Below are 128,913 nucleotides of genomic sequence, written 5' to 3'. Positions count from 1 at the left end.
TATTTCTAATGAAAATATTGAAAAGCGGTTTTGTCAATTTAAGTGCAGTATGGTGTATACAACAAAATAATATTGTAATTTCTTGACAATTTTTAGAAAATTCACCCCCTGCACCACACGATTTTTATACGACCAATCTACGATATTTCAGGCTTCTTACTTTTTATTTTGTGTTTTCCTTTTAATTCATTTATTTTATTGAAGTTAATGTGCCTAAGCAGCTTTTGTGTATAAATAAACTTGTCATGGCGAACAAGCGGAAGAAAATTTTTCAAAATTATATTTGTTTATTTTGTATAATAAAAGTCCTTTATTATTATTAAAGACAGAAAAATAATTAAACTGCCAATATTCAAATTGTGTTTATCATATCTTCATCATATCTTTTTGAACATTTTCTTGTTCTTATCCAAAACCAGAGAAGGCATTAATTTAGTACTCCATTCATTTTTAAGGGAAGTCACAAAATTTCGTTCGTTACCCGCAAATACGGCCGAAATGAATCCTTTTCAGTATATTGTGCGCCTAAAATAACGGCCTTGAAATACGCAAAAAATGCTACGTTGCCATTTTACTACCTCGTAGGAAGCCATAAAGTACTACAACTAAACATACTGTGAAGTCCTAACGTATGGTTTACCGCGGAGAGTCAAAGGGAAGTCAATACATGCGACAGACATACCAAGATTACATTGCGAATTGCGATGCGAGCGCCAACGATCTACGCCTGAACTAAAATTGATAATGTACGGATAAATGGTCGACCTTGGGACTTCATTAGAAAATTTTGCAGGAACGTTGCTAAGGCCCTCAAGGTCATACTGGCAAAGTTTTACATAGGAAACGTTGTGGCTTCCGAAATCGGAAGTCTCCACGTTGTAGATGAAGTCACATCGTTAATTGAGTATGTATTTTGGAAGTTGTAGAGTACGTTTATCAATATATATATATATATATATATATATATATATATATATATATATATATATATATATATTATATATACTTTCTGATATAAGGTAGGTAAGGCACGGCACATACAAATCATAGATATTGTGCAATCTATCGAAGGACCCGTATTAACATGTATCAGCAGCAAATATAGTTTAAAAGTATTCTGGTAGTTGATGTAAGTAAGTTGATTATTGAATTCAGAGTTTGTATATGAAATAGGTAAGGAGCGACTATAACTTCATTCTTTGGGTGATAGGTAGGACTTATATCCGTTCAGAACACTCAATCCATAACTAGCAGTTGGTGCCAAAACTACTGAATTTAGAAGTATAAGCTGGACATACTAGTCTCACAGATTTGTTGTAGCTGAGGGAAGAGTTGCTAGCTTTATTGTGCCAAGTAGTAAATCTCTCTGTAGTCGGGACATTTATTAAATTGAATGCTTTGAACCCAAAGGGCATTATACCTAATGTAGGTTTGCGTTCCGTATCTAAAAAAATGCTCGATTGCTTTGCTTGTCGATAGGTATACCGATTGCCAAAGTAGCCGGTACTTCTCTTGAACTTGAAACAGGTATCGACCCAGGGTTTTGTACACTTGCTGGGTGCGTTTTATTTGCTGTTGTTCGCTTTGTCGATTTTCGAGTTGTTGCACCAGTTGCCGCGGACTGAGACTATACGGCCCTCTCGGTTTGTTTTGGTAATTGTCATTATAATAGGGCGTTGAAACGGCAGTCCCAATGAAAATGAGGCAAACATTCATTGTCTGTCCTTCCCTGGTCAATTATCTGACTGACTGAAGCGGTGTTTTCATTTTTTAACGTAATTATTTTGTTTGTGCACATTTTATCGGAGCGACGACAGACAATCGTTTCGCGAGGTGAAGGATCATTTGGTTACGAAAAAATTGATTAGGTGCGAACTATTTTTAAAAAGCCAAGTATATACACTGCTCCACAAAAAAATCGTGCAAACAATTTCAACGATGTATTCCCAAAAACCTAGATCTTGTTAGACTCCAGACCTTTGTACCAAGAATAATCTGATTTTCAACGTAAATAAGTGAATCTCAAACTTCATTGTCCTTATTTATTTATTTATTACAAAACACAAATAATATTTTGATTAATTAGGTCGGCTCTGCATCGAGAACATTTTTTGTGATAAATAAAATATCTATCAAGAACAAAATACCTAGCTTTTAGTTACCAATTAATGTGCTTCAGAAAAAAATATTAGAAGTCTGTTCTTATTACTTTAACAGTTTTAATGAAAAATATTTTCTTAATAAATTAATAACAACCTTTTTGAAAAAAAAAAGAACACAGACACTAGATAAGTTGTTGAAAGTGTCCTCCATCTTGAAGAAGACACGCTTCAGCTCTTTTTCTCATATTGCCGCAGACTCTTTGAAATGTACCCTCCAGTGTTTCTTATTAAATCTCAGGAATCTCTTATACGATCCACAGTTAACACTCTAGAAGAGCTGAAGGATCGTAGAGTAAGAAAAAGTCCAAACTATTTAAATCTGGGACCCTAGGGGACCATGGCTGAGGTCCGCCGCGACCTACCTATCGATTCTTACTCCAACACTAAACACACAACACAAAAATCACATTCATTTGAATCTGCACTTGATTCTGCTCCTTAGCGTAAAAGCTATGGGAAAACACCAAATACCTTATACTATCCATATTGGTGACTGCTGGAAATCCATTAATTAAACAAATAGATCTACATCACTAACTTATTGTAGTTTCATTTGATAGATGCAAAAAAAATAAGGTAAACAACATAAACTATTTCACAGTTTTTTAATATTACCATTCACCAATATAATATAACTTTTTTCAATAATGACTCTCCATCTCAAAATAACTAATACACAGAATTGGAAGCTGCAAAGATCGATATGGTCACTTCAAAACTCACCGCACAAATGATTTTCTACCTGACCTACTACAATTGTTTGCGGCAGTCGGCCATAAATGGTCACGTGGTTTGTATTGGAAACGCACGCTTATTTTCAATTATTGCACGCTTGTTCTAGATATCAAAAGAATTCAATCACGCCCCCATCACTAATGGAGACATTTTCACATTTTGAACAATTTAGTATATCTTTTTAAAGTAGATTTTTAGTGCGTTCCAACAACATATTCCGTTTTAAATTAATGCGAATCGTCTACTTTTTGATTGAGACAAGTTGAGACATATTTTGCAATCACTTATTTGGGTGAGCATTCTTTCCGCACCTTTGAGGGACACCCTGTATATGTAAGTTTCTTTTTCATTAATTCTGAACTATACCTTTTTTATTACACTTTGGTTTAATTTTTTTGCCCCTCATACTATATCTATACCTATATATCTTGGAGGTTGTGTTAAATTTATTCCTTTGCTTCATTTTTATTCCAGAAATCCCAGTAAAACACTTACCCCAAGATTTCGAAAATTTAGCTCACCTAGCACTCTGCCCACATTGGCTACTACGGCCCGGTTGATACTGAATTCTCATTTCTCTAAAATGGATAGATTTGTATTCGCAACTAAATTCTCGTCTTGCGTCAGAAAATTGAGATTTGGGGAGGCCTTAGTAAAACTGATGAGTTCTTGCATCATTCGATCTTTTCTTTATCAAATAACAACCAAAACTACTGTATATAAAATTGGTATATTAGATCAAAATTTCCTATTTTCTAAATTATTTTTTGTTTCTTTGTGATAATTTTTTTCCACTTACCAATCTTACCTGATTTATTGCATCATTCCTTTATAACGATGTAAAGAAAAATGAATGACACGTTAATGACAGAGCAATTAATAAATCACCAAAAGCATTATTGGAAGAAAGGTTCATTCCTTTTGTTTTGATGCGATTTTAATGAAACATGAAACTTGTTAAGGTTGGCAGTCTTCCATCGTTTTGAAGATAACTTGGTAATTTATAATCTATTGATTTTTTCTTATGTTTCATAAAAAATAAGGGCAACTGATGCAGAATGCCCAATTTTTATTCTGTTAGAATAAAATAAATTATTTTCAAATAACAGGCCTAAACCTGCGTAGTATTATAAACTAACCGGAACTAAACTTAGCAGCTTAGTATACCTACACATAAAATTTCTTCAAAGATTTCTTCAAATATTTCCATTTAAGTCACAACTTTAATAACGACACTATTTGTCTACTATGGCTTACCATTCTTAATAGTAAGGCTGGGTAGATTTTGGTTAGTTTCGATAGTTGCGAATAAAACCGCTAGAGGGCTAAATTCAGAATTTATCTTTCTATTACAAAATTTTTAGTCATAGAATAGAAAAAGCTAGGTCTAGGATGTTTTCTAGATATGGGAAACCAGTCTGTAGATACAGTAAAATATATGCGTTCATTTTAAGGCTGCATCATTGAAGCTGGCTCATCTATTTTTTTTTTTCAATACTGTTCAACCTAAAATTTTGGCTTCAATTAGCTAGAATCTTATGTAGGTAGTTTCCTCTAGCCTTCAACAGGGTCTTTAAAAGAATCACGATTTTTGCGTTTTACACAAAATTGACGGAAAGTTATTTTTCCCATTTACATAACATTCTAAAAGGCCCTTCAATTAATATATCATGTTCATATAGGTCCAATCTGGTTTTCTAACGAAAATGAAAATGTTTTGTTATCGGGATTTTAAAAGTGATGAAACAATAACTCTGGAGGAACTGTTTATTATCTGCGGAGAATATGCTAGAATTCTAGACTACATAGTCAAGAATTCTTTTATGAAACTGTATAGTGTTGTTAGAATTAATCTATTGAGTATTTTTTTATTAATTTTCACTTGTGACAAAGCAAGAAGAAGAAGAATTTTTTAAAGAAATTCAATTTCAACTCTACAAGCTTATTTAAAATTAGCCCGTATAATCCGATTAAAAAAGTACCCACCCTGAATACTATTAAAACATATCATTCCAGACTAAATATTTTATCCCAACGTTATTTGTACGTATTCTGCCAATGAGTATCTTTTTTTTGTGACATTTTGTGCTTTCCTTTAATTGGACGGCTGTAGTAAAGACTTGTTTATAAATAAAATAAAAAATATGAAACTGAAGAGATTGTGTATTATCATTGTCGCTGTTTCTATTCGGTATTTATTAATTACCATTAAGTGTCATTTTGGCATTGATTTCATTACAAAATTCTTTAGGCTTTATGTACATATAATTAGATAACTTATTTTTAGAATACGTTGTTCAGAAATAAAAAATTAAGCTAAATAAAAAATAAATTAATAATAATTACGTGTTGAACTGCTTTTCGTCTCTGGTGTCACTTCTGGCTTATTCAAACAATAGCTTTCTTTCTTTTGAAATTCTATTACTACTATTTATTTCAGACCTCTAAACAGTTAACAATAAAACTGGCCCCAAGGCCTTACAAAAACAGTAACAGTAATTAAATATAATAGTTTGTTAATATAAGTTTATATTCTATTTTTTCTTATAAAGTCTTTAAGGTTATGACACATTTTTTTGGTAGTGCCCTTTAATAGAGTTTGTAGTATTTTATTAAACACTTGAATGCTTTTGTATATTGGCGAGTCTTGTTTCCTTTTGGTCCTTGCGTATACATTTCTTAACTTATCATTGTTTCTTGTGATGTAACACTGTCCATTTCCAGTCAGTTTCACATTTGTTTGTTCCAGTACCTTAAGTTCACATATTTTTAAATAAGGTAGGTTTGTGTAGATTTCTTCACTAGACATATTAAAATTCATTCCAAATATTACATTAAGTGCAAGCTGGTGTTTCCCCAGCATGTTAACAAGTACCTATCTCAGGTGTGGCTCTACGAAGCTATTATAAAACAGCTGTGTCTTTTGGTTGAGTTGATTCGAACATCTTTTTATTGCACCTAGCATTGCTACGGTTACGTCAATTACAGTCTCAATATGTTTATCCCAAGTTAGATTTTCAGAGATAGTTAGCCCTAGGTGTTTATATTCACACACTCTTTTGAGTGCCGCTTTATTTATTTTTATCTTTAGGTTACAAGGCGCTATTTAAATATCATATAAACTGTTTTTTGGGCGTTTAAGGAAAGTCTGTTATAGCAAGTTCTTCAAGCAGTTCCGCACTACCACCCGAGTAAACAATGTCACTAGCAAAATTTACCTTGCTTTTAAGTTTGCATATTTTAGGCTTTGTACATACAGCAAATATAGCAGTAACCCTAATACCGATCCCTGGGCAATGCCGACGTTGGAAATAAATCGTTCACTGCTCTCCCTATTTATTGTTGTACTCTCTGGCTGTAGAATAAGATTTAATCACGTGGTAGTACACCTCACGAAGTCCCATTTTATTTAATTTATTCATCATTAGCTCTATATTGACAGTATCGAACGCCTTTTGAAGATGGACAAACACTGTTATTACATATTTGTTCTTATCCAATTCATTGGTCATATATCAACAACCGCTCTTTGTGTACTACTTTTACTTTGGAATCCATATTGATGGTGGTCAAATTTAATTTTAGCTTCGATAAATTTTATTAATCTTGCCTTAATAATTTTTTCCAGTACCTTGGACAAAGTGCTGACTAGGGAGATTTGCCTGTAATTATTCATTTCGTCGTGGGCTCCTTTTTTAACCACTTTCAATTCTTCAGGGTAGTTACCAGTTTTTAGAATATTATTAGTAAGTTCTACCATTTTTTGTCCAATGATATTGATTAGTGAATGCAGATCTTTTTTTGTCACACCATCGATGCCTGGGGCACAAATATTTTTTAATGAGTTAATCGTTTCCTTTATTTCTAGGACCGTTTTTGGTTCCAAAAATATGCTAGCCACAACTTCTTGTTCTTCAAAATTGGTATTGTAATGTTGCTTTATTTTGTTACCTAAAGTTTCTCCTATTTTTGAAAAGTGTATATTAAATTCTTTTGCTATTTCTTTATCGTCTTTAGTCGGTTGTCCAGTTGCATTAATTATTTTATGTATTTTTTTTGTTTTATTTTCCTTGGTGTTCGTTATTTCGTTTAAATTATTCCAGATCTTCTTAGGGTTCTCTTTTGCTTCATTAAACATCTTTTCAGCGTATTGATTCTGCTTGTTTATATTCGTTTCTAACGCATAGCTTGTCTTTTTCCTTAAGTTTGGTTAGGTAGTCTTTAGTTATCCAGTAATTATTTTGTTTTGTTTTCACTGTGTATATTTTGGTACAAGTTTTCTTGGTGGTCGTTATTATTTCAGCTAGTTGTTGAAACGTATAAGTTCTGTATGTATGTTGTTCTGCTATATCTCCTATCTATGATTATCTGATGGGCAATGTAATACTCTATTTTTTAGTACACAATTTGCGATAGGGAGTAAAATAACTTAATTTCACAAAGTACCCTAAACTTTTCTGAAATAGCCTATAACGTCTTCCTAAATCACTCGCATGTTATTCTGCGAATAAATGGTTGATTAATGTAAGTAAAAATAGCACGAGATGATTTCGCTGCAGCAAAGGTTAAAACATGGCAAACACTGCCTTTCATTAAGATAAAAAAATATATTAATTAACTCACGCGTATCGATTGTCGAATCTTATTTTCGGCCGTTTTTTATATCGAAAACATTACTTTGCGGATCTCGCCGGGGTTGGCCGCTTTTCATTAATATTCGGGCTACATTTTTAAGGGTTCAGCAGCGGCAGCTTTTTGCCGATCCTATATAAAACGGTATATTTTGTCTCGAAGTAAACCGTGTTAGTTTTTGCCTGCAAAGACATAAGCGACGTGCTTTTAAAGTTTAAAGTTGATTATGTTCAAATTAAGTTGTGAAAAATTTTAATAAATAATTTACAACACCGTAACTTAAAGAATAAGTTTTTTCCTCTGATCTGCTCAATGGTGTATACGTGATATTAAATTATCACATAAATATTGCTTTACAATTGCGTATTATATAATAATAGTATATTATGCAACAAGTTCGGTAAATGGCATTTGACTCACAAGTTAGTTTGACAGGAGCGGAATGAGTTTATATTAAACGAGTGAGTAAAAAAGTTTACCGAACGTGTTGGATGCTACACTTTTCCTACGACCGTTAGTTTTTGGGTACATTTTCGCAAAACAATACGAATACATTCACTGACATGGCCGTCAGAATTCACAAACGTCAAATTTAATGCGTGGGAAATATCTCCGAAATCATCTGATTGCTCCCAAACCCGTGCAGTAAAATCGCAAAAATGTGCGAAGTGGCTCGGATCCGTGGGGAACGAAACTGACATGGTAAAGCGACGCTTCCCGCACGCTACATCGGTGTATAATTAGGTATTTTACAGACGAAAAACTTTTTTTTTATAGTATTTCATTTTGGGGTTCTTTGAAAATATAATGATAGGATCCTTCAGGTTTCTACCCTAATCTCAATAGTTTCTTAGATATCGTGATTAATTTAAAAATTTAATGTAAAATTATTACATACAATCCACCGTTCCAAAAATTGATTTATCACTTACAGGGGTCTCAAACTCCACCAACTCATTACATCATTTTGAAAACTATCTTTCTATATATGTATATATATATATATATATATATATATATATATATATATATATATATATATATATATATATATATATATATATATATATATATATATATATATATATATATATATATATATATAATTGATGGAGATATATAAGAAATATTCCGTATTACACGTTCCTTTTCCGAAAAATCTATAAGCCATGGGTTTTTATCAATTATTTAATACCCATAAAGATATGATCGGGTTATCTTATCAGTTTACTTGAGAGGGGACTACGTCACATTTATCTCAGCAAAATTTTTCATTAAACGTTGTGAGCAAATGATGTCATCTAATCAGGTAACTACACCTACATTTCTCGTGTGCCAAACGATACTGTTAGCGTTAATTTGGTGAAAATGAGCCCTTCCCCCATACCGTAACTCAACTAGCTAACAAAAGTTTTGCTACTAGAAGATATTTAGAAGATTTTGAACCCATGTTTCTTTTCTAGAAAATAATTTCTGCTAACGCTTAACAATTGTTTTCCGAATGATGTAGCCGCATAACTATGTCCGTAATCAGTCTCAACAAGTCGATAAGGATAACGGTGGTGGGCGACGGGGACACTGGCAAGACTTGCCTGCTGATTGTGTTCAAAGACAAGAAATTCGACGACAGATACATTCCCACTGTGTAAGTGCAGACGTAAGAGTAACTCGACGAAATTTAAAATGGTTTCCGATGGTTTTCAGCTTTGATGTATACTCGATGACCATTCCGATAAATTACGAAGAGCACACGATAATCCTGTCCGACACTGCCGGCCAAGAAGAGTTCGACAAGTTGAGGAAGCTGGCCTACAGAGATGTAAGTTTTAAATAATTTCCTCCATCTTTTGTTATCTAGTACCATTTTAGCTGCTTCCATTATCCCCGGTCCTCTTTCTCTTAGTATATTCGCTATGTTCTGATCTCATGTTAGTTGCGGTCTTCCTCTGTTTCTTCGGCTGGATCTTTTCACCTCCCAGATGGTATCTTTTTGTCCATTCTTTTTAGGTGTCCGTAACATCGAAGATGACATTTCTCAATATGTTTGAGAACTGGTTGTACTTTTAATCTCACTCTAATCGCGCCATTTCGAATTCTTTCTGTGCTTGTGATACCTAAGACCTTCATAGGTACTTCATCTCCATGCTTGAAATCCTATTTTTTGCCTTTTGGGTCAGTACCCAGCTTTCACATCCAAAATGTTAAAATTGATTGATAAAAATGATTATTGTCTTGTATATTATTATTTTGGATTTAGTTGATATTTCCCTCTTTCCGGTAAAGCTTGACATTAAACTGTGAAATAGTATTGAGGCACTCTTGATTCTCGCATTTATTTATGTTTGGTGGCACCCGTTGTTACCCCCAGATATTTAAAAACGTCAACTTGCTCTATTCGTTTCTTGCTTAATTCGATGTTCAGAATGCCATTTGTTTTGGGCATAACCACAATTTTCGTTTTTTCTTCGTTTATTTTAAGGTTTTTCTCATTTAGCCTGTTGTTACAGATTTCCAGGTTCTTCTTAAATTCCCTTTCATTTCTTGCAAACACAACCACACCTTATATAAAAGCACATTCGCGTATCCAAACGGGTTCCAGATCTTTATACCCTGCTAAGAAACCGGATGTACTGGTTGTTTTTTTCTTTTATTACATCGTCCATAACTAAGTTAAATAGTAGCGGACTCAAAACGCTTCCCTGTCTAACGCCCTCGTTTACTGGAAAGTGTGACGCAATTGTTGCTGTCCTTGTATGTGCACATTATGGCTGAAATTAGTCTTCTTTCAACGCATCACTCTATCAAACTCTCTCACCGCATATTTTGGAAGTTTATCACAATTTGCTTGATACTGAAGATGTGGTCGTGTATACCTCTTCCTTTCCTGAATTGGCTTTGAGATTGCTCCAGTTGTAGTTCCAGGAAAGTTTTTCATGTAAGATTCGCTCGATGGTATGCTCAATAATGTTATCACTCTATAGCTACTGCAATTTCTTTTATCCCCCTTTTTAAATATTGGCACAATGACTCCTATTTTCCAATCCTCGGGCATAGTTCCCTCTTGCCACGCTGTCAATTTCATCATCTCCTTCATTGTTGTTATTCAATAGACTTTGAAAATATATTCACCATCCATCAATTATATCGTTGTCATTGTCCGGTATCTTTCCATTTATGTTTTTTATTTGTTTTATAGTTCCGGGCTTATCTTTGGTCCTGATATTTTATGATAATAATAATAATAATGTCCATTCCCATATCGGTGTCTCATCTAAAACCACTTGCTATTTTTCGTGGCCCCTCTCTCTTTTATATGGACGACTTAGGGCTCTACGCTAGTAGTCAAAGAGGTGATTCCGGGATATACCAGAGATGTAGGCATGGCGAAATCGCGTTATCCTTTGACATCCTTGTCAGATACCTTACGTCAGCGCGTACGTGAAATATATGAGTCTTAACTATCTGGAATAAACCTGGTTGCTGCTTCATGTACTACCTTATTCCTTTACCCAAATGATGCACCTTCATAGCAGCATTCTCACGATACCTGGGTGGTCTTGGCCTTTTGACCTTGCTTTTGACCTAATAGTAAATAGCATCATCCCACTGCTGCAGCAGAGAAGTTTGGTATTAGATTTACGTTAGATGATGGGTACGGCCAATCTCTTGTCAGGTTGGACCCTTAAACACGGAAGACGCCGTTTGAAAGAGCAGAGCCTCTAGAAAGCTACACTGATGAACCACAGCATGGACTCTTCAATGGCTCAAGTTGTCTATATTACCTTTTCTAAGATCTGCTGATCAATAGTCTCAGACGGAAGGTTTTGTGCGTGCCGTGTCTTTTCACTACACTAGGTGAAGAGCTTCCGACAGCACCCTGAAACTGTTATGCATTGCACCATTGCTACTGATAGTTGATTTGCGCCCATAACACTTTAAACCGAGTTTCCTGGCCAATGGCTATTATTATGCCTTCAATTATTACATCAATGAAAACTCTTTTCTATGATATAATAAAACACTTTCACGGTTTCTTACCAGTGAAAAAGATCGTTAGTGTAAAGTTTTCCAAAAGGTTTTCACAGGATCTGAAAGCACCTATTATTGCAAAAAAGATTAACATTGAAGCAACTTGTTTCTCCAAATTGCGTTCTCATTACATGTCATAGATGTCGAAGCTTCCCTTCAACTAAACGCAAAAGTATTTTGGTTTTGCACATATTGTCTACTAAACCCTAGTAAACAACCCTACCACACCACCCACCCTCTTCTTTAACAATATGGACCCTCAGGCTGCCGAATTCTTTGTGGAGTACTTCGGCTCAGTTCATGTCAATAATTTCCTTGATATCCCAGATCAGCCCTCATTGAGTCCACACGACTTGTGTAACTTCATAATCCCAATTATTGAGACTTGATTAATACTAACCCTGACAAAGGGCAGGCCCCATATAAGGTTCACCCTCTACTTCTTAAAAACTGTTGCTTTATCTTATCAAGACCTCTGTACATCATCTTTAACAAGTTACATCAGGAGGGCATATTTTCGGGGCGTCTACAAGTCAAGTGTTGTGGTATCAATTCGTAAGTCTGGTGATTTAACTAATGTGACTAACTAACTATTCGAAAGTCACAAAATTTTGGACTTTGTGCTTAGGATTTACGGGGAGGACCTGGATAGATTGTCACCGATGGTGTGGAACTTAATGTATTTAAGTGTAGGATTATAAGATTCCATAAGTCGAGAGATTGTGTGAGTTTTGCCTATTGCATTAATGGTAGTCCATTGGGTTCGGTGGATCAGATCAGATATTTGCGTGTGCTGTGAAATTCCAACCTAGATTTTTCATTCCACACTAATAATGTGTGATATTTGGGAAGTGCAATGCACTTCCCAAATATCAATCCCATAAAAACACTGTATTATTCCTATGCCAGATAACATTTAGAATATGCTACTTCAGTATAGTCACAAATACACCTGTCATATGCAGCGGATAGAAAGTATTCAGCGCTACTGCCCTATTATTACAGTATCTTAAGATCTGTCATCTCTATATTATTATGACTCTGTGCTATTAGGAGTTTTAGAACAGACCACCAATGTTTTGGCATATAATTTTACTGCAAACACCCGTTTTTCGTCAAACATCACACCAACACAAGCAGAATGGGTCCCAGTAACCTCATTTCATACATTTTTGAGTGTGCACACAAACACTGTCTTTATTCACACACCCAGATTGTTTTCTATTTGACAAATCGTCGACTAACACTCCACAGGCTGACGTGTTTATACTCTGCTACTCTATAGCTGAGAGGAGTTCCTTTGAGAACATATCCTTGACGTGGGCTCCCGAAGTGAAAAGGTGCAAGCCGAATGCAAAGATTATACTGGTTGGTAAGTTAAGCAATAAATCCCTGCGTGCCGTATTTAAGAGTACCGCTTTATAGCGACAAAAATTGACCTTCTGTCTGCAAGAAAAGTGACCCCCGAAGAAGGTGAGGCTTTAGCCAGGGAGATCGGCGCCAGCGGTTTCATAGAGACGTCTGCCAAGAACTGTTGGAACGTAGAAGCCGCATTTCAAATGGCTATATGGTCCGTGGTATCTGCTCGGCGGGGCAGGAAAAAATTTAAAAGTCAGTGTTTTTTGTTATAAACCGATTTGTTTCTTGTGTACGTGTTTTTCAAATAAATTTTTTAAACAAATTTTCAGTAGTATTCGGTTATAATATAAATTTTCACAACCAACAAACAAACAGTTAATTCCCTAGCTTGACAACGTAGCACAGTTAAAGGGGTTTTGTGCAATGTTTCTAATGTAATGTGAATTTTTACTTATTTTTCGTCTTGAATCTTAAATCTAAAACAAAAAAGAAAAGAATAACACTATATGATTTAATTTTAACCCCACGACAATCTCTTCTTATTTTAAGCAAACACTTCGTATATTGATATATTGAAATATAGAAATCAATGAGTGGGTCTCATTTGTTTGTCACTGGTACCTATAACATTTTGCATTGTTTTCTTTACGAAAAATGTATTAATAAGTAAAACCCCCCCCTGTGTTTTTACTTAATTAATACTTTAAACTTGTTATAGAATATACCCTCATAACCATCTAACAGAAAATATTGTCTGCATTAACATCCGTGTTTTTCTTATATTTTCTGTGGAAAGGTTTCAGACCATAGGAATCGTTTTAATATTTTTTGAAAAATAAATAAGCCAAAAGAAATTGTTTCATAATTGAGCCAATTTTTAAATTTCAAATCGATCATTGCCATATATTGAAGATATTTAAAAATATTTTCATGAATCTGGTTCTGAACCTCTCTGATGCTTCCTTACAAGGCGCTAGTTCTCATCAGTCATTTGATTTCAATCACAGAAAACCAAGGTTGGTTGTCTAACCTTTAACAGTAAAGCCTCCATTCTAATCCCCATTCTTTGTCTATGCATCAATGGGTTGTTAAATTTTGCGCTACGTATACTTTAGCACTTTACTTTCTGTTATATTTTATGTAAAAAATTTTTTACAATATGTCTGGATATACCTGTGCATTTTGTGGATGTCATTCGAAGACAGCTGGAGGTGTAGCTTTGTTTTCTTTCCCGAATCGGTATTGCATTGCATTGCAGCTTATTTTTTTATTTACACTTCATTATAACCTACAATCTCCAAATAATATTAATTAAATTATGAAATCACACCTAATGATTGCAATGTTAGTATGTATATTATAATATCCTTTTCCAAAAAAAATGTATAAAAAAGATATAGTGAATTATAAACATGCAGTTTTGTGATGGGTTTTTCAACCGAAAGTTAACATCTAATTTCAATTGCATGTTTTAGTGCCAAGTTGTGGTTGTACGCTTGCTATTGAAATCTGTTGAAGGACTCCGCAAATATAAGTTTGTGTGAGCACCATTTTGAGGATAAATGTTATTTAGTAGGAGCCTCAAGGAAACGCAACATGCAACATTATTTCCAGATGTCCAGAAATGGGTGTGTAACAAGAAAAGCTTGAGGAGTGTTGATATCTTAAGATTTTCTCCTTGTGAGAGAGAGAATGTGATTGAAGTACATTTGGAAAATGCCAAATAGCCGATGATGCAGTAGATCAGCGGGTCCAAGCAGGAGGTTAATAAGACAGCCCAACACAATTTAAAACTTAGGTTTTATTATTAATTTTTGTGACATCTCTAAATCCAAGAATAGAAAAATTTAGACAACAGAAATGTCACTGTCAACATAATTTTCGGTTTTATATGTGGACTGTTGGTTTAGTAATTTAGTATTTAATACATGTAGTAGTTTTTTCCTGGACTATATCAAAAAATATTTTTTGCCCAAACAAAACTTAATATCTCTTACCTCTGTCTTTTGAAGCTCAAACAGCGACAAGGAGAACGCGACCTTTATTTTTTTTATTTAATTCAAACGAAACTGGGAAATTTTGTTTTTTTTTGTTTATGTTTGGAAGAGATGCGACTTTTTTTGATTTCTTAACAACACGTAATTTTTTCCAAATTAACCATCTTTATATCCATGATAGACATCCTGTGTGTTAAGCGAAGTACATATTTTCTAAGCAATAAATTTCTTAAATCGGAATAAATTACTTAAGACATTTTGTAATGATGTAATGGGCATCTTGAAGAAGAGAATGGAAAAATATGTTTATCAAAGGTGTATCGGTAAAGAAATCAAACGGGACCACTCCATTATTCTATTTATATAACGAAGTTGGAGAAAGATACAACAATCCCTGCTGTTAGACGATCATTGATATTTTTCAATTAAACAAATACGCAATATCTCGGCCCCACTTGCAGATATCTATGATAATGGGCGAGTGGTCGTAGTAACTGTGCTAACGGCCCGCGGTTCGCATCAAGAAGAAGATGATGTTCTGTGATGAGTGTCGGGTGGATAGGTCGAAAAATTTCTCAGCGTTTTCAGTTCTCACGGTTCGAACCCTTGTGTAATGTTAGCGGTGCACGTTCGGCCGTCGATTATGTAAATTCTGGTTAAGATCCGCCAAACACCCTCGCAATCGATATTTTTGGAGCGCATAAGAATCGAAATAAATATTAAAAAAAACTTATCGCGGAATGCAATGTAGTGATCGCACCGTGCTATTTCGGTTTGTTTTAAGCATTTGTAAACAAAAGTAACATTCCTTTACATCTATATTGGGTACCGGTTTGACGATTGACAATTAACTGGCCTGGCCTTTAATAGTTCGGTTTCTGTTTTATATTTTTTGCAGCAGACGAATCTGTTAAACATGCCGTGTTATATTTTTAGACCTGAAACGGTCTAGTCGGGGCAGCGGTCTTGACCAGAAAATTTTTGACATCGCGCACCGATGTGCGTTTCGTGGGAAATGTTCGAGTTGGATGTCTGAAATGTATTTGAGGAATTAAGACGAGAGTGCCTTGCAGAAATCCGGAGATGTGTATCGATAACTAGGTCCATTGTACCTAACCGATGGTAAAAATTGTGGCTGTGATGTATAGGACCGAAAAAATGTGCTGTATCCAAATCTTGTTGGTTTTGACTGTCGCCCGGTTTTCCGCGGGGTTACCTAGCCCACCGAATTGCGAGTCTATTAAAAGGGATATCGAGGTTAGATGGTTCTCAGGATTGGAATTCGTCGAGTCTTCAGATACGGGCTCGATATGCGGGGAAAACAGCTGTTGCCGCGGGAATTTGGAGGATAACATGCTAGAATATAGCCGGTCCTTTATAGAGAAGTATATATCGGATTCCGCGTTGAAGGTGGCCTCCCTGATCGAAGCGAGGGCGAAAAAGTTCGACGAAATCTTTCGCGAAATGATGAACAATTCCAAACGCGAGTTCCACGACATGTTCCAGAAGACCTACGGGAAAATTTACCTGCAAAACTCCGAGGTGTTCAGCGATTTCTTTAACGAACTGGAGACTTATTACAAGAAGGGCACGTTGCACTTGGGGGACACAATGGACTCGTTTTTCGCGATCCTGTATCAGAGGATGTTCGCGGTGATAAACGCCCAGTATTCGTTCGACGATAAATATTTGGAATGCGTGGCGGATTTGATGGTCGAGATCAAGCCGTTCGGGGACGTGCCCTACAAACTGAGCCAGCAGTTGAGGAGGTCCTTCGTGGCCACCCGCACGTTTTACAAGGCCCTGACCAGAGGCGTGGAGGTATCGAAAGCGATGGCTAAACTTCCGGTCGACGAGGAATGCGTCCGGGCGTTGACTCGAATGCAGTTCTGCGGGGCGTGCAAGGGAGAGCAGGGCGCCGGGGCCTGTTCCGATTATTGCATTGGTACGGTCAAAATATGCCTCCGGCACCACGTCCAGTTGAACGAGGAGTGGGATAAGTACATAGACGCCATAGAGAAGGTGGCCGAGAGGTTGCTGGGGCCCTACAACGTCGAGTCCGTCGTGCTACCGTTGAACATAAAAATCTCGGAAGCGGTCATGAATTTTCAAGAGAACGGGTCGCAGGTGTCCAAAAAAGTTTACTCGAAATGCGGGGTGCCTTCGACGCGGGCCACTAGGAGCGCGTACTACGAGACGAGTTCGGACGGCGACATGGAAATCGACTCGGGGGCCCCCAAGAAGAAGCACAAGAAAACGCAGGAGGAGGACGATTCGCCCGCCTTGGACAAGTTGCTGACCGAGATCAAGTCGAAAGTGAAGGACACCAAGCAGTTCTGGCTGCAGCTGCCCTACCAATACTGCAATAACCAGAACGTCTCGGCCAGTCCCAGCGATGACGGTCAGTGCTGGAACGGCACCACCATAGGGACCTACGACCATCAGCAGTACAATGACAGTCCCACCCCGTCTCCTATCATCGGAGAACAGATTTACGTGCTGCAGGGCATTTCGGAGAAGCTGAGGAAAGCGCATCAAGGTGAGTGTATAGAAATTTATTGATTAGTTAATTAATTTATTTAGAAACCGGATACAAAATTGCACAATTGCACTGGAAAACAATGGAAACAATCTCTAGGCACTCTGGCATAAATGCTTAATAATAATGTAATAATAGGAAAAATATTTAATTTAATTTTCAAAACAGGCACAAAATGTCAATGGTCACTACTAAAGCTTGCATAACAAATCATAGGCGGGATCAGTTTGATTAGTAATTTCGCTAAGATTTTTGAAAAGCGTCTCAAGGACAGATTGATAAATTTTTTAAATACTAAATCGATAATTTCACCCAATCAGTATGGTTTCTATTGTTAAAAACTTAAATTTAGGTAGAAAGTGTATGGCCTTTATTGATCTGGCAAAAGCATTTGATACGGTTCCTCACGCAAGTATTAGATCATTATGCTATCAGAGGAGTAGTCTTAAAATTGTGAAGTAACTGGCTACACAAGTAACAAGCTTTCGAAAAATCGTCACTGGGCGGGGCAAGTTCGTAGCGCGTAGCGCGAAGCGGTTTCGTGCGGTAAAGGGACCTATTATTTTTCTCCTGCGGACCACTATGGAACTTTCGGAAAATCGATGTAATTTAATTGTGCACGCACCCTGTATAAAATGACCTTCACATCTTGTCGAACTTCAAAGTTACAGCAAACATGGGTAAATATTAAAATTTGCACACATAATAGCGAATTGACGAAACCTGAAACTCTCTCACGACACGCATATTCAGATTAAATTATCCCATCTTTAAGGGTTTTTCATTTATCGCGAATAATTTACCCACAAAAACGGAAATTTTTAGGATATTTTAGATTTTTTTTCCATAAACGACACAGCCTGTATATGATACAATCATTGTTCGAAGTAGAGGTTATAGCCCAGGATTTTCCACGCTTCCTGGTTCAAGAATTTTTTGAAAATAGTAAATGGTTTTCGAGAAAATAAGTTTTTTCTGAAACCATGCAGTGCGCATGTGATAGACGAAAACTGCAAATACAAAAATTGTAGGTCTTGATGCGGCCTATGACACCGTTTGAACCAATTAGCCATATTTTTTACGATTTTTTATTTGCGGCTAATAATTTATTCTCTAGAAAAACAATTTTCTAGGACTTTCAGATTTTTGCCTATAATTTGAAAATCGAAAAAATGCCCGAAAAAATATTATTGCACTGGATCTTCTGCGTCTGCCGGTTAAAGAATTTCGCCAATCGGATGAACGATTATGGAGGAAAACATATTTTTATGGAAAAAATTTTCAAACATTTTTAAAAAAATACTTGGTAAAATTGGATTGCGCCCAATTTCTACCCTTTAAATGTGGACACAGACTTTTACTTCTCTGCTAAATTTGAAGTTGATATCTGCAAATTTAGAACACTAACACATTTTTCATTTAGCACGGAATATCGGGAACACTCTGTACAATAGGTGAAAACCTTAAATACAAAAGTTTCTTCTGTCTATGCGGGCTATACCGCAATATAAAAGAAAGTGAGATCTGAATCATAGTCTTTCAGTTATAGCCAATTTTCAATAATGGGGGACCCATTTTCCAGTTTTTTTGAATTTGCGGCGCACCCTGTATATTTTTGAAAAATTGTCAGAAATAAAAGTTTATAGAGTTTATCTTCAAGAATTTTTTTAGTCTCGTAAAGAGTTTTTGAAAAATGATGTTTTTTGTACACCACACGCGATTTCAATGGGTTGCTTCAAATTTCGGACACTTATCGTGTTTCATAGCAAGGTCCAAAAAACAGTCGAAAATCGCGAAAAAAAGATGGATACCGGCGTCGCATCAGGACCAAGCTTATGTGCCTCGTGGAGGGTTAAAAAGGAAGCAAATTTCAACTTTGTAGCTCCAACGGTTCAAAAGTTATTTAGGAAAAACCAAAAGACGAGAACGGGGAACGGACAAACAGACAAAAAAAAATTTTTTTTTCGACGGTGATCATATCTGCACCAACGGCGATACCATAGGACTTACCGTTACCGAGATATAAAATTTTTATACGAACGCATTTACTTTACAAAAACAAGCTCAAAATAAAAACTGGTGTCCCGCAAGGTTGCCTGCTCGGATGATGTTAAGGATGCTCTTACTATTTTAATGCCGCAGTAAATTCCATCATTGCTAACAAAATCTTTTCCGACAAAACAAAGTCAAAAAAATAAAATACAAATATTAAAGCAGCTTATAAAAAATAATGATACATTCTTCACTGTGTACGCTGATTCTGCTTTCTACAAGTTAATGTATAACTTTTACAAAAACTCCATGACCGGACTTCAAATTGATATGATACTACAATTAAGTAAATATGACTAACGGTCGATTTGGTTTAATAGCACGATAGACTGAACTTTTTTAAATAATAAAAAATAATAACAATAATTTGCTACAGAATTATCTATATATAAATAAGCAATAAATATATAATTATAATGGCTCTGGCAAATTCTTCTTAATTTTGTTTATTAATGTTAAGTAAATCAGAAAAATTCTAAGTAATTATAGAAAATGAAGAAAATTTCTAAGAAATTGTAAGACGTATCTCCAGAAAGTTTTGAAATTGTTTTATGAACATTCCATAGGTTTTTAAAGTGGTAATAACACGAATGACATCATTAAGTAAGCCACCCTAGTTATATTCAAAAACCAACAAAATAATAATAACAATACAAGAATAACAATGCGTATGTCAACGGTTAACTTTTCGTAACATTTTATATTTTATATTTTAATGTGCCTTTAATCAACTTTTCAACTTTGTTTCGTTGATATTTTTAGGCATATTTGGCCATAAGAAATATATCTCACACTTTGGTAATATCATCAGGTTTCGCCGTATATAATAATACCTTTTTGTTATTTACCAGGCTTCTACGTTAGAAAACAGTGCAATATTTTTCTTTAATTATTTATTTTTAAATTTTAATCGGTATTTAATCACTATCACTATGGTGAAGAAGCTCTGTCGTCACTTTTACAATCAGATTAGATTGGATTTCGTTATTACGTCTATTTTAATAATGCTCACTTTCTTATTAGGTAAAATTACCTGTAGGTGAGGGCTGTTATCAGTAACACCAATTTTATGTCTTCTGCGCCTTTTTTTTAAATTTCAGTAGAATCTTTCGTTTTCTGTTCCCTCGTAAGCTCAAATGCAACTTTTAAATAATTTAAAATACAGTTTAAATACCCTATTCGATTGAACCTGTTGAAGTTCTTAAGCCCTTCCATGTTCTCAGCAGCTTCAATAGTCCAATTGCTGAATAATCACCTAAGCATTTAATTGTGGATTTTTTTATTATTAATCACGGTCAATTCGAAGAATTTCCCAGATGATATTGGGCTCTGTCCTTCTGCCAGTTAATAGTATATTATGCAACAAGTGCGGTAAACGTCATTTGACTCACGAGTTTATTTGACACGAGCGGAGTGCAGCGGAGCGAGGTTTTAATAAACGGGTGAGTTAAAAAGTTTACCAAACGTGTTGTATGCTATACTTTTTCTGCGACCGTTAGTTTTTGGGTACATTTTCGCAAAACAACACGAATACATTCACTGACATGACTGTCAGAATTGACAAACGTCAAATTTAATGCGTGGGAAATATCTCCGAAAACATCCGATTGCTCCCGAACCCGTGCGGTAAAATCCCGGAAATGTCCGAAGTGGCTCGGATCCGTGGGAAGTAAAGTGACGCTTCCCGCACGCTGGATCGGTATGTAATTAGGTATTTTACAGACGGGAGTAGAAAAAATTAATTGAAAACTTCCCCGAGGTGTCTCGTTTATACAAAAGGCGTTTTTTATTCGCTCCGCCTTATCGGAAACGAGAGTGTGCTACTTATCTGGCACTCTCTTATCTTTATTTTTCTATTTAAATTTTTCCGTTATCCAGTAGGATATTTCTCTTCCACTTTTAATCCCGCCGTAAGGCGACGGTCGATATCTATCTAACCGGTATTTATTTTTACTTGAACCAATCAATCAAAATTTATTATTGTCAAAATTTCGTGTATTAAGCGTATTTACCTACTTACCCAGTTAATTATCTATATATCCGAGTCTATACCTATAACTAATATATATAGGCTATTTCGGCAAAGTTTAGAGTAATAAAGTGGGAAATTCCTCCCAGTTCCGGCCAAGAGGTAAAAAAAGCGTCACTTTACCACGTCCGTTTCGTTTCCCAAGGATCCGAGCCACTTCGGACATTTCCGGGAGCAATCGGATGTTTTCGGAGATATTTTCCACGCCTTGAATTTTGACGTTTGTCAATTCTGACGGTCATATCAGTGAGTGTATTCGTGTTGTTTTGCGAAAATGTACCGTTTTCTTGTTTTTTTTTATATTAAAGTTAATGTTTATGTTAGACTAGACTTTAGGTTAAGTTTACGGTTTTCGTCTATCCCATACGCCGTTCGAGATATTTGAAAAAATCCAAATGAAAATCACCATTTTTTTTTTGGTGATTTTAGCTTCCAGAAAAATATGTTTTCCTCCATAATCATAATTTTTGTATTCGCGGTTTTGGTCTATCACATACGCTGCTCGGGATATTTGAAAAAATCCATATTGAAATCGTTATTTCGGGGGCTGTCAAGACGCGATGACGTCATTGATTATTACGGCGCACTGCATGGTTTCACAAAAAACTTATTTTCTCGAAAACCATTTACTATTTTCAAAAAATTCTTGAACCAGGAAGCGTGGAAAATCCAGGGTTATAACCTCTACTTCGAACAATGATTGTATCATATACAGGGTGTGTCGTTTACGAGCAAGAAATCTAAAATATCCAAAAAATTTCCGTTTTTCTGGGTAAATTATTGGCGATAAATGAAAAGCCGTTAAAGATGGGATAATTTTATTTGAACAGTATCGTGAGAGAGTTTCAGGTTTCGTCAATTATACAGGGCGCAAGATATTTGCAAAAATATCATTCGACAACGCTATTATTTGTGCAAATTTTAATATTTACCGATTTTTACTGTAACTTTGAAGATCGACGAGATGTGAAGGACATTTTATACAGGGTGCGTGCACAATTAAGTTACACCGAGCACGATAGAAAAACAATGCGTCCCTTTACCACACGAAACCGCGAAGCCCTTTACTTTTCAAATAAAAAGCTGCTTCGCGCTACTCGCTACGAACTTGCCCCGCCCAGTGACGATTTTTCGAAAGCAATCTTGTTATTATTATTAAAGATTCTTTGAGAAATTGATTAAAAAATCCGACAAAGTAAACGACGGTGGAATGTTGTCCATCCAGGTATGGAGGTCGAAATAGTAGACGACACGGAGGAAAGTTTCACCGGTAGCGGTTCCGGTTCCGGCGACGGCTACGACGACGACGACGAAGACGTCCGGGAAGAAAATTACGACAAGGACGTGTCCGGCGTCGACGTCCAAAGGGGATACCACCCGTCCAAACCGTCGACTTCTACCCCATCCCCGGAAGTAGTCCGGGCGCAGTCCGGAGCCCCCAACGTCGGGTTGTCCGTCTCCCTAATAGCCGCGTGTTGGTTATGGGTTGCCGTCAAAGACTTGCTGTGATAATTGTATATTCGTATATATTCGTTAAGACGGATCGGAGTGTGATCGAATGCGACGATGAAAAAGTGATAAAGAACTAACCAGATAGGAAAAGGATACAATTGTAAGTATTTGCATGTGTTACGGGTAAAGTTAGATTCACCACCCGAAGTTAGGTTTACTCGGTTAAAGTGCGAGATGCCCATTTTTTTATTTAGCTTCGTTTAGGTTTGTGCCAAATATACGTCACTGTCACTCCTAAACATCTGGTTCGTCAACTTGTCGAAAATTATTTCAAAATGTTTCCAATAATGCCGAGGGAAAGATTCAATGGATAAAATCAACATATATAGATAATTTGGAAAATATCATACTAGAACATCCTTTAAGTAAAAGTATTCTATGGTGTTATAGATACGTGGATGATGTCTTTGCTTGCTTTGTTGGAACGGACAGATAATTAAATTCCTTTTCAATTTACATTAACTCATTGAATAATCGTATAAAATTCACTATAGTAATTGAATTTTTTAGACTTAACTATTACGAAAACGCAAAACAAATTAGATTTTTACATTTATTATAAACGTTCACACACGGACACAGTCATACATAACAGCTCAAATCACCCACACACAAAATGGCTGCATTTTACTATTTTATACACAGACTTCTTAATACGCTACTTTCAACAAAAAATTACAACAAAGAATATCATTAAACAAATTACACTGAACAACGACCATAATCCGTCCATTATCGATAAAATTATAAATAAAAAACAAATCCAGACAACAGTAAACTCTATTTATCCGAAACCTAATACAGAACATAAGACAACCCAGTGAAAAAGTTTCAAAACATTTGTCAAAATGTGGTTTAAAAATAGCTTTCAGAACTAACAACACAATAGGAAAATTTTAAAAAACAATAAAACGAAATGTCCAAAATCCCAAAAATCAGGTGTCTACAGGTTGAAATGCGGATCTTTATATTAAAATTATTTATTTATTTATTATTTATTATTTATTATTAAATAGGTAGATCCTTCAAGAAACGCATTAACGAACATAAAAGAGCGTTTAAAAACAATAGTCTACTCTTTAATTATGCTGCACACTTAAACACAGAATAACACATTTTTGACGACAATTTTGATATTTTACATACAGCCAGAAAAAGTAGAAAATTAAATTTATTGGAAGCCATGGAGATTAACAAAATGAGACATTCAAATGTATTGCTTAACGATCAATTACACTTAAATACCTCTCCATTATTAAACTTAAATTCTCACAACAACATTAATTTAGGTTTTATTGTAATTTTTCGGTATCTATGGTAAGGGTAGTTTGTAAATATTACATTTGGTAAAGACACGGTGTTTTCGAAACAATTGTCATCTGAAATCTGAACTTTTAGTTCTTATTTATTTTGAAGGCAGAAAATGCCGATTTGAACGATATTGACATGAAAAGGTAACTGTTTGGCTCAAAAAATGATAGTTTAAGCTGATATCTGCAGTTTTGATGCGGTTTTAGGCGCGATATGTGTCTAAAAACGCGATTTTTACTTGTTTCTGTTTGAAATAAATAAGAAAAACCTACTAGCATTCCAAGAAAGGGGGTTTCTAAGTAGCTATCGACAGCTTTAATGTAAATATCTTTCAAATATTAGTCAAAATCGGCACCTACTGCGTTTATTGAAACAAAAATGTTAATAAACCAGCTGATATCGATGTAAAACCGCCCTTTCTGGGTCAAATAGTTGCCGATTTCTATTAAATTCCACTCACAGTCAAATAGGGAAACCTGAAGAAAATCTACTTTATTTCTTGCGTAGAATCCTTAAATGGGTTTATTATACGGAGGGTACGTTTATATTGAAGCGGCAACATCGCACACTTGAGAATATTTTAGTATCACCCTGTATAATTTGAAGTACAGAGGAATTAATAAATAAAACGTAATATTATTGCGTCTTTAAATTTTTGTAAATATTTTCATCATATTCTAAGAAGAGGTACGATCCTCCGGGCCCCTGCAACGGTTATTCCCCGGTCAAAAATGCGATTACGGCGGTCCCGTAGATCGTAGTTTAAACATACCTACGGACCGTAAAGGTAAGTTGACAGAATCACTGAAGGAGCGAGAACAACAAACAAAATCGTATTTGTTTTCCTGATAGGCCGGGGTTTATTTGCCTCGATAATAAACGCTTCCCAGAAAAAGTTTGTCCCGAGCAAATAACATCTCGTCCCGCGTATAGACAAGATGGAAGCGAAAAGCGATAAGGAACGTGGTATTTTTATCCCGGTCGCTTTAACAAATATACAGGGTGTTACGGAATGTCGTGGAGACAATTCAACGGCAAGTGAAGTGACTTTGTATTTATTCATTCGTCAAAATTAATGTTGTCCCCTTCAAAATAATCCCTCCCTCCACTTGGGTCAACGTTTTTTTCCAATTCTCGAAGTACTTTCTAGTATAGCTTTGAGTCCTTCCATGAGTTTCTTCAATTTTGGGAACAGGAAAAAATCGCAGGGGGCTTTATCCGGTAAATGTGGTGGCTGAGGCATGATTGTGGTTTTGTTTTTCGCCAAAAAGTTAGACACAATTGTTTTTCCACAACTCCGGACGTTTTCTTCGTATTGCTTTTCTCAAACGGCGCATAACTTCAAGGTAATACCCTTTATTGCCCGTACGACATTGTGGTGTACTGCGAAACAATAATCAAAGAAAACAGTAAACAAAACTTGAACTGAGGTGACTTTTACTTGATGAAAATCCATTTAACAAAATAAATAAGAACTAAAAGTTCAGATTTTCACGAAATTATCTATATTCACATGACAATTGTTTCGACAGCACCGTGTCTGACAATAAAACCTCAATTAATGTTGTTGTGAGAATTTAAGTTTATTAATGTAAGGTATGGTCTGTTCATAGATATAAGAAAGTGACCAATTGCTTTTGAATGGGATTACCCAACGGTGGTCATTAACATACAATGCAACAAGATTATTACCTAAAGTTTCGGAATTTAAATTCACCTAAAATTGTGGTCCGTAATTGAAAATAATTTTATACCTAGCTGTGTTTAATATTCTTTGGTTTGGTATACTACTTAGTTGAAGTTTATTAGTAATCATTCTCATTTCGTGTGTAATACAGCGTGTGTTCAATCGTGTGCGAATTATGCAAAATATGTACGAGGTGTATCTCAGGAGATGCTCCCGCCCAAATGTAGAAAACACTATTCTATTGAGACTAAGGAAGTTATAAACAATGTTTATTTGACTCTCATTGAACGTGGTGCCAGGAAGCAAGCGTCTTTAGAAGAAACGGTCACATTGCATACAGTTTTAAGGCTTCCACCTTACCACTATATATTTAATCCCATTGAACATGTTTGGCACCAACTGCAATCTGCCATGTAACAATGTTTTTCCACGTGTTAACTCCAATGTCCTAAAACTTATAGAATCCGAAGTTTTTAACATTCCTCCACAAAGTTGGGCAAATTCTGTTAAACATGTAGAAAAAGCAGAACAATCGTATATCCATATTGCAAATAATATATAACAAATAATAATTAGAACAGGCGATGATAGCGATAGTGATACTGATACATTATGTGAATAATTTTAAGTAATTTAAGTAGGTAATAAAAATAATTTGTAATTTTATTTTAGACTTAAACATAAGTACATACATAAATAAATAAATATTGTTTAGTATCTTTCCTAACAAAACCCCAAATAATTAAATTCTAAGCAAAGTACGGACCTGTTCGGCCATATTTCATTCTTACAGCTTGCCCGCGTCTTTCCTTAATTCGTACCAGTTAGTTACTTTCTTATATCTATGAACGGACTTTACTAAGCAACAAAGCACAATATTATTACTTATCAAAACCTGGGATAAAGTATTTCGCAAATTTGCAACACTTTTAAAGTTTTTGATTTAGTACACACACGCACTTCAATTTACGCAATCAATAATATTTTTTAAAATTCTAAATGTCATACTGTTGACGTTAGAACGATCCATGGCTATCTTGACTTGGCCATATACAAAGTTGGGAGTTTCGGAGCAATGATATCAGGAGAACTTGGTCATTTTCTCTTGTAAGGTTTCTTTTACATATCGACTTGAACAATTGCAAAATATCAACTTATGGAATTCGTTTATACATTTTTTTTTATTATATATTAACTTAAATTCTAGAAAATTTGAACCTGGCAACTTTCTCTGTCGATGTCCGATATTCGGCACCATTACCGTATCGGACATCGGAAAGCAAGTCTAGACCTGTCGATGTCGGTTTTCTTTCGGAATGTCTGCGCACTCGAGTGTTCGCTGCATCCGTGCCGATTTAAATTGGTGTGATTCATTCATTCGGCTAGCGCGATCATTCTTGTCTAAGGACGAACACAAAAGCCGTTCTCGGAACAGAACGACGAAGCATAAACTTGAGCAAACCAAAGATCCGGGCTTGGTGGGCACCGCGCATACCTCTCGGAAGGTTACTTAACAGTCTAGTCCAGGTAAGGGCCGAGATGATTCATATTCGAAATATCTCAATCTTGCGGGATACCTGAAGGCGGCCACCTTCATCGCCTGGGTGCACTGATCAAATTAAAATTACTTGCGAGCCTAAAAATACTCTACGGACTTGTTCGGGCCCGGAGCAAAGCCCGGAAACTTTTTAGGCAGATTAATTTCGCGCCAAAAACGGTAATAGTTTTGGTGAGTTGTTGCTGAATCGGTGCCAATGATAGATCCTTGTGTAAATATATATTTTGCCATTAAGAGTAAAAATTAGGTAAAAACAGGTGCATTGTCTCCCTGACGAAAGCACCGGTTGCACCCTGTCCTCCAGTGGCGGCTGAATTTCTTGCTCTTAATCCCTTTTGTCCAGGTGCAGGAAATTTTTTTACACATCCATTTAGAAATTTTATTATTATCACTACTAAAGGACACGAAACCGTAGAAATCGCTAATTTATGTCTAAAGGAAAGATCTAATATATGACTTCAAAAGTTAACAAAATTTGTATAACATTTTCAAGTAAATCCAAAATAGTAAAAAAAAAATATTTTGGATTTGTATTGCCAGTTTTGTTAAGTCTATAGCATGTAGATTACATCGCAGAAAACAATATGAAATATGAAAATACTATATTGATTATGGTTTATTTTTTGAAAATATTTACTTGTGCGTGATTGCGTGATACTGGTTTTATCTGTGAAACAAAACTTTCGTATTCTTATGTATTGTAGCATTCCATTCCTTGTAAATTTATGCTAAAAATAACTATCTACATGAGTTTGGCTAACCAACTGATATAGTTGGAACTTTCGAGTTACATACACCGAATGATACAGTTGTCCTTCAACAGTCCTGTAATTCATCAACTGCTGAACCTGAATGGGACTCATCAGATGATGAAACCCTGGAATTCAAAACAAGACGTATGCTTTCTGCAAACGACAGGCTTGCTTCTAGCGTCAAATGGAAGAAAGGTCAGAATGAGTACACTCACACTCCTATATCCGATGAATTTAGATCATGTGAGGAACCAAAAAATAGGCTTTCTGGAAAAACTCCGCTTGAAATATGTTTTATGGTTTTTGATGACGAAGTGATTGATTTGATTTTAAATCTTGCATTGCTTTGCGACTTTTAAAAACTGATTGTTCATGCTAATAAAGCCCGGAGGAGATGTAGAATCTGCCACAGCCACACAATTTACGTTTGTAATAAGTGTAATGTGGATTTACATACTTCATGCTTTGGAAAATATCACGAAAAATTAAACCGGGTGCTATCAGTGGTGCGCTCACTCACCATAAAATATAATGCTTTTTTTTTTGTATCAAATCAGGTTCTATTTGGAAAACAAAATATGTTATATCTTATGTGCCCCAAAACATTATTTAATATTTTTTCGCAGTGGTTCGTTTACGCACCAATATTTTATTGTATGTTTCGAGTTTTTTTTTTGACACATGTAGTGTATTCTTAGGTGCAATAAAATAAATAATCTCAGAGCAAAAAAGTATTTTTTTATTTTTTTTATGCTTCGGATAATATGGGTTAAATAGAGAATAATTTTTTGGGTATTGAACTGAGGTGGCTTTTACTTGATAAAAATCCATTTAACAAAATAAATAAGAACTAAAAGTTCAGATTTTCACGAAATTATATCTTTTCACATGACAATTGTTTCGAAAACACCGTGTCTTTACCAAATGTAATATTTACAAACTACCCTTACCATAGATACCGAAAAATTACAATAAAACCTTAATTAATGTTGTTGTGAGAATTTAACTTTAATAATGGAGAGGTATTTAAATCTAATTGATCGGTAAGCAATACATTTGAATGCCTCATTTTGTTAATCTCCATGGCTTCCAACAAATTTAATTTTCTACTTTTTATGGCTGTATGTAAAATATCAAAATTGTCATCAAAAATGCGTTTTTTTGTGTTTAATCTAGACTATTGTTTTTAATTGCTCTTTTATGTTCGTTAATGCGTTTCTTGAAGGATTTACCTGTTTGTCCAATATGAATTTTAGGACAAGATCCGCATTTCAACCTGTAGACACCTGATTTTTTGGATTTTGTTATTGTGTTATTGTTTTTAAAAAAATTTCTATTGTGTTGTTAGTTCTGAAAGCTATTTTAAAACCACATTTTGACAAATATTTTGAAACTTTTTCACTGGGTTCTCCTATGTATGTTATGTAATTGATCTAAAATGTTCGTGTTCTGTATTCGGTTTGGGATAGAGTTTAGTGTTGTCTGGATTTGTTTTTTATTTATAATTTTATCGATAATGGACGGATTGTAGCGGTTGTTCAGTGCAATTTCTTTAATGAAATTAAGTTCTTTGTTGTAATTTTCTGTTGAGAGTGGCGTATTAAGCAGTCTATGAATAAAAGAGTGAAATGCAGCCTTTTGTGGGTATAAGGGTGATTTGAACTGTTATGTATGACTGTGTCCGTGTGTGAAGGTTTATAGTAAGTGGCAAAATCTAATTTGTTTTGCGTTTTCGTAATAGTCAAGTCTAAAAAATTAATAGAGTTATCCTGTTCAATCTCGCTAGTGAATTTTATACGTAATGAGTTAATGTAATTTAAATGAGTTAATGTAATTTAAAAAAGAATTGAATTGTCTGTCCGCTCCAACAAAAAAAGCAAAGACATCATTCACGTATCTGTACCACCATAGAAAACTTTTACTTAAAGGATGTTCTCGTATGATATTTTCCAAATTATCCATAAAAATCTCGACTAACAAAGTGGGTTTCCCATAATCAAACCTTCCTTAGAGACGTAAACCTGTCCATTAAATTCAAAATAGTTTTGGTCTAAAGATACTATTAAGCATAATTCTTGTTTCACCAATGGGTTAACCTGTTTCTGAGTGAGGATGAAATCTACTAAATCTATCACATCCATAGGAAATAAGTTTTGTACATCAAAAGACAATAGTGTTGCCTTAAAAGGGATTTTGATATCTTTAATTTTGTTGATCAATTCAAAAGAATTTTTTATTGCAAATTTTGGTTTAAAATCTGTGTGGAACTTTAAGATATTTACTAATTTTGTTGAGAGTTTAACTGCTGGAGCTGTTACATAAGACACGACTGGTCTAATGGGCATATCTTGTTTATATAATTCAATATTTTTCGGTATATATAGTAAATATTACATTTGATAAAGACACGGCGTTGTCGAAACAATTGTCATTGTCAATTGTCATCGAAACAAATGTCATTGTCAATTGTCATCGAAACAAATGTCATTGTGAATATATATATATATATATATATATATATATATATATATATATATATATATATATATATATATATATATATATATATATATATATATATATATATATATATATATATATATATATTTCGTGAAAATCTGAACTTTTAGTTCTTATTTATTTGATTTTTTAGGTGCTCACGTAGATATTGTATCTAACTCGGCCAAAAAATTAATAGTCCACAAAATATCCCTGGTTTCACTGTCATCTGAAGAGCCAGTCAAAAGCTCGGCAAAAATTAAAAGAGTTATTAATATTTGATAAAACATTTATATTTATAAAGTTCCCACATTTCTTGTACATGTCCCACACGCAGTTTTGAGATATGTTCTAAGGTGGCTGTGAAGTAGGTAGTCACCGAAAAACAAAATGTGTCTGACAGTGACAGTTACAGCAACGCTATACTCGTTTAATCTTACATAAAGAGAACGAGAAAAACAATGAATTTTGGAAACGTTTTTAAATAAGAGATCCAAATTGTTTCAAAAGTGCACGTTGTCACAAAAAAAAAACTTCCGTCTATTAACAATTTTAACAAATAGAAGCCAGAAAGGAGAGAATATTTCGTATAATGTTATATCTTAATACCTACATATATGTCCTATACATACATTCAATGGTTTTCAAAATATTTCTTAATTTAAACCTCTAAACTTACAAACGTTGTTCAAAATTATATTTTGAAAATTTTATTGCAAGTGTCTTCTATCGTATTTGTCACTGGTTTCATATTTTTTCCTTCTTTCTTTTTCCTTTTCGCGTCTCCTTCTCTTTCTCTTAGTACGTACAGGTTGTATAACGATCACGTTTATTTTTAATTATATAAAATTCTGCAATTAATGAATACTTGTCAGGTTGTTGCACATACAGATTGTTTGTGCTCTAGGTGCATTATTAATTAAAATTTGAAAAAACGCATCAATACAAAAAAATGTATTAAATAACGGTGTTCTATTTTCTTCAATTCATCTAAAGTATGTTCCCGGTAATCTTCCTAAAACGGCAGCGATAGATTGGGAATATTTTTCATTTAGAATTTGAATAATAATAATAATAATAATAATAATTAATAATAATAAACTGTCTATTGTTAATCAAAATATTACAATATAAGTCAGTCACAAGAGTGGCAACATTCGCAATTTGCGTTCTTCCAGGTAACCACAAGAACAACAGCACCAACACCATAATCGTCAACAAAATACACACCCGTATATACAAACAGAAGAAATAGACGCACATCATAAACTCATGCGCTTTTGCTAGTTACGGGCGGGTCTAATAAACAATATTAACGCTTTTTCGAAGGTCTTTATTGTGGGGAGGGACGTTATAGCATAAGGAATTTCATTAAATAATTTAACTGGATTATAGCTAAAAGATCTCTGGAAAGCTACCGAAGTGTGTCTAGGAACGCAATATCTTAAACAATGACGGGTGTCTCGACTATGAATATCATTTTCTCTGCAAATATCTTCAATATCAACAATATATTCGCTTTTATTTCTAAATAATTACATCGGCGTTTTGGTTAGAGGTAAGAGGTAAGAGGTTGTGAGACTTAGATGCCTCCGCAATTATTTTTAGATCTAAATTTATTTTATTAGCGGCATTTAAAGCTTCACTAGCAACAAAAGATAAATGTAACTGAGTATTGTCGGCGTATTTATGAGATTTTAAGAAAAGTAGAGAAGTCAACTGTATAAACTGAGAACAGAATGGGTCCCAGAATACTCCCCTGGGGAACACCCTTCTCCAAAGTAATGGCATCTGAATGAGTATTTCCTATAACTACCCTTTGGTATCTCTGACCAGAGAAAATTTTAAAAAAAGAAGGAACAGTACCTTTTATCCCGAAGAATTCCAGTTAAGCTAGGAGAAGGAAATGATCCAAAACGTCGAACGCTTTGCTGTAGTCCAAGAGTATGAGACAAGAGTTTAATTTAGAATCCGCTACTCTCAATAAATCATCAGTGCTTTGCTTTCGATGGTATTTGCTTTTACACGATCTCTTAGTGTCGGTGTCATATCAGGATTGGCCATTTTATTGTTCCAATTTTTCTGATCAAACCTTTGATTGTAATAGTCTTTAACAAATAATCTTGTTGAAACGTGCCTTAGTTGTTCCAATGGGAGCTCATCCATATAGTTATCTAATTTCCGCTTTTATCGATTTCTGGGCGTCAAAAAAGTTCTTAAATCACTAACCTTCATCTCTTTGCAATGTTCTTTTGTCTCTGGATACTGGATGAAATACTTTTTTGTCGATGGTTATTTACACGCAGTTCCCTTTGAGAAAATTTATTTAAAATTATTTGCTTTTCTCAATCAGAATAAGGCACTGTATAGCAAAAAGGACATAAGTTTTGCCAAATCTGTCACCGGTCACTCTCGGCGTTTAATAATGGCAGAGAATCCCGAAAATATTTCCGAAGATTTGCGACATTGTTTTGTTTTTATCTGGTTTTCGCGAGTGTGTTAGAGGCAAAGCAAAAACTATTCTATTCGTTGTTATTGCAGGGTATCTCAGTTATCAAAAATGTATGGATATAATTTTTTAATATGCGAGCCACATTTTTTTTTAAATTGAAACACCCTGTATTGCACTCTATATACGTGTATATATGCACCTATAATAAATATATTATTTTAGAAACCATAATTAATTTGAATTACATCTTACAAAAAATAGAAAACATTTGACCATGGTTACTGTCTACATTGTTTTTTAAAAAATGTTAATTAATGCAGGCTGTGAAAATGTCATTGATTGCAAGAATATACTCGAGAATACTCTTTTTATTATATTGTTTTATTATTATATGTGTTATATATTGTAGAATTTTAAAAACGCAACTCCACAAGTGTAAGTATTTATACCTATACCTACAGATTTGGATCCCAATTGTGGGAAGGAAAATGCTTAACAGAATAAAAATCCTTGACAAAACTGAATTATTTCTGAAAGAAGGAAAATGTTAACAAAAATTACTCAGATTTCTGCGCAAAACCGGAAAACATGTATCTCTATCATTTATTTGATTTTCCAATGTTGTTATCTGTCTCGAATTCGAATGTAAATATATCAAAAAGATGGCGCACTATAAAAAGTGATGAACTGGATATCGATTCTACTTAAAGGAAAGGAATTTTTTAAAAGAAAAAGAAAAGAAGAAAGAATTTTTTTAAAAATATATATATTTTCTTTGAAAGAAGGGAAAGAGATAGGCATAGGGAAATTTTAAGAAAAATTATTCAGATTTTGGCGTAAAACCGGATAAAATGTGTTCCATTTGAATTTCCAATGTGGTGGTCTGTCTCGAGTTAAATTGGCAACGCTGCAAGTAGATAGATCATTTCCACTATAGCTATATGGCAAGTGTGAAAAAAAAACTGTTTGGTTGGTTGCAAAAAAGTGATTGGATATGGATATTAATAATAGGAAAGAAAATCTTAACAGAATAAAAGTCTTTAAAAAAAAATTGAATTGATTTTTTCTGAAAGAAGGAAAATAGATGGGCCTAGGGAAATGTTAATAAAAGTTACTCAAATGTTTGCGTCAAACCAGAAAACATGATGTTTCATTTCAATTTGCAATGTTGTCGTCTGCTTCGAGTTGAATCGGCAACGCTGCAGGTGCAAAAATGCATCCTGTATCAATATATCAAGTTTGAAAAAAAATTATAACAGGATGGATACATACGTACTGCACACAATCTTCTTTTTATTACGCCCTATCCTGCCGAAAGTTGAACGTAACGAATGAAAATATTCAGGATTCTAATTATAGCAAAGGAAATCCTCAAAGACTAAAAACCCTTTATGCGCCAATAAATACCCAACGTTTTACCTAAGTCGTAACTAAATTTGTTCAAGCATAGAGGTACCCCGATTATTCTCATTTAATTCTTCACTCACTTTTTATTAGCTTTCTCGGTGCATTAAGCTGAACGAGCGGAAAGGTAAAGAACGTTTTAGACGGCCCCTAGATTTGGCAACGCCGTCTGCCGAGGCGACCGCTCTTTAAGGCATTCCTGAAATTTGTGGATCGCAGACACAGGTGTGACATCACCGCACGGAGGCCCCAAGGGCGAATTCCTGAGAACTGGTTGGGGCGCCCGATCGGTATCATCTCTTTTCTTAAATAGTCAATTTGTGCTGCCAAAAATAATTTTAATACTCTCTCGCGCGGTCGTCGATTCCCACGATTTTTTTTTTCAACAGATGGAACGCCTTTTTTTGTTCCCCGCCGATATTTGTTTTAACTATCGCCAGATCCGTAGCTCTAAATATTTACGCCCGTGATTAATCGCGGGAAGGTATCAAGCCCGGGATTAATAGGTTCGTCGTCATTTGTTTTTGTTCACGGTAAATCGGGCAACGTGCGCGTCTCACGCGTGAAAAAAAAAATTGGTCGACCCTCATGACTCTTAACCCATTCCGTCCCAGTGGTGCGTTAATGCGCCACCTATTCTATGATTTTTTTTGACACATCTGGGAAATGTTTTTGCACATCCATTTAGAAATTTTATTATTATCACTACTAAAGGACATAAAACCGTAGAAATCGCTAATTTATGTGTAAAGGAAAGATCTTATATATCACTTCAAAAGTTAACAAAAGCGGTACATAAATTTGTATCACATTTTCAAGTAAATGAAACTCACGCACCATTAAATATCATGCGTGTTTTTGTATCAAATCAGGGTCTATTTGGAAAACAATCTACTTTTAGTTGTTTTCTGTCGAATTTGAACTTTCTTTTGTATATTTATGTACAAAATTTTTCAAGTCCAGTATCTATGAGATAAACAGCCACACACAGGTAGTGTTGGCTGAAGAATGATTGAAATAATTTTAGTTAATATACACTGCCGCGAATTTTATGAAGAACATTGGTTCAGCAAGAATGTATTGTTAATAATAAAACAAAGGAACAAGGGCAAATTAGTTGAATCGAAAACTGTAAATATCAATATTTTATGAAGTAGAAATAAAAAATAAAAACAAATTCTTGGGGATGTTTCTTGTTGTGTTGGGTTTTCCACGTTGGTTATGTTGTGAGTAAATTAAATAAGGTGCGTTCTACTTTTTATCTTAAAAAAAGAATTTGTTAACATTGTGGGCAAAATGGCACCTTACTCGATGTAAGTGTTTGTTTCATACCAAGATCGGGAAATTGTAAATATTGATATTTTTTCATATTATATATCATTAATGGCATAATATTTTTCGTAAGAATGGACAAAACATCTTATGAACGGATTTTCAATTTGTATATTTAACAGTTCGCTTAGTCCAATTGAAATCAAAAAGAGGGTGATAAAACACACTTTGAAAATAAACAATGAAGATCGACGCGTCATCAGGAAAACAAATAAACAAGCTCCGCAGACTAAACTGATGCACCCAATGAACCAACCGATATTTTTAAATATCATCAGGCGACCGATTCTTGTTAATGGATAATTTGGGGGCTTTTAGAATATCTTCATTTCGCAGTACAAAAATTTATAAATGTTCAACACAACCTGCATCTTAATCTCTTAATAATGATTCACAGCTTAACACATTAATAATTAGCTTTTATGGAAAAATTTTCCAAACTTGGTCGGTCATTTCGTCTTCTTCGCTAACACTGTTTAACCATTCATAAACATCTGTTTCCAATATACAACATTTTTCAAGTTCATTTTCTTCAATGAGATCGGCACCCTCATCTAGTTCTTCCAAAGTATGCTCCAGTAGCAAACGCTTGTAGTTACATACCCTGGATCCATGGGCTGAATGAGAAGTTAGAACAGGAGGAAAAACATTGCTTTTATTTCCCCACTTGGCTGAGTAGGAACATTGTCACATATTCTGGGGTGTGCGTGCCATTTATATTTTAATACAAAACAGGAAAAGCATTGGGATGAATGTTTTTGAAGGCTCGTGGTTTTGCTGACATTTTGTAGTTCAAGCTGGATTCGTATGATTGTAAATCTTTTTTTTTTAATCAAAAAGTATTTGTTTATTAGGAACGGGCTCCCAAAGGTTTTGGTCATTTTTTTTATTTTAAATTTTTTAAATTACACTAAGAAAAACGATGATATTAAATATATACAATAAATTCATATTTCACTATCAGTAGTTTTTTTTAATTGCATATGAATTTAGGACTTCCAAAAGTGACGCTTTTTTGTAACTGAATTCAAAATAAATATCATTTTCTAACAAATATTCTTGGATTTCAGTTTTTGAATTTGACGATGCTTTGCGTAGCAGACGGCTGTGGTAGTTTGCTTTGCGTTATCCATGACAATAACACTGTTATTGCGATTATTTTTTCAAATATTGTTTTGAAATCAAATTTCAAAAAGTTTTTGCACTTGTATGCTCATGATGATCAAAGATAGAATCCTTAATATTCTTTGCACCGAACAGCAAGCACTTTGGGGCACGGACTAACTAACACAGCGTGTATCATGGTAATGTCTGACAGTCTGATAGTTTTGAGCGGAAACAACCCATCCTTTTAATACGATGTCGAGTTGTTTAAGCTATATCTTTTAATTTCTTGATGGTAATTAATCTCCTGCTTAATCTCCGTGATTTCATTCCTAATTGCCTTTTATCTATTTTGCGGTACTTAAATCCCATTTGACAATCAATTCTATGGGGGGTGGCACGGCCTATGTGTATATTGGTTTCATCTTCTTCGAGCTTCTTTTTCAGTGTATCCAACTTCATTTTGAAGACAATATATTTTCCTTTTACTACGTTTATCCCTTTTCATCAAGTCTCCACCATTAATAATAACCCTTCTCGACTATATGGGCGTTTTTGTAAGTAGACAGATTTCTTTTAAAGCTTCTTGTTTGAGAGGTCTTCTACATACATACACATTTTTGACATTGTCAAGTTCTCGTAAAATTGCTTTTTCGAAACGCACAGTAAAAACGATTATTCAACATTTCCACAAATCGTCGACAGTCAAGAAATATATCAAAAAGAAAGAAAATAAATAAGAACTAAAAGTTCAGGTTTTCACGAAATTATATATTTTCATATGACAATTGTTTCGACAACACCGTGTCTTTATCAAATGTAATATTTGCCAATTACTTGCTACTATATATACAGAAAAATGACAATAAAACCTTAATTAATGTTGTGAGAATTTAAGTTTAATAATGGAGAGGTATTTAAATCTAATTGGTCGTTAAACAATACATTGGAATGTCCCATTTTGTTAATCTCCATGAGTTCCAATAAATTTAATTTTCTACTTTTTGTGGCTGTATGTAAAATATCAAAATTGTCGTCAAAAATGTGTTTTTTTGTGTTTAAGTGTGTAGCATAATTAAAATCTACACTATTGTTTTCAAACGCTCTTTTATGTTCGTTAATGCGTTTCTTGAAGCATCTACGTTTGTCCAATAAAATTTTAGGACAAGATCCGCATTTCAACCTGTAGACACCTGATTTTTGAGAATTTTTACATTTCTTTTTATTGTTTTTTTAAAAAATTTCCTGTTATGTTGTTAGTTCTGAAAGCTATTTTTAAACCACATTTTGACAAATGTTTTGAAACTTTTTCAAGGGGTTCTCATGTGTATGCAATTGTTTTAAATTGTTCGTGTTCTGTATTTGGTTTCCGATAAATAGGGTTTATTGTTGTCTGGATTGTCAGTAAACTCTATTGAACAATTTAAAACAATTACATATATGGGAGAAGCCAGGGAAAAAGTTTCAAAAATTGTCAAAATGTGGTTTAAAAATAGCTTTCAGAACTAACAACACACAACAATAAAACGAAATGCCCAAAATCTCAAAAATCAGATGTCTGCAGGTTGAAATGCGGGTCTTGTCCTAAAATTTATATTGGACAAACAGGTAGATCCTTCAAGAAACGCATTAACGGGCATAAAAGAGCGTTTAGAAACAATAGTCTAGATTCTAATTATTAAACATAGAAAAACACATTTTTGACGACAATTTTGATATTTTACATACAGCTACAAAAAGTAGAAAATTAAATTTATGAGACATTCAATGTATTGCTTTACGATCAATTATATTTTTCGATAATATAGTAGCAGGTAGTTTGTAAATATTACATTTGATAAAGACACGGTGTTGTCGAAACAACTATCATGTGAATTTACATAATTTCGTCAAAATCTGAACTTTTAGTTCTTATTTATTTTGTTAAATGGATTTTCATCAAGTAAAAACCACCTCAGTTCAATTGTTCAAAAAGAAAGATAAATAGCTGGCTCACCCTTGCCTTGTCACTAAAGTAAGAATAATTTTTTTGTTAATGTCTTAACATCGTCAAAGTTTTATTGGGGAGGATTCGTCGAAAGCTAACACCATGAAGATTGAAACAGACTATAATACCTCTAACGTTTCGAAAAATTTGATTACGCTAATGGCAGTGAATCTTTATAAAATTCTTGTAGACCGAGTTTATTACTTGGGTCCTGTTTATTAGTGTTTGGGGATCTTTCGTGTTTGTACCTGTAGACGATTCCAATAATTCATACCTACCTGCGTATTTTTCGTCGTCACACTTACCATCGGTCACCGATTAATAATTTATCGTTGAATTCTTAATTGTAAGGTGACACGTACTCGTTGAATATACCCGCGTCAGCTCGAGTACATACTCGCCTAACGATCGTGCGCAATTAACATAAAATCAAACGCACTTTTGTAAACATCGGGCAAGGTTGTTACTCATGCGTTGCCGAATTTAAAAAACATTCGTCGAAAATGCAACTGCGTTAACGTTGTATCCATGTTGGGTGAATACGCAGTTGTGGAAGTGAAATTCGCATTAGAATACTTGGTTTTAATAGTTCAGATTCAAGGTTTCTCCGGGTTTTCGTGCCGGGATAATTCCACAAAAACTCATTATTCATCAATAAAACCTGTTTTTTTTTTTAAATAAAACAATGTCATATTAGGCTCGGAAAACTAGATTTAAGGTTAAAGTCTATTTCATTAGGTATGCAAACTGACTACAGAGTGACCCAAGGAATACTCAAACCACTTTTTATTTATTTATTTTTTCAAAGAAACTTCCACAGGCCACTGTAATACTTTTTACAAAACTTCTGGATTCCTCCTGCGTCGGTTTTTGCCGAGTCGAACCTGATGACGTTTCGTCAATCATCCTGTTGGCTTCTTCAGCGCTTGACTGAAACTGAAATGTATTTACAGAAAACCTACGCACACAGACCAATATCTTAATGCATGGTCACATCATCATCCGGCCCAAAAATCAACAGTTATCAACTCTCTTGTTTACAGAGCCATAAAACTATCCCAGTCCGAGTCACTGAACCCAGAATTAAAACACCATCAAAAAATATACTTCACCACAATCTTCCAATAGCAATGAGACCGAAAGAAATCCTACACTTGTCACTGTGATCCTTTCTTACATTCAAAACATCACTGACCAAATATCAAAAGTTCAAAAGAAATATAACCTCAAAACCAGATTTACCACTTGTCCAAAAAGATAAAATCATCAATCAATCACGAAAACGGACATCAAAAATTTTATTCGATAGAAATAAAATTCTTGCATGTAATCAGTTCTTCTACCAACGAAAAATCCGAGAGTTTATAGAAAACTATAAACAACCTAACAATCTTAACCGCGACTCAGGTCTTTATCTATCAGCAACATGGGAATATGTCATCCGAGACGGTGTTTACGCCCCTCATTTAGCTCCGCTCCCCTCAAACAATATATAAACAGGTACACGGAGTAAAATGCGAGCCAGTTTCAGTCAAGCTCTGAAAAAGCGAACAGGATAATTGACGAAACGTCAGCAAGTTCGACTCAGCAAAAACCGTCGCAAGAGCAATCCAGAAGTTTAGTAAAAAGCACTTTTTGTTATTATTATTATATAGCAATTATTATCATAAAATACAAATACAATTTCATTCCACACACATACACACAACTGTTAGCCAAACTATATCACTACTGGATTTTTTAAATTTAAAATCATGATTTAAATCAAACTCCTATTTTTCATAATCTTTTTTTAATGAGATTAACACAAAAAGCACAATGTAAAAATATTATCACAAATAAAAAGTAAAACACAACTCTAAAAAAATAAGGCAAATAACATAACATATGCTTTGTGCTTCTGCATTTTCGTTGTATAAGTTTAAACAAAAGTACTAATTTTCCATCTTTTTCTGTCTCCATCCTGTTGCTTATATCTGCAAACATCCTTTTATGGGGTTCGGGCTGATTTTCAGTTTCATGCATGAATTCAAATTTTGGCAAGAAAAGACATGAGATTTTTTAATTCTTTTGAAAACGTTTTTGTGAATACCATACTTTTACGAAATGAAAAGTTAAATAAAAGTGAAATATTATTTACCTGCCTGTATTCGCTTTTTGCTGCTTATTATCGCAAACATCATGGCGTGCTTTTAGTCTTTGAACTATCCCTTGAATTTCTTGCAGATTTTACAAATCGTTTTACGCCCAGATTTATTTGGATCCTGTTTTAATGCAAAACTTCCATATGTTATTTTCTTTTCTTCCAGCTAATTAAATAACCTACAATTCTTTGACAAACCACCAATTAAATACGCGAGACATATTAATCGAGACACGTTTATAAATTGAAAGAATGGCATTTTGAGTTTTTCAGTGACTCAAATTGGTGTGCAAGCAGGAAGTTAACAAAACAGTTCAATTACAGTCAAACTCGCCCCACTGTAGCATTGCAGGTGCTTTAAATTGAATCATTTTCCATTTTCCTGCTTGCATACCAATTTTAGTGACTGAAGATGAAATTCTTTAATTTCGAAATATGTCTCGAGTAATATATTCGGTTTCTCACAAAAAAAAATTGAAATAAAACCATAAATATTTCTAGATATTGCCTTGACACTGATTTTATGGCACAAATGTTTTATTGGATTAAGGTCTGGACTGCGTGAAAACCACCCAAGTCATCATCTTGTACTATTCTTGTAAAATGTGGTCGGGCATTATAAAACTGCTCTTGAAATCTTCATTTAATAACTGAGTGAAAAACGTGAATAAAAAAAGAAAACAATTCTTGCCCTGAGAAACATTGCATAGATCATGAAATAAAAATTATTTACTGAAAACGACTAATATAATACACCATTGGTATACATACAATATCATTAAGTTAATTTTCTCGAAAAGTGCTGACTCGATTTGGATATACAGGGTGTTAAAAAAGTACGCTGCCAAGAAACGATTCTTTGCTTGATTTTAAAATAAAAATTTCGTATAAACCTAAGTCCAAAAATACATATTTTTCAAGATACAGGGTGTTAAAATTTTCTAAAAAATTAGTTTCTTTTTATATCACTTTCGATATTTGGGTATACATCTTTTAATTATTGTAAGGCGGTTTTTGACACAAAAGCTTTATTTTTATTTTTACCAGTGGAGTCCGTATGGGGTTTGGTCTGAATATTTTTAAAGAAAAAAATGGCAAGCCACTGCTTTTTCTGGAAACATAAATAATTTTTAAATTCCCCATTCAATTTGAAGCAAATTCGGTGCATGAACTTGCTTTCGTACGACGCACGGTTTTCGTTTAAAAAATAAATAAATAAAAATTAATTACTAACAGGAAGACGTTTATTATGAAATAATAATAAATAACTCTAAACAAAATATAATAACTGTCTTTACAAACAATACTTTTCCAAAAAAAAAAAAAATTACATGCGTTTGTACGCATTACTAGGGACTGGCGAACCGTTTCTAGAATACCAGGCAGGGGTGTTCCTAATAATTGTACAAGAGTCTTCTATCCGATTTCTTAGATCTTCCTTATTTTGGACTGGTGTTGTGTACACTAATGAAATCTATTGGATTGAAATCAGGTGACCTGGGTGGTCCAAAATGTGGTCCATACTGACGTGCTACTAAACTGAAGTGCGGTGGAGCTCCGTCATGCATAAACCACATAGAACGTTTTTGCTCTAACGGTGTATCCTTCAAAAGTTCAGGTAATACATGTTCAATAAATTGTCTGTACTGCTCACCAGTAGGTCTGCCAGACAAAAAGTGAGGCTCGATAAGGAAATTCCCTATAAATCCAATCCAAACATTTACCGAAAATTGCTCTTGAAAATGGTTCTCAATTACGACGTGAGGATTATCATCGGCCCACACATGATTGTTATGAGTTACGGCAGAAACATGCCTCGTCGGTAAACAACACTTGTGATAAAAAGCTTTTATTTTGCTACACGAAGCCACTCTTAGTGAAAAATCCCTTGGCAAAAGGGCTTGGACTATTTGCATATGATAAGGGTAAAGTTGTTTTAATAGTTTTAATCTTCTCCTGAAGATGCCAACTTGGTTGGCGACACACGCGTCGGGTACGTAAAATTGAGTTTCGGTTTGTGGTAAAAGGCGTTATTGTGTGTTAGTACAGTGCCGAAGGTCCCAGTCAAGAGTTTGGTAAAGTTGTTGATTAAAATTTGCCATACTAGTAATACATGGGAAACGTTTAATTCGGTTGCAATTTTTCTCGTACTAGTTTATGGGTTTTCTTCAATAGCATTTATGACAGCTTCTTGTATCTGAACCGTCCTTACTGTTCTTGGTCCCCCTATAAGAGCAGTAGACCTCTTAAAACTACTCGTTTCACCAAGTCTGGAGCAAATATTGACAAAAAGTTGTCTGTTAGGTAGCGGACAGTTAGGATATCTTTCTTGAGACATTACCATGAGCCATTCCATACACGAAGTGCATATCTGCCGTTTCACCAAAAACCAGTAAATAAACTTTTAAAAACACAACACACTGTCATGTTAGTGTTATGTTATTGTTATCAACAAATGTATTACTGTCGCTTAGCAAAGCCCACTTTGCCATAGGTTTTTTTGACTAGCAAATTGTCTATTAAATTGCAATTTCTTTCTTAAATTTTCCTATTAAATTGCTAGCTAGTTTAATTAAAAAAAAAAGTACAGATACAAATAATGATGTAGTAGCAAGTTTTAATAAATAAAAAAAAAACTAAAAAGGACCACATGATTGCTAATGGAAAATCATAAACAAAAAAAAACAGATAAAAAAGACATGACCGTGAAAAAAGAATCACTAGATTATTACAAATTATACTTATTTCTGTTTATGGGCACTAGTCATAGCATTGCACGTGCGAACTTTCAAATGGAGCCGATTTTACATAAAAATTAACATTGCAAAATTGCATTTGGGTTATAGTAGACGCATTTAAATGATTTTATTGTTTTAAGCGAACACCGTACGTCGTACGAAAGCAAGTTTGCTCCAAATTGAAAGGGGATTTTAAAAATAATTTTTGTTTTCAGAAAAAGCAGTGACGTGCCACTTTTTTCTTTAAAAATATTCAGTTCAAAGTAAATATAAAAAAAAAGCTTTTGTTTCAAAAACCGCCTCTCAATAATTAAACGATGTTCACAAAATTTTATAAAAATATTTAAAGTGATATGAAAGTTATAAAAGGAAAAACAAATTTTAATACCCTGTATCTTGAAAAATATGCATTGGACCTATGTTTATATGAATTTTTCGTCTTAAAATCGCGCAAGGAATCGTTTGTTAGTTTGCGTACTTTTTTAACACACTGTATAACCAAATCGAGTCGGCACTTTTCGAGAAAATTAACTTAATGGTATATATATTAGTCGTTTCCAGTAAATAATTTATTTCGTTTATTATTTATTCATTCATTTTTATTTAAGGATGTATCCAATGCTCAAGTTGAAAAAACTCCAAATTTCCGATTTTTGTCCTAATTTCGAATTATTTTCAAAAATTATTTACAAAAAAATCAGTATACCCAAGCTTGTATGATTTTTTGTATGGGTTCAAACTTTTAATGGATTAATGTTTGACGTTGTAATGTGTATATACGTTACATTTGCTACGTTGTCATTAAAAAGGGACGTTTTGATTTCAGCTATTTATTTTTCAACCGCTTTAACCAGGAAGGACCGCCGATAGGAAGGATTACGTCGTTTGCTGCCGCAATTGGATTTCAGGCTACCATTTGTCCTTTATATTTTTTGATATAGTATTCCCGCAGTCTTATTTCAAAAACTGTGGTGTTCGTATTTAGGTGCCCCCGTGGTTTTTATGTCACATCCAGTTAATACGTTCGCTAAGATGTAATCTGTTTCATGGTATGTATACTTATTTAGGTTTATATTTAATATAATAATATCATTGTGTCATATTTTTCTCTGTTGCCGCAACGCGCGGGAGGAGGTCCGAAAAGATATTTTTCAGGCTTCCTCGGCAGAATTTTTATATTATTTAATGTGCCATTTGCAAAGACAAATTAAACAATAGCGAAAATGTTAATGTGTAAAGAGAATGAGAAAATAATTTTGATATACGGCGCGTATTAAATGCAGAAAGTGGCAGAAACGGAAGGCAGGATTTTAAGGGCAGATTCATCGGCTGATTTTGACGAAACTTCGTCGTAATTGCATTAATTGATATTCCCATTGTTGTTTTTTCGTTTTTGAAAAAAGAGCGGCTGAAACAATTAATATCAATTCGCAATAATAAAATTTATTGAATTACAAAACGCGTTACTTTACTAAAACTAAAGAACAAGTAATAATAATAACAAAAGTAAATTTAGTATTGAAGAAAAGTAATCAAACTATAACCAACCAATAACGAAATAAATTAAATTAAATTTGTAGGTTTATTTTTTTTTTCGGGAAAACAAAAAATTCAAGTAATAAAAAAGCGTAATTTTTGATCGCCAGATCCAAAAGAAATTGTAATGTTTTTAAAAAGCAGTAGCGTATCGTATAATAATTATCAATTAGATCACTCCCTGAGAGGCACTGAAATGAATCAATTTATTTAGTTGCACAAATAGCAGTCAAGTACGGTACGGTAAATTTGCTCTTAAATTCGTTGTGCTGCCTTTCTTGTAAAAGTTATCGAATGAAAATAGTATAATATTATTATTATTATTATACTTCATCTAAGACCCTAAGGTGTTGGTTTGAGGTGATCACTTCATTAGGGATATAAGTACGTATAATGGGTTTCATACTATTTTGTAAGAATAGCCAACAGTTTTTTACAGTTTTTTTTATAATTGTACTGATTATCAAATAATACGTGCGATTGCGACTTTTCAAAATCCGTTTCCAGATCCGGATTGGAAACACCGTTAATAACCTGACTCGCTAAAAAAAACAAATTCACTGCGTTTCACATAAATGAAAATAAATGGTTGCTGGTTTAACGCAGTTCTTGCCTATATCTTTTATAAATATTAGCTATTTTTAGCTAAATGGTAGTAGAAGCGGCTCAAATTCCCTTATATTTAATTGGGATTGATAAAAGTGACGTCTTCCCGTAAAGCAGTCGAAAACAGTGTAGTAGACAACCAATTGTCCGGTATATTTTGCATTAAAGCAAAAAATATTCAGTTTTTAATTTGTAGTGGTCATTGTAAATTGCGATTGCAATACTGTAGATTATAATGTTTTTGATAAAACATAAAATTTTAAAGGAGATGAATATTATTTCATTGCTAAAATGTGAAATATTAAGGAATTTCGGAGAAATGTTTAAGCCTGCCTGCAAGCCGATGCCAACACCAAAGTCTTTCTCATTTCATTTTCCATTTTTAAGTAAGAACTTCTACGGTTAGTAGGTAGTTAGCACTTACTGTAAACTTAAGTAGGTCGTAAAAATGTAAATGTAATTTGAGGCTCGTTGACCGATCATTTTGCTTCACAAATTGCATTCGGTCGTATCACTTCAAATGTACTATCGTTAATTACAAAAAAAACTAAACCAGTTTCAATATCTAGGAGGAAGCTCGACTTGGTGCGACCTTATCTATGTATGTGAACAGACTGTTTTGCGCGACAGATTGCAATAAATTTTTGTACAAAATTGTTATCGATTTAGAAAGTGTTCTTTCGGTATCCTAAAGCTACATATCAACAGCATTGTGTAATATTTCAATTCATCAAATCATCGTTCTGATTATCAGTGTGTGTAGCCAAATTCAAACAATTTTCGTCTAGTCAAGCGACTTCTAAAACGCGATGTGGTACTTAGACCCGTAGCAATTGAAATTTAATAAGAACGACTTATTTATTTATTTATTTTATTATACAGAGCGTCCGCGCACGGCGGGATGAATCCAATAAAATATACATTTAATCTAGAAGTTTATTAAGCCTTATGTTATAAATTGTGATGTTTTCTAACTTATCTTACCTACCTGTTATCTTAAGCTTTTAACATTTTTTTCGCCCCCGCGAAAACGGCCGCTTTAGTTTAATAGCTTCGAAACTTACTTTACTGCAGTAATTTATAGTTTGTACTGAAATAAATACGTCAAACCCTACGACCGACCGTTATTTATAGTTTGTTAGTTCCCTGAATTAACCTTAACTCACTTATTCCAGCCGGTCTTCCAGACAATAATAGTAATGTATATAGACTAAAAATTAATTTTGCATTTATAGCACCCCAATTGTTAATAATATGCCAGGACATTTCATTCACTAACATTTTACTTTGTGTCATTTTCATTCTAGACAGCGATTTCCACAGACCTATCTCGTTTTTACAGAACATTTAACTAGATCCTTTGTCTTTTGACAAAATACTGCCAATCCAAACTTATTGACGATCTGTCAGTGGCCATGTTGATTGTCTTAAACCGCAGTCATGCTTCATGGGCTCCCGTGCTATCACCATATGCAGGGTCTCTACGTGTCTAGTGGCATAACCCCATACAAATATACCACAGGCTACAGAAAATTTGCCGTCTCACGTGAGGTGGGCAAATTTACTAGGGCTATTCGCCCATTCTCGACTACTGCCGGTGCAGATTTAAGGTTTATTACATCAAACAATAACTATCTGTCGCTGACCAGCTGGGCCCATCCAGCCTCCGATCAATGTAAATAACGGAAACGGAGGAACCGTGCGACACAAATACAGCGAATGAAGCACTCACTATTACAACTTAAAGCAAATCGGTAAAAAAAAATTAATTGGTAAAGCTATGGTGAGTTTTGGTAGGTTCTAAAATACCACAACTTTTTTTCTAAAAAATGAGCTCTGAAAGGTTTAAAGATGAAAAGCATTAGTGCTGAAAAAATGAAATGCTTATAAGTCTTGTCTGCCTTTTTAAAATATCCCTAATTTTTTTTATAATTATTTAATATTTAAAAAGTGACAAACACACAACACACTGTAGATTCAAAAAATTCTTAGGAACAATCACTTATAAATAAAAGACATTTGAGAACTAATTTATTAAAAACTTTAAATTTAGTTAAACTTTAAAATGTAGACATATTGTAACCAAAACGATGATTAGCTCATTATCACTGCCCAGGGCCGGAAAGGGATTTGTCCATGAACTTCTTCTTGGCAAAACACAACCACCATTTGCTTGGTTTACCATTGTCTATAAACACTTTTTCTGTTACACGAGATCCAACTTCTTGTCGTAATTGAGTTAAATAACTCTTTAGGAATTCAGCTTCACTAGCAGATCCAGGTTTGCTAAAACCCAATTAAAGGAATGAAAATTTTAACATTGAAAGAATACTGATATCAAACCTGTATACGGAATTAAGAGGAAAGCCGGCATCTCCAGGAATATCAAACCGGGAAATGGCCAAAGTATACATTTCATTGTGAGCTTGACTCTTATTGGAACACTTTTGGATTTTTTTTAGACACTCGGTAATATATAAAGTGATATATATCAATAATCTGTCTGCTTCTGACTAAAAGCAATTGCTTAGTAGTTTAATAGCAAATAAATTCTTAAAATTTAAATGCTACTAAATTGTTAAATTGCATGAATATCAAAATTACTAAAAGTAAATCTTAGGCAAAGGTATTATTTGAAGTACCTTTATTTCGTATGTACGAAAAAACACGTTTGCTTTGAAATAATATATGGCCTCATCAATAATATCTTGATCGTTACTCGAGAATGGTGGCGCTGGACCCCGAAAGTTAGTTTTGAACGGCAAAATTGCCGTATTTCCGATAATCTGGTTGGGTTCCAAAAAACTTGAATGGTATGCCTAAAAAATATCAATGAATTTGGATAAAATTGAAAAAAAATCTGTAAAACAAACCGGCATTTTGAAAATCCCGAATAACAAATATGATGATTAAACTAGCCTCCAAATCATCACAAAAATAAACCACACCCCACACCCCGACAAACAAAGCACAGACCACTAAATTAATCTGAAATAATGAGCACTTCTCTTCCACTCACAAACAATGGACAAAATGACTAATAGCATTCGCCCATCGTTGACGTAAAGATAAGACACTTCTGCTGCTCTAACTCGTTAAGACTGATTGGAAGGGTGTGGTAAGTATGAATATAGTGGTTGTAGAGAATTGAATTTTGGTAGGCAAGCAGAACGCGTCGAGGCGAACATTTTTAACTTTTAAGGGTGAGCCGAGTATATTGGAAATGTTCGAAGTGGAGACATCATTTACCGCGAAGACTGGCCGAATGATCCTTGTAAACGGGGCCAATAGATGTACAAAAAGGAGTATTAAAAAATTATGAAACGTATGTACGTGCTCTTGAATGAAACATGTTACCAAAACTTGTATAGCGCCTTACAAAATATTTAGAAGCCACATAGAAAACAGAAGTTTGTTGTTAAAAATTTGTAAAAATAGTTTTGTAAAAATTAATCATGTCACGCAGGCTCAAGGGCATTTAATAGAATCACCTGTAAGTTATTTTAAAGCTAACAAATTAATTCTTAACATATTTACAGTTTTCTTTTAATTCTCGGGAATATTAATACAATCACAATAATAACTATATTAGGTGCGACACACATTATCGATCAACTTCGCCGAACACAATATCTAGAGTACCAATAATTGCAACGATATCTGCCAACATATGATTTTTCCCAACTTTATCTAGAGCCGCCAAATGGGCAAATCCTGGCGCCTTAATTTTGCATCTATTGAAAAAAAACGTAAGTTAAACCATAAAGGCAGAGAAATGCTTTAGATAAGATACCTGTAAGGTTTAGAACTTCCGTCCGACACCAAATAAACTCCAAATTCGCCTTTCGGCGCCTCGACCGCGGTATATGTGCTTCCTGGTGGCACCTGATACCCTTGAGTGAACAATTTAAAGTGATGAATCAGCGCTTCCATCGAGGTCTGCGAACAAAGTATATTATAGAAAAACCAAATTCATTCCACTAGGTGAGATAAGGTTTATCGGACACATGAACTTAGAGAAAGTTTTTACACCACCGAAGAGGTTGCCTAACTTTCCGACATATTCGACAAATTTATAATAAATTAGAAAACAAGGAGGCAATATAAAATATAACATGTTTATAACAAATGTCCCTGGGTACTATTAAAGTTCAAAGGTTATTCTGAATTTTCTCATTAGTTAGCTCCTGGGGGCGCTAGTTTCACCGCATTATTTAGATAAATCAAATCTAACAATAACAATATTGGTGATGATAATATAAAAATTTTCAAATCAAATATTGCAAAAAACGTCAGAAGCCGCGAATAGTCCTGGCAATAATAAAGAACTTTTATTTGTCATTCACAGACATTTAGCAGAGTGTATTTTAATATGTATATGGTGGACAATTCCAATATTAGGTTTGAAGATTTTTTTTGTTACATTGCCAAAATTATTATTCTTAAATATTATTTTTTATCGCTCTCCATACATTTTCACCTTTCAATGATTTATATAGAAAATTGAATACTACAATCTAGAAGCAGCGTCTGAATAAGTTTCGAATTCTTAATTTTAAGTAAAAAAAAAAACCTAAAACTTTCTCAATTCTTTAGAAAATTCAGAATAAAATTTAAACTTTGAACGCGCCCTATTTCTGAAACTGTATGTATGAGTTCTTTATGAATCACCCTGTAGAATAGCAATGTGTTTTTATTTTCTATTTGGCTAAATTGTAATGTAAATATGTGGAACATGCCCTTTTCTGAAAAAAAAAATACTTAACTAAAATTGATAAAAAATCAATAAACAAAATTTGAAAAAAAAATTCAAAAATATTAATATGGTCTTGAAAATTTACAGAATTCTTGGAGATAGGTATAAGATGTAGTTGTTATATGGTGTGCATAGATGTAGGAGAAAGTAACAATGTTTTTTCCTATGGCTCTCCCTACATATTCCTCTATATTTTGATTCTACCGTTAATAACACACTTTGTAAAACATAGACTAAGCCAAAACTTAATAGTTTTGTTTAAATATTTGGTATTGTGCAAAAAAAAAGTGAATGGCAAAGTTTTTTGAAAACTGTTGTGCACCATTTGGCTGAATTTTATCTAAAATATAAGTGTGTAGAGTTAATCAGGTCCAATACAAGGTGCCTCAAATATTGGCGAGAAACACAGAAACATTCTTATTTTACTATGTTCCTAATACCAAATGCTTCCTTCCTTTTATTATAAACTACTATTATCCAAGATGGTTTCATTTTTGTTTGAGTAAAAACAACAAACAAACTAACCAAAAGACGATTTAAGTGGAAAATACTATTATTTTAAGCAATTTTAGAATGGCCTAATTTGTATTTTCACATCAATGGCAATTATATAAATTAACTGGAACAATTATTCATTTATTAAACAGATATTAGCATTTCTGAGAAAAAAAATTAACCCTCATTTTTGTCAACACACATTTCTAGTCTATGTACAATGAGAGTGGTTATTATTAAAATTATAGATGGCAATCAATTTTTCTCTAGAAAAATTCATATAACACAAATATCAAATTGACACATAACAATAACTACTTTTGGATTGTTAGCGCCATCTAGTGCTTTAAATTGCAAGTTGTGTTCTCTTTTTTCTTTAATAATAACAATATGAAACAATTCATGGTTATAGTGCTATACTGTCTGAAAAGAACAAATTTGTTAATAAATAATTTTATCCTATTCCATAGGACATATTTATATTGATGTCAGGAAGGCGTAAAATAAAAGAAATATGGGCCCTCAATTAAAAAAAGAAATTGTACTTTGAAATTTTATTTCACCCTAATAATTGAGACGCCCCATATAGCGGTAACTAAGTGTATTAACTTAAGCAGTTTAATCTTAGTTTTATGCAATATTGTTGCTAAAAATAATAATTGTGCATCAAAGGAACTTTCAATTCATGCATTTTTTTTTGCAAAATGGAAAATATTTCAAAACTATTGAGTTTAACCTAGGTTACACCAAATGTCTTTAGAAAATAAGAATATATATGGGATTCCATAAGAAAAACATCACTATAATTCCTGCGAAGATAATCTCTATATTTACCTTCATCTCAGTTCGACTGGGAGGCGTTATTTTCGCGTCGTCTGTTTTGACCTCACCGGGAGGCATCTGATTCAAACACTGGTCGATTATGCGCAGAGATTGACGCATCTCTTCCATCCGGCACAAATATCGGTCGTAACAGTCACCCTTGGTACCGATGGGCACGTCGAAATCCACCAGATCATAAGCGTCATAGGGCTGAGACTTGCGCAAGTCCCATTTGATACCCGATCCTCTCAACATTACTCCGCTAAAACCGAGATTTAACGCGTCCTCGGCTGTCACCACCCCGACGTCCTCTGTCCTTTGAATCCAAATTCTATTCGAGGTCAACATATCTTCCACCTCGTCCAACCTTTCGCCAAATTTCGAGGCAAATTCGTAAATATCGTCCATCAGTCCCAAAGGTAAATCCAGAGCTACCCCTCCGGGTCTCACATAAGCGGCGTGCATACGAGCACCGGAAACTCTCTCGTAAAACTCCATCATCTTCTCTCGTTCCTCGAAGAGCCAAAAGAAAGGCGTGATGGCGCCAACGTCCAAAGCGTGGGTGCAAATACCCATGATGTGGTTCAAAATCCTAGTAAGTTCTCCAAACAACACTGAAATATAAATTAATCAATCTTCGACCTCCACGAAACAAATTATCGAACCTCTAATATATTTGGCCCTTAGAGGAACGTCAACATTGAGAAGCTTTTCTATGGCTAAACTAAAACATTGCTCATTGCACATCATGGAAACATAATCCAGGCGGTCAAAATATGGGAGGGCCTGTGTGTAAGTCTTGTACTCGATTAATTTCTCAGTACCCCGGTGTAATAGACCAATATGTGGATCAGACCTTTTCACAGTCTACAATTCTCTACTATTAATTTGTAACATAATGTGTTGTTCACAAACCTCCCCATCTAACTCGAGTACCAGTCGGAGCACGCCGTGAGCGGCTGGATGCTGAGGCCCAAAATTAAGGGTAATATTTTTTACTTCCTTTACAAGGAGCGGCTTCTTTGCGTTCCACGGCTGTGGAAGTATCCGCTTCGTCAGTTCATCGGGATACATCACCGGCCCGTTAAAAGATTTGAAATACTCCTCGTCCGCATACCATGTGGCGCTGACGGCCTTACTACAAAATCCAGTTTAGTATTATCATTTTCAATAACTTATAAAACACCACCGACAGCATAACCTGTACAATTATATAACATTATTCGACCCTTTTTACTGAATTTAACAAATCATGGTAATTTACCTTGTATGAAGACTAGCCACATTACCACTTAATTTACATTGCAAAAATTTTCTGGGTTTTATAACATTCTTGATTATGTTTGCCATATTAGCAGCTTCCCAAAACCACAGATCCAGTACCTAAAAAACCACAGTAATAAATACAAACAAAAATAGAAAGGCAGAGAAAGAAAGTTGAATGTCGGCAATAATATTACCATAGTTTATAAACAAATTTCTTAAAATCATGATTCAATAAAAAGCAAACACATCTAATAATTCAAATTCAAATGAATCTGAATTCGTCGTTCCAACTGTTGCGATTTAGGAACTATTCGTGCTTATGTTGACAACAAAAATTATTGAAAGGAACGATTGATTGAAATGATTCGGTCCTTTTCGCAAGTACGTTTGACAAAGCTAATAATTCATTAATCATTAATCATTGAAACAGTATATGCAGTTGAAAACGGACAGTGACGGTGACATATACACAAACCTCAAGTCATCTGTGCAACCCATCTAAAACCTTTAAAATGAAATCGAAACACGCGATCGCGCGCCTGGCGACATCAATGCCATAACAGTTGAGCTTTAAAATATCTGGGTTCGAAGTACATCGAATAGATGGCGCAGTGTGTAACTCGATTTCGGTGGTTTTTGCGCATCGAGCCATAACAGGCTCAAATTTAAAGCGAGTCCCAGAGAAGATTTATTCTACATATTCTTCCGTAGACCACGCGGATATTGAAATCAATAAGTTGATGGAGTAGATGTTAGATTTTTGTTGCTAAAGAAATGCAATCCCGTATTTAACTTCTGAAATCGAAATCAGATTTATAAAAATGACTGATGACTTTAATAAAAGTTATGTTTTGACTTGGACCTAAAACTTTAGGAGACTGCACGCAATGAAGTTGTTTTATTTGGAGATTTGTTTCCCACTTAAATGATGTTCTTTTGATAATTTATAGCACAATATGAAAAATGATTAGACTCCCTCCATGTTTCCTAATTAAAAATAATTAGTTTAAGGAGTGTTGTAGTTGTCGTATTTTTGTTTTTGAATTATCAATGCTTTCCTGTTGGACAAGTGAATGTTATATAATTATAAACAAAATAAATATAAAAATAATATTTATTATATTGCTTTTGCCATAAAACCTAAGGTGAGGAGATTTATAAAAGTTAAGTTATATAAACTAACCAAAAAGCTAACTTATAAAACCTTCGTAACCGATATAAAACTAAAACCAGTTGAAAATTATTACCACTCAAATCTCTGCTTTATTTAATTTACAATTATTCAACTGTTGTACTGTTGTTACATAGAATTTTAATAATTACAAAAGTTAAACCTGAAGTAACCAACACCAAAGCTTTCATAGATAAAGCAACTGAAATTTTCTCTTGCGTAAATACATGTTCCTTTTTTAAATTTATTTTCGCATTCTGTGTCAAATTTCACGCATAAAAAGTTGTTACAATTACAATGCTGTCAGTAAAGAAAACTAAATCCAGAGAATTGAAATTTTAATTTTAGTTGAATATGGATACAAAACGAGAACTTTTAAGCTTTGTTTAACTCAAAATATCCAGAGACACCTATTATAAGATCAAAAAGAAAAGAAAAGAAAAGAAAGAAAAGAAATTATTTTATTAAATGTGTATAAGGGTATTTATTTAATATATTATTTTTACTTAATGGTTCCGGTGAAATCCGGAGAGCCGAAATGTTACTCTCACTTTAAGGTCAAGTGTGATAAATTTAATTAAAAATATATTTGTCGAGAGCCTTTTATGTTGTATTTTTATCACAGACATACGTTGTTATCCTAACAACCGACTATTTTTTAACTTTTACATTTGAGCCGTTCTGATTTTTTATAAAGTTTGTTTTCGTCCGCACATTTTGAGGTGATAGCGCCCCTCACTTCCGATTTGTTCACGTTGCATTTCCTGCAGACAATCTCAATGATGTCCCCTACGATAAGCGGGTCCAATCTAAAACGAATATTGGCGTAGATTTTCATTAAAAATCGGATTTCGGTTCAACTTACTGTAGTTTCGCTTCCTTGGTATCTAGAAAGGCCGGGCTTGGTTTCCCAGTCAAAGAATGTGTCGCCATTACTTTGCGACTGAAGAACGCGCTGAGCAACCTTCTCGTAGCGCTGGTATATTTGCTCCAGTTAATTGTCGCGAATAAAGATTTCGAGACTTTTGTGCCGTTTTTGCCCAGTATAACCTAAAATTATTAAGCATGAAATAAAAATTTATATGTTGTAGTAGGAAACTCCACTAATAGATATTATTTACTTATTAACGAAAAATTCCCGTTATCATATGCACTATTATCATATATCATATCATATGCAAGATTCTTATGCCAAACTAAATAATCTTCAAGAAAAGTGAGGTTGGACTAATACCGTAAGGCATAAGCAAAACAGGTTAACACTTGGATTACCGCCCCAAAATCATTGAGGGGTTCACATAGGCCACACATAGCCTCCTAACACAATATCATATAATCGAAATGTTTGTTGTTTTTTTTGTTATTAAAACCTAGTGTATAAAAAATATACACGTGGCGTAGAGTTAAAAAAACATATTCTGCGCCATATGTATATCGTGATATACACGGTTAAGCAGGCTTATTCTTGTCTATCGGACTCATTGTGAACTTGTGAATAATGAATTTGGTGCAGTGCAGTTTATAAGTGACTTGTGTTGTTTGTATGGTGATTTGGTGTGATTCATAGAAATGGGATCGTATGAAAATGAACAGTCTAGATTGCAGACTATGGGAGGAAGAGTCTGATGGGGATCCTGAATATGAGTTGGAAAGCTCCAGTACCGAAGTAGTACTGCCATCCCAGGTAGGAAAAGTAAGTGGTTGTAAAACCCGCGATTTACCCATTTTCCGATACTGTTTTTTTTATTTAGAGTCTCGATATGAAGTAGAAACAGAAAATTTATTTGATGATGAGAACGACACTTTGCCAAAACGAGCTCGGAAAACGACTAGAGGTATTTACTTGAAAAAATAAAGGCAACATATAGGTTCCTATTTTCGTAAATAATTTTCAGATGATTCGATTCCATCAGAATCTCAGTTTGAAATAGAACATGAAAATTTGTCCGACGACGAGAGCAATAATTTTACGATTAACGATCGGGGAATAGTGGTTGGCAATACGCGAAATTTTACTTTTCAAGAAGATGTAGGCCTGACGCAGGAAGTATGAAATTTAAAAAATGAAAATGAATTCGCTTATTTTTGACTTTTTGTGGATGACGCGGTTGGAAACATTATTGTCGAACAAACCAATATATACGCAGACCAGATCATTATGCAAGGTATTACTGAAGAAACAATTGCCCCATCTTCGCGTGTAAACAAATGGAAGGAGACTAACGCGGACGAAATGTACTGTTTTTTGGGAATTTTGATATGGATGGGTTTGAATCAGAGCAGCTGGATATATATCCCGAAATAGATTTGAACTTTTACTAACGATGTGGCACTTCGCCGATAATGATTTATGTCAACCTGGAGATCGACTTCACAAAATTGAACCCATAGTAAACTCGCTGAACGAAAAATTCAAAAGGGTTGTGGTACCGGATGAAAATTTGTCCATTGACGAAACAAGGCGTCTCAAATTTCGTCAATATGTGAAAGGAAAGAGGCATTAATTTGACATAAAGCTTTTCAAGCTCTGTCTTTCTGGTGATTATACGTATCAATGCAAAATTTCTTGTGGCGCAGAAAAAACTGAAGGAATGTGTAACAAAAGTTGTTTTTGAATTAATGTCGGATTGTCTCGACAAAGGAGCGACCCTGTATACAGATAACTAACTGGGACACCAGGGTATAATTGGCAGAAAAGCTTTTATATAGAAAGATACACCTAATAGGAACACTATATAAAAATCGAAAAGGCATCTCCAAAGAAGTTTTCTTCACTAAACTAAAAAAGGTAAAGGTAAAGAGGCCAATGGCATCGAGCAAATCTTGTAGGAGTTTCTGGAAGAATTTGAGCTAAAAAGAAGCCTGACGCTCTGATTGACTATAATAAGGCAAAAAGTTTTATTGATGTTTCAGACCAGTTATCATCCTACTCTACATCCGTTAGACGCAGCGTCAAGTGGTATAAAAAGGTTGAATTTGAATTACTTACGGGCAAAAGTGTTGTAAGCATTATTTATACAAGAAAAACGAATAAAAAAGGCAGTATTATTGATTTCAAGGAGAAATTATGCTTGAAAATGTTGTCTAAGGGGGAAAAAAATACTGTTCCTGATCGCCCACCTGAACAGTTCCATAAATTTATCCAAGTAGGAAAAGAAAGCCGATGTGTTTTGTGCTATTAAACAAATAAAGAAACTAAACAAGTTAGCACTGAATGACAATTATGCATTGAAAAGTTTCTATGCTTAGACTGCTTTTTTGACAAACACAATGCTGTACCTAAAATGATTGAATTTATTGTTTTATCGTTTATTGTTCAAAGTGTTCGTGTGCGTGTTTTCTTTATTTCGATTATGTCTTTTTATATTTAGATATATGCTCAAACTCTCAACCGTGTTTTATTTCAAAATAATGTGCTAGCTAAACAATTAAATGATTGTATAAAAAAATGAAATTATTAAAAGTTAGCGCTAAAAACGCTTTGATATTCCCCTACGCCACGCCAAACTATATCTCATAAGAAAAGCACGTAAAGTGTGTTACTGTAGGATATACGCGGCACAATATTAGTAGTTACATGTATATACCATGTATATACACGTGGCACCCTAAGAAAAGTCACTGTGTATACTTAGAGATGCACATGGCAGTTTTAAATGAGCTGAAATGAAATGAAAGAGGATGAACCGGCTTTGATTAAATAAATTTTTGATCCTTACATTTTTTTTACTACGTATATGTATCAGAAGTACCGTTCAAAGGTTAAGTTGTGCTAAGTGACTAAAAGTTTTATTTATTTATCTCAAAAGCAACGAGAGAGTTTTATCGAACTTCTGGTCCTCGAAACTCAGCGCACACCCCATTAATTCGTCAAGTAGGTCACAGTTTAAGTCAACTTTCGAGTCTCTTATCTATAGGATAGTTAAAGTGGGAACGTCGTTGGTTGGTGTTGTGCCACAGTATACACACATTTCAGTCATCCCGGAGTTGTTGGCGGTCTAAATAATAGAATAAATTCGCAGAATTTGAAGTAGCTCTTGGAGAACGTATGTTTCATGAATCAAAAAGTTATATAATCCTAAAATCTAAGTTACTTCTGCAACACGCTAAATATGGGCCCATTCAAACCCAGAGTTTACTATGAAGAATATTATGTAACCGTGATTACAGTGCTTTGTAATGGTAATTTTTGACATCGATTATTGGATATTATAGGAGTTGAAATGTTAAGATTTTAAACGATCAAAGCCGAAGAAACCGATTATACTATTATTATTATTATTATTATTATTGTTATTATTATATTCAGCAAAGGAATTGAAACTAGAGAGCTTTTGGTGGACAAGATAAATGTCAAATTATGTGTCCCAAATAAGTCTTGAATTACGTCTAATGTTAATCTAATACTTATTTAATACAGTAAAACTATTTTTTCCATTCATGTTGCATTTACTTAATAATGTATTATCATAGTTCTGTGGTCGGTCAATGAAGGATCAAACTGCCATCTACATAAATTATAGTTATTCCTCATGGTTTGGTTATTTTTTTTAGGGCTAAGCTATTTTAGTGTTTATATATTTTCTGGATTCAGAAGATTTGTAATAAATAGTATTATAGTAGCCTGTGGAAGTTTCTTTGAAGTCTTTCGTGTGTAATTAAATACCTTGTCGCCTTCGTAATGATCCGTGCTGTCAATTTTAGTGACAGCTTTCAACTGATGTCGAGTATTTTTTCTTTGGGTTTTCGTTATATTTTCCACGAATCGCCAAAACTCTTGAGACACCTCATTGTCGTTGTCCTTTTCAAGCATCTCTGTAATAAAAGCCTTTATTATCCGTTGAAATTGTTTGCAGCCGAAAATACTGGGTGTCCCATTTTAGACAGAAAGATGCCGTTTTCGCGAGAGAGTGCTACTTTTTTGCGAAGCGAAATATGTTTTGAAAACTTACTAAAATTTGATAACTGTTTTTTATATAGCTTTGCGTACGTGTTGCTTTCAAATAGCAATTGAATGTCACACCAATGGACTACCTTGTATTTAATTTTCGACTTCTAAAATAATTATACCGTGAACGAGTTGCGAGAGTAAATACATTTATCGTTCTTGACATAAGTGTCAACTGTGTCAAAAAAGTAAGAGAAAGACTTGCGCATTACTATGGGGAAACATAACCTATAAGCGCTATTAGTTGTTCGACAAATAATGAACAGAACCTAACTTTTGAAGGTTTATTAAAGCAATATTTAAAGAATGTTTATGTTAAGATCCAAATATCATTGTTTTTCAGCTAAAGCTTCACGGACGTGTGCACTTTAAGTATCTGAGTAACAGCAAATATCTGCTAGAGTAACTTATAAGATATTTAAGGTTAAGATTTTTCACTTGAGATTAGTTCAACCTCTGGGTTTTTTCGTCTAAACTTCGATTACGTATTTTTAATAAGAGTAACTATACATCCATCAACATCATCATTTGTAATCATGCAAAATAATTTTATGAAGCGGAGTTTTATTTTATTAATTAAATTATAACTCGTTTGCCGTTATTATTTACTTCAGACTAAACAAAAGATACACTACGTTGCTTATTCATTAAACCTGTTGGAGGATTGTTGATTGTCCAAAGTATACATCAGCACACGACAAATGATCATGACTTGCCTGGCCGATTATAAACGGAGCAATAAAACAATAAAAAGCAAATTTAGCTTTAGCTAAAAATGTAACAACTATGAGCAAGGTAAAGATACAAAAAACAACTAGTTGACGTTTTCAGAGCAGTAAGATAAAACTTTTTTCCGATAATTTACCCTTTAGATTTTAGATTTTGTCACTGTGGAAAACAATTATAGAAACAACTTAGGACAGCGTAATCATGGTAGTAGTACAACTCAAACTATTGTGACTATTGTGTTTCAATTTTCCTGGACCGGTTTGATTTATTGGCCCAAAATTGCTTACGATTATTACAGTCATGATCAATTATCGTGTGTCGGACTATACCAGAGAAACTTAGGAAAAATTACAAATAACAAGAATTTATAATTACTAGAAGGCATAATATCAAGAGTATTTAATAATCTACCAAATGAATTTAAAATGTTAAATAATACGCTTTCACGGCGCACAATAACAACAACACTATACTTTAACACAATAACTTTATTAGAGGCGTTAGTGTTCAACTAATATGAAATATCTGTATAAAAAGAGTATTTACTTAATTCAACAAAGACATTTATTACTATTATTATTATTATTATTATTATTATTATTATACTACGGATGCAGGAGGAATCCAGAAGATATGTAAATAGTATTGCAGTATCTGTAACTTTTTTGAAAAACAAAAATTGTTTAACGTTACAGCCTAAACATTCAAAGTCAAAGTCAAAGTCAAAATAATTTCAAAGAAATTTAAATTTTCTTGGTACTTACTTTAATCCACTTTCCCATTCCCTAGCGAGCCTTAGTTTTAAATTAAAAAAAAAATAAAAACAATGAATTTATGTCATTGGAACGCTTAACCACACTTTTATTTTCTTCCAGTTCAAAGATTTGACTTTTCAAAAATATAGCCCCTGCGTAATTATCACACATGAAGGAAAACTCACCTTTATAAATATTCTTAAAAACGATCAACTTTTTTCTGTCCTCTTGCAATTCAGAACTGAAGTTTTCATCGATTTCATCCTGCAACGAAAACGCGTCACTTTAATGTTTAACAAATTTTGAACAGACATTTTCAACCTGATCGGAGTTATTTCCCCATCTCAACGACTCCGGAGTGTTCTCACTCGGAGTAGCCGATCGACTTTGCGACTCCTTTTCCTAAAAATAGCCTGGGTTTAGTGCCGCTTAGTATGCGAATAAATCAAAATTAACCTGATCCGAGTTCTTGTCCCAAACCGCAGACCTGGAAACTTCCTTGTCTTCCATCTTCGTCTAAAACATATTGTTTTTGTACATTTCATTGGATCCTATAGGCTATTTCAGAAAAGCGTAGAGTAATAAATTTCGCATGGTAATACTTGGTTCAAACAGGTTAAGCTTAATTTGAGCTCAACCTATTTATAGACTATGTCGATAAAAATAGAAAATTCTCAATATGTTAAGTTTCTTTTAACAAAATGAAATGCTTCGTTTGGTTGTTTCAATTTTTTTAACAACGATAATAATAATAATAGTCATTATTGAGATATTTTAAATTATTGCACAAGATTTAGACAAAATTACTTAATACAAACTAAGTTACACACCTCAAACAGCGAAGTCTAGCTTAAGATCATGATCTCAGCTCCTCAACATTAACCGAATTTTACAATAATGAAACAACAATCCAAAATAATAATAAGAGTCTAACAATTAATTATTGGTAAAATATTAATTTGTTTAGGACAGAGATTTTTGTAATTCCAGTAAATGAACCTTAAATTTTTTCCTAACTACTAGAACTGCTTCAAATATTTAAAATATTTATTATAATAATATAATATAATATATAAATAATTATAAACGAACCCTGTGAAAATCTTGAGATTTTATTAATTAAATTCGCCAAAACGGCACCACCTATTCGGGGCACCCTGAGGCGCATCTGTCAAACTGATTGATTAGTATATCATCTCCTCAGTCTGCGGTTAAATTTTGGTTGCAATACCAGGATCAATTTCTGCCTAAACTATGCAAAATTCGAATAGGAATTTCTTAAGAAAATGACCTTTATTTTAATCAAGGATTCCAAAAATGGCGATATATACAGGGTGTTCCATTTAAAATAACAAAGTTGATATCGAGAGGACACTCTTGGGACACCTCGTATCAACAGAATTATAATATTTTAAATCCTCAGGAGAGTCCAAGAAAATTTTGTGCTAAATTTTGTGCTAAAACTATGAGTTTCCAGATCGCATAGTGGATCGTTTTATTTGGTACACGGTGTACCTGCATCTAGAGGAAAATAAATATCCATTTTACACTGCTGTTCGAGGCAAGGTTGGGTGCCAAACGCTTGGCTACTTTCAACACAAAAACATTAGACTACCATCGAAACTGTTTCTTAGCATGACCTTCATTTTGAAGTTGGCTCACAAAAAAACAATTAGTAAGCAAACTATCCCTATGGAAATTTTATTGCCCGAATTAAAAAACAAAATTAGACGCAATAACATAAACCGAAAAATGTGGATTAGTACCAAAGAGCACTTGGAGAGAATCAAAATGGAAAATATTTGTAAAAAAATCAATACCAAATAATTTTGACCACTATGTAGTCACTTTACTCAATGAGGTTTTATTATACCATGCCTTTCTGAAATAGACTATAACTTAACTGACTAACCTGGGGTGTTATATTTCCCCAACTTTGGGACTCCGAAATACTTTTGTCTGTGCTAATTTCCTGTTTGTCGTCTCTGCTAAGACCAGTAGACTCTAGCTGATTGCGTTCCGCTCCACTGGGTTGCTTTTGTATCTGGAGAACATATTTTATAATTAACACAATGGTCAAGTACTCTAACTATTTGCTTAACAATTTTGTTTTACATTAAGTAACTAAATTGTATTTAACAACAGTTACATCAAAATTGGCATTCGCAGTACACGTAAACAAAGACACTTGTTTGGATAGAAATGAGAGAAATTTTACCGAGCCCGTCAAATCTTTCTATCGATTTTTCGGTTTCAATGTAAAAAAAATATAATATTTTCAAAATCTTTACAGAAGGCAATATTAACCTGAAGCTTGAATGAAAGCAAATATTAAGAAACTTTACCGTTTGTTAAGAAAATTTTTAATAAAACAAAAAGTAGAAACGTGTTTATTTCTACCTAACAAGCAAAAGCGCAACTGAAATAATGATGATATCCCGAAACATAACCTAAAAATCTAGCTTAATATCTCTCTTTAACTCTAACTCTCTCTCTACCTCTAATAAAAAGGTCAAGACAATAGAAAAAGACTGAAATTAATAATTATAGTTAATGGAGCAATAACGTTTTTTTTTAATTTTCAAATATTTGTTCCTGGTGTGTACAGAAAGAATGTTACTATGTCTAGAGTTAATAGGGGAAACCAGAGAATTTGGTCTATTTAATAGGTCAGAGCAATCAAACAAGTTATTTAAAATTTTAAATAAAGACAAAGGTATAATAATATCGTATACGAAAAGCTTGTGGGGGATATACCCGTTCTCACTTATAAAAAAAATTTAACGACGTGTGAGTTATATAATTTTTTATCACATTTGTATTTTTGAAGTTTCCAGTGCATACGATAAATTCATAACTTTTTGAGGTTTCTGCTGGTATGATCTGTTCATAGATATAAGAAAGTGACCAATTGCTTTTGAATAAGATTATCCAAGGGTGGTCATTAACATACAATGCAACAAGATTATTACGAATTGCGATATTGCGAATTTAAAGTCAGGTAAAAATAAAAAATAATTTTATACCTGCCTGCGTTTAATATTCTTTGGTCTGTCTGGTATACTACTTAGTTTAAGTTTATTAGTAATCATTCTTATTTCGTGTGTAATACAGCGTGTGTTGAATCGTGTGCGAATTATGCAAAATATGTGCGAGTCAAGTGTATCTCAGGAGATGCTCCCTCCCAAATGTATAAAACACTATTCTATTGAGACGAAGGAAGTTATAAACAATGTTTATTTGACTCTCATTGAATGTGGTGCCGGCAAGCAAGCATCTTTAGAAGAAACGGCCACATTGACGAAAATTCCAACATCAACTGTATGGAAAATTGTGAATAATCCCATTTCAGCGAGGAAAAAAAGAAGCGATGCTGACATTTTCTCGAGTGTAGATGAAAGTGATCAAGATATAATACGGCATACATTTACCAATAATACGAGGAACAAAGCGTGCCTGCATTAGATACCTTAATTAGGAGGCTTGAAAAAGATGAAACTGGTGTTAAAAGTGGCAGAACCTATGTTCAACACATGGGTTTTAGATTTAAAAAAATTGACAAAAATGGAATCTTTTAGAATTCGGAAATGGTGACTGCAATATCTAGAAAAAATTAGGATTTCTAGAGAACAACAAAGGCAAATTATTTACTTGGATGAAACCTGGTTCGACACTTATGATACCGCAGAAAAGGGTTGGGTCGACTCAACTGATAAGTGTAAAAAAAGCGCCATCAAAAGTAGGTAAAGGAATAACTATTTTAGATTTTGGATCTAAAGATGGTGGGATTCCAAATGGACTTTCTCTGTCTGCGAAAAATATTAAAGATTCTTCTCTGGATAACCATGAAGACACCACCGCTGATTTATTTGAAAGTAGGTTTAAAAACTATTTCCAAACATTCCTCCTAATAGCGTAATTGTAATGGACAATGCCAGTTATCACAGTAGACAGTTGACTAAAACTCCTTCCTCATGTGACACAAAAGCAGCAATCCAAAACACAGAACAATCGTATATCCATATTGCAAATAATATAGAACAAATAATAATTAGAACAGGCGATGATGGCGATAGTGATACTGATATATTATGTGAATAATTTTAAGTAATAAATCTTTCCTAACAAAACCCCAAATAATTAAATTCTAATCAATTACGGACCTGTTGGGCCAGCTTGCCCGGGTTTTTCCTTAATTCGTATCAGTTAGTCACTTTCTTATATCTATGAACAGACTTTACCTTATAAACATGAGGAACAAAGGATAATTACGAGTTTTATCAAAAAAATTCATGTCATATTTCACAGCTCCACTCAAATTATCATTTTGAGGCCAATTGTTGATATGCTTCACACTTCGCTGGAGAGTAAGACAATTTAAATTAAAAAAAAAATTACATCTTCCGCATATATCAAAAAACCACCAATGTCATTAACGAAAATGTTGAATAATAATGGTCATAATGTTGAGCCTTGAGGAACACCCCAGGAAGCAATGTATTCATCGGAAGTGTGACCATAAAGGTAGACGTGCAAATTAAGAACTTCATAAAATGTTGATATGAAATGTATTAAGCGTCTTCAACACACTGTTTTGCTTGTAAATTTTCTAAATGAAAACGGCATACTAACAGAAAAAGGGAGGGCCCTATTACTACCCCAAATTTGTGTGTTTGTATAATTTGGATAACTATAATAACAATGGTTGAAAATATGACACCCTGTATCTCAAAAGTTATAACGCTCGGGACAGGATCATATCAAGGTCCCTTCTTAAAATGTTATCACAAATCACCCACCTAAATATTTGCCTTTAATTAGAAAACACCCTGTATAAATATTTTAGTACCTTTTTTTTAAAGTAAGTTGATACTTACCTGTTTACTTATGGCGAGGCGTAACTGGTAATAGGCAAATTTCAATTTCAATAACTTTTGCTCGACTTCAATTAGGTCATCTGAAAATGTCAAATAAACTAAAATTACATTGGGAACCATATTGATCAGGTATTTCCCGCATCTTTCTCCTTTCCGGACAGTTTTCGCAATCGAAATTCAATCGCCAACATCAATTATAGAATACTACCATAGAACAGGTATAACGGCCATAATTCTATAATACGCAAAAGTAATTGGCTTGCTTTAGATATTTAAGGAACCCTATTCTAGATAATTGTGTGCAAAGAAAAAATTAAAGCTTCTGCCTTCGACAGTGCTAAACCACAATTCCGTAACTTTTAACTTTTGTTGCAATTTATCGTCAAATTGCACAAAAACATTCCGTTCCTTTTGTGATTCATTCAAATATCAATCAAATAATTAATAAATTTATTTTTCGGTTTCCAATAACGCCAGTTTTGCTCTTCATCAAGTACCAGCAAAACATAGAAGGTGTGTCCGATTTATTATTTATTTAGTTACCATGGCAACTGAGTGAAACTCTAACCTGAAAATTATTTCAGTTTTGCGAATACTAGGAAATCGAAGTCCATCTTACGTAAGCAGTCCACAACATTTTGCGCACAAAGATCGTATGATTTCGACGATTCTGTAGAAGAACTGGCGCTTATTCTTGAAGACTATGGGTTCAGTATGCCAAAAAAGACCTACGAAGACTACAAGGACAGCGTTTTCACAGTTTTATCAAACTTCACAGCCACGCAGTTGAAAGAATATTTTTTTGAAATGTATGATAGCAATTCTCTGACATAAAATTTGCGAATGAAAGAGCTGCGAAAACTCCTAAGCATCGCAAACTACAAGAAGGTAGGTGTCTAAAGAATATAGAAGACATCCTAGCTTTGTAACTGAAATGTATCAAAATTATCATGTAAACAATTGAAAACCAGACTGTCAAAAATGTCCATTAAAATTAATCCGTTGCCATAGTGATCAGTCAAAAAACCCTGTTTTGATTTCTATAAAATTAAAAGTTTAAAATTTTTCATTGAATTTCGTTCGTTTTTTTAATTAAAGTTGCTGTTGTCTGAGACTAAATTCTGCTCAAAATAGTATCCCTTACCTGACTGAAACACGATTTGAGCTTCCGCCGAAATGCCTCCAATTCTATATTTCACGATGTTCTCACTTAAGCCAGGGACGGACTCAAACTCGTTCTCCTGGCAAATCTCGAAATCGTATCCATCAAACGCCCCATTGAAAAATAGCAGATAGTACGCGGACTGGGTTTTCTTAGTCCTTCTTAAATCGTCAGGCGACTTATCCATCGTCGCACAAAATTAACCAAATCGGGACTAGTAAATTTCCGATATATACGCGTACAGTACAATTATAGAACATTAATATTACCGGGATTTACCTATTTACCCCTTAATGATCACATCTTAGCTGATTGTTAAACTCGCATTAAATGGTGCCTGTGAATCAAAGGGTGAAAGGACCTTTACGGCTTTTGGGGATTAAAGGAAATTGAAACTATGTTATAAACGTTTCTGAGCAATTAGTTTCAATTATAGGTCAAATATCGCCAAAAATAATTAAAGAAGTACAAACATCACCGAATGATAAAATTAAATATGTAGCCAGTTATTGTTGTAGAAATAGTTATAACTTTAATTAATCAAATTTTTGTTACTGGTCGTATAAGGCTGTCATGTACAGTCGGTCAAAAATGTCTCAGTACACATAGTATTTTTTCAGTTTTCTTTTAGTTTCTTCTTTCACTTTCATTTATTTTTTTTTTATCTTATTAAGAGTAATAGAAATAAAATGAAAACCTTTTGAGACCCTTTATGTGAACGATAAAAAATAATGCAGTTTTAGAAGCATTAAACTATGTCAAATAAGTCTCTATACACTTTAATCAATCACTATTTAGAACTGCAGGTAGAATCCTTAATTATCAATATTTAAGCAAGTCAGCTTATATCAAATTTCGCTTAAACAAACAACGCCACTTTTAAGTCAGTGGTTTTGAAGTGAAAGCAAAATGAGCGCTAAAAATTACGAAATTCCAATTGCGCTTCGAAAAATCGTAGTAGATTTATAGAAAGAGAAAAAATCCTTTAGAGATATGGGTAGAATAATTAAAAAAAACACATTCAACTGTACACTATGTAATAAATCAATACAAATCCACCGGATTGCTTGTGAATAATTTTTAAGAGCCATATTTAAGATTCATAAATCTCAGATGTGGGTTGGTCCGCCTTGCATTTAAAATAGTTGAGTTCATCATAATAACTCTTACATTTAGAGGAACATAAATGCTATTAAGTCTTTGAATATTCAAAAAGAATATTTGTTTGATGGTATTAGGAAAGGCTTTCCTAAACCTCAATCATTGGACTTTCAATCACTCCACTTTTCTTTTTGGATACATTCACTTTTCTGTTATTAACATGAGGCTGGAATGTATTTTTCTTTTGTAATTTGAAATCTATTTCTTCCACAATACAATATAATAGAATTACTCAAAACGATAGCTTATTGTTAACATTCTGACCTGCATATTGGTCAGAATACATAATAAGTCGTTCGGTTTTAATGAAATACTCTATATAAAATAAAATGCTGGAATTGAGGACTTCTGCAAATAATGTTGATAGAATTGGATCGCAAATAATTAAGTTTTGTCATTCCAAATTTTGGTAAATTCAGTCACACATAATTATAGTCGGAACGTCTATTTTATAGAAAGCTAAGCTTAACTCTTTTTGAACTTAAACATTTTCTCTGGCTTTAATAATTAATGCGACGTATTCATTCCAGACATAAATACAGAGTGATTTTTATAGAACTTCTGGATACCTCCTGCGTCGGTTTTTGTTGACTCGAATCAGCTAACGTCTCGCCAATCATGCTGTTGGTTTCTTCAGAGCTTGGCTGAAATTGACTCAACAAAATCCAACGCAGGATAAATACAGAAGTTTTATAAAAAGTATTACAGTAGCCTGTGGAAGTTTCTTTGAAGAATATAGTGATTCAAAAAAGGGAAGTTCAGGAATATGAAAGCTGCTAGTTTACAAGAAGGAGTGAAAGATTTTTTAGCTTATTTTAAACTAGCATTTTCAATGTTATCCCACAATGTTAGGCTGCCGTGATGACCACCAGTGTTGCTGAGGCTAATATTTCAAGCCGATGAAAAAGTCAAAATTGAAATTCTCATTAAAAAGTTCGATGGAAATTTTATCGCCAAGCACCTGATAAGTTGATACCATCCAACTGATGGAGTTTGGGAAATTCTATTTACATTAATAAATTTAAAAATTTATTATTTGCTCATGATTTTTGTATATTACTTTCATATTAACGGCTTTTCGAGAAATCGATGTCAATCAAAACACAAAAATTCCATTACAAACTATATTTAGTTATGGGTTATGCCATTGCGAGTTATAATTTTTCCATATCCAAATTTCCGTTGTAATACTTCATTTAATTAACTATTAAGCGCTTATAATGAATTCGAAGATAAAGTTGACTAAGAACGCGTAAGATCCAAACTGGGAGCAGATGTAAATTATGACTGATTCCTCATCAAAGTGACATACGAGTAGGACGCCTTCATAATCTGAAATATAAGCGCTAAAATGTTAATTTCTTCTAATTCCAATTAACCAAATTTTTATTTATTCATAGACAGTCACGCCATGCAACTGATTTCCTTAAAAAAAGGCATTTGAATTCATTTATGAGCAGATTTGATCCCTTATTTTTTTAGCCCGTCTCACTGTTTTTACTGAATTTCTCAAAGAGTGCACGCCAATATAAGGAAAAAAGCTGAAGCGCGTATCTTTCAAGATGGAGGACACTTCAATTCAATGATGCGTTTCACAAAAAACTGTTGGGTACGACTACCAGGATCATTCGCCCATAATGGAGGACACTTCAATTCGATTCAACGACGCGTTTCACTAATAGAGTGGGGCACAACAAGTGTGATCATTCGACCAATGGAAGACACTTTCGACAACTTATTTTTGTTTCTTCCTCTTCTTTACTTCTATTGGCCACGACCGCTAAAATCATTGGGCCACTTACAACAATGTTGAACATTAATCAAAAATCCTGGAAAGGTGCCTTAATTAAAAGGGACTGGACGAATCCATCATCCTCCAAGGGGAACGGAAACAACAATTGTGAACATTATTCAAAAAATTTTAGTTTCTATATTCTACTTTTTTTCAAAAAGGTTGTTATTAATGTATTAACAGACAATTGTACTAACAATTATTAATAGCAGGTAGTGTTTTTTTTAAAATAAGAATCGATTATTATTTATCTTGTCTTAAGTAAAAAAAAACTCTTCTCGGAAGGACACTAGGTAACTAAAATCTAGATATTTTGTTTTAGACAGATACTTTATACTAACAAAATATTATCTGTTCATAGACAGTCAGTGGCACGCCACTGAACTCCTAAAAAAATAATGATATTTGCATTCTTTTTTGAGCAGATTCGATCTCTTCATTTTTTTAAGTCCGCCCCGCGGTTTTCACTAAAAAATAAAAACCAATTTCTCTGCATGCTGTCATATTAACGATATTGTTATTACAATGAGGAGAAGAGATATTAATTTTTTTAAGCGAACACGATACATTCTTATTGGAAATAACAAATATGATAACTGATGTAATTTGTTGTGGTAGTAGTTTTAAAGGAAGAATAGGAATCAAATGTCTATTAAATCCTAAACCAGGAGTATAAAATTGACCCAAATAATAATTTCCTGGGGGTTACATCTAATTTTGAAAAGTTGGTTCATGTCTATGGATAACTGAGCATTCTGTATAATACGTTCTACAATACAAAATTTACCTTCGTTTTTATTTAAGTTAAGGATGACGATGACGATGATAATAAGACTTTAGGTTAGTAATGCGGATCTAGGAAAATTATTGTAGGTCGTATCTTTAGATAATCATCTAGTTTCCCGGTAGAAATACCATAACCCAGATTAAGAAGTACAAAAATTGACAAAGTAAAATTTGTAATATCAATAACAATAACAGATGGTCATTCTACGTAAGTAGATACCTCACGAAGTACCAAAACACCCTGTGCTCGCAATTGTTTAATGATTATCATACTTTGCTATTAAGTAAATAGCCAGTTGGATTTAGCTGATTGTCACAATGCTAAAAATATCAGAAATAATCGCGTTAGATAATATTTTTTTGTAAGAGCTTTAAAAGCATTCTGCGATATTAGGCAGCGGATCATTAAATGGTCTTCCCATGAGAAGAGTAAAAGAAGTCCAATCTAAAGTGCGATTGGATGTCCCTACACAAGCTTCATTATATTACAAGCATCATCTAACTTACTGCTAAGCCGGATTGGGTAGTCATGGCATCAAATGGTCCTACAGTTAAGGCCAGAGGTCTTTGAGCTCTAATCATCATGGTGAGTGCAATTTTTTTTTCTGTTACGCCGTGCTTGTACCAGGGGCTGTGGTATATCGCCTCTGCTAGCGACGAACTCTGCAATAGAATACACTCAAATATAATCGGACAGGAGCTCAGTTTCTCGTCTAACCACCATGACAGACATAGTAATGTAATGTAGTGCAGTTCAGAATATAACCTACAGTGAACAATTTGGTGTATCAAGGTCAACCTCCATAACGATCTAAGTTTGCAAACAGAGTACTGGAAACAAGCAGGGACCGGGTAAGAGGTGTCGACAGCGCACGAAAAGTTAACCATCCTAACCTTAATCCTCTATATCAAAGGTCTTGGCGAAGAGATCAAAGGGAAAGGTAAACCATAAATACCACCTTCAGTTGGAACATTCTCTTAGAAGCCAGCTTATGAAGATCAAACTTGTTGATCAGAGGTACACCAATAGTAATAGAAAATGCTTAAAATATGTGCATAAATATGTCTGGTTTTTCCAAAAAATATGTCAAATATATGCTTTTTTCTACCATCTATGTATTTTTGTGGTCTTTATTTTTTACATATATTTTTACTGAAAATGAAGAAAAGAATAGTCAAACAACGAAAAAAATTACAACATTACATTTACAGTTTTTAGACATAAAAATAAAAATACGCTATCTAATCATACAGGGTGCGGCAAAATGATAGGTACTATTTGGGATGTTAATAAAAACCAAACTACATAAAGCAAACATTTTTTAATTATTTATGAAATGTACATTTTATGCCATTTAGAAACGTTTTTTTTTTTAAATTATGTCTTTTAAATGACGGCCATTATTGTCGATGGACTCTTTTAGGTTCTCGCGGAAGCGCATCATTACCCGATGGATCATTTCTTGGGGAATTTAGGCAGTTTCTTGTCTTATGTGTCGATGTGTGACAACTCTCCCTCTCAGGTAACCCCAAAGACCCAAAGAAAAAAGTCGCAAGGCGACAAATCAGGCGAACGTGGCGGGCAGCCAAGATCACCCCGTAAAGACACCACATTGTTTAGGAACATTTCTTGAAGAAGATTTAGTAAACGACGCGTTGTGTGCGATGTAGCACTATCCTGCTGGAACCAAAGATGTTCTCTTTGATCGTTGTTCAACTCGTTCACTTTTGCACGCAGGAAATTGTTAAGCATATCAAAATATCGATCTCCGTTTGACTGTTACCGTTATTCCATCTTCTTCGAAAAAGTAAGGACCCCACACGCCGAACTCAGAGATTGCACACCAGACGGTGACTTTTAGACTGTGAAGATGTCGCTCATAAAGTTCCTGTGGACTATTTGCGGACCAATAACGGACATTTTACTTATTTACGGTACCCGAGAGATGAAAGTGAGCTTCATCGCTAGACATGAATACAGCACCTCCGGGAATGTTTTGAAGAATATCCCGGCATAAATTTGTACGGGTTTCAAAATCTATTGCGCTTAATTCCTGCACTACCATCATTTTGTACGGATGCATTTATAGTGAGTTGTGTAAAATTCTTCGAACACTTCCATCGGGAATTCCCAAAGCAGCTGCATGCTTACGAGCTGAACCCCTTGGAGATTGTTGTACAGAAACTCTTCCTGCATTCACATTTACCGGTGTTCTTACTGTCCTTGGTCGGCCAGTAGATTTTCGGTTAGCGCAGAACCTATTTCCTTGAAGTGTAAAACCCACCGACGAATTGTTCTTCCATCCGGAACCGCGCCATGCCGACCGACATCAAACTGATTACGAAAGGCGCGCTGCGTCGCTATTACAGATTCCCCCATTTCTAATAAACTCCTCGACAAGGAAAGCACGATGCACTCCGCTCCAAGGCATGTCGATAATTGAAAATTGCATACTTTGTCTACGCGAGTCTTACAAACCGAACAACCACTATTTGAAATCCTGCCTACATTTTTGCCGCACCCTGTAAATTAATGATTTATTCTTATAGGTAACCTATATTAAAGCATTATGGTAAAAACTATTTAGTTTTAAAATCAGACTTAAATTAAATGCTGTTCTAAATTTTCTATGGTTAATTTTTGTCTTTTATCGCTTAATATGCTTTTGTACTCGGAGAACGTCAGTTGGACGTCGAGCGAAGTAATTGACGCGAATTTAAATGATGCAAGATGTTCGGTTCCAAATAATGTAAATCATTATCAACCGTCGCATCTAATAATAAATTTTTCGAAATTTTAAGCAACTTTTGAAACCCTTCATTTTTTGTTGTTACACTATTAAATTTATCAAGAATATTTTTCCCTATTGTGCTTGGAACTTTTTTCAACAGATGTTAGCACTCTTCCACTATTTAAACTGACTCTAACAAAGACATTCGTTCGGTCTCTAATTTTTTAATAAAGCCACTCAAAAAACTAAAATTAGCTTTGATATATGTCAACTGATCTATAAGTTCACATATTTCATATAAATTTTATTTTTATTTTTTAATTAAATCAGCTGAATCTGGAAAGTCTAATACAACGTTTTTTTATTTGATTAAAGTGATTCAGGAGGTAAAGGAATATTTTCCAATGTTTCTCTATAATCTTGAACTCGAAGAGGTGCTTTAACAAATATTTTTTTACGTTCGAAGTTAAAGAATTGACTAATGGAAACTGACATTTAATTTCCTCGGCAACTTTTTTTATTCAATGCGCTAAGTAAGTCACGTGCATTAAATTTTTATAAGAAAAATTAAATTTAACCTTACTTTGGTCATACACGCTGCTAAGTCGGTGACTAAGAGAAGTATTTTATCAGTTGGTAGTATATCTGGAGCAAAACAAGTCATTAAGCTTTCATTTACAAATCGAACAATCTCTATACTGTTAGTTTTTTCCAACTGTTTTTTGGTAAAAAAATTTCATTCAAAACACCTTGGAAAATGGAACTTACATAATTTTTTCTTAATGTGCCTTCATGAGGTACATTTTTGTTGCAAAATGTTTCTAAAAACTGTAAGTTTAGTGTACTGTACCTTATTAAGGGGAATATGTGCACTTAATAGCGATTCACATAAGTGTAAATAAAAATTGTTTTTCGGCATTTTGAATTTTGGACGTTCAGACAGCAAACAAAATGTTTAAAATTACGAATGAGTAGCATAAAAAAATAGATAACAGGAATTGATTAGTTTTGTGTTAAGTAAGAACGACGGTTCTGGCCCTCTGCTTTCCATTGACGCAATCGAGAGATGTGAACAATTAAAATACAGAATATGTATTAAAAATTTTTAAACTAAAGTCAACCAATATTTGTCAAATTAATTATAGTAATTATTAAAAGGGTTCTATTTATATGTGATCAGTTTGCATTTTACAAATTACAGTTATGGTTTGTTCATAGATATAAGAAAGTGACCAATTGCTTTTGAATGGGATTATCCAAGGGTGGTCATTAACATACAATGCAACAAGATTATTACCGAAATTTAAATTCAGGTAAAATTGTGGTCCGTAATAGAAAATAATTTTATACCTAGCTGTGTTTAATATTTTTTGGTTTAGTATACTACTTAGTTTAAGTTTATTAGTATTCATTCTTATTTCATGTGTAATACAGCGTGTGTTGAATCGTGTGCGAATTATGCAAAATATGTGCGAGTCTAGTGTATCTCAGGAGATGCTCAACCCCAAATGTAGAAAACACTATTCTATTTTCTATTGAGACTAAGGAAGTTATAAACAATGTTTATTTGACTCTCATTGAACGTGGTGCCAGCAAGCAAGCATCTTTAGAAGAAACGGCCACATTGACTCAAATTCCGACACCAACTGTATGGAAAATTGTGAATAATCCCATTTCAGCGAAGAAAAAAAGAAGCGATGCTGACATTTTCTCGAGTGTAGATGAAAGTGATCAAGATATAATACGGCATACATTTACCAATAATACGAGGAACAAAGCGTGCCTACATTAAATATCTTAATTATGAGGCTTGAAAAAGATGAAACCGGTGTTAAATGTGGCAGAACTACCTTATGGAAGTGTATTCAACACATGAGTTTTAGATTTAAAAAAATTTACAAAAGCCAAGTTTTAATGGAACCTTTTACAATTCGGAAATGGCGACTGGAATATCTAGAAAAAAATTGAATTTACAGAGAACAACAAAGGCCAATTATTTACTTGGATGAAACCTGGTTCGACACTTATGATACCCCGAAAAAGGGTTGGGTTGACTCAACTGATAAGTGTAAAACAAACGTGCCATCAAAAAGAGGTAAAAGAATAACTATTTTGCATGCTGGCTCTAAAGATAGTTGGATTCCATATGGACTTTCTCTGTCTGCGAAAATTATAAAAAATTCTTCTCTGGATTACCATGAAGACACTACCGCTGATTTATTTGAAGGCGTCATTGTAATGGACAATGCAAGTTATCACAGTAGACAGTTGACTAAAACCCCTTCCTCATGTGACACAAAAGCAACAATCCAAAACTACATGTATAATAACGACATTTATTTTCACGAAGTTTATACCAAAAAGCAATTATTTGAGGTTCTACAAAGCTTGAACCTACAAAAAGAATACGTCTGTGATAATTATGCAAAAAATCTATGGCATACAGTTTTAAGGCTTCCACCATACCACTGTATATTTAATTCCATTGAACATGCTTGACACCAACTGAAATCTGCCATTCGTCGTAACAATGTTTTCCCCGTGTTAACTCCATTGTCCTCAAACTTATAGAAACCGAAGTTTTTAACATCCTTCCACAAAGTTGGGCAAATTCTGTTAAACATATAGAAAAAGCAGAACAATCGTATATCCATATTGCAAATAATATAGAACAAATAATAATTAGAACAGGCGATGATAGCGGTATTGATACTGATATATTATGTGAATAATTTTAAGTAATTTAAGTGGACAATAAAAATAATTTGTAATTTTATTTTGGATTTAAACATAAATACATAAATAAATAAATAAATATTGTTTAGTACCTTTCCTAACAAACCCCACATAACATAATTAAATTCTAAGCAAAGTACGGACCTATTCGGCCATATTTCATTCTTATAGCTTGTCCGGGTCTTTCCTTAATTCGTATCAGTTAGTCACTTTCTTATATCTATGAACAGGCTTTACCTCCACTCTCAATTCGTTGGCACCCCAGGCCAAACCACACTGAAGCAAAAGAGCGGAACTGCCAACATCTCGGTATCGTACTGAAATCGAAAAAATCATACCCGATATGAAGTTATAGATAGTTGTAGATAGAACTGAGGTTTACCGTTATGAACTGCATGGAATTCATAGCCACTATCAACGAATCAAGTAGGTACTCCATTAAAATTAGGTACTTAACGGAGTCGTTTAGGTCTGTGGAAAACCTGGAAGCAATGCAAATTATTGGATATCAGCAAAAATCGAAAAGTTTGCTTATTATAATTGTTGCAGCCAACATATATATTTTTTAAACCGATTAAAAATAAGAATTAGAATCACCGGTTACGTACTACTATCTCACTGTTTACACTAGTAATAATTCCGTGGTTTCGGATTTTTTTTTTCGACTGCCTTCTTCTAGCAGCGGTGCTTCTGCAATCACGATCCGTTATTTGGAGACTTAGACACTTTGCTAATACTCTGATTCAACTTTTGCGTATTAAGGTCTAGGCAACAGATGAGACCTGTTACACTGTTCAATGATGCGAACAATTTGCTTTCAAGATTCTTTTATTATTTTGTTCTTACTAGTTTTTTGACAGTTAACAACTTTGCGAGTAATTGATTAATTATTTTATGAATCACATTTCCAAAAGTTGTCATATTTTGTATTTATTTTATATACGGCAATTTTTAATTCTGATCAAGAGAAATCCATCTGAATATAGGTAGATCACTAGCCTTGCAACTTTTCATTCTTTTAGTCACTGCCTTCATTCTGTACCTGCTTATATATTGTTTGAAGGGGGCGGAGCTAAATGACAGGCGCAAACACCGTATCGGATGACTGATTCCCATATTGGTGACAGGTAGAGACTTGAGTCGCGGTTAAGATGGTTAGGTTGTTTATAGAAGCCTTTGAGAAGAAAGCTCTCGACACCTTTCATCTAGAACCAAAATTATGGAAACGCTACGTGAATGATACTTTTGTTATTTGGCCTCATGGTCAAGAAACCCTAATCGATTTTCTTAGACATTTAAAATCTCTACACCCTAACATACGTTTTACTATTGAGTTGGAAACTAATAATAGCCTTCCATTCTTATCCTATCACTAGAAAATCAGTCCTAACATTGGGTCATTGCGTTTACAGAAAACCTACGCACACATGCATGGTCACATCACCATCCAGCCCAAAAATCATCTGTTATCAACTTTCTTGTTTACAGAACCCAAAAACTATCTCAGCCCGAGTCACTAAACCCAGAATTAAAACACCTTACCTCTGCTCTTCTCTCTAATAATTTCCACATTAAAGATATTAAGCGTTCCATCAAAAAATACACTTCAATACAACCTTCCAATAGCAATGAGGAAAGCAATCCTACACTTGCCACTGTGGTCCTTCCTTACATTAAGAACATCCACATATCAAAAGTTGCCCAAAAATCTCTCAACATCTTCGGTCCGTCAAAGACAAAATTCCATTTGATATACCAGGAGTTTACAGCATTCCATGCATATGCGGCAAAGAATACATACATTTTAGAGACCGGACGAAAAATATCAACAAGACTTAAAGAACACGAAAGGAGAGCCTTACGACAAAGACAAATAAACTCATCAGCTGTTGCCGAACACACTCAAACACACTCAAACAAACAAAAATTTCCAAATACTATTTTTTGTTTCGTAATGGTAACGGTTACGTTTAAATTGTCTACTTTATAAAACCTAATTTTAATTCCATATAAAGCATAAAAAACTTTTATAACGGCAAGTCATACATTGCTCATAATCACCAATCAAAAAACTTTTTAAACGTAATTTGTTTACAATATATTTTACTTCGTCTCCTAATTTTCTACTTTGATATTATTATGAAAATGTCTTATTAACTATTGCTTATAACACATAATTCTTATAATTAATAACTATTTACAAAGAAAAATTTAATATTTTGGTAAAAACTTTTTACGGTTCTGCAAGTAATATTGGAACCTTGGGAAGTTTTATAATATTCACTTAGGCTTCTTTTAGCAGTACGAGTTTTGCAATAAAACCTTCAGGTCATTTTGGAAAACTTGTAGTTTTATAACTTACCACTTCGTAAGCGGTATAAAATTAAAAATAACCACTGCTGAGCTAGTGACATCTTTAAAAAAACAATTATTAAACATCATAACCCCAAAAGCATAGTGGCCTCTTTCTAGATGAAAAAGTTTATTAATGGCACATAGCTTTATAATGTTCTTTAGATTGTATAGTAGCTGCGAAATACTCAATAAGAGTCTTAATATTTATAAAGGATTTGCAGATTAAGTTGTAAAGTCTCCACGTTTTATAATAAGGTCTGTTATAAAACCGTTTTATAAAACCATAATATAGTTTTACTGATAAATCAACAGAAGCGATTTAAATGAAACGTTATAATAAAAGCATATTTGACGTCATACAAAAGCAATAGTTTTCTTACAAAGCTGTAAAAATTGTTACAAAAATTAGGTCTTCTTAAAAATTATCCGTTACTTAAGCTGTGAAAAATGTTCTTTAGCTCCATTAGACAATAGACATAAACAAACCAAAACCGTATGTAGTGGTAAAAGTTTTTCTTAGTTGTCAATCCAGTTCTTTGACTCGAATTTATAATACAAACTTACGATTATATCAAAAAATACAAAATTCATGTTTGCGGCTTGTTGCAATAGGTTTAGGTTACACAGTGCTACATTCTATTTATCTCCAGAATGTCTTTTTAACCAAATCACTTTTCGTAGAGATGTTCACTACTCGAATCTAAGAAAAAAAATTATATTGAGAAAAAGAAATAATTAAGAGATCATTTTCTTATAGCATTGTAGATACAACAAATAGTTTCATCCTTGATTATTGAAAAATATCAACCAAAACTATTAAAAAATATCTTCTTAGGACTCAATAATTTCTGTATCGGAAAACCGCTCATATGTTTAGCCTTATCCCCTCCTTTCTCCTTTGTCCTACGACTTCTCTCTTTATTGAAAACTATAATTAATGATTAAAACTTTGACTGCCACGCCGATTTTTAGATTTTATTACCTCAGGCCAAGTGTGCGATTTCGAACATACTGTTGTGTTAGCGGCTTTTGTGCACTTTTATGAATTTCTATAATATATTTTTCCAAAATTTTTTATATTTTTTTTGTTTTTTTTTCTAGGGGTATCGCTATCAATACATCTGGCCTGTGCTAAAAATTATTCACTCTAGCCCAAGTTTATCCCTTATTTTTTTATTGCAGCTGTGAAAATCTTCAGTAATTTTGTGCAAATGTTAGATAAAAACTATTATTTGAAAGTGCAAGTGTTAAAAAACATAAAAACAATGACCAAAAAATATCCAATGGACGCCGAGTTAGCTGCGGCTCTTGAAGAAGATGATGACGTGGACATGAGTGAAGAAGACGTTGACTCCGGGGATGATCCCAATTTCAGCCCAGATGGTGGTGAAATCAGCAGCGAAAACGAGAGCCAAACATCTACTTCTCCATTCCGTCGGCGTCGTGTATCTCTCACTCCACCTTCTCCGGTGACTGCTACTCCGCCAAGAGCGACGCCATCGCTAGTTCCCCTTACTGCTGGACCGAGGGCTACAGTCAATATCAACGATGCATTCCAAAATATTGTTTGGACTGATCCTGTAGGAAGGCCACAAAACTTTGCGTTTACTGGTACCACAGGTATGGATCCAACGATTGCAGGAGTATTGGCTCTTGCCAAGCCAATAGATTATTTTTCACTTTCTTTGACCAACGAAATAATACGAATTATGGTTGACGAAACCATCCAATCCAAACACTTGAGAAACAAAATGATATTAACCCTTTTTCTCGCAACCTATATTATTTATTTTATTTATTTTTCTTGAGTCTTACGATGGATGTGTGTAAAAAATTCGCATGCTTTAGATACAGAGAACACGCAAAACTATCCTCTAGGTGGTCTATGGTTACATACGGGTCCGCAAGCTTCTTGAACCAATACCCTTATTTTTTGTTAAACCTTATTCAAATAATGCATTATACAAAACTTAAATTATAACCCAGATTTTAGCTCCCCCTAGGAGTGAGAGTTAAATTACAAACAAATTCAAAATTTTCAATCTGGGTATTTCCGATTTGGTATTGATTTTCGGACAGTTATTAAATACTGATACTGATCGAGATCTGCTACGCGTTTACACACCGAAATGTTCCGTAAATCACCAGGAGAACACGAACCAGTCCGACGCAGGATTTCGCGCGAAATTTAGATTGCAAATGGGAATATCAAGCAGGCAAATGCTGCATAGGAAAGTAGGAAGAGATTTACACGCTGACCTACAATAACAAATTACTCGTTGAGGATGCTGCATCGTCGTGCCAATTGGATTTGATAATTCGAGACGGATTTGGGTCAGTAGTGCAACATCATTTGTTTTCGTATTTCATTGCGTATGGCATAAGATCGGGCAGATGAGTGCGTTTTTGATGAATGGAATAGATAATCAAAGCAGAACCACGAACAATGCACGTGAAGGAAAACAGGCAGCGCGGCCGAAGTTATTGTGTTCGTGTTTTGAGGGTAATGAATAAGAGTTCGGAATTTTATGCACAGAAAATGCTTAAAATATGCGCATGAGTATGTCTGGTTTTTTCAAAAAATATGTCAAATATATGTTTCTTCTACCGTTTTTCTACATATATTGTTTACTGAAAATCAAGGAAAGAATAGACAAAAAACGACATAAAAATAATAATACTTAATTAGGAGTGTTTATTAACTAATAATAAATAAAAATATATTAAGCATTATGGTAAAAACTATTTAGTTTTACAATCAGACCTATTATTATTGTACCAATTGACAATTAAATGCTGTTCTAAATCTTCTATGGACTATGTCTTTGTACTTGGAGAACGTCCTTTCGACGTCGACCGAAGTAATTGTCGCGAATTTAAATGATGCAAGATGATTGCCACTAAACTAAAATTAGCTTTGATACATGTCAACTGATCTATAAGTTCACCTTTTTCATATAAATTTTTAGTTTTTTTAATTGAATCAGCTTAATCTGAAAAGTCTAATACAAGATTTTTTATTTGTTGAACTGAGGTGGCTTTTACTTGATGAAAATCCATTTTTCAAAATAAATAAGAACTAAAAGTTCAGATTTTTCAGAAATTTATTGGAAGCCATATAGATTAACAAAATGAGACATTGGAATGTATTGCTTAACGATAAATTAATTAACATTAATTAATGTTTTATGGTCCTTTTTCGGTATATATAGTACCAGGTAGTTTGTAAATATTAGATTTGATAAAGACACGGTGTTGTCGAAACAATTGTCATGTAAAAATATATAATTTCGTGAAAATATGAACTTTTAGTTCTTATTTATTTTGATTTTTTATTTGATTAAAGTGATTCGCGTGAAATAACCACGTGCCCCATCGAGTAATTACGAGTATTACCTTTTAAACTTCAAGAGGTGCTCTAACAAATATATTTTTTTATGTTCGAAATTAAAGAACTAACTAATGGAAACTGACATCTTATCCATTTGGAAAATCCCAGTAATACACTAATGAATATGTCGAAAATATGTGATTTTATGCTCGAAAAATATGTACTAAAGCGTCATTTTATGCGAAATATGTAGTTTTTTTATATCGTTAATCTAATTATTTCATTCTAAAACGGTTATATCCAAAATATTGGGTTGAAATTCCTAATAAATAAAAAAGATGTTTTTTACATAAAATCCTCACTCTAGTAATGAAAATGTTTATTTATTTACTTAAGTGAAAACGATATATTCTGTACTTATACATGTGATGGGAATCAAAGATATATTCTTGGGCCAACTTACGTTAGGAAAAATCAATGATGATGTTCACGCTTGCGGTGATGGTATAGTGCTGCCGTATACAAAACAACCTAAATGAAATTGTTTTACCATTGAATTATAAATTAATAATAACCTCCCATTCTTAGATATTTGTTATTGTTGTTTGACATCAGTTTTTAAATTCAGTTCTTCGCGTCTTATTAATTTGCTGCTTAAAATGAGGAGTTGGCAGATATGCATTTTATGTATGGTTTGGACAGAGACATACCAGATTTTCAAATATACATAGAAGGTTGACTCAAACAAGTACTTGAGGGTCCCATCGAACTGTAACAAATGTAGATATTGAAAAGGCGGTATTATATTCTAATGATGGAAGTCCTGACCTTAGTATTTGAAAAATTGGAAATAATCTGAACATCTCGCACGCCTTGGTTTGGAAAATTTTGCACGATTTTCTATTGTACGAGGTTTCTCATTAACAAAGGACGCCGGTCATATCTCAGGAATCGTTAGTCCTACAACTTGGAAAAAAATATTTATAGGTCAAGAGAAAATGACCGCTAGGGGGCGTAACCTCTACTGTAAATAGCAAAAACGGTTTTTCTAAAAAATATTCCAAATTAACCTATATCAAAATTAGTTTTAACGTAATCTACTCTAAATAAAGAAACTTTTTTTTCTGTCTCGTCAAATTAAGGGTGGGCAAGGGTCAAATATTGCTTTGGAAAAAGTTGAATAAGAGATAACAGATTGGCTAATCTGCTTTTGACTAACTAGCGGCTATTTTATGAATCTTGTTTGACCAAGAAATACTATTTACAGGTCAAGCTAAGAAATACAATCAGAAATTTCCACAATAATCGTATTAGGGCCCATGAAAACCCCCATACAGTCGCAGAATTTAAACTTCAAGAACTGTTTTCGGGAAATTATTTTAAGAACCAGATTTACCAATATTATAAGAAGAAGTACCAGATTTAAATAATTTGGACTTTTTATGGGGGAAAGAGCGGAGAGATCGTTTAATAAGAAACATTGGAGGTATACTGCAAAGAATCTAGGTTTTCTCAAAACTAACCAAATCTAACCAAAACTAACAATTTTGTAAAGATTTACTAATAGTAGGTAATGCATTATTTATCCTGTAAAAGTAATATTTAGTTGGTAGCTAAAAACTAAATATTTTGTTTTAGATAGATATTCTATTTATCACAAACAAACGTCCTCCATTTGGCCAGTGCAGTGGCGACCTAGTTAACCAAAACATTATCTGTTCATAGACGGTCAATGGCACGTCACTGATTAAAAAAAAAAAGACATTTGCATGCATTTATGAGCAGATTCGATCTCTTAATTTTGTTTTTATTCCGTCGCACCCTTTTCACTTAAAAATAAAAACTAATTTCTCTGGATGCTGTCAAATTCCGCAGGCCCGCCACTGCTGTATTAAAAAAAAGTGGTACAATAAATAATGCCTCTTCATTAAAATATCTAAAGTGTGTGTCTACGTCCGTATCGAAGTGTGTATCTATGAATAAAACGCTTTTATTGCCATTTTCTTTTGTTTCATTTATATTAATAAATGTTCATAATTTTCACATAGTAAAAGTGAATATTTACATTTTTTATTCATTTCGATTCATATGTTCTAAAAATTGTACGCATTTAAATGCCCATAAATTGGGGTTTATAAATATGAATATTTTATCAAAACCAATTAAATAATAAATGGATTTTCCTCAAGTAAAAGCCACCTCAGTTCAATGAATATTTTATCATTACGGTGATTTTTTCTGAAGCAGTGAGTACAGTAATTTTCGAGGTGTGGCCTGTAGGGCATGTTCAAGTAAATAACTCTTTTCTAGCAATTCTTTTCCACAAGTAAAATTCAACCTTTCAGTTGGGTGTTTGAAAAATAAATTCTATCGTAAACAAAATAGATAGGAACCAAAAGTTCAGATTTTCACGAAATTATATATATTCACAAGACAATCGCATCGACAACATCGTGTCTTTATCACATTTGATAAAGACGCGGTTTTGTCGAAACAATTGTTATGTGAATATATATAATTTCGTGAAAATTTGAACTTTTAGTTCTTATTTATTTCGTTAAATAGATTTTCATCAAGTAAAAGCCACCTCAGTTCAATCTATCGTAAACCTCGAACGAGTGAATTATATTTCAAAAGTCCGGAAACTTCTTTTTAAAAACGTCTACTTAGGAAATAGGTCTTATTTCTAGAAGTACAGAATATCGAATGAGCGTCTATTTGTTACAATCCTTAAGCCAAAGTAAAATGATGATGTCTCAATTCTATTGAAGGTAAGCCTGTTGACTTATTGATCCTTTGAATAAACGTCACCGTACAGGGTGGGCTTGGGCCTATAACTCGTGCATCTCGATCAGGGCCTACACCGCACCGACGGTATCCAAAGAGGAAGGAGCCGGGTATACCCGAGGCCTAGAAAAAAGGACCATAAAAGCTAAGCGGTGGCCGTTATTGTTATTGAAAATAGAACCGACGAAGGACTCGTTGATTTTTCGCAGGAAATCGACAGTCTACTTTTTACAGGTTGCGTTGCGAAATTGCCGCCGAACGTCACAACGGCAGAAAACAAAAAAGCAGCGGCGGTACAAATTTTGTAATGTTAATGGGGAACCGGTCGCCGTTTTAGGAATTGATAAATAACGCAGATATTAATTAATTCGAGGATATAATTCTATTCGGTGTTGTTGGCGCTCTGTTTACGTGCGGGGCAGAAAAATACCCATTTTACACGAATCAACGCTGAGTCAGTTTCGTCAGATTTCAAAATGTTTATGATACCACTGAACTAGAAAAAACTGACTGCTAAGAATTGGCCTGAATTTTTATACTGATGTCTGAAATTTTTATTCACAGATTTGAATTTTAACATATACATTTTTTTCTGGAATTTGAAATTCCGCGTAGAAAGCAATAGCCTGGAGTCCAATATAACAAAATAAAGTTTCGTCAGCGGTTTATTTAAGTATTTAAAAAAATGAATTTACTTCTTTCCAAGTGGCAATTTGACTTTGTTATTTGTGGTTTGGTAGCAACTTTGTATTTTGCTGATTCAGCCTTAAAATTTGCACTAAGATGCCTTTCATCAATCAGTTTTTCATACTCTGCCCAGTAATTAAAACTTTTTTTATACTTTAGTTACAAAATTTGAAATAAAATATGTTAATCTCAAAACAGGTGTCCTATTTTTTACCATAACAAAACCAAATTAACCTGTTTAGCAAATAAGTTGTAGCACTAACTTTGTGGAATTATTTTTGTCATATCGAGATAATGTATCAGCATCACGCAATCACAAACTTAAGTGTTGATCAATTCGAGATTTCGATGGAGGCAAAGTCCAATTTTTATTACGGAATAAATAATCTAATGAAAATTTTTGGTGCATTAAAAAAAAGATAAAATCTATATAGCCTATTTGGTTTTCGATGGGGAGCATTAAGAAAATGTCACCAAAGAAAAAAAAAGTTAGATAATAATAGTGGGATTTCCATTTCCATAGTGATAACTATGGCATATCCGTCACTGCGATCCTAAGGATGTGTAGAGACTTTCTCCATAGCTATAGAGCTTTATCTAGGACGTTTCTTTGATTAAACTCCTTCTTAGTGGATTGTAGCTTCTTGGTGTAGCTTATCGCTTCTGGTTTGGTTACGTCCAGCAAACGGAAAAGCACTCGCGTTATTTTTAACGCCATTTCTTGGCCGATGGATCTCTGAGGAATTCCTAGGTTTTTCTTTGAATTACACCATTCTTCTTCCATCCACTTTTTGATCTCTGATTTTGCAATGAGTTCATTATGCGCCATGAGGAGCCTTCATAGACTACTTCGTAGGCTTTTGTTACCTTTGTTGTTTTCGTGCCATGGTACCCATAATACCGTTAATACATTCTGCTCTGTCATCTGCTTTAATTATGATCATCCGAAACTAACGGGAATGTTTAAGTTGCAACTGTTTTATTGCGGTGTTCTTCCCAATCTGGATCTGTAATGTTCAACAAAGCACAAATGTCCATAGGCGCCCTAAGGACTTCGTCTGCCGCTGTCTTTTTCCAAAGCTTGTCATCTTGATTAGCCATAAAATGCACTATACGACTGACCACTATAAAGTCAGCTATGGGTCATATCGGTGGATGACTTACTGTAAAAACTGTCTCCTGGGACACAGTCAACCCCAAGAAAACGGTAGTTGTAGTATATGGAGTATATAGAGAAAGCAAGTAAAATATGTATTTTACCAAACGTTTACTTCAAAAGCCCACCATTCAAAGGGAAACCATTGAAAGAACTCAAAAATGACACTTTCGCAATAATCAACGGGTACTGTGACAATATACAGGTTGTCCTTTTTAAAAAATCAAAGTTGTCGCTACTTTTGCATAGAAGTTGTGAGTCATCAAGGTTCGTGCTGTCGGGTGATTCAGATTTGTTTGGTTAATTTGAGAAGTTTTCTTTAACAAAAAAAAATGAATCATCGATCATAGCAGTAAACTAAAGTACTTCTAATATATTATTATTGAAAAATTGAGTAGATCATTGGTGATTAGATAAAAAGTTAGACATAGGACGCACATGTTCTTGATCGTCACTAAGATTAAAGGACGATGATAAACACTCACTCCGTATAAAATAAAATTTTCGTCGAACAACAAAACAGTAACGTTAAAATGTTGTGGGCAGTTTCGATAGTGTTCTGTGTTTCTACTGCGGTAAGTAAGTCAACTTACTTTTTTGAAACATCTTCATGTATATCAAAATATTATTGCTTCCCATTAAAAATAGCTCAGCTCGCCTGTGTCTGGGGAAGTATAAACCTCAGGATTCCAAAGCCACCTGTCCTCACATCTTCCTTATTACTTATTTATCCGTATAGTATTATGGCTTCTTCCTGTGTTATATTTTCTGAAAATTGCCGTAATAAGGAGCACTACTGGCACCCTGTTGTAAAAATTAGATAGTCCAAAGCTTATTTGTTCATATTTATACGTATTTTTGCCTATGATGTGAGATATCAAGCTGCGGATTTTGCTGACTTCTTTTTTTGTTTACTATTACTGTCTTCCGTTATCTGCGTAGCGTTACTGTTTATCAACTAGATTATCGAGTAAGCTCTTTTAAAAAAGCCCTAATAGACACTACTAGACATTCTATATATTAGACTATTTTGAAGTAAATTTAGATTAGTTTTTTTGATCGCAAAAATAAAATAAGTAGGTAAATTAAATTTCAAACGGCTGGAAATCTATTGTGCCCCACATTACTTTATTGACTGTTTTCTATATATATGGCGTTTGTTATTTAAGTGTTTTGATACAAAATTCATTAGTAACAATTACGTGTGGAATATCAAAATAATAAATGAAGAATATATTATTTCAAAAAAAATTTCTGTATGTATTTGTCATTTTTGTGTATTGTATGTATATGCCCATATAATTAAACATTATTCCAAAACCCTTCTGACTTAAGAGTTGTATAAGATATTTAATGTCTCTTTGTTCTGGAGTTTTGAATCAAAAACACAATACGTGATTTTGAATGTTGAGAGATATTTCAATTTGTTTATATATTTCCATTAATTGATCATCTTAGGGACGATATTAAAGAAGGGAATGTTTTCAACAAGATAGTGCGCCATTTTATACCGTTCTCAACTTGTATTGCCAAAGATCGAGGTTATATAGAAAATGTTTTGTATTAAGTAATAAGTTCTATTTTCTTGCATTATATTTCGATTTTATATTGAACTTGAGGAATTTATGTTTAAAAACACTTAGAATTTAGTTAGATTTAAAATAAAATACACGAGTTGTTGCAGAAAGTTGGCCATAACTTCTAAAATACCAATTTTTGTAATAAACAAATAGAAATATACATGAAATGATACAGAATTTGATCCTGAAGCCAATAAAACTGTTAAATTCAGTGAGCTTCCTTAATTAGAAAAACATTTTTGATGGTGATTTGTGACCGCCCTGTATGAAAATAAATTACTTTATTTTGAGAAGAAGTGGCCAAAAACTATACAAGAACTCCCCATGAGTTACAAAAAGTGTGGTTATAGGCGTCGTTGAAAATAATTTGTTAGCGTTTGATCATTACTAACAGTAACAGGACAATCATTTAGTTTGCAGATCTTTTAATCGACTTGCCTGACGGTCAAGTTCGTGGCCATGAGGTTCCATCGGACAGTGGCAGCATCTACGCATTTGAGGGGATTCCATTTGCTAGCCCGCCATTAGGAAATTTGAGATTTCAGGTAAGATTGAAAAAAATTAAAAAACAGGTAAATAAGGGGTTTTTTTTTCGATGTATAGAAATTTAAGTTGCAATAAAACAACGATGGATTATTCGATTGACATGAATTTTATTTATCCGAAAGATAATCTTGTGGCATTACATTTTAAATATGATTTCTGGCATATGGCCGCCACGGCTGGCGCGGATGAATTCAAATCTGGACGTCCAATTTTCGATGACTTTTTCCAACATAGCCCCATAGAAAGTAGTCTAGCGGTGTTAAATCACAAGATCTTGGAGGCCAATTCACAGGTCCAAAACGCGAAATTAGGCGGTCACTAAACGTGTCTTTCAATAAATCGATTGTGGCACGAGCTGTGTGACATGTTGCACCGTCTTGTCGAAACCACATCTCCTGAACATCATGGTTATTCAATTCAGGAATGAAAGAGTTAGTAATCATAGCTCTATACCGATCACCATTGACTGTAACGTTCTGGCCATCATCGTTTTTGAAGAAGTACGGACCAATGATTCCACCAGCCCATAAAGCGCACCAAACAGTCAGTTTTTCTGGATGTAACATTGTTTCGACATACACTTGAGGATTAGCTTCGCTCCAAATGCGGCAGTTTTGTTTGTTGACTTAGTCATTCAACCAGAAGTGCGCTTCATCGCTAAACAAAATTCGCTTATGAAAATCGGGAACAACAGCAATCATCTCGTTTTGGGCCCATTCGACGACTCTACGCCTTACTTGATGATCGTTTGGCTTCAATTCTTGCACGAGTTAGATTTTGTAAGCACGTAAAGCAAGATCCTTCCGCAAAATCTTCCATAAAGTGGATGGACACAGATCCAATTCCTGTGCTCGATGGCGGATGGACTCATTCGGGTCTTCCTCAATGCTACGCTCTACAGCAGCAATAGCTTGTTCTGTACGCAGCGTACGGCGTCTCTGGGGATGCGAGTTATCAATAAGAGTAAACGTGGTGCGAAAACGTTCCATAGTTAATCGAATTAACTGCTCTGATGGACCATTATTTTCGAAACAAAATTGCACTATTTGCAAGCATTGCAAGTCTATTCATGATGAATAGCCAAACCAAACTGAGAATAAATCACTTAACAGCTGTTAAATCGGTCGCCTTCTTGAACAGTAATGCCACCTTAAAGTACTATACATCGAAAAAAAAACACACATTAGTTTTAAGTCAATTATAGCAGTTTAGTTTCCGTCAATCGATTTTGAACAGATACTTTTTATAAGTTTGTTAGCTCTAGGTAGGCAGACACTTGTACTACCTTACAAGCTTTTTTATTTCAGTAATTTTTCCTGTTCTTTCCAATGTTATATAGGCCCTTTTTTATTATTACCTGTTTCAACATTTGAAAATATGCGTAGGATTTGGTTGATTATTTTTGAACAATATTAGTGCTTGGGAAGCGCAGTTTCTTTAAAAATGCATTTATCTGTCGATGTGATTTTTCCAAGTTTAAAGTATTTTTAATCAGGCTCCTTCTCCGCCGCAACCATGGAGCGGCATTCTGGAAGCCAATCAAAGCAGAGACGACTGTATAGGATTCTCGAATTATATGCCGCAGAGTGAAGACTGTTTGTATGTGAATGTTTACAAGCCCGCGAGAGAGGTAAATATTATTAGAGTTTGACCAACTTAAAACCTTGTACTATGCGCTAGCTCAATGATGATTTGAAGAACAACTAATAATTTAAAATTTATTAATTTAATCCATTTATCCATTGTTTGCTTATGATTTTTTTCTAGTTTTTATTTCATCTACATTTACTCTGTATACTTAGTGGGTTGAAATTAGTTATCATCTAAGAGTTATTATTTATTTATTAGGGACAAAATCCATAATTATTAATGTTTTTGATTTTTTTTCCAGTTTTCTTTTTCATTTTTTTTTTTGGGTTCTATTCAGGTTTAAAAAAAAGCCTTCAATTCTAGAGTTATAGTTTTAAGTTGTCCAAGTAGTTTATAGTTTAGCAAATAGTACCCAGTATGTGTGGTCTTTTTTCCACCTGCGAGGTTATCTTATGCAATGAAAACTCTATTGTGTTCGTGGGATGTATTATTTTCTAACGTTGTATTTGTATTTTATGACAATAAAGGCCATGTAATAAATAAGCAGGAAGCGAAACACAAAGGATTATTAATCACCTGCTGAGCAGGGAGGTTGCCACCATGTCCATTATAGATAGATATATGGATAAGTAGACTTTATTTCATGTTCTCGACAGCTATTGTCATGCAATAATATAAATAGCGATACATTACAAACAAACAAGTCTTCAGAATTGAGCTACGAGTGCTATTTGGTATAGTATTATAACAACTTTTTCCAAAAGTCAAATAATGTATAAAAGATAATTATATTATAATTAATAATTATAATTTATTAATTAATTATAACTTATTGTTGTGATAATTACTGTTCCTTTATTTGACAATTTTACTCAAAATTACATTTAAAGGTCTTCCCAAATATGATTTTTTTAATTTTGATATCAACATTTTTTCTAAGTTTTAATATAGCGAACATAATATGTTTTCTTTACCTTTTACGTTTAACTTTCGGAGTTTGTCATGACTGTGGTACATACTTCTTCCGTGGTCACTCGCTGTATAAATAGCGATACATACATGACAATCAGGATAATAAACATATCACATTCAAATTAACGAAGAAAGTAAGCGTTGGGTCAATTTTTTAAATGTGCCTAAGTCAATGCATAGCTCTAAGTTTCCTGAAAATTTTTTTTCTTATTCGTGTCTTTATCTCACAATTACAGTGCATTGATTTAAACAAATGACACTGATAGAGATTCCCATAGAATGTGGCAAAAATTGGGTATAAGACTGGCTTTTCTTTAAACACCGCGCATATGTCTAGAAATCAAATTTAAATAAAATTAATTAAAAAACATATACATCTCTAAATCGAGTAGGCAGATCGCGAGGAAATTACCGTTAAAGTTGACCCAAATTTTAGTGCTTAGAAGAAACTACAAGTGATTCTCATTCTTATAAAAAGAAAAAACAACCATGCATGAAGTACCTAGCTGCTCACAGATTTTTTAAATATTTCTTTTTTAAGAGTTTTCCCCCATGAGTAAAACTTTAGCTTTTGTTGTTAAACTGAACATTATACGGGTACATGAAATACTTGACGGATATTACAATAAATTGCAGGATCTAATGCAGAACACTCCATCACGCGAGATATTGAAAATAGAAATATATTTGAAAATTGAAAATTTGATTGAAAATAGAAATATACAAATAATAAGAAGCATTGGAGAGGCTTTAAGTGCACAGTAATTATATATATATATATATATATATATATATATATATATATATATATATATATATATATATATATATATATATATATATATATATATATATATATATAAGTTAAAGCTCTTTACTCAGACAATATTGATATAAAAATTATTGTTTTGACATTTAGTCGATCATATCAAGTGTCTGACCGGAGTTTTTCCGGAGTCATGGAAGCAGGCTGTTATACCCTTCCCAAAGAAAGAGTATCCAAATAACATTAACGATTTTAGACCAATCACTTTGCTGCCAACCATCTCGAAGATTATTGAAAAAATTGCAGCTAAACAACTTCGTTAGTCATTATGCGATAACAAAATCCTCTGACACTCAATCTGATTTTCGACCTCTTCTCAGCACGACCTCTGCCTTGCCTCATGTTATTGATGATTTATTGAGAGCAGCGGATTCTAAATTAAACTCTTGTCGCATACTCTTGGACTATAGAAAATCGTTCGACACCTTCGATCATTTCCTTCTCCTAGCTAAACTGTTCGGGATAAAAGGTACTGCTCTTTCATTTTTAAAAAAAAATTTTGGTCAGAGATACCAAAGGTAGTAATGGGAAATAATTATTCAGATGCTATTGTTTTGGAGAGGAGTGTTCCCCAGGGCAGTATTCTCACACCCATTCTGTCCTCAGTTTATACACCTGACTTCTCTACTTTTCTTAAATTTTGTAAATCTCATTTATACTCCGATGATACTCAGTTATCTTTTGTTGCTAGTGAAGCTTTAAATGTTGCTAGTAAAATAAATTTAGATCTAAAAATAATTTAGGGGGAGTCTTTGGCTCATAACCTCTTATTGAAGACTTACAAAACTCAGATGTTATTGATTGGAAAAAAAGGGAAGATATTGCAGGAAATGCCTCTTTTAAGATTACGCTAAACGATGAGGTTATTTTTCCTTCTTCAGACAGGTGTAAAAAATTATGATTATGGTTTGTCGGTGACTTGCGATTTTCTAAGCATGTTGGCTCGGTATTACGAAAATCATTCTATAACGACATGTTTATGAATATACATAAACATTTTCTCAGTAAAGAAGTCAAACTTAAAATCTGTGTTATGTTAGTTTCCCAGATAAGGAGAGACTCCGAAGACTTCAGAATGCATTTTAGTTATAATCTCAGTATGACCACTTTCTCAGTGCCTCTCTGATTGGGGTTGGCTTAAGCTGTAGGACCGATATAAAGTTCAGTTAGCCACCTTTGTATTTTCACTAAACTCCAATAAGACCCCGTATTGGTATTGGTATTGGTATTAAAGGGGGGCGCCCTCTCGGGCGTCCAAGCACTTAGGCCACCAGATGGGCCCGTTGTGCCCCCAGGCCGCTCTAGAGGGCGTCCAGAATGCCGCCCCTCCTGTAGAAGGTCAGCAACTCCTTTAGCCCAATACCGTGCACTGAGTCCGGATCGATCAGGGCCGTTCCGAAGACTCCCAATCTTGTCCATGTCAAGGCAGGGCACTCGGTGAGCAGATGATACGGGGTCTCCTCCCCGTAAGACCCCGTACTTGTTTGTTAAACTTGGCAGAGGAAATGGTATTCATAATCGAGACACCCGTCATTGGTTAAGAAATTGCGTTCCTAGACACACTTCGTTAACTTTCCAGAGATCTTTTAGCTATAACGCAGTGTAATTATTTAATGATATACATGATGCTATAACGTCCCTCCCCACATTAAGGTCCTTCAAAAAAGCGTTAATATTGTTAATGTTGTTTAGAATGTGTGAGTTTATGATGTGCGTATATTTCTTGTATTTACGATGTATATACGGATGAGTGTTTTGTTGCGAGTCAAAAACAAATATTCCAAACACCCAAAACGAAATATGGGAAAATATCGACCATTTAAAGCTATGAGCTTCGACATATATTTTTCCTTATAGATCCCAGAAAGGTTGCCAGTGCTCGTCTGGATTTATGGTGGTGCATTCATATTAGGATCAGGGTCGTATAAAGCTTATGGCCCAGACGCCCTCGTGAATGAAGGTATAATAGTAGTAGCATTCAACTATAGATTGGGACTGTTCGGGTTCCTTTCTACCGGAGACGAGGCCATTTTGGGCAACGCCGGCTTGAAAGACCAAGTGCAAGCGCTGAAATGGGTCCAGTCCAATATCGCTTACTTCGGTGGAGATCCCGAAAAAGTAACCATCGTTGGTCAAAGCGCGGGTGGAATATCCGTCGGAGCACATTTGGCCAATCCGAAAGCGGCTGGTAAACACTTTTGGAAGGTGGATTTGGGGAGATACTTCATCTATCGATTTCGTTTTAAGGGTTATTCAGAGGCGCGATTTGCCAAAGCGGATGCTCGTTGACTACGTTAGCCATTACGACCCAGACAAACCCGAAACAAGTCGCTTACGATCTTGCCAAAGCTGTAGACCCATCGGTTTCAGACAGCAATACAACTTCGGAAATAAGGGACGTTCTTCAAAATGTGGATACGGATGTTATAAAAGCGAATTTTCTTAATAGCCTTCGGGTAAGTGACGTAACGTCCGTGGTTTCTCGCATCTAGGAAAATGCAAACTAGTGCTTGACTAATTGAACAACAATTCATGCTTAAAGAGATTACCCAGACTTCATTTTGAAAGCGATTCGTCATAAAATGAGAGATAATATTAAATGTTTGGGAAATCATAGCCGTTTATTTCAAGTCAAACGTCTGCAGGATTCCAGAAAACCTTATTGGGGATGTTTTGTGAGGAGCTAGAGCCGAGCTTTCGGAAATGTTTATTTCCTTCATCAATGCTAAATTATGAACAAAACATTTTATCTGCAAACACTAATAGGATTAATGACTTATGGTGCAAACTGAGTTAAAAATGACAAATTAACAACTGGAGATAACATTTTCATCCGTCTTGTGAGGAATAAAAAACAACGAAAATATTACATATTGTTTTATACAGCAGAAACATTCAAAAAGATATTAAATTTAGCAACGAAGTTCCTTACCATCAGGGGGGCAAAAAAACAGGTACATACACGAGGTTTCACCAAAACTTTTTTTGAACCGAAAATATAGCGGCCATTTTTGTTCAAATTTGTTGTTTAAATGTGGTTGCAAATTTAAATTTCATTGTTTTCATTATGTTGTACCCGTACAATTTCAACAATGATTACTATGTATCTGATTCCTTCAAATTTTTTGAGTTTATTCAAAATAAACAACTTCCACAAAATTATGTAATCATCAATCTTGATGTCGAAAGAAAAAGATGGCAAGCTATCTCTGCATATACCAAAAGTTCCCTTACAGAGTGCGTTAAAAATATAGATTTCATTTTTGACTCAAACCTTTTTTCGTATCAGAGACAATTTTACAGATTTCCGGTACTCCTATGGGCAGTTATATCACCCAGTTTGTGATGGATGAACTTTTAGACACATGCTTGTTGAGACCAACAATAGCGTTGCATTTTTATATACAAGATTCATAAGAACTCAGAAAAATACTGTTATGTTCGATTGATACATTAAACCTTCCAGCAGCCAAAGATGAATGAACTATCATTCTGAACATCCCTTATATATGAAAACGAATTTAGTATTAGCGCAAAAAAACAGCGTTCAAAAGATTAGTTAGTCATCCCGCTCCGTTACAGGCAAATTTGCAAAAACCTTTTGAGGTTTTTGTGAAAAATGCTTATCCGCGTGTTTTTTTGAGGAGATTGATTTTTAGTTCAATCACAAATGAGCATATCAACATCCAAGCTGACGAAACATACTTCAAAGAGTTGAAAATATTGAAATGGAAATAATGAGGTAGCTGGAAATCTTTTCTCATACCGCGCGGTTCCATACATAAGAAATGTCAGTCCTTTAATTATGTCAGATGAGAGACACTTAAGATTGATGCAAAAATTCACAAAAAAAAATTGGAAACGTGCACAGTGGATTGGAGGACTCCGATATATCTTTAAAGGAATCAGGGGTAGTCTATTACATCCCCTGTCATGAGTGTAAAAAAAATTACGTAGGACACATTTCTCGGGATGTAAAAGATCACATCACACAAGAGTGAGGGCCATTTTTCTAACTTCAATGACTCTTTTCAAGACCAAAGTATTCTAAACGAATACTTCTCGAAGCCTTTGAGACAATGTTCTCCGTTTAAAAATTTTTTGGTGAAACCTCGTATATGCCCATTTCTTTTTACCTTTGCTAGGAGAAAAAAACCTCTAACTATTTTCTTGTCACCCTGAGTGCGAGGAACTTCTTTTTAAATTTTTCTGCGGTATGAAACACGATGTAATATTTTCGTTTTTTATTCCTTACAAGAGAGATGAAAATGTTATCTCTAATTGTTAATTTGTCATTTTTTAGCTCATTTTCTACTGTAAGTAATTAAACCTATTAATATTTGCAGATAACATATTTTAGCTTTGATAAAGGAAATAAACATTTCCGAAAGCTCGGCGTAGTAGAAAAGAGTTTTTTCTTTCATTGTAGCCCCTCACAAAACTGACGACATCCAAAATAAGTTATTCGGTTGTCTGGAATCCTGCAGACGTTTCGCCTAGATCGCACTTGGCATCTTCAATGCTCGCGCTCCGAAAACACTTCGAACACTAGGAGGTTAACAGTGATGCGCGCGGTATTTATACCCTGCGCCGAATGTGATAACAGAGCTGCTTCTGCGGGAGGGGAGACGGCTCCGCCCCCCGAATTGTCGCGTTGTTTATTTCGCCGGATCGTAGTTGCGATGTCCCCGTTTGCTGCTGCGTATCCCTCTGCCGTTTGATTATCGTTTTCCCCGTATTAGATAAATGCAGAGCGTCGTATTCATTTGTTCGGACGACCTCTCGTATAATCCTGGTCCTAAAATCAGACATGTTAGCTATTTGGTTACAAGTGCCGAAATCATTTTTATGGCCTGTCTGATGTTGGTGCTGAAATAAAGCCGATGTTGTTTGTTTATTTTTTATGGCTAATCGATGTTCCTCGAGCCTGGCTGAAATCCTCCTATTAGTCTGTCCCACGTACGTCAAGCTGCACGATCCGCAAGCCACACTATATATTCCTTGGCTTTCCAAAGTAATTTTTAATTTTGGGTTTCTTAATATTGCACCAATAGTATGATCAGGTTTGTATGGTGTAGATATCTGATGTTTCCGTAATATCCTGCCGATTCTGTCAGCAACCCCCTAGGTGTATGGCAAAACAGCGATAGATCTGTGTGGGGTTTCGTCCTGCGCCCTCTGTTGCGGCTGCTGTTGTTTGCTTATTGCCCGAAGACGGATACTAATTTTCTTTAGTTCATCATCTCTGTTCTCCTCGTTTGTTGAAGGACCGAACAATTAATGTATTTGCCACTGCCTGTATCTGTGATGGGTGGTGATGAGACTCAGCATTCAGATATCTATTGGTGTGTGTTGATGTTCTATAGACGGTGTGTTCCAAGTCTCCATCTTCGGTCCTTGTGACGTGCAAATCTAGAAAGGGTAGACTGTTATCCTTTTCAAGTTCAATTGTGAATTGAATCCTTGGATGAATGCAATTCAGATGGTCTAGGAATTTTAAACGCTCGTCTTTGCCAAAAGACCATACAACAAATCGCAAAACGCATCGCCGATAACTTCCCAATGTTCGAAGTGTTTTCGTGTTTTGAAGATGCCAAGTGAGATTTTGGCGGGACGTCTGCAGGATTCAGGGCTTGAAGAACAAACGAAGACCTATTTTGTGATAAATGTGTCGAGTTGAAAAGGGAAAAATGTATTGAACGATCGTCGTATCTTTCCAAAAAATGTAGTAAGTAAAATTCTTTTACAGACAGGTATAGTGCTTGAACCTGACGTTGAAGGAGCCTACGTGACGGAGCTCAGTTTTCCACAGCTTGAATCGGGCAATTTTAATCAGGTACCGCTTGTGATCGGGTCCGTTTCGGAAGAAGGGTTAGCTTTCGGATTAAACAGTAAGTAGGCGCTTACCCTTGTGTTTGTTGTCCTTCTGGTGTCTTGTCAGATCTTCCTTCTTTCATCGGCCAATCTGAATAGATACGGTCCATTTACTTATGATTAGCCTATCTTACTCTTCATCAAAAGATACAATACTTAGCAGGGGTTAGTTATGAAACTGTCTTTACTCTAACACGATCACCATATTTAAAACGCTTCCAGACGATTTTTGACGAAGTTTAAAATTTAGTTTATCATTAAAGAAAGTAATTTTTTGGAATATTTTATTTTGTTGTCTGGGTACAAGTGTTATAAATACAGCATTAAAAAGTTTAACCGAGCTCTACTGAACTATCATCAATTCCTGTTGCTTTTGGGTTCTCCACTAGTAGATAGTCTATGACAGTTCAACAGTGATTTCGGCCGTTTTTACATGTAAATTCCCATAAGAAAATTTAAGGTTCTTATTAGCGAAAATTGGTCCGCTCAAGGTCATTCGATCCACCACAACTCTTAGCAACAACCGACCAACCCTTACCCCCTCCTACAACCCTTATCCCTCCCTGACTCCTCATTCCTCCTCCTGAACCCTTAGAACCAAGGATGGAGCCCAACTAATTATTTACCGCATATTAATGAGAGAATTATAAGAAAGGTTTTATTAAGTTCTTATAGTTTTGCAAGTACGTCCAATAATTAGAAAATTACTAAATGGTTGACCCTACTGTTTTCCCGACTTCCCAACTGAAAAGTGAGGTTATGATTGCATGACATTTGACATACTTTTAGTTTTGTAGCGGTTACAAAAGTTTTTACAAATACCTTTTTATACTAACCAAACTTTACTAAACTAACCAAAACTATATGATTTTAAAAAGCGAACATGGATTCCTTTTTTACGTTTTTTCAAATAGACATAAACAACTTCATGAAAAGTCATATGCAGGGTCGATAATATCTTAGACGGTTACGACGAACGGCACATTGGATTATTTTGAAAATTTAGCTGGTTCCATAAGCGGCGATGCTATATTGACATAATTTTAACTCTACGACGTTGCCGCTTCTTCGAGAAAGTAGCATCAACATTGAAATTTTTTGTTGGGTAGTACGTTGCGATTGTTTTTGAATAATACGTTCATATACCTTTCTTCATTTTTGGCTATCAGAGAAGAAAATGATGAAAGATGCATTTTTTTTATATAGAACACCTTGCATTTTATATCATATTCTAAGAGGAAACTAAATTCCCTTTGAATGGTGTGTCATTCTGGATCGTTTGATTTCTGAAAAAAGTTTCCACACTTGTTGGATAATATACTATTTATAACACTGTAAATAGGTTTTATGGTAGTAAAAATATGTTCCATGGCCTTATAAAACATATTCGGTTTATAAACGGCAATCTTTTAGTTACAAATAAACAGGGAAGTTTTGTATCGGACTGTAATTCGGTCACCCTTACCTTTTATAAGATACATAATAATTTTTGCAGCTCAATCGTCGGTTATCGTTAAAGGGCTTCAATTCGACATCGATGCGACACAATTATTGCCCGACGATTTCGTTCCTCAGGAAAACGTCAGCACCGTAGAAGTCGGGAGCCTCATCAAAGACACATACGTCGGGGAAGGTGGCTCGTTTCTTCTAAATCCCGCCAAAGTTTTGCAAGTAAGTAGTTTCGTAGTTGCATTTAGGGCTTCGATTGATTTCCATTTTTTCAGTTCACGAGCGACAACATGTTTATACGGTCAATCCTGAAGCAAGCCCGCATGCAGTCGAATTACACTCCGGTATACTTGTATCAGTTCTCTTACTACGGAACTCCAAGCCAAAGTTACTTCATATTCGAAGGTGAAATTATTTAGTTTTAATTAATTAATACCACAACTTTCTTGTTTACAGAGCTCTAAAACCATGTCACTGAACTCATAATTAAAACACCTTACATCTGCTCTTCTCTCTAACAATTTCCACATTAAGCGTTCCATCACAAAATACACTTCACCACAACCTTCCAATAGCAATGGATGGATGAATGGAACCGAAAGCAATCCCACGCTTGTCACTGCCATCCTTCCTTATATTCAAAACATCACTGAGCATATATCAAAAGTTCTTAAGAAATATAACGTCAAAACCAGATTTACCACTTACCCAAAAAGCTCTCAACGCCTTCGATACAGTTAAGCTCTCTTAAAGCCAACAGGATGATCGAATTTACAAGTTTTGTAAATAGTATTGCAGTACATTTTTCAAAGAAACTTCCACAGGCTGCTGTGATTCTTTTTAAAAAGCTTCTGGATTCCTTTTGTCGGTCAAGCTCTGAAGAAGTCACGTTAACGTTAGCAAGTTCGACTCAGCAAAAAGTGTAAAAACGTGGTATTAAAGCTGCCTGTGGAAGTTTCCATGAAAACAAAAAATGGAGTAATAGAATTTCAAATTACTTTACGATTTTATATTTTGAACTTTGCTCTTTTTTTTCGCTAACCAAAACTAACCAACCGTTTTAATTTAATAGGGGCGGGAAAAGTAGGGCATGCCGACGATTTGGCGTACCTTTTTAATACACCAGTGCAATTGAAAACGGACGGCGATTTTTTAGCGAGAAGAAGGCTTGTTAGGCTTTGGGCAAACTTTGTTAAAACTTTGTAAGTATCAAAAATTCCTTGCCTTACAGAGACTCGGTTTTTGGCTCATAGTGGCTATTAGAAGTGCTTCGAAAAAGAATAAGTCGACCCACTATATGATCTGGAAACCCATAGGAGATACGAAAAAAAGTTTCGTATTGTTAGCAATGGGTTTTATTCGTATATCTGGAGTATTATATGTTTGAAAGAAGTAGGATCATGCCTTTACAGGTGTTATCTTAATCGAATATCTCAAAAAGTAAGAAAAATTTAAATATAAGATAAATTACAAACTTACCTTATTTTTTATCCTAAAATTGATATCTGAATAAAAATTTCGGGACACTCTTTGGGACACCCTGTATAAGCTGAGGCACATCTCTCAAACTAGTTGAGTAGTGCATCATCTCCTTAGTCTGTGGTTGAATTTTCGTTGCAATTCCTGGATCAGTAGCGTCACAATTTTATATAGGGCAATTGAAATATGAAAAAAAAAAACACATAACCTCAATTTCTGCCTAAACTGTGCAATATTTGAATAGGAATTTCTTAAGAAACTGACCTTTATTTTAACCAAGGATTCCAAAAATTTTCCAAATTGTTCTATTTAAATTAACAACGTTGATTTCAGAGGAGACATTTTTAGGACACTCTGTATCAACAACATTATAATATTTTAAATCTTCGGGAGAGTCGAAAAAACTTTTGTACGTATGTCCTATGGGTTTTCAGATCGTGTAGTTTGTTGTTTTATTTGGCACACGGTGTACGTAAATATTGTCCTGACTGTAAGATTTCCGCGAAGCGCTCTAATCACTAATATCGAGGTTTCGGCAACTGTAAGTCCTAGGAGGTAGTCGTCCGTAGTTATGGATAGGAATACTGTGTTCTCCGTAACGGACCCTTGTGATTTTTTGAAGTCTGATTACTTATGAACGGTCTAGCTAGGAGATTGAAATTTGTCTCAGTTTTAATACTCGACTATACACAACCGCCAGCAAAAAATTGAATGCTTCCGGCATCGACAGCCATTTTTATTGGCTATTTTTTATTTTCGCTTCGAAAGTCGCTACGACACAAAATAAGTATTCCAAAAGTAGAGTTATCGCGTTGAAACTCTACAGGAAGTTGAAAGTCCATCGCCTAATGGAACCTGTAGAAACAGGGGCAAATCGAAAATCGCGACATATTTTCGAAAATATTTTGAAAATTTTTTTTCGGGATAGGAAAAAATTGAGAAAGCTCTCGAACTAGAAGATGGGATAGAATTGGGACAGTAAACCAAATAGTCAAAAATATACAGGGTGTCTCGGTGATTAGTAAAAGATAAAAGATTGTTATTTTTTGGATTAAATTATTGGCGGTAACTGATGAACCTTGACAAAAGGCCGCCGCTCATGTCGAATTCAATTATTTACTTAGTTTACACTTATTCTTGAGTTATTTCTAATAGGTCTTTCCACTCTGCATATAAGTATATCTAAATTATTTTCAGGAATCCCACTCCTGACGAGGCGGATCCACTGCTGAGCATAAAATGGCCGCAATTCGCGTCTACGAATCCCCGATATTTGGATATAGACGATACGCTTCAAGTGAAAACCAGCGACAGGGATGCTGAATCCGCGATGTGGGAGAATGTGTATTATAATTACGGACAACAGCCGTTTATCGGATTCTAAATACCTGTTTTAGGCCTAATGTAATTACATATTTTATATGTTATTTAACACCTTTATAAGTAAATATAAACCCAGCAATTACAACTAACAAAAGACGTTTGGATCAGAGACACCCCTAGTAAACCATAGTAAACAACCAGTCGACAAAGCAATTGCTTGAAATTTTCATTCTTGGAAACTCTAAGCAATTACTGATACTTAAAACTGTTACTAATCACTAATTGCTACGGTTTAATTTATTAGTCACAATGTTTTGAAGTCGGTAGGGGGTTTACCCAACTTCTCTGCCCTCTGTTCCCGGAGAGTTGTCATATTTTTAGATCTGAGAAGTCACGGCTCTGCATATTCGAAATAAACGATAGTATGCGTATTTTAACGAGTTTGTTTTAATATTGTTGTAACATTTGCTTACCCCTTTATTATTAAATATTCGGAACATAAAAAAAAAATTTACCATCTACATTTCCTAGTACCTCAGAAATCATTGATCTTAAAAAAAATCGTAAAACAATTATAAAATCTTTAGTGGGTCAAGAAAGCTGGAAATAGTTTCAGTTAATTTTGTTGAGAAAAAAAAGTCCTAACTAACCAAAGCTATTAAGAATAGTAAAATAACTATCACATCAGGATTAAGATGAAATAAGCTTTTAAAAGGAGCGATTTTTACCCTTTTTGACACCACTTTGCTTTTTAGTTTTTTTTTCTGGTTGAGATAATATTCGAAGTTGGAGTAGTAGACGGTTACAGTCGCTTAAGATTATCAATCATTTTAAACAATTTTTTAGTAGTAGTAGAACTGTTCTTCAATTCACTCGTAATTTTCCACAGTCCTGACAGATGCATATGGTTTCTGATTGTCATAGTGGTGACTATACCAGAATTTTGATTGGTGACACTCACCAAATCCGAAATGCACACTCATAAACCCTGTCGGGGATATTGTGTTGTATGGTAATAAGCGCTAGATATTGCCTGAGGAATATATTCAATATTTATTTTGAGACATAGGATGCAATGTGATACAATCATTTATTTACTATTATCAGCACAGATGTACTTTGGACTTCCTTAGCAAAATGCGAGACAACCTAACCTAACCTAACCTGAAAACAAAAGCAGATACGTCAGGAATACTATGGGCGTCTGAAGAAAGACTATACGCAGCAAGAAAAAACAAACTCAATAAAAAGTTTAAATGCGTTTTGTGAAAAAATATTTGTTATTATTTACTCTGGGGCTAAATTTGACAAACGAATACATTTTTCTTAAAATACAACAATAACACAAGATTACTTTCGCAATCAATGTAATTTTATTGAGAATGCAGCATAAAGTGTTTTTCACGTATCGCCGAATTTCAAAGTCAAGGCCAAATTTCTTAAATACAAAAAGCAGTAATAGCGCTTTCCAAAATTTTTTCAATTATCTTGCGCACTCTGTATAATAGACAACAACTGTAAATGCGGTTTTTAACCAAATTATCTTGTCTTTTACAGTTCATTTATGGCCAATATTTTGCATACATTATAACATGGTAATTTTCAGGATCTTTTAGATTATATATAACATATAGTTACATATAATCCATAAATTTCTCGAAGTAAAGGTTATGGACCTGGATATCCGACATTTAATGGTCCTTAAACTTTTTCAATAAAGTAAATGGTTTTTGAGAAAATACTTTCATTCTGTTATTATGGGTCGTAATAGTAAATGTCATTTTGGATTTTGGATCTCCCGCGTTTCTTGGTTCCAGAATTTGGACGATCGGGTACATTTTGTTAAAAATACATTTCGAGATTTTATTTCTTTCAAATTCTACAGTTTAGATGTGGGCATAAACTTCTACTTTTCTGCCAAATTTGAAGTCGATCGCAGCAAATTTGAGACACCTATTATATTTTTTAATATAGCCCAAATTATTTAGAACACCCTGAATAATATGCGAACAACTTAAATACAAAAGCTTTAGCACTCCATACAGTCTATGCGAAAGAAACTGACAACTGAGACATACCCTTTTAGTTATAGCGAACTTTAATTAAAAGAACACATTTTTCCGATTTTTGTGAGATATAAAATTTTTATACTAGCATAAATACTTTTGAAAAATACGATTTCTTCATCCAGGCAAAAAAAAATTAGAGAGGAGATGAAAAATCAACAGGAATGCGAGGAGAATATGATAAGTAGATAACTCAAGGGATGCTGATATGATGCTGTTCTACGTTTAGGTATCAAAAATATTTGATCGCCTATTTCTTTGGACGAGGATTTGAATAGGATCCACCAAATCTAAACAAATTCTCCTTAGCACAATTTGGTTGTGGTCCCTCTGGAAACCTTAAAGTTGCGTCAGTGACATTCTTTTCGCAAATATTCAAGCATTTAATTATGTCGTATTTTTCCCTTTTTAAAAGGTTTTTTCGTTTTAATAGCTATTCTTCAATATTTTTGATAAGACGACAAAGCAAATTTATTTTTTTACAAGAGTGCTTCACTTCTTTGAAAGGGATGTTTTGATGTGCGGTTTTTTCCGTAAGTGTTATTAGAGAAAATGGATTAATTTTTGAAATAATTATTATCAATGAAATTAATTAATGATTTAATTTAATTTAACAAATGACCTCAAAACATTTATACATTTTTGAGAAGCTCATACCAAGCGGAATTAAATTTTGCGAAAGCGCAAGGCTTTATCTTCAATAATAACGGATCAAAATGGGACACGGTATACACCAATATTTCAAAATATTTATTTATTTCCGAAAATCTTAGAAATAATTAAAATCCAATAAACGGCTGCTTTCCATACTTCTAGTAGACATCGTCCCACATCTCGGATTCCTTAACCTTATTGTTGGACCCGCGGGATCTAATTATGTTTTCAAACTTTTTCGCCGAGTAATTTATTACGTTCTATTTCATTGCATTTCTACATAGTATCATTATCGATATACAAAATATTAGATATAATAATAATAAGGTATCAGTAGCTTAAAAAATCGTTATTGCATTTAAATAATCCACCCTCCATTGCGACATTCTTTGAGACGCCATTAGCATTTGACGTTTATTAATTATTTGGAACTGAAAATCCATTTTCTTCAAAAAAGTACGCAACTACCCTTTGGCATAACTAATATTTAGGTCTGTTAGTACGTTTTTATGCAGTTCATCTAGGGTTAAAACACATGTAAGTCGGGAGTATAAAAATTAACATGTGGATCTTGTCCAAAAATACACATAGGTCAGACAGGCAGAAGTTTCAAGAAACGGATTCAAGAACACAAAAGTTCATTATTGAATTCTGAAAATAGACACAGGATATTCCTTCAATAAAGATGTTAAAATATTATATAGTCAAGGCAAAAGCAAAAAACTTAACTTATTAGAAACAATAGAAATTATTAAACAGAAATATACAAGTTTGCTACTAAACGATCAAACCGGCTTAAATAATTCTCCCCTCTTAAACCCTTAGATAAAGATTCTACTTACTGTATGGACAGTCTGTGATAGTTAGTTAGAGATTCTTTCTGAAGAAGGTACAGTGTACCGAAACAATTATCAAAGCAATAAACGTGTGTGTGGTAATCTTAAAGCAAGTGTTTTTTTTTTATTAAATTACGTATGTAATGGATTATCATCAAGTAACAGTCAACTCAATCAAAACAAATATTTATCTGTATTCTTATGACGTACCTTTATCTACCGCGAATATAATCTATGGTCTTAAAAAAGGCTGTTCATGTTTACAAGTAGAAGAACTATGTAGAAACACAAAAATACAAGAAGAAGAATGTTGTTAATCGAAAAGCACACAAGACAAAAATGATTATTTTCAAACTTACCTGTAAGTTAAATAGAGTACCGGTACTTACCATTACCCTTTGAACTATCCAGTGAAAACAGCCTCGCAGGGTCAAAGGTCGAGAATCAGGTGCATAAATACGTGCTTACTGGAAGGATCACAGTCAAATACCTCCGTAATATATATGAACATATTGCAATTTAGATTAAACTCTTAAGAACGGTACATATCACCTGATGTTAAAATAAACGCTTCTACTTATTTCCACATAGCATCAATGCTTAATCAAATTTAAAACGGTCCATTTACGGTTCAAATAAAAATTTCAAAATTCTACAAATATTCGTTACGGTCCATCTTAGGCAAGGCCTACTTAATGCTGAATAAACATCTGTTGGGATGGGTTTTACTACGGTCCTGCGAAGGTCTATGCTTAAGGTAGTGTAAAATACTTAAAACATCAAAGCAATAAATGCACTATATTTTTGGTCGTATTATACTACCGTAAAAAATCGGTTTTTGTTCAAAATCTAATGTTTCACTCTCAGAGTTGTCATTAAGATTACTTGCGCCGGCGTCTTACCTTTTGTTGATGTCTACGTACTGTATTGCTCAATTGGTATATTATTAATCATATTTTCAATTAAATTTACAACACTGGGACTTAAAGTGGGAGTAATATTTTCTGCTCTCAAATTTTACTCTATTTGGTGCCATAAATGTTCCATGGAGTTAAATATACAATGATATGGTACAGTATGCCTTAAATTATCACGTTTCCTTTTTTTGTATGTGGATTTAAAGTAAATATCATTTTCAAAAAAATATTTCTGAATTTGGTGCTTTTCGTAGCAAGCGACTACAATGGCTGCCGCTATCCATTGCAATTAAACTGTTACACGAAATATTCAAACATGATTTCGAAGCCAGTTTTCAAAAAGTTCGGCACTTCTGATCTTGATTTTCTATTAATCTTAAGTCTTATTTGATGACCTACAAAAATCCATCCTTTCCATCTTTATTTAAGTCTTTAACGTATTGATTTATCAGTTCTAACTTAATATGCAACGGTGGTAAGAGATTTTTTGTTCAAAGTAAGAGTTAAATTAACGCTTTTTGGCCAGTTCTTTTTCACCCATTGTTGATGTCGTTTATACTGGCCCAATAACACAAAAATTAGGGGTATTCCGACTACTGACCTAGCAGAAGTCCCACAATTTTTAAGTAATCACAAATCATCCAACTATAGTCCTTCGATTTGATTTTCCTAAGCAGTAATTCCAAATTTTCGAATCATTTTTTCATTCGCGCAGAATAAGCAAGAGGTACAGAACAGAGAACAGCTTTTTAAGGGTAGTCCTCAGAATTGTATTTCTGCACCAAGTTTCTTTATTAGAATATCTCACGCTTCTTGCAATATGAGATTTTAACGTTTTGTGCCAGTAAATTTTGATTTCCAAGTCTTAATTTTGGTTAGTCATTGAGCTCTGATTATGAAAATCACTGTGGTTGTTGAGAAACACCCCATATATCACCAACATCAATAGGACTGGTGGTATCTTCTTCTAATTTCCCATGTGGCCTAATTGCACACACACAGGTTAGGATAAACATCCCACACACATGTAGGTGATTTGTTGGCTCTTTCCATATCATAGGTATTTCAAACGGTAGGGATCGCCTGGTTCCATTATTCCACTGTCTTAAACCTTCTTCAGGTATCTTACAAACAATACAGGGCGCCCAAGGTTTATGTTGGTCACCAAAGGATGTAATTTTTCGTCTAAATTTGATGACCACAAAAGCAACACATAGCAAAACGCATCTGGGATATTTTTACAAAGTCTTGGCAGTTTAAGAAGAAATTTAATTGCACAGAACCACTGCAAATGCAAAATGTACACCAGTGGCGTAGAAATTTCATATTTTTAAAACCGCAAATATGACATCTCAAAAATTAATTCAGAAATTACATAATTAGAAATAAAAAAAATGTTGTTCTATTAGTTTAGTCCGTATAGCTTTAGTACGTATAACTAATTTTTGTTGGCCTGTATAATTGATTGTAATTAGTTCGAGTCACACTCTACTATGGTAATTTTTATGTACTTCAAATTTTTGTGTAATGGCGAGGTGAGGATTCAGTGTTACCTTCGACGATGACATTGTTTTCTTTTGACTGTAGCTGAGCTTGCTTCAGTGTTAACCTGACAAACCAGTTGTCACTCGCAAACTGAAACATGAAATACCGCGTGGCAATAGAAATAAATATTTTTGCGCATTGTAATTCCTTAAGGAAATGTTGATACCGATTGATAAATTTCTTTTTCTACGATCTCCCACATCTAAGATAGTCAAATTTATTTAACAGAAATGTAAACTGCCAATTATCTCGTACAAAGGTTGCCTGAGGTCTTGATGAATTTCGAAATTTGAATTTTTTGCGTAATATTCTATTTCCGCAACTGAATTAATTTCAATGAAACATTGAATGCTTTGCAAAATACTTGTAATAGTACGCCACCCACGAAACGACTTTATCCACAATGGTTTAAGTATGTGGTCTTTCGAGAAGTCCTTGTGACTCCAGTAATTCAAAATGTATCAATTATACGCTAATTTTCCGAAACTGTGAGGTTACGTTTAAAATACATCTCTTTGAATCTATATCCTATAACCACCAAACGCTAGAAATGGAAGAAAAATTAGTTAGGGCAAAATGTACATCGAAGCATCCGCGTAAATTGTAAATTTTCTTTTCATAACCCTCGGTCTTAATTTGGATGGCATTTATAAATGTCTCTAAACTCTGCACAGATCTCGATCAGGTTATCGATCAGATCTGGATCAGATGTTAACAGATCTCGATCAGGTTGGTCCTTAACTGTTCAAACCTATTTTTTTGAATCGCAAAAGATGAATCTGAATGTTAGACCTTGAGTTTGAGTATTTGATTTAAATTATATGGAGAACAATGGTAAGTTGATAGTCTTTCTCCCAGAGGGCTGACCATATTCACATTTCAAAGCAACTTCCACAGGCTACTGCAATACTATGTACAAATCTGACGTTCCTGTTAGCCTCTTCAGAGCTTAACTAAAATTGGCTCGCATTTTACTCTGTACGTGTTTGTTCGTTTTTGGGGGGTGGGGGAGCTGAAGCAAGGGGGATGAAGGTTGGTGCAAGGTCACGAGGATTATTTGCTTGCCTATAGATTTCTATAAATTCTCGTTGGTGTCGTGGCCTTTCATCTCAATACATGTATTCACGATGACTGGTGATAATACAAAACTTATAGCTGTTCCCGACGTTTGTTGAAAAATTTGACCGGTATAAGAAAAATATGATCCACCGGTATGAATTTCTTAATTTTTTATGAAAATGCTAGATTCAGATCTGTCAATTTCAGTTAAGCTCTGAAGAATCCAGCAGCAAGTTCAATTCATTTACAAGCAAAGCAGAAGGAATCCAGAAGATTTTTTAATCATCTAAGCTACGGGACTACTCGTCTGGCATGCAAAGTCTCTTGCTTGTTGGCATTTCGCCTATCATCCTGTTGACTTCTTCAGAGCTTAACTGAAAGAACAATTTCGGCTAACCTCTGAAGAAGTCAACAGGATGAATGGCCAAGCGTCAGCAAGTTCGATTTATCAACAACCAATGCAGGGTGAATGCAGAAGATTCGTAAATTGTACTCCAATAACCTACAGAGTTTCTTTGATAGGAAAATGGATTAAGAAGGCAGATCACTTATAAAAATTTTCTTGATTCTTTCAAAAGTTTTGTAAATTTTGAACTTGCGTTTTTGTAAAAGAACAGCATACCAGTAGAAAGAAAGAAACAAAGAAAGAGAGATGAAATGTTAGTTTCACTTCAACCAACTATATACCAAACTTACTTGTAAAACTTTAGCCGGATTCAGAAGGAGACAACCATTTTGTGCGACGTACGCCTCTTTGATGAGATTCCCGACTTCTACAGTGCTGACATTTTCTTGAGGTACGAAATCGCTGGGCAACAATTGAGTTACATCTTCGTCAAACTGAGACCCTTCAGTGGTAATTGCGGACAGGGCTACAAGAAACGTTTAATTTCATATGTTGTCCTTGTTCCTGACACTTCCTGACGCCTATCTCTTTCCCCTCTTTCAGAAAAAATCAATTCAATTTTTTTTTAGGATTTTTATTTCGTTAAGATTTTCTTTCCTATAATTAGGATCCAAATCCAATCACTATTTAGCAGCCAACCAAATAGTTTTTTTTGCCAATTCAACTCGAAACAGACCACCACATTGGAAATTCAAATGGAACACCATGTTTTCTGGTTTTACGCCAAAATCTGAGTTCCCTTCTTTCAGAAAAAATCAATTCAATTTTGCGTTAGGATTTTTATTCAAGATTTTCTTTCCTATAATCCTATCACTTCTGAATCCAATCACTTTTTAGCAACCAAACAAATAGTTTTTTTTTTTTCAAATTTACTATATAACCATAGTAGAAATGATCTATCTATTTTCAGCGTTGTCAATTCAACTCGAAACAGAACACAATGTTTTCTGATTTTAGGCGAAAATCTGAGTAATTTTATATCTCTTTTCTTTCATTCAGAAAAAATTATATTTTTTAAAGGGTTCTTATTGTTTTAAAAATTTCCTTTACTTTAAGTAGAATCCATATCCAATTAATCACTTTTTATAGTGCTTTTTGATATATTTACATTCGAATTTGCGACAGATAACAACATTGGAAATTCAAATAGATGATACCCTATGCCTATCTCTTTCCATTCATTTTTTTCAACGATTTTTATTCTGTTAAGATTTCCCTTGCTATAATTAGAACCACTTTTTACCCTTCTATTTCCAAAGATACACTTGTTGATTTGCGTTCCTAAGATTCTACAATATATACAATAATAAAAAGAGTATTCTAGAGTATATTCGTGCAATCAATTACATTTTCACAGGATGCATTACTAGCTACTCGACGTACTGCTGCGTCAATTACAACTTTCATTTGTTTGAAATATTATTCATTTTCCTCATAAGTCTCATCAGAAGCCCACAATGCAATGTCGACATGAAGGAAATTATATGGTAGGTCAAAGGTTTTGAACACATTAAGTGATTTTTGAGAAACGAAGTCACTCGGATCCTTTTGAATAATCGAAAATGCAAAACTGTAATAAGGATAACCTTGCCATTAATATTAAGAACTCATACTAATAATAATAATAATGATAATGAATTCGATAGATTCCTGGTCCTGTTATACGTGGCAATTTCAATATCAACAGCCTCTGTGAATGTCTGTGCTATGGGTGTATCAGTAACTCTATTTATTTTCCCTTAAACATCTAACCTGCAGTCAACTCCATTGAACCGCGTTACTTACTATTTAGTCCAAGAGGGCTTCTTCTGAAACGAATCCGATCACAAGCGGTACTTGGTTAAAATTTCCCGTGTGGAAAACCAAGATTTGTGACGTAGGCCCCTTCGAAGTCCGGTTCAACTACCGCGCCTGTCTGTAAATAGTATATTGTACAGTGTGTCCCTTTTTTGATGATTTAAAAAAAAAGTCTACCAAACAAGCATGAAGTGCAGTGCAAAATAGTCTAATAGTTACAGTGGAATTCGTTGAAACAATTATATTACGAAACTTAACCTAAAATATAACATCTAAAAAGAGGTGAGGAAAAGACTGTTATTTATAATTATTATTTATTACTTATTTATTGTTAAAGTCTCTAGTGCAATCTACGATAAATCCATAGTCATAAGGCTGCGTTGCACTGCAAGTTATTAGTTGATTAATTGTTAGAGAGTGGAACAATTCAATATCATTAATGAAAATGTTGACACCACAAGGATCAGAATTCTGGGATCTAACCGATAAATCAAAATACATACAGAAACATACTGAGACATAGTAGTTAAATTGGTCATTGTGGATCCATATTGTTGAGGAACTATTTGGTTCTTAACAATATTAAATATTTATCATGTAGCAAGGTTTCCATAAATTTACAGAAATTGCAAATGAAGGAAGCAGCCCCATAGTTTGTGATTTGCAACCTATACCCTTTTTTTGTACGGAAATAATTTTAGACATTTTACATATACCCGAAGTGGCTTGGTTTCTCAGACATAGATTACAAAGTATGACAAAGCGACAATAATATCGAAACTATTTTCCCATGGTAACGATTCCTGTCCTGCATAAAATAGTGAATTATTGAGTTCTTAAAATTCCTTACAATCTTGTAAATAATATTTTTGTTGTGCTTTGTTAATTGTAAGGAAGTTACTAACTCGTGATAACTAATGTCCACCTATAAAGTCGAAAGCTCTCAAAAAATGTAGACACGAATTTGGTTTCTATTTTCTGTTTCTACTCGGTATCGTAGAAAATTTTATACTCTCCTTTTTAAATCCTACACTACCATCAAGAGTGCCGCTATCTTGCCTAATAAATTTTCCTTCAGTAAGTTTCACTTAGGGCCATAACATCGAAATCACCATCTTAATGTGCGCAATGCTAATGAATTTATCATTAAGTGTTATTTATATCAATTTTTTAATATATAAAATAAGTGGAAAACAATTGAGTATTATCACAAGTACTAAATTGTACTTTAGGCAGCAATATTTAATTTTCTTGAAATTAAGAAAAGTGCTAAGTTATCCAAAACAATCAACAAAACAAACAAAGAAAAAGAAAAAGTACATCCGTTACACCAGAAAATAACTGAAATCACTTAAAATTCTTGTTGACGACCCTGTATGCTTACTGTTGGTTCTTATTAATAAAAGACAATGAGAAACTGTACTTACAGCAACATATCAGTTATATATCGTCTAAACTAAAAATTTGTTTTTTTTTGTTTTGTTTGTTTTCTCACAGCTATAACTTACGATGATTTTCACTAAATGTTTTTTTCTTTTTTGAAAAGATTTTCCAATAAACGAAATCAGCATCCGACATATTGCTAAGTAATATTGACACTGTTATTGTTTAATATGGTGCTTGGCATCTGTGGAAAAAGTGATATGCTTTTAATATACTATAAGAATAATAATATGGTAAGCATGTAATCAGGAGACAGGTATTTTTCACAGTTCAATCCACTCAGTATTGATTGTTTGAAATTTTTAAATAGATATAATTTAGATAATAATTGTTTTGATAATATCAAAATATATATAATAAATATAAAAATTAATTGGGGAATTCTTTCTATCTTTAATTTGCAAGTTTTGATAAAATAAAAAACACCTATTTTCGTGCTACTTTTGCCAAGGCGACATACATGGTGTTCCGTTTAAAAAAAATACCAAATAGCCAAACCATATCTCAGAATATTTTGAGTGGGGTTGTGGATTTTTTTAAATTAATTAAATAATTATTAGTACACTTTTTAATTTTTCAAAGAAACTTCCACAGGCTACTGTAATACAAAACTTCTGGATTACTCCTGGTCTTGTGTTTACAGAAAACCTACGCGCACAGACCGATACCTCAATGCATGGTCACATCACCATCCGGACCAAAAATCATCGGTTATCAACTCTCTTGTTTACAGAGCCTTAAACTATCTCAGTTCGAGTCACTGAAAACAGAATTAAAACACCTTACCTTCGCTCTTCTCTCGAATAATATCCACATTAAAGATATTAAGCGTTCCATCAAAACATATACTTCACCACAACCTTACAATAACAATGAGCCCGAAAGCAATCCTACACTTGCCACTGTGGTCCTTCCTTACATTCAAAATATCACTGACCACATATCAAAGGTTCACGTCAAAACCAGATTTACCACTTCCAAAAATCTCTCAACATCTTCGGTCCATCAAAGACAAATTTCCATTTTAGATGCCAGGAGTTGACAGCATTCCATACATATGCGGCAATGAATACATTGGAGAGACCGGACGAAAAATATCAACTAGGGTCAAAGAACACGAAAGAGCCTTACGACTAAGGCAAATAAACTCATGAGCTGTTGCCGAACACACTCATGAAACCGGACATAAAATTTTATTGGATAAAACTAAAATTCTTGCATGTAATCAGCTCTTCTACCAACGAAAAATCCGAGAGTCTATAGAAATGTATAAACAACCTAACAATCTAAACCGCGACCCAGGTCTCTACCTGCCACCAATTTGGGAATCATCCGAGACGGTATTTATACCCCTCATTAGCGCCCCCCTCAAACAATATATCTGCAGGTACAGAGTAAAATACGAGCCAGTTTCAGTCAAGCTCTGAAGAAGTTGATTTGCGAAACGTCAGCAATTTCGACTCAGCAAAAACCGACGCAGGAGGAATCCAGAAATTTGTATAAAGTATTATTACACTTACTTGCAGACTGTAAGCAATATTAAATAATCTTAAAACACTAGTTTCCACATTTTGAAGAAGATCTCTTATCGCTGACGTGGTGTTACTATCTGAAATCGATGAGTCCACAGCTTTCGCCAGATCGTAAGCCATTTTTCTCGGTTCTCTTTGGGTCGTTATCTCTAACGTCGTCAACGAGCATCCGCTTCGGCAAATCGCACCCCTGAATAAGCCTTAAAACGAAATCCATAGTTGAAGTATACCCGAAAGTAATAGTTTGTATACCTCGACCATAAATGTAGTGCTTTTACAACGGACTCCGTGATTAACTTTGCCTACTGTTTAATACTCCAAAACCGCAGCCCTTTATAGAACACTCTGCAAAGCAGACCCGTAAACGTAACATTTCCAGGACCGTCCTAGTAATTTTTCTGTTTTCAGTCAATTTATTAATAATTATTAATTTAAACTTAAACAATCCTTACTATCGCTAGTTCAATGACTAACTTCGCTGCTAATCGTTATCGACAAATATTTTCTTCTTTTATTACTACTTTTTAAGAGTTAGATTAGCTTTGTACTGATTTGTTAGCTACGTCTTGCCGAATTACGTTTATGGTATATTTATACTAAATTTACAAATCATTTTCTTACAGAAATTCTTTAATTTCTTCCGTATTTGAAGAAGTGTTTTTAATTTCCCGTCATAAATGCACTATATTTTTGGTCGTATTATAAAATATTAGAATCGCAACAATCGATATCGTATATCGATAGACTGGTTTTCTCGGAAAGCTGGCACATCGCTGTCTGTCTGGCCGTCGTCCTGTTTCTTTGTCGTATCCTTTTCATCGGATCCCAAAAAAAAAATGTCACACTATTTGTTTGGTCGTTCTGACATAACGATTTATGAAACGGCACTGGTCGAATTGCCGCGTTTACAACCTTATGAACGTTTAACTTTTGATATACAAGGTGGTAAAGTTTTCAAAAATAAATGCACTATATTTTTGGTGGTATTATACCTGCCGCTTTTGGATATACTTTACGGATATTCCTCCGGCACTCTGACCGCTGATGGTTACTTTTTCTTGATCTCCACCGAAGTAAGCGATATTGGACTGGACTCATTTCAGCGCTTGCAATTGGTCTTTCAAGCCGGCGTTGCCCAAAATGGCGTCGTCGCCGGTCGAAAGGAACCCGAACCCAATCTGTAGTTGAAAGTTACCACTATCATGTCTTCCTTCACGAGGGAGTCTGGACCGTAATGTGCGTACGAACTGAAGCCCGAAATAAATCCTCCGCCGTAAATCCAAACGAGAACCGGTAAATTTCTGGTTATCTGTATATAAAACCGGAGGCTGAATTAAACAAGCAATAAAATTTCATTAACGTACTTATTGACACACCCTCCTCCCAAAACTAATGACGACCTTCGTCCCAATTGTTACCGAGTAAATCCAGCAACCAATCATTTAATTTATAAGACAGAAAATAATTAAACAATAGATTAAGAAACGTATACAGTGTGTCCCAGAATCGATTCTTTACAGGGTGTAAATAGTGTATAGTATATCTCGTTTATTATTTGCTTTAGGGAAAAATGTTAGTTAAAGTTATACATACGACTAAAAGAAGTAAGCTGAACTTATTTTCAAATATACAGGGCGATTCATAAGTATGTGGAAAATCAAAAATATATAATTTTAATTGTAACACCTTCTATATTATAGCGTGTTTTTTATTATTATATTATTTGTTGTTTTTTCCAAAGTTGCCCAGTTTATGATTATATTTTTGTTTAATTCCCGGAATTAATATGTTAATTCCCCATATCATTTTGTATTAGCTTGTAACAAGAATTACACAAAATTCGTCTGTGTTGACTTTTCGCGTACAGTTAATATTTATTTTGTCCTTAATCATTTGTGATATTTTCGCAAAAAATACTAAGTTTAGGTATAGGGAATACTTAATAAAATTAAGAAAGCATCAATAGGATAAATTAAGTGTAGTATAGTATAAATATAATATGAAGTATAGTATACATTTTTTCACGAAAATTCGTATTTTTTCATTTAGACTCGCCCTGTATAAACGATTAGAAATAACTTCAAGTCAAGTGCGGGATAAATGGCTGAATGAATTTATGAAATTAATAAATAAAACAACGGCGGTCGGAAAATATAGAGTGCTAAACAGAGGGCATTCTAGACCATAGACCATAACAAACATTAAAAAATATATCATTTTGGATTCCTACATATTTACTAATCACTTTAGAGTCTAATCTATAACATAAATAAATAAATAATCGTTTATTGACCACTTATAAATTCAAAAATGTATTTTTGAAGTCAGGAAGAGTACAAACAAGATAAATATATTACATATAAACAATTAAACCAGTGTAACCACAAAGTAAAACTTTGTATATATAGGTACACTCTAAGAATAATTGATTTACAAAATAAACTAGATCTACTGTGACTGCCTTACAACGCTTTTCAAAAAAAATTTTTGATAATTGTTTGAATTTTTTAATGGGAAGTCGTTTAACATATTTTGCAAATCTAGATTAAGTTTATTTTTTTGTGTAGTACACAACCTCTATCTTAATGTTATGATATTGTCAGCTGTTCGAGTGATGTAGCTGTGATATCCGGCATGAGTCGGAAAGACAGACAAATTTGGGTGGATTTCAACTATAGTTTGGAGAATAAACGTACACGGTAACTTAACCGCAGACTTCTGCAATCTAAAGGCTCTCTCGGTCTCCGTCGCGTTCTCCCACAATAGTAGCCCATATGATAAAACACTGTGAAACAGTGCAAAATAAAATAACGGAGAGTGCTTTGCGAGATGGAACCTCGCAGTTGTTTCAGAACAAAAACCTGAGAAGACAATTTACCGCACAGGTGGTCTATATGAGGCGACCAGCTTAAAAACGCATGTAGGTAAACACCAAAGAGTTTGACCGGTTCAGATTTTTTACTTCTTCTATTGGTATTGAAAATTTGAGTCTTCGTTTTATCGCAATTTAATTTGAGTTTATTTTTCTCCGATTCAATCAATGATCATTCATCATTCGCCTAGAGTATACTGCAAGCAGCACTTGTTGCAAATACAACGTCATGTATGTATATTATAAATAAAAGTGGCAGGAAGAGAGAGGAAGAGGAAGAGAGTGAAGGAAGAGAAGAGAGGAGGAAGAAGAAGATGAAGAAGTTGATCTGGGATCACCACCAACCATTCGGTTAAGCTGCTAGAGAAATTTTTTATATATCATGGGGAAGATGCCCCTCTCGAAGAAATGGCATACTAAAAAAATTCAAAAAAAAATGACCGATTATTTGAAACATTAAATGTAGTTCTTAAGTATTTATATAAGATCTGCCTAGAAAGCATTATTGGAATCTATCTTGCAGTGCATTATAGTTATCCAAAATTAAGTATTTAAATATATATTTAAAGTTATATCTGAGAAAGAAGAAGAAGAAGGACAATTTGTACACCAAATCACAATGCAAAGAAAAGAGGAGCATACATATCAAACTAGGCAAACCAATTAGCTTAGCAAAGTTCTCAAATTTAGAAATATTTGCCAAAAACTGTAATCTCGCCAACTTTGATCTATGAACTTTGTCGACTTATTATAAACTCTGTATAGTCTGTGGTTCAGATATTTCCCAATTTCATGAGAGTTTCATTTTTTTCTATTCTTTATGATTGTCTTTGTCATCATACTTGCGCAAGAATCAATACAAAGATCCCTTTTTTAAATGAACCACAATTTTCTTAAATCCATATACGAGTTCTGTGAGTGTGCATGAGTGTGAGTTAGATGTGCTATATTTACTTTCTTCATAGACAGAAATGTAATTGTAACAATTGTATAATTTCGTTGACTATAAATAAACAAATAATATATGTTTATATGTCCGAACACGTTAATAGTTATTTAAATTTATTTAATTTCTTAGAAACGGAACGAGAAACAAGAAATAGCGTTTAAGGAATAACAGAAACATTTTAGGGAACTTCGGTTAGGCAATTAACAGCACGATTTGTAAAAAATCTCGTTATTATATATTTTTGTTTGGTATTAGTATCTTCTCCGTTATCATTTTTTTATAAAAACGTGGCATTATTTTTTTTAACAAATTCATAATAATAATAAGTGAATTCTAAATTCGCAGCAAACCGACAACAGTGACGTTTCTTTGGTGCTCGATTATTCTCGGAGTTTCAAGACCTTTCGAAACGTACTTACAGCAGATGAAGAATATAGTTGAAACCGCCCACATCATTTTAAAGTTACTAGTTCATTATACAACGCAAATTTTAATTTATACGAAGTGGTTGTTTATTTAATTATATCTAATCGCTTTTAAAATCGATTACTAACAATTTTTCCATCGAGTTTTTAGAGCTTTGTTGGTTCATTATTTCAATTGAAATGCAATGTTACGTGATTATTAATTCCACGAATTGAAATTGACATGAAAAATTGAAATTAAAAAATGTCTTGACTAAACGTTTTTTTTATGTATTTAAATTAAAATTAAAATTTCACGTTTCACCCTGAGAACTTTGAACCGATCGTCATCAAAAATAAATTACCTCATTCGCCGATGCCGCTACGAAGCTTTTGGCAGCCAAACTGGTTTAAATGAACGCTATTAATAACAACATTAATACGAAGGTCGGTTTGGCATGCACACATTATCAGATTTATTAATTATTATTTATTTTATTTTTAGGTTTTAATTAACCGAAATAGTCTCTGACGTATTTATCGCCTCCCGTATATTGTTTTAATTTAACTATTTATAGTGCTTAATACCGTTCGTTAAAGGTTTATTGAATGTTGTTTTTATACTGCCCTTCAGTGCTGATAGCTAGCTCGCAAAACTTTCAACCTCCAAAGCGAAAGGAAAAAACCTCTCAATTTTTATAAGAAGGAGATGAAAATCAAAGAAATTGTGTAACTGATCATCTGCTAGAGCTCAATCCTGATAAACCATTACTAACCAAGAGCTGCAAGAATTTGACACAGACTCTATTATTATTAGTATTAGATTCGCCAAAAGCTTTCGAACTTGCTTTAGAGGGAACATTTATTCAACCCAGATATCTCAGATATGATTGTCAGGTTCTGGACGACTTCCCCGTGGATTTCTGACGTAGTTATCGCTTCTCGTATATTGTTTTAATTTAATGATTTATAGTGTTTAATACCGTTCGTTAAAGGTCTATTGAATGTCGTTTTAATACTGCCTTTCAGTGCTGATAGCTAGCTCGCAAAACTTTCAACCCCCAAAGTGAAAGGAAACCACCTCCCAATGTTTATAAAAAGAAAATGAAAATCAAAGAAATTGTGAAACTGATCATCTGCTAGCGCTCAATAAACCATTACTAACCAAGAGCTGCAGAATTTGAATCAGACTCTATAATTATTAGTATTATATTCGCCAAAAGGCTTTCGGGCTTCCTTTAGGGGGGACATTTCTTCATCCCAGACATCTCAGATATGATTGTCAGGTTCTGGATGACTTCCCTGTGGATTTCTGACGTATTTATCGCCTCCCGTATATTGTTTTAATTTAACTATTTATAGTGTTTAACACCGTTTGTTAAAGGTCTATTGAATGTCGTTTTAATACTGCCTTTCAGTGCTGATAGCTAGCACTCAAAACTTTCAACCCCCAAAGCGAAAGGAAACCACCTCCCAATTTTTATAAAAAGGAAAGGAAAATCAAAGAAATCGTGTCACTGACCATCTGCTGAAGCTCAATCCTGATAAACCATTACTAACCAAGAGTTGCAAGAACTTGAGTCAGACTCTATAATTATTACTATTATATTCGCCAAAAGGCTTTCGAACTTCCTTTAGGGGGAACATTTATTCATTCCAGACATCTCAGATATGATTGTCAGGTTCTGGATGACTTCCCTGTGGATTTCTGACATATTTATCGCCTCCGTATATTGATTTAATTGAACTATTTATAATGTTTAATACCGTTCGTTAAAGGCCTATTGAATGTTGTTTTTATATTGCCCTTCAGTGCTGATAGCTAGCTCGCAAAACTTTCAACCCCCAAAGTGAAAGGAAACCACCTCCCAATGTTTATAGAAAGAAAATGAAAATCAAAGAAATTGTGAAACTGATCATCTGCTAGCGCTCAATAAGCCATTACTAACCAAGAACTGCAGAATTTGAATCAGACTCTAGAATTATTAGTATTATATTCGCCAAAAGGCTTTCGGGCTTCCTTTAGGGGGAACATTTCTGTGGATTTCTGACGTATTTATCGCCTCCCGTATATTGTTTTAATTTAACTATTTATAGTGTTTAATACCGTTTGTTAAAGGTCTATTGAATGTCGTTTTAATACTGCCTTTTAGTGCTGATAGCTAGCACGCAAAACTTTCAACCCCCAAAGCGAAAGGAAACCACCTCCCAATGTTTATAAAAAGGAAAGAAAAATCAAAGAAATCGTGTCACTGACCATCTGCTGAAGCTCAATCCTGATAAACCATTACTAACCAAGAGCTGCAAGAGCTTGAGTCAGCGAAGCTCTTTAATTTTCCCTTCCCCGCCCAGTGACCATTTTTCGAAAGCAATCTTGTTATAAAAGTGTGACTACAAATAGTTTGCTTTACATTAAATGAGTTAATGACTGATATTACATTACTGAGTATATCCTGCACATTGAAATCTCCCGCTGTAACAACCATATCGTTTAAGTTACCCTTACACATTTGCAACAATTGTTCCATCTTGTTTATGAAAATTTCAAAACTACCGCTAGGAGGCCTATATTGAGACACGACGATTATTCTTTTATATGAATTTTGCACAATATCGTTTCTCACAAATATTGCACTTCCACCATGTTTATTTTGCAATTGTCTACAAAACTAGTTGCCTTGATTCCATAATTTTCAAGCCGGCTTTCAGTTTTCCAGTGTTCAGTAAAACATAAAATGTCAAAGCCGTTGTTCGAAGCCTTCTACTAGGTCTACAGGATTGCCTATGAATTGAAGATTTTGATTTTGATGTATTACACAGAAATTGTGTGGTTTTTTAATATGCTGGACATTTAGGATCTCTAGCGCTATGAGTTCTCTCTTTGAGTTTTAGTCGTTTACAGATTGGGCAGTCTTTTCAGAGGATTGTTGTACTCTCCAGCGTAGCTTGGAGCAAATCAACAATTGGTCTCTAAATAGTAACCTGCAACTTAATAAAGCCAAGTGTAATGTGGTCTTTTTTACCACCACTGTTGAGTACGACCATCATCTTTTTGATAAAACTATGTCCCGTTCTAACACTTTTTGTCACTTGGGAGTAATATTCCACTAGTAATTACCCTTTGGTTCCCATGTTAATAAGGTACTGGCAGAAGCTTCAAAAAGCTATGAGTTTACTGTAGGTTGCAAAATCGCTACTGATAACCAAATGACTCCAACGAGTTCACACGCCACCAATGTTGAGTTTCAACTGTTTCCTTACTTAATTTACACACCTCGTACAACGTTGGGTCCCACTGGGTCCCAGTTCGTTGGCTTCTTCTTAAATTGACAGGTAGCCGAGGTCAACAGTGTCTTCATTTCTTCTGTGACGGAGTGCACACTGCGAAATAAATTCCAGTCGGGCTTAGTCATTGCCCCTGGTAAAAATTTTACGCCTCTTGCTATAACTTTACGACCTCCTACGCCATTCCTTTTCGAAGATGAGTAGATTCCAAGCTCCTCGTAAATAGACAAAGACGTGATTTATTCATTTATAAATAACCGAACAGCTCTGGTTGACTGTGTGTCCGTGGGAAACAGGACAAAAACGATATGAAAATGTTAAAGCAGGAGCTGAATTTGATGACGGGTGAGACTGTTTATAATTCGATATTGTTGAAGAAGAGCCTGTAGATAGTTATACTGAAATTAAACAAGGGTGAAAATTAATCCCAATGAGACAGTTACCATATGTAAGACCAGCACTAAAGAACTTCAAACAGGCATTAAATATTTGGACCTTTTTTTTTTTTCAAAACATTTTGAATTGATGATCGTTTATTTCCTATTAATTTGTAACATTACAATAACAATATAAAAAATGTTACTATGGGCAAATAACAAGGCTGCTTTAGCAACCTCCCAAACTTTTATAAACATTTGTACCAGTAATAGCAATTTCCATTGATATGCTTTCGAATATCTCGCGCACCCTGTATAACGAACGAAAACTACAAACTGAAAATTGCACTTCTTGGCACAGTTCACGATACTGTATAAACAAAATTATCCCATTTTTTGCCGTTTTTCATTTACAACCAAAAATTCACCCAAAAAAAAAAACGGAAATGTTCAGGGTCTTTTAGATTTTTTGCCCAAAAACAACACACCTCGTATATAACTCAAAAAAAATGCGAAGTTATAGCCTCTCTCCCACGTTTCCTGATCTATGAATTGTTCCAACAGACTAAATGGTTTTCAAAAAAATATTTTTATTCTAAAACTATGAAGTACGCCCTAATAGTGAATGCGTCTAGACAGCACTAGAAATAGTGCTTTTCGTATGGATTTTTTTTCAGATATCTCGAGCACCGTATGTGATACGTAGTACATAAATACATAAATAAAATTTTGTAGGAATTTTGTTTTACCGCTAATAATTTAATGCCGAAAAGAACAGTTCAGGGTGTTTTAGATTTTTGTCCATAATTGAAAAACCCTGTATATAATCCAAAAAATGCGTAATATAAAAGTTGCACTACAGGATTTTGCCGATCGGGTTAACAGCTTCCAAGAAAAATTTTTTTTTTCTGGAAACCAAAACAATAAATGTTTTTCAAAAATATTTGGAGAAACTTGATTGCACCTATTGTCTACAGTTTGAATGTGGATATGGATTTATTCTTGTGTTTCCAAATTTGAAGTCGACAGCTAAAAATGTAAGACATTTTTGAATATAGCACCGAATACCCCGAACACCCTGTACAATATGTGACAACCTTAAAAACAAAAGCTTCTGCTCTCGGTACGGGCAATATGGTCATGTAAAAAGAACTGTTAACTGAAACACAGCCTCTTAGCTGTGGTTAATAATTGGAGAATACCGGGCATACCTTGTACATTTTTGAAAATTATCAAGAATAAAGGTTTTAGCATTCGATCCCACGGATATTTGTATTCAAGCATTATTTCGACTGTATAAACAGTTTTTGTTAATTGATCGTTTTCTTGGATCCTTGCAAATGCGATTTTTATTTTTATTTTTTTAATATTTTCCGAAAATCGGAAAAAAATGGATGCCGGAGTCGGAACGGTTACATTCTTTATGCGCTTCTGTATCTGGTGGAGAGTTGAAAAAAGGTAAATCTCAATTTCGAAGCTCATACGACCAAAGGACGAGTACAGAGAACAGAGAACGGACAGAAAAAAAATTTATCTGTCCGTTCTGTGCGATCGTTGCCAGGTTTACCAAATTTCTTATTGTTCTATTTATCCTTGGCAATTTCAGTTTTGTGTGTCTGAAACTTCGTCAAAGCTTTATTTCTCAGCTTTATCATCATTTTTAAATTTTCTGTTAGCCATGGAGCTGACGGTTTAGTTATTTTGCAAGCCCTAACAGGTGCACGCTTTCCAAACAAATTCAAAACATTCGTGTTGAAAAATCAAGCAATTTACAAAGTGCAGGTCGAATAGAAAAGCCCTATGGTCAACACCGCCGTCAGAAATTATATTAGACATACATAAGAAACTATCGAGTCAATAAGTGGTATCGACGTTTCTCTAATGGTTTCTTCTACGTGCTGCGTAGAGAGTTAAACAATTGTGAGGCTGAACTATTGAGAGCAATAAGATCAATATTAAAGTCACTACCGAATACAACATAATCAAATTGAGGCAGTAGAGCAACTAAGTTACTTTCAAGACTAAACCCAATGGGAGCGGAAGAAAACACTCAAAACCGATTCTGTCAAGACAAGAGAGAAACAGTGAATGAGCTTTTCAGAGCGTTTTTGGTGTGAATGAAAAAAGCAATAACATCAAGTGTTTTTGTGAATTTGAAGATGCGTTCGACCCCCCTAGATCATTGTTTGAATTAGAAAATTAGCAGAGCAATTTTTCTGAAGAGTAGGAGCCATAAAGCTGGGATTGTTTATATCAACGATATACAATAAGGGTTAAAAAAATCATTTTTGAATGTGTTTGCTGACGACACTTTTATTTCTATGTTAGTCAGAGCTTAATTGAAACTAACTCGCATTTTAATCCGAACCTGCTTATATATTCTTTGAAGGGGGGCAGAACTAAATGAATAATATAAACACAGTGGTAAATCTGGTTTTGACGTTATATTTCTTTAGAAATTTTCATATGTGGTCAGTGATGTTATCAATGTAAGGAAGCGTGGGATTGCTTTCGGCTTTATTGCTATTGGAACGTTGTGGTGAAGTGTATTTTTTGATGGAATGCTTAATATCTTCAATGTGGAAATTATTAGAGAGAAGAGCATAGGTAAGGTGTTTTTTCTCTGGATTCAGTGACTGAGAGCTGCATTAAGGTGTTGGTCTGTGTGCGTAGGTTTTCTGTAAACACAATGATAAAATGTTAGGTCTGATTTTCTATTGATAAGAATATCTAAGAGTGGGAAGTTATTATTAGTTTCTAATTCAATGTTAAAACGTATTTTAGGGTGTACAGAGTTTAAATGTCTAAGAAAATCTACTTGGGATTCTTGATCTTGATTCTTTGATTTTAGATGGAAGGTGTCGAGAGCTTTTGGTTCCCGATTTTCGGATTCTAATGTGAAATCTCCCTATAGCGAAACTCTGTATAACGTAAAACTCTGTATTACGAACAAAATTTGTTGTACTATTAGGTCTCGATACAAAGCTATGTATTAATCCACTCTGTATAACGAATTTTTCACTCTCTATATCGAAAGAAAAAAGGGCACAAGTCTTAAGAGTCGATACAGGAACAACATTTTAATGGAAATGATCGAGTCCGAAGGCAAATTTTCCATTAATATGCTAGATGCAGCCAGCTTTATTAGTAAAGCTTATAAGGAGGTGACATCAGAAACAATTCAACATTCCTATCATCATGCAGGACTTATTACCGACACAGAATGCGGACAGGCCTTGGAAGATGATCTGCCACTAAGCTAGTGGATAAAGCATTTTCAAACAACAATCACGTTTACAAGTGAGGAGTTCCAAGATTTTACGGGTATAGATCATGATTTACCTACAACAGCAGACTTGACAGAAGAAGCCATATTACAACAAGCAAGAAAGGGTGAGAAAGAGCACCCAGAGGAAGAAGAAGATGAAGAACCAACCATTCAACAAGCCCTATAATCAGAATTTTTTTAAGTATCATTGGGACAATGCCCCTCTCAAAGAAATGGTGAAAATACAACCCAAAGTACGAGATGCGTATTAGCATACTAAAAAAATTCAAAATAAAATGACCGATTATTTGAAACGCTAAATGTAGTTCTTAAATATTTATGTAAAATGTTTCCAAGTAGATGTTAAAACATGTAGATATATAAAAAATTAACGAAAAAAAAAAAAAGCGGTCCCTTCAATTTCGCTATATAGAGTTTCGACTGTATCTCATTTAGCTCAACCCCTTCAAACAATATGTACAGAGTAAAATGCGAGTCAGTTTAGTCAGTTAAGCTCAGAAAAAGCCAACAGGATGACTGACGAAACGTCAGCAAGTTTGGTTCAGTAAAAACCGACTTAGGAGGAATCCAGAAGTGGATGTTTCTTCTAGTATAGTTATGGAGTGAGTCACAATAGATCCTCTAGATCGCAGTGATAGACAGGCAGATTGCTGAGTCCCGCAATCTGAATCTGAATCTTCTTCTTAACGCAAACTAACATACCGCAAAATACATTGACAAAAAGGCAGAAAATTGTTCACACCGAAGAGACTGAATGAATTTTATTTGTTTTTGTAAGTATATTCGTTTATATTCTTTCTAGTTTGTAAGAAATAAATGTTTGGTTCTATTTTTAGTAAACAAAGCATAATTATTGAATTTAACACCTAATTCCTATATTATGAAATGCGAAAATAAAAGAAATTGAGAAATACCTAAAATAAGATGGACGGATGACCTAGGAAAAGGCACGCTCGTCGAAGACGGTTTAATAACAATCTATTATTTTGGTCTGTAAAACAATCCCGTAGTGGAAGGCGAGAGGAAAAGAGTTCGCCGGGTTCAAACCATCCGCGTAAACGCGGTCAACGCCAAGTCTTTGTGCGTTGCACCGTTGCTTTAAGAGTTCCTCTACCTCCTTCTAAAATGCAGACGCGGTATTAAAGGTCGTCGCTTTTCACGTTATATGCACGGTCGCAGTGCGATCGAACCCCAGTCACAGTTTAGTAGTGTTGAAGTACTGCGTCAGTACTTCAAACAGACTAAATTTCGCGCCCGTTTTCCGCGGAAAACCCGGGGGTGGCGGCGTGTCGGCTTCGAATTCGGTACCGAGTGAAATCAACGATTTCGGTATCCATCTTTAGTTTGGAAAGCAGTGCGTGAAAGCTGTGCGTCGGGTATGAAAATTGGAGCGGTCACGGATAAACGGGAAAATGATACTGGAAATTTTTGATAGCTACCCGGCAAAATCGCTCGTCTGCTGACGTGGTGAGTATTCTTTCGGAGGTTTTGAGCGAAAACCGCGTGTAAACTCGTTTTGGCATAAGGTAGCAGTACTACATTAAGGTTAGGCGCAACTTTCCGGTTGACACCATTTCGACTATAGTGTTTCCACGGATAAAGAGATTTTGGTACAAAAAGCTATTGTTACAACAACATCCAATAATTTATTCATGGGTAAGGGACAAGACAAGGGTGTAGAGTACAAAAATTTTGACCTCCCTTCCGGAAAATCAGAAGTATTCAATTGTTTTGTTTATAGTAATACTTTATTTATCCAGGGCGTTTTCTAACTCAATGTCAATAATTAAGGGGTGGAGATTTTTGGGTCCATTTCAAAAAGAAAACTTCATATTGCTGTAGAATTTATTCTGGATGCGAACAAATCGAAAAGTAGAACTAACTTTTTATTTATTTATAAAAGTATACTTCGACCAGAAATATAGTGTTTTTACAACCGACCCCGTGATTAACTTTGCCTACTGTCTATTACTGCAAAACCGCAGCCCCTTATAGAACACTCTGCCGAGCAGAATTTATCTATTGAACTGAGGTGGCTTTTACTTGATGAAAATCCATTTAATAAAGTAAATAAGAACTGAAAGTTCAGATTTTCACGAAATTATGTATATTCACATGACAATTGTTTCTACAACACCGTGTCTTTATCATATGTAATATTTACAAACTACCTGCCACTATATATACCGAAAAATGACCATAAAACCTTAATTAAAGTTGTTCTGAAAATTTAAGTTAAATAATGGAGAGGTATTCAAATCTAATTGATCGTTAAGCAATACATTTGAATGTCTCATTTTGTTAATCTCCATGACTTCCAATAAATTTAATTTTCTACTTTGGCTTTTGTGTGTGTTTAAGTGTGTAGCATAATTAGAATCTGGACTATTGTTTTTAAACGTTCTTTTATGTTCGTTAATGCGATTCTTGAAGGATCTACCTGTTTGTCTAATATAAATTTTAGGACATGATCCGCATTTCATCCTGTAGGCACCTGATTTTTGAGATTTTGGACACTTCGTTTTATTGCTTTTTAAAAAATTTCCTATTGTGTTGTTAGTTCTGAAAGCTACTTTTAAACCACATTTTGAAAAATGTTTTGAAACTTTTTCACTGGGTTCTCCTATGTATGTAATTGTTTTAAATTGTTCGTGTTCAAAAGCAATTGGTAACTTTCTTAGATCTATGAACAGACCATACCGTAAAATACTTAAAACGTCAATGCAATAAATGCACTATATTTTTGGTCGTATTATGAAATATTAGAATCCCAACAATCGATCGTTTATGGACAAATAATATTTTGGTTAATTAGGGCGCCAGTGCATAAAATATATTAGAACGTAGAATCTAGATGTTGAAATTGTCCTCCAAATTATTTTTATTACCTACTTAAATTACTTGAAATTATTCACATAATATATCAGTATCACTCTGGCTATCATCATTAAGCACAGGTAGGTATAAAATTATTTTCTATTACGGACCACAATTTTACCTGAATTTAAATTCCGAAACTTTAGGTAATAATCTTGTTGCATTGTATGTTAATGACCACTGTTCGATAATCAAATTCAAAAGCACTTTCTTATATCTATGAACAGACCATACCTGTTTGTCCGATATAAATTTTGGGACAAGATCCTTGTAGACTCCGGATTTTTGAGTTTTTCGTAATTTAGTT

At 34.1% G+C, this 128,913-nt stretch overlaps 7 protein-coding genes across 9 annotated transcripts in view; 4 read left to right on the top strand and 3 right to left on the bottom strand.

The window, feature by feature from the left end:
* The first annotated feature begins 8,775 nt into the window (after positions 1-8,775).
* On the top strand, positions 8,776-13,489 carry LOC132706144 (transforming protein RhoA-like). Of its 2 annotated transcripts, XM_060677301.1 has the most exons (5): positions 8,776-8,838; positions 8,993-9,174; positions 9,234-9,348; positions 12,813-12,930; positions 12,984-13,488. In XM_060677301.1, the coding sequence occupies exons 2-5, from the start codon at positions 9,050-9,052 to the stop codon at positions 13,187-13,189; spliced, it is 564 nt and encodes a 187-aa protein (XP_060533284.1). In that variant the 5' UTR covers positions 8,776-8,838; positions 8,993-9,049; the 3' UTR covers positions 13,190-13,488. The 2 variants fall into 2 exon arrangements, with proteins under 2 accessions (XP_060533284.1, XP_060533283.1); XM_060677300.1 differs by lacking the exon at positions 8,776-8,838 and having other exon boundaries at positions 8,848-9,174; positions 12,984-13,489.
* A 499-nt stretch (positions 13,490-13,988) lies between these two features.
* On the top strand, positions 13,989-47,269 carry LOC132706160 (glypican-6). 2 transcript variants are annotated; one of them, XM_060677331.1, is made up of 4 exons: positions 13,989-14,261; positions 14,393-17,453; positions 22,760-23,146; positions 44,840-47,269. In XM_060677331.1, the coding sequence occupies exons 2-3, from the start codon at positions 16,034-16,036 to the stop codon at positions 23,041-23,043; spliced, it is 1,704 nt and encodes a 567-aa protein (XP_060533314.1). In that variant the 5' UTR covers positions 13,989-14,261; positions 14,393-16,033; the 3' UTR covers positions 23,044-23,146; positions 44,840-47,269. The 2 variants fall into 2 exon arrangements, with proteins under 2 accessions (XP_060533314.1, XP_060533313.1); XM_060677330.1 differs by having other exon boundaries at positions 13,989-17,453.
* Positions 47,270-48,170: 901 nt separating this feature from the next.
* LOC132706288 (actin-related protein 2/3 complex subunit 3) lies at positions 48,171-49,150 on the bottom strand. Its single transcript, XM_060677540.1, has 4 exons — positions 49,029-49,150; positions 48,798-48,974; positions 48,499-48,668; positions 48,171-48,441 (listed from the first exon to the last, which is right to left on the bottom strand). Exons 1-4 carry the CDS (start codon positions 49,032-49,034, stop codon positions 48,261-48,263), a joined length of 534 nt encoding a protein of 177 aa, XP_060533523.1. The 5' UTR covers positions 49,035-49,150; the 3' UTR covers positions 48,171-48,260.
* A 537-nt stretch (positions 49,151-49,687) lies between these two features.
* Positions 49,688-53,648, bottom strand: LOC132706414 (NADH-ubiquinone oxidoreductase 49 kDa subunit). Its single transcript, XM_060677744.1, has 6 exons — positions 53,493-53,648; positions 53,144-53,366; positions 52,894-53,095; positions 52,241-52,842; positions 49,949-50,094; positions 49,688-49,889 (listed from the first exon to the last, which is right to left on the bottom strand). The coding sequence occupies exons 1-6, from the start codon at positions 53,576-53,578 to the stop codon at positions 49,760-49,762; spliced, it is 1,389 nt and encodes a 462-aa protein (XP_060533727.1). The 5' UTR covers positions 53,579-53,648; the 3' UTR covers positions 49,688-49,759.
* Positions 53,649-55,241: 1,593 nt separating this feature from the next.
* LOC132706463 (protein insensitive-like) lies at positions 55,242-67,323 on the bottom strand. Its single transcript, XM_060677811.1, has 9 exons — positions 67,119-67,323; positions 65,975-66,054; positions 63,010-63,141; positions 61,554-61,613; positions 61,419-61,499; positions 61,283-61,361; positions 59,332-59,480; positions 55,531-55,715; positions 55,242-55,474 (listed from the first exon to the last, which is right to left on the bottom strand). The coding sequence occupies exons 1-9, from the start codon at positions 67,321-67,323 to the stop codon at positions 55,324-55,326; spliced, it is 1,122 nt and encodes a 373-aa protein (XP_060533794.1). The 3' UTR covers positions 55,242-55,323.
* A 19,804-nt stretch (positions 67,324-87,127) lies between these two features.
* LOC132706199 (juvenile hormone esterase-like) lies at positions 87,128-102,702 on the top strand. Its single transcript, XM_060677385.1, has 10 exons — positions 87,128-87,234; positions 88,653-88,784; positions 90,281-90,415; positions 94,031-94,361; positions 94,421-94,629; positions 97,923-98,064; positions 99,543-99,718; positions 99,772-99,901; positions 100,569-100,698; positions 102,173-102,702. The coding sequence occupies exons 1-10, from the start codon at positions 87,193-87,195 to the stop codon at positions 102,357-102,359; spliced, it is 1,614 nt and encodes a 537-aa protein (XP_060533368.1). The 5' UTR covers positions 87,128-87,192; the 3' UTR covers positions 102,360-102,702.
* Positions 102,703-126,945: 24,243 nt separating this feature from the next.
* LOC132706510 (alpha-1B adrenergic receptor) overlaps positions 126,946-128,913 on the top strand; it is a 125,335-nt gene continuing 123,367 nt past the window's right edge. Inside the window, exon 1 of the mRNA XM_060677864.1 lies at positions 126,946-127,196. The gene's annotated coding sequence lies outside the window, so the exon portion shown is untranslated. The remainder of the gene's footprint in view (positions 127,197-128,913) is intronic.

Source organism: Cylas formicarius, unplaced genomic scaffold (genome assembly GCF_029955315.1).
Source record: "Cylas formicarius isolate icCylForm1 unplaced genomic scaffold, icCylForm1.1 PGA_scaffold_8__14_contigs__length_24414737, whole genome shotgun sequence".
NCBI lineage: Eukaryota > Metazoa > Arthropoda > Insecta > Coleoptera > Brentidae > Cylas > Cylas formicarius.
This window is presented reverse-complemented; position numbering and strand designations above follow the sequence as displayed.

What these genes read in the sequence shown, in the direction of transcription:
- LOC132706144 (XM_060677300.1), top strand. Translation starts at nt 9,050, where the DNA reads ATGTCCGTAATCAGTCTCAACAAGTCGATAAGGATAACGGTGGTGGGC. An exon ending in GGAAGCTGGCCTACAGAGAT is followed by an intron (nt 9,349 to 12,812) that starts GTAAGTTTTAAA and finishes AACACTCCACAG; the next exon opens with GCTGACGTGTTTATACTCTG. An exon ending in TGCAAAGATTATACTGGTTG is followed by an intron (nt 12,931 to 12,983) that starts GTAAGTTAAGCA and finishes ACCGCTTTATAG; the next exon opens with CGACAAAAATTGACCTTCTG.
- LOC132706160 (XM_060677331.1), top strand. Translation starts at nt 16,034, where the DNA reads ATGGTAAAAATTGTGGCTGTGATGTATAGGACCGAAAAAATGTGCTGT. An exon ending in GCTGAGGAAAGCGCATCAAG is followed by an intron (nt 17,454 to 22,759) that starts GTGAGTGTATAG and finishes TTGTCCATCCAG; the next exon opens with GTATGGAGGTCGAAATAGTA.
- LOC132706288 (XM_060677540.1), bottom strand. An exon ending in TTCGTACATACGAAATAAAG is followed by an intron (nt 48,669 to 48,797) that starts GTACTTCAAATA and finishes AATTGCTTTTAG; the next exon opens with TCAGAAGCAGACAGATTATT. An exon ending in CCTCTTAATTCCGTATACAG is followed by an intron (nt 48,442 to 48,498) that starts GTTTGATATCAG and finishes ATTGGGTTTTAG; the next exon opens with CAAACCTGGATCTGCTAGTG.
- LOC132706414 (XM_060677744.1), bottom strand. Translation starts at nt 53,578, where the DNA reads ATGGCAAACATAATCAAGAATGTTATAAAACCCAGAAAATTTTTGCAA. An exon ending in AAGGGCCAAATATATTAGAG is followed by an intron (nt 52,843 to 52,893) that starts GTTCGATAATTT and finishes TTTATATTTCAG; the next exon opens with TGTTGTTTGGAGAACTTACT. An exon ending in GGAAGTTCTAAACCTTACAG is followed by an intron (nt 49,890 to 49,948) that starts GTATCTTATCTA and finishes TTTTTTCAATAG; the next exon opens with ATGCAAAATTAAGGCGCCAG.
- LOC132706463 (XM_060677811.1), bottom strand. Translation starts at nt 67,323, where the DNA reads ATGGATAAGTCGCCTGACGATTTAAGAAGGACTAAGAAAACCCAGTCC. An exon ending in GGGACAAGAACTCGGATCAG is followed by an intron (nt 61,500 to 61,553) that starts GTTAATTTTGAT and finishes GGCTATTTTTAG; the next exon opens with GAAAAGGAGTCGCAAAGTCG. An exon ending in TTTTAAGAATATTTATAAAG is followed by an intron (nt 59,481 to 61,282) that starts GTGAGTTTTCCT and finishes CTTTTATTACAG; the next exon opens with AGATGCTTGAAAAGGACAAC.
- LOC132706199 (XM_060677385.1), top strand. Translation starts at nt 87,193, where the DNA reads ATGTTGTGGGCAGTTTCGATAGTGTTCTGTGTTTCTACTGCG. An exon ending in TGTTCTGTGTTTCTACTGCG is followed by an intron (nt 87,235 to 88,652) that starts GTAAGTAAGTCA and finishes ACAATCATTTAG; the next exon opens with TTTGCAGATCTTTTAATCGA. An exon ending in AAGTTACTTCATATTCGAAG is followed by an intron (nt 99,902 to 100,568) that starts GTGAAATTATTT and finishes TTAATTTAATAG; the next exon opens with GGGCGGGAAAAGTAGGGCAT.